General features: G+C 36.6%; 9 protein-coding genes across 14 annotated transcripts; 4 read left to right on the forward strand and 5 right to left on the reverse strand.

Moving 5' to 3' along the window:
* Positions 1–10,477: 10,477 nt before the first annotated feature.
* On the forward strand, positions 10,478–58,999 carry LOC123876107 (solute carrier organic anion transporter family member 5A1-like). 2 transcript variants are annotated; one of them, XM_045922256.1, is made up of 18 exons: positions 21,641–21,651; positions 31,088–31,090; positions 32,129–32,175; positions 39,302–39,433; positions 42,285–42,452; positions 43,440–43,569; positions 44,213–44,429; positions 45,548–45,750; positions 47,042–47,183; positions 51,851–51,958; positions 52,293–52,526; positions 52,823–52,987; positions 53,373–53,574; positions 54,415–54,584; positions 55,041–55,284; positions 55,409–55,600; positions 55,689–55,840; positions 56,077–58,999. In XM_045922256.1, the coding sequence occupies exons 4-18, from the start codon at positions 39,363–39,365 to the stop codon at positions 56,787–56,789; spliced, it is 3,111 nt and encodes a 1,036-aa protein (XP_045778212.1). In that variant the 5' UTR covers positions 21,641–21,651; positions 31,088–31,090; positions 32,129–32,175; positions 39,302–39,362; the 3' UTR covers positions 56,790–58,999. The 2 variants fall into 2 exon arrangements, with proteins under 2 accessions (XP_045778203.1, XP_045778212.1); XM_045922247.1 differs by lacking the exons at positions 21,641–21,651; positions 31,088–31,090 and adding an exon at positions 10,478–10,732.
* On the reverse strand, positions 58,993–60,927 carry LOC123876148 (peptidyl-prolyl cis-trans isomerase-like). Of its 2 annotated transcripts, none has more exons than XM_045922311.1 (2): positions 60,779–60,927; positions 58,993–60,493 (listed from the first exon to the last, which is right to left on the reverse strand). In XM_045922311.1, exon 2 carries the CDS (start codon positions 60,474–60,476, stop codon positions 59,898–59,900), a length of 579 nt encoding a protein of 192 aa, XP_045778267.1. In that variant the 5' UTR covers positions 60,477–60,493; positions 60,779–60,927; the 3' UTR covers positions 58,993–59,897. The 2 variants fall into 2 exon arrangements, with proteins under 2 accessions (XP_045778267.1, XP_045778275.1); XM_045922319.1 differs by lacking the exon at positions 60,779–60,927 and adding an exon at positions 60,700–60,771.
* A 724-nt stretch (positions 60,928–61,651) lies between these two features.
* LOC123876141 (mitochondrial ribonuclease P protein 1 homolog) lies at positions 61,652–64,827 on the forward strand. Its single transcript, XM_045922298.1, has 5 exons — positions 61,652–61,896; positions 62,328–62,551; positions 63,164–63,312; positions 63,961–64,327; positions 64,424–64,827. The coding sequence occupies exons 1-5, from the start codon at positions 61,758–61,760 to the stop codon at positions 64,790–64,792; spliced, it is 1,248 nt and encodes a 415-aa protein (XP_045778254.1). The 5' UTR covers positions 61,652–61,757; the 3' UTR covers positions 64,793–64,827.
* Positions 64,810–80,294, reverse strand: LOC123876092. Of its 2 annotated transcripts, none has more exons than XM_045922236.1 (18): positions 79,836–80,294; positions 78,900–79,061; positions 76,842–78,570; positions 76,163–76,352; positions 75,473–75,685; positions 74,769–75,236; positions 73,632–73,967; positions 73,300–73,452; positions 73,089–73,219; positions 72,469–72,795; positions 71,628–71,819; positions 70,858–71,135; positions 70,415–70,527; positions 69,813–70,021; positions 69,275–69,485; positions 66,580–66,718; positions 65,886–66,049; positions 64,810–65,551 (listed from the first exon to the last, which is right to left on the reverse strand). In XM_045922236.1, exons 1-18 carry the CDS (start codon positions 79,966–79,968, stop codon positions 65,369–65,371), a joined length of 5,331 nt encoding a protein of 1,776 aa, XP_045778192.1. In that variant the 5' UTR covers positions 79,969–80,294; the 3' UTR covers positions 64,810–65,368. The 2 variants fall into 2 exon arrangements, with proteins under 2 accessions (XP_045778192.1, XP_045778188.1); XM_045922232.1 differs by having other exon boundaries at positions 70,415–70,530.
* A 1,826-nt stretch (positions 80,295–82,120) lies between these two features.
* Positions 82,121–89,387, forward strand: LOC123876120 (eukaryotic translation initiation factor 3 subunit E). The gene is made up of 9 exons (XM_045922268.1): positions 82,121–82,333; positions 82,502–82,618; positions 83,022–83,189; positions 83,520–83,642; positions 86,090–86,331; positions 87,139–87,273; positions 87,729–87,923; positions 88,795–89,029; positions 89,298–89,387. Exons 1-9 carry the CDS (start codon positions 82,238–82,240, stop codon positions 89,322–89,324), a joined length of 1,338 nt encoding a protein of 445 aa, XP_045778224.1. The 5' UTR covers positions 82,121–82,237; the 3' UTR covers positions 89,325–89,387.
* On the reverse strand, positions 83,965–86,067 carry LOC123876127 (zinc finger protein 480-like). 2 transcript variants are annotated; one of them, XM_045922290.1, is made up of 4 exons: positions 85,549–86,067; positions 84,609–84,729; positions 84,365–84,536; positions 83,965–84,202 (listed from the first exon to the last, which is right to left on the reverse strand). In XM_045922290.1, exons 1-4 carry the CDS (start codon positions 85,697–85,699, stop codon positions 84,179–84,181), a joined length of 468 nt encoding a protein of 155 aa, XP_045778246.1. In that variant the 5' UTR covers positions 85,700–86,067; the 3' UTR covers positions 83,965–84,178. The 2 variants fall into 2 exon arrangements, with proteins under 2 accessions (XP_045778246.1, XP_045778238.1); XM_045922282.1 differs by having other exon boundaries at positions 84,609–86,067.
* Positions 89,388–89,572: 185 nt separating the features above from the next.
* Positions 89,573–89,784, reverse strand: LOC123876172. Its single transcript, XM_045922340.1, has one exon. The coding sequence runs from the start codon at positions 89,782–89,784 to the stop codon at positions 89,605–89,607; it is 180 nt and encodes a 59-aa protein (XP_045778296.1). The 3' UTR covers positions 89,573–89,604.
* LOC123876162 (39S ribosomal protein L53, mitochondrial) lies at positions 89,573–90,969 on the reverse strand. Its single transcript, XM_045922329.1, has 3 exons — positions 90,751–90,969; positions 90,484–90,611; positions 89,573–89,948 (listed from the first exon to the last, which is right to left on the reverse strand). Exons 1-3 carry the CDS (start codon positions 90,894–90,896, stop codon positions 89,791–89,793), a joined length of 432 nt encoding a protein of 143 aa, XP_045778285.1. The 5' UTR covers positions 90,897–90,969; the 3' UTR covers positions 89,573–89,790.
* A 717-nt stretch (positions 90,970–91,686) lies between these two features.
* On the forward strand, positions 91,687–102,761 carry LOC123877393 (protein argonaute-2). 2 transcript variants are annotated; one of them, XM_045924129.1, is made up of 14 exons: positions 91,687–91,846; positions 92,038–92,363; positions 92,619–92,819; positions 94,377–94,620; positions 95,085–95,307; positions 95,761–96,006; positions 96,403–96,568; positions 97,242–97,366; positions 97,798–97,982; positions 98,766–98,932; positions 99,377–99,525; positions 99,801–99,978; positions 101,034–101,225; positions 101,982–102,761. In XM_045924129.1, exons 1-14 carry the CDS (start codon positions 91,828–91,830, stop codon positions 102,288–102,290), a joined length of 2,730 nt encoding a protein of 909 aa, XP_045780085.1. In that variant the 5' UTR covers positions 91,687–91,827; the 3' UTR covers positions 102,291–102,761. The 2 variants fall into 2 exon arrangements, with proteins under 2 accessions (XP_045780085.1, XP_045780095.1); XM_045924139.1 differs by having other exon boundaries at positions 97,245–97,366.
* Positions 102,762–106,943: the final 4,182 nt, after the last annotated feature.

Genomic DNA, 106,943 nt, shown 5'->3' on the forward strand with positions numbered 1-106,943 from the left:
AGCAGTAAACGATGCTGACTAAGTACCTATAGCTCAAACCATTTGCATGCTGAAGTGGCAGTGGGCTATACTTGTCGTAGAGACGATGGCTGTTGGAACTGAAAGTCCTAGGGTGGAGACCGCTTACGAATAAACCTAATATGGAATGAGGGCCCCATCCAGCACGATGGACCGACAATATAGTGCCCATAAATGTCGCTCCCTTATCAGCTTAGCCATGGCTTTTGTCAGCGCTTGGAAAATGCATCAATCGTCTGTCAAAACGGAAAAGCCGACGACAACGACGTCGGTAACGCCTGAATGAGGAAAGCTAAAGAAGTGTCGGTGCTGACTATTGAAGGCCTATCTACATCCAACAGAGGACCTAAATCAAAGAATAAAAAACAGGGCAATCCTTAAGACTACGTATTGTGTCACCAGATATTAAAAAAATATTAGTATCAATATGAGTATTGAGTATATTTTCAAAAACCATATATTTTCATCATACCCATAAGTGTGCTACTAGTTACTAGTACCTAGCTCGCCTTATTTCTTGCAGTCGAGACCATAACAAGTGATATCCATGTAATGTAGATAATGTAGATACGAGTGTGTCCAGGTAAGGTAGTGTCATCCGAAAATTGCCAGATCCTGTATTATAAAGTTGATGATAAAAATAATCAATTTTTTCTACACGTCATCTGTACTGAATGGCACAGGTCGTCCTTAATAAAATTAAAACCTGGAAGATCGGCACTGGAATATAAGTTTATAATTATTAAGTATTCCTTGTAGATCCGATCCCAGATTCCATAAATGATGGCCTTTAAATACCTAAATGAAAAATAATGGTGAAAAATATCCAAGACTCTTCCACAAAAGTATCGAATTCAAACTGTCTGGTGAACTAAAAGCCAAAGACATTTAATCATATTATAATACTGTACCCAAAGCAAAACGTACCAGTTTTACTTGGTTGTTGATATCACGCTCAGCTATGAGCTAGAGAAAGACGAAGATATAGGTAATTATGGAGAACTCTCACGCATGCAGGTTTCCTCACGATGTTTTCACCGTTCAAGCAACGATATTTAATTTCTTAAAACGCTCAATAGCTCCGAAAAGTTAGAGGTGCGCGTCCGGAATCGAACCCTCGATCACCCGAATAGGAGGCGGATGTCCTAACCACTATCACGCTCACGTATAGCTCAAAATACGTATAAATGATACCCGAATTAAAGATAATAACATTAAGATGTTTGAGACCTAAATATTATGTATAACGATTACGTAGGCATTTATTATATAAATATAAATGGGTCATTGCAGCGACCTAATAAATCAATGGGTCATTGTCACTCAATACATCCCAAGGATATTAAAATTGCGACATTTCGCTGCATTTAAATTTTATAGAATCACATAAATAATAATTTAAAGTGGCTATATTAAGGCTAGATATTATTATAATAATGTTTGTAATTTTTACCTATTTAGCTTCTATTTAATCATACGAAATCATTTTCCAACTCAAAAATGTTTAGTCCTAGACTTCATCGATCAATGGAAACCTGTGATTTGAGTAGGTACTAGGTACCTATACCTAAGGATACCTATACGATTCCGTTTTGATATTACTAAAATGAGATGGTCGTCCAAGGGGTGATGGCCATTGAAAAGACTTGACTGGAGACCGTGGGGCGCCCACCAGCACTGATGGATTGACGACATAAAGAAAATGGCAGGAAACAGTTGAAGGAGGAGGACAGGACCGTGGTGGCCCTCACTAAGGAAGGCCTGTGTTCAACAACCGCAGGCTGATAATGAAGATTATTAAAAAGCCTTTTATAATTATCTTAGTTCGTAGTCGTATTTATCTAATTAAGTACCTTAATTATTACCTCCGAAGTAAAGCTTATTTTTGAATAAAAATAATAGTTTTATTGTAAAGCATAAACCTTGTAACTCACTCTAAACATAGTTTCATAACTTAAAGAACAAGTAAACACATTGAATACCACTATTACTCGAATACCACGAGTTGATAGTGCATTTACGAGTAAAGTACCTGTGAGTTAGTGTTTGACGACCTCCTAGAAATATGTGTAATGTTCAAATTCAAACAAATGGACCCTCAAGTCGGTTCGATTTCGCAAGGACATAGTAACTAACCCATGGACTACACTATTTCGAAATCGACTATATGGTAGGTAAAACCCAATTTAAGTTAATCAATCGAAATAGTAGCGAATCTGTGAATCATTACAAAAATTAATATCATTACCTATCGTGAGTAAAATTGTTTTAGTAAGGTCATGCCAATAAATCTAGTCAAATATTATGAACCCTTGCCAAGGCCTTTCCTGTTATATCAAATGCACAAAAAATATTTTTAGAGCAAAACAATACAATAATAAAGAGGTCAAATCAGTAATTGTTACGTTTTTCCAAATAACCTTATACGTGCTTATACCTACTGCTGGTACGGAACTAGAGATATATAGCACGATAAGCCAAGTAAGCAATACATTAGGGAGGTCTATTATAAAATTTATGAATTTGGGTAAGTAATGAACGAATACAACGAAGGCTAATCTACACATAAAATACAACTGTAACTGGACGATTCCTGTACATTAATACATTTTGAAAAGTTTAATAATCGGAGGAGCTTTATTATGCATATAAAGTATGTGTGTCTGTGCACGCTTCACGCTGAAACAACTGAACAGATTTGAAATAAAAAAAAATCTAATTTTTAAAATTTCAACGCAACTAGACATAGGTACGAGTAGTTTATACATTGATGACTGCGGGTCATGTGATAAGATAGTTTTTATCTCGAAAAGTCTTTCTTTCAAAGGCGAAATCTTCATAAGTAAATAATAAATGTAATTTGGTTCCTCCATCGCGTAAGGTAATAATTATACATGTGAAGTTGGGTTAGTAAAATAATAGATAGAAAGGTAGTCTTGTGATTTTTCGTGTAAAACAAATATTAATAAAAAGTGCCTGGTTATTTGTTTACTACACTCTTAAATAATGATAAATGTTGTAGAGGTTAGGCTTAACTTACCTATTATAGTACACAGGTAATGCTTACTTAATATTTTACCAATTACCGATAGGTAATTTCTTCGTCTTTAAAACACATTCACCTAAGAGACATTTTACATATTATTATATTGTCTACTTATAATAAGCACTTTCCGACCAGTATTGACTTTTGTAGCCTTTGAAATTGCCGTTTTATTACCCAAATGCTTTACAATATTGCTTTGACTTCGATTTCGACATTTAGAAATAATAGTAGGTAAGTATATTATGTTATTTAGAATTCAGTAACAATATCGATAAGCAGTATACAAGGTTATGACTCGTATTAATCTTATTGCTTACTAAGTACTTACTAGTTCTTAACCCCCGACCCAAAAAGGGGTGTTATAAGTTTGACGTGTGTATCTGTGTATCTGTCTGTGGCATCGTAGCTCCTAAACTAAAGAACCGATTTTAATTTAGTTATTTTGTTTGAAAGGTGGCTTGATCAAAAGTGTTCTTAGCTATAATCCGAGAAAATCGGTTCAGCCGTATGGAAGTTATCAGCTCTTTTCTAGTGACTGTAACCTTCACTTGTCGGGGGTGTTAAAATTTTTAATTTACACTTGTTACCTTCGTATTCGTCGCGTTGATTGAGGATTTATGAAAATCCACTAGGCTTTAGCCTAGCATAGTCCTGCCTGCGCGTTTAAATCGTTTCGAAGACTTACTTAGATAAACTATTTCTTTTTCTTAATATGTGACCTCCTTATGAAGGTTGGCAATCATTAAGGACACCTAAACTTTTAAGAGCGCTGCTGTAATTTATAATAGATCTTCTGCTCAGACGAAGTGGGTGCTTAGATTTCGATAATAGGATAAATCAAGGATAAATGGACTGGCTGACTAATGACATAAGTATCACTGTAGAGTACAATTCAAGCAGTGGCGTCTAGAAACTTGAGATTTTTCATGTAGATTACCTTTATCATGTACACCCTCACCAATAAGAAAGTATTTTAAGAAATCCCGACAGGTTTTTTTTTACTGGCAAGTTTTGTTGCAGAAGCTAGCTGTCACTCTCATGTTAATATCAATTTCTGCAAGTTTTTCAACTAAAATACATCTGAAATGTAACTTTATTATTTCTTGCGCGAGTGTTTCAGCGCAAGTAACACGCAAGTGACTTGCCAGAGCATCTGCTTTGCTTGTGGAGACTCAGTGTGAATTTGAATACTCCAATGTAACGTATTAGGTAGTTAGCCTGCAGCCGATGGTGGTGCATCCGCCGAGTTTCTTGCTGGTTCTTCTCGGTAGGAAAGGCCTTCCGAACCAGTGGTAGATGCATTTGACGATTTAAAAGTAGTTGTAAAACTTTTATTAATTTTTTTTTTGATTTTATTTGATTTGAACACTAAGAACATCAACATTAATAGGACCTTGGACTGTAGTTATAAAATGATGTAATGTTTTGTATTGCACTATTTTATAGTACTAGAATTCATTATTAACAGGGCTCTCTCCGTCACTCGTTTCATACAATCGTAGTTCCAATTTCATTTGAATATTAAGCAACCAAAGTCCATGAAATTTTGCAGACATATTGTAGAAACTAATATCTGTGTCTGTGGTGTTTTAGATTTTTCTAAAAATATGTAGTTTTAAAATAACAGGGGCTCAGAGATTTGTATGAAAATTTTAAAGACCGCGTAACTTTGAAACCGAATATTTTAACAGAAATCTGGAAAACCACAGACATAGACATTAGTTTTTAGAATATATCTGCAAAATTTCATGGACTTTGGTTGCTTAATATTCAAATGAAATTGGAACTACGATTGTATGAAACGAGTGGAAACGAGTGACGGAGAGAGCCCTCTATTAGAAAAAAAATAGATTTTTGAAATTTAAAAAAAAAGGCCATGAGAGTGGGGGCATAGAGAGCTGATCTAACTGGACTTGGATAACTCTAGGTAGGTAGGTATATGCACATTTCTTATACTCGTACTTCCTATACTCAATCAAAGGAAGGTATATTAACCGGTTGCCAGGAGATAAATTACTTGATAAGATTTGACCTCCTCGTAAAAATACTGGCTTACACACATCTACATATTTTAATTTTTATTCAAGTTACAAGGATGCGCCTGCAAAATATACATAAAGACAAAACAATTGCATAACAAAGGAAATTATTTTTTTTTAAAAGGGCGTCGAGTATGCTAATAGGTATACCTACTAAGATAAACCTCATACATAAAATTTATACATAACCTTTTTAGTTAAATTAAACTATTCGGGCCAAATAACTATATACCTACTAACAGTATAAATGAACAAGTGATTACATCCGTAGGTCTGTCTGTCTATTCCCGTTTCAGGACTCGACCATTCTAAGCCGTCGATTTCGATTTTCACCACAGAGAAATTCGCTGCTAAATTGATCAAACTAACTCCGAAAGAATTTCATAAAGTTCCTGAGTAGATTTAGCTGGTTTCAGAATATTTTAAAACTACTTGACAGTACTACACTACACGTCCTGACCTCATTTCAGTGGCATAACAGTTAGGTATAGGTGGTTAGGTAAGTACATACAGGAATCTAGATGATGCCTTCCGGGTTAAAATTAACCTAAGTATGTGAATTTCCGGGAGGCAACCTATATTTGTCAAATTCGTCAAACTACTTACGTTTGGTCAAATTCGGTTAAATAGATGATTCATGATGAAATAACAAACATACAGCTAGACACACTTTTGCATATTTTATAATCTTAGGTATGAGCTACTTTACTATCTAGTGGTGACGCTGTAACTTTGCTTAGAAAAGACTTTTCCGCGTGGTACTAGTCTAGATTTTGCATCTAGATTCTCAACTCTCTATATAATGTAGATGGATCCTATTAAGAAAGGATTTTTAAAATTTTCATTATAACGAAGCTATAGTCAGCTAGAATCAGCTAGTTTGAAATATTTCCCTTTAGCCTGAGTTCTGCAGTTTACATAGTACTAGTAGGTACCAAAGGATATAATAGAATGGAACAGAATAGAGTATATTTTTAATCAAATAAACTTTGACAAGTGCTTTCGATTCATCAAAATAATTTACCACTAATATTACTAATAGATATAATTAATTATATTATGTAACGTTAGTCTCTACTTTATTTGTATAAAAATATTAATTTTACGCATTTCATTTGTATCACGCAAATACATACATTGCTAATGTAAATAAGCTGAATAATTAATTACACAATTGCTCATGGCTCGTCGATAAACAAGTTACGAGTAACGGTCTAACAGGCACTCGTCAGTAGCGTTGTGTAGGGGTACCAGACGACCGGAATTTTCCGGACGTGTCCGGATTTTCCGGACTATACGGAATATTTTATTTTACTTATTTTAGTTGAAAAACAAATATACATTTAAAAAATTACAATGATTTAATGACCATTCCGGTGTATTATAAACCTGGTTCGGGCACTCATTCCTTGTGTTCGCTCGTTAATATATTATCACTCGTTCTTTTGGAGCGTGATACCTAGCTAGTGTTTAATACGTCGACTTTCCTTTCGGGGTTTCCGGTCAAATCTGAAGTTATGTAATTTAACGGAAAACATCGTGAACAATCATCCATGCTTAAGAGTTCTCTATAATGTTTTCAAAGGTATGTAAAGTCTGATGTTCTGCACATTTCCAGCATGGTGGACCTAAACTTGAAAGACCAGTGCTCAGTGCCAGCAAGGGGTTGACGGTGATGATAATGATGATGATGATGATCTGAAATATTTTAAATTTCAACACAACAACTATCAATTATTTTAAATTTCAAACAAGAGGTTTACCTTATATAGGTATATTGTTAAGTTGTAGATATCCTACTTACCTACATGATTTCAAGCATTATTTTTGTACTTGTAGGTATATTGTTTTTAAACATACCGAAATTTTCGCGATCGCTTCGCTCGGGCTTTGTAAATTAATTTCCACTTTCTCTTGTGTCTCTACTCACCGTCTTCGAGGAAAAATGAAAATGATAAGTATTTTCCAGGTAAATATGTAATCTGGTTATTTTAAGATAATATTATTCTAAGCCGATTTGACCTCAGCTGATAAACAAGTTCATTTCCTAAGCATCTATTTTATAACGAAAACATTTTACAGCTAACTGAAATATTTTATAATACATAGTAAAAATTCGTTCCAATTACAATTTTCATAAAACATGCTCACAAAACGTTCGGATATTTTGTAAAAAAAAAAAAGAATTACTGTCCGTAAATCTCATATTATGACCTGGTAGCCCATGTTTCGTGTAGCAGACAGCAGTAGGCACTGCTCATGTAACGCGTAATTACGTGAATTTGCGTGGATGAAATGACATAAGGCTGTTACAGTTTGCGCCTACCAAATGCGGAGCTCACGCATTGCCTGGAAGGACTGCAAATAAGACGCCCGGGGCTCTCTCACACTGGCATAGTCCTTACGCGTCCTTAGAGCTATGATTCAATCTATCTATCTCTGTGCGTCGTTTCTTCAACTGAGCGCCGTGTCCCCTTTCCATTAATCACCACACTATGGTAGGAGTTTTAATATGAATAATGCGGTTAGCCCCAGACCCTTCCGCATATAACTCTACTAAGAGAATAAGATTTCGACTACAAGGGTTTTACTATTAATATCAGAAATTAGTGATAATAACCGGGATTGATGGGTTAATTTGCTCTCCGAGGCACGGAGGAAAAGAAAAGGCCGAGTTCGGACCTCCAAAGTCGGTCACATTGTCGCATTACCACAACTAGGTCATACGTCTCTCCGAATGTATCTATGTTATTATTATTTAGTGTTATGTACGTTTGTCTGTTTTCTCGTAAGTACCAAACTGCTTGGCTTTGCCGTGTTCCGTCTCATAAAAAAACCTAATCTAGGGTGGTTAGCAAAGATGCAGGCCTATAGTGATTGGAGCCACGTGAATTAATTAATTCTTAATTTCTTAAAATATTATTAGAGTAGGTAAGTAGGGGATTCGAGTACAAAGTAGGCATCTTGATTTTCAATATAGGGTTGTTGGGTTCCAACCCCAGAAAGGCGCCTCGGTTTTCACCTGCAGTTTAGATTCCTACACACATGCTTCCTGTGTAACCCAACTACCTACGTTCGTTTCCTTCTACGCTGATGTCAGTGGCGTAAATCGGTCGGGTTAGTCTATAGCCCGATTAGGCGGAGGTGGTCCAGTCTCCCACTCCCAGGGCGAAGTTATAAAAGACGCCGAATCAAGTTACGTGTACCTACTTACTACCCACCTAGTGCTAAGAATCTATCTGTTAGCATTTACTTGGGATTGCACTCGCTCTGTTCTCGAAATTGGTCAGTGTCTAGTTGCTAATATTCGATTACGCATCTTTTGTGTAAAATGAAGACTTTCTACGAGTACCTATATCATCTAGTGACGTCACCGCCCAGTGCCTCCGTAGCGAAGGGCTTAAAATCAGGCACTACATACTAGAGGACGCCTTAGAAGTCTCACCCAGTGCTAAAACCGAGTCTGGCAAACAGTTTATTCGCATGTAGGAAGGTACGGCACAGCTGACGCGACGGACTTACATAAGTAGGTACCTGTGTAGGTACGCAACCGCGATCAGTGTGGAATTTACTAAATTGCTTATCTGATAGAGCCCTTACAGTAAGTATTACAAATTACGTCTGTTGTGTTGCTGACAGGGAATATTACACGTGCAAAATGTAATAAAATGCTCAAAGAAACAAGAATATTTTGTTATAATATAATATCGTTACGTGCAACGAATATCTTCTAGCTTTTATTCTTGTTTTAGTTTGTATAATACTTACATGCCTTCAACTATCTATCTATTTATCTAACATCTAGGTATCCATCTGTACCAAAGATCTCTTTGATCCATAAGCAAATACATCGATACTAATACATATAAATGCGAAAATGTGTCTGTCTGTCTATCTGCTAGATTTGCACGGCCGGGAGCAATCATTCAAACAGTTTTGACGAGGCAAGTACAGAAATAGCCTAAAACCTGGAGACGAGCAAAGGATACTTTTTATCCCAGAAAATAAAAAAGTTCACACGGGATAAAAAAACCTAAGTCCTTGCGGATGAAGTTGGGTATCAGATCAGACGATCTTATAAGAAAGTTTTTATAGCCCTTGAGATTCAGTCAGGCGGGCCCATTAGAGAATAATCAGAGTAGTACTTAGTACCTAGTAGTTGGTACGCCGTAAGGTACTCGTACCAAAGTATCGCACAACATAAGTATTTTAAAATCTTTCGGTCATTTTTGAAAGTCACCTTACTTTGTCTTCTAATAATAACGATGATGGGTAGGTATTTAAGCAAAACTCAATGAGAAAAAAGCTTATATACCTACTCACATTAATACCTACTTGTACTACTTTATGTCGTACCTAATTATATTATATGTTGAACCTATGTCTTAAACATAATAGGTAGGTATACACATTACCTACCTTCTTATCTAGGCACCTACTTAATTTATCCTATAAGCGACCTTCGAGCCAAAATCGGAAGACAATGTCTCCAACCATCGAACAATCGGATAGTCGTCATTGACTGGGTCGTGATAATGACACGACCGATATTAATAGATTAGAACACCTAAAAGTGAGCTGAGCCTTGAACTATTCGTTAGGTTCTACGGGTTCTATCTATTACGCTAAATAACGATGTTTGATTTAAAAAAAATTGTTCGGTGAATTGTGATTTTGTTAGACCCCTACGCTATTAAGCATGATAAAATTATTGAAGCTAGAATTTTGAAAATTCAAGGCATTTTGGTTAATTCTGTTGGTACCTACCAGCGGCGGATCTCTTGCCTTTACCGTATTAATCCTTGCCGGATCAGTGAGCGCAGGAGTAGATATTTATTCATTTTTTCTGTGAAAAACAATTAGCATTTCGAATTTCTAAACCAATTTTAAAAAATTATTGCTTGTTATCCACGTTGCCTCAAATGGTTATAATATTTCATATAGCTTCCACGCTAGGTAGATAGATATCTATTAAAATACCTATTATCTTATGTATAGCTAGCCAAATAGCCAAATAACAAGCTACACTCAAAAACTAAAGTCAAGACTCAAGACCTGTGGTCAAGACTGATCGTTGGTCTGCATTAATTGCCCTTTTGTAGAAGCAGCGCCACCTAACAAGTAATCAATTAACTACGTGTACTACCTGCTTGAGCTACAAGAAGCTTATAGTCTAAAATTATGCCATCTCTCGTAGAGCTAATGTGTCACAGTTTATAATCTCGGTTGAGCGCCATCTAATGTACGACATCATCAATACTATAAAGTTGTACATTTTTTCCAGTAGATGGCAATCTAAGACAAAACAGCTGTTTGGTGAATGTTTTGTATTTTCAATCGATGCAACTTCATACCAGTTCTTTGCCAGAGACTATAGAAAAAAGTAACAGTCAGTGACATTTCGCAGTGTGTTGTGTAGTGCGATTCTAGAAAAACTTTAAAATTCATTGAAAAATTCTATTGTAAGCGAGTGAAATACTGTGTTTTACATCTGTTTTTAAGTGTATGGACCATACATATAAATTTCAAGTTTGTTTAATATCAGTGCAATCAAATTCAAACGTTTCTTTCACAAAGAAGTTCAGTTTTTGCTATCCCTGTGCAAGGAATCTTTATTACAGCATTGGATGTAAGTAGTTAGAACGTTTTATATTTTAACTGCAGTCTTTGTATTGGTCACGTATTGGTACAATAAACTTACTTTATGTTGGTAATTGAAGTATAATAATCTACTTTAACTATACGTACATACTTTAATACGTTTTGGGACACTTGCAATTATTATGCATACCTACCTACTATTTTAGTACTGCCCTTATTCGCATTTAGGTCCAAACAATCATTTGTTATAGCACTTGTGGTTATGACTGGGTAGTTATATACCTAAACAGGCTCTACAACAAAGAAAAAGATTTAAGTATGATACTTATCTGCATTGAACAATCAAAAAGCTCAATGACTTAACATAGAAAAGTATTTGCCTGCTGTACTTTTCAACTTGATACTTTAAATATACTTAGAATAATAATATTAAAAAAAGAATAAAAAGTTGAACAAATAATTCAGCACATGTGGTAGGTAGCTAAATATTTACTTATGTACTTCCTTAAAAAAAAGTTATGGATTGTTTTGTCTAAATAATTTGGTTATTTATCATTACCTAGCTGCTCATACTACAGCTGTACAGCTACCACTGTCAAGTCATGAGTTTTGTGTGGATATTACGGTTTGTGCCCAATGTGATACAATTGCTGTATGGTAACTAAAGTTACAGAATACAATTGATGATTAGAAGCACAGTACCATTAGCATGTGAATAAGATATCTTTTGGTATTGATATTTGTATGCAATTTCCTAGAAAATTGAGAGATGTGTCATTTCAACTAATCAGAAACAAAAAATGTCCAATAAAAGCTCATAAAGAGATATATAGATATATGTATATACTTATGATATTCTTTGAACTACAAAATTATCAAGTAAATGTTGTTCTATAATCAAATTCTTCAAATTCTACCTTCATAAGGAGAAAAGGTAATGCCATAACCACTTTGAATGGATGTTATTTGCATAATGATGCTATAAAAAAATTGGCCTTGATTTGGCCATGATAAAAGTATAAAACTCAGTCCTTGATATTATGTCTGGCTATGTCAGACATGTCATAGTCCGTAGGTATGTATTGAACCAATGATTAAGCTCAAGCTAGAAGTTCATATGTTTATATAGTCTGAAGTTGGAAGTGGAACAAATAATTAGCAAAATTATTAACACTTCTGCTAGGTCTGAGAATTCACTCACTTATTTGTAGGAAATCATTAAGAAAAATAAGAAGAATATATGAAATTAATATGTAAAATTATGTTTATTTGTTGGTTTGTCCTTCAATCACGCTGCAACAGAGCAACAGATTTAGCTTGATGTCTTGCATGGATATAGTAATTATGGACCTAGATTGTGACATACATGGCCTACTTTTTATCAACATTATCAGAAAATTATAAAGGTCCCACAGGATTTAAAAAACCTAAATCTATGCAGACGAATTTGTAGGCATCCACTAATTAAATTATAAATAATTAAGGGCAAATTTTTCAATCAACAAATAACATTTATCTGAGGGATAAATTTGAGGGTTTTTGTATAGGAAATCTGTCAATACGCCAAATTTATTCCTCAGATAAAAGTTATTTGATGATTGAAATATCAGCCTCAAGTAATATTGTCTGACGTTAATGAAAATTTTTGTTGAGCACTAGTTATGTGAAATATTTATCACTATGATCAATTAAAGGGTCAAGTTTGTTCTTTGTATTTATTTGTTTATAAATTATATGGGTTGATTCTCTATATCTAAATAATAAACTAGCAGATGGATGTCCATGACTTCGATTGCCTAGCCTTGTTTTCAGAATGGCATTATTAACATTATATTTAGATAATCTTTGAGTTACTAAATCAATGCCTATTTACTAATGCTTACTACAAGCAAATAATAAATAGGTAGTACCTTTTCACTGCTGCTGATATGTTGCCACTAAGTTAAGGCGAGGCGAGGCACCCATACTTGCAGGTAAGTAAGGAACTGACTCTTGCTATCTCACTCATAATTCGCGCTCATAATCATAATAATACGCGACAAAATATGGCGCGTAAGCAACAACCAATAGCGGACGATTTTTTTCGCACTATTCAAAAATAAGATTTCTGCGCAGGTATATCGGCGTCACTTATAAAAGTAAGTACCTACTACACTTGTTAGGGTAATCTTCAATGAACAACAGACTAAAAAAATATTTTTTAGGCGGCGCGTCGTTGCATATTCGCTATCGTATCCGGAAATCAAAGTGGACAATTAATTTTGTATAGGTCAAGGTGATGTTGGCAATTTTGCTGCGTATCTACTTTCAAAACACCTAAAGCTGACACAATGTCATAGTAGTTATGAACTTTAATCACTTACATAACATTAAATTTAGGTGCCTACTTAACTTTAAGTAAAAGTCACTTAATTAAAAAACCGGTCAGGTGCGAGTCGGACTTGCACAGGAAGGGTTCCGTACCACTATCTATACCTACCATCATACAAAATATAAAACTTATTTTTTTTGTGATGTAACCAGAAATTCACGGTTTTCGGATGTTTCCCTTTACTTTTGCTACAAGCAAGAGATTGCTACCTGCCCATGATTTTAGGTGAAATGCCAATTTGCTAGAAGATTATTAGCATTAATCAATCAGTCTTTTGTTTAGCAAGCTAGCGCGTGCCCAATTTGCTAGAAGATTGTTCGCATTAGTCAATCATTCTTTTGTTTAGCAAGCTCTTCCTCGGTGTGATTTGTGGAAAACAAATTCTTTACTTACACAATTTCATAATAATAAAATATTTAAGTATAATTGCGTAATTACCTACTTAACTAAAAAGTTGCGTAATTAATATGGATCAAAATAATTAGTAAAGTTCTATGTGAACGGGCCTCCCTAGTCAGTGCCACAACCACACTCCAATGAGTGCCTGCGTGGGCCATGCTCCGCGGTATGCATTGCCGCCATCAGATACATGCGGATGCTTCTCCATACAAAATGTATGAAAAGTCACTACGACACGTGTGGCTCGTTTACGCGGCCCTAATTAACATTTGCATCGGATAAGTGGAAGAGTAGAGTGGGTCAGTTTACGCTTCCGCGTTGGCTTGCAGCTAGGATGACCAGACTGTAAAATTGAAAAGTCCTGCCATTTTTTGCATTGCCTGACATTTTGTGGCGCAAATGTGGCACAGTTTACTTATTCTATGTAATGATTAAACGGAGTTCATTTGTAGCGCCCACAAACAAACTTAGTTTGGTTATCATCAATCTAGGTGAAATTTTGTAGACGCGTTCTAGAAATTAATATCTAGTCTATACCCGTGGTTTGCCAGATTTCTATATAACAATACCTATGTATTTTACAGTTAAGTAGTTTATATACTCTTTGAGCCTGTGTTACTTTGAAGCCACACATTTTTACGGAAATCTGGCAAATCACAGAACCTATAACTTAATTAATTTCTAGAACATGTCTACAAAATTTCACCTAGTTTGATTGGTTAATGTTAAAATGAAAACCAAACTGCGATTATATGATGAGCTCGGTAGAGCTAACTTTATTTTACATTAAAAATCAGTTTTTGAATTTTTTTTTTCTTCCTTTTTCTCTATTTAAAATTGTAAAATAAATAAAAATTACTTAAGTAAGTAGGTCTTAATATCGTAATTATGTTTTAAAGAAAGTACTTATATTTAATAATAATTCAGTATTGAAATGAATGAAATTAGCAAGAATTTCAAGTAAGTATTTAAGTACCTACTAGAAATATCTAAAAGTCCGGCCAATTTTAGCTGTGACAATAATGGCCTAAAAGTCCTGACTCGCCTGAACAGATCCTGACGTCTGGTAACCCTACTCGCTGCACGACAATGCGGATCCGTGGCTTGCCAACTGTGCCTAAGTGTATAATGTTCTGATAAACGATCACTCTCATTGGGTTCTCTAGCCAGAAACTAAGCTTGACAGACCAATAACCATGGGATCCTATAAAAAATTGGCTAAGTGTGTGTCGGACTCGCACACGAAGGGGTCCGTACCATCGTACAACAAATAGCACTTTAAAAAAATATTATTTGTTGTTATATCGGCAATACATATTCTATGAAACTTTCAAAGTTTCAACTCTACCTATTTCAGACCACGAGATAGCCCGCCGCTGTCATGGTATGAATGGATGGTAGGGTATGAAACCCTAAAAAGGACCTTTTTCTGCGACCTAGCAAAAACATAATAAATCAGGTAGGCACCTACACAAGTACACCTGCTTGTTATGTAACTTTAAAATATTACTTAAGTATGACGTGGTACTTTTATAAATTATAATTACTTATAATTAAGCTAAAGCAGCAGCCAAGTTAATTAAATGAAACAATTTATCTACCTAGACAGAAATTAATTGAGACACTATTTCTTTGTACCTAAAACGATAATTCTTTGAAAAGATTTATAGTAGGTAAGTTACTTTTAAAATTTTCTTTGATTAGCTATAGAATATAGAATAATTCGTCTTGGCATACCAACATACAGTCACCATGTCTAATCCAATCGATAGACGCGTCATACATAAATCGAGACGCCACAAGGTTAATAAATAATTATTCCAAACAAACTGCTATAGTTACCTAATCGTAAAACTGTTCCTAAATCCTAGCACGTGGCACACGTGGCACATTATTTAAAAAAACCGGTCAAGTGCGAGTACTCGCATATGAAGAGTTCCGTACCATCGTACAAGATATACCTACTAACTCTTAAATGTAGAACATTTTTTTTTTCTTTAAATCTGGCTTTACTCTGATTAGCCAATGTCAAGTTTGTGATATTTTCAAGTTATTGAATTTATACAAGTATGGACTCCGTCTGCGCCGGCGCCCGCCGACATACGCGCGGCGCCCCTTTAGAGCGCTTCCCAGTCAGTTCCACCACCAAAAAACACCAACTAACACAAAAACCAGCCACTCTTAACAAAAAAAACACTCCAAACAAGCACAGCACGCGCGCCAGCAAACGCCATCACAGACGAAGTCCATGTAGAACATTAGATTTAGGACCGATTTTTCAATCGTCAAATAATTTTTATCTGAGGAATGAATTGGACGTTTTGACAGATTTCGTATGTAACAAATACTGTCAAACCTCTTTATTCCTTAGATAAAAGATAATCGACGATTGAAAAATCGGCCCTCAGTAAATTAATGTTTTCGTAAACACATTTTTTTTTGTGATGTAACCATTTTCATGGTTTTCGGATTTTTTCCTTTACTTGTGCTCCAAGACCTGCCTACCTACCAAACATGATTCTGGTCAACGGAAAGTACCCTATAAGACAGACAGACAGACTGACATACAGACAATAAAGTGATCCTATAAGGGTTCCTTTTGAGATATCCCCATAAAATTCTAATTTTTCCTCAAGGTTTTCTCCGCATTACAACAGACGCACTATACATAGATGGACTTTAGATTTCATAACAGTAGTTAGCCTGTTTTTTGTATAAAGTCCCTGCGTATCTATTGTACATATTATTGTTAACTATTTCTTTTACATGTCGAACTATTGTATTGATTTTATAAGTAAACTAACTGATATATTTTCAAAGGTTCTTACTTCTTACCTCCTTTCGTTTCGCAAAATTTGCGCAATGCCGAAATATTAAACCGCTTAAATGAAACATGGCGTGTATCGATGTTTAACAAATACCTAATTTATTTCAGGAAATCAGCATGATATCCTTAGCTTATTGTAAAGTTAGCTATTCTAATGAAACTAGATATTAACTTTTAAGTACATATTATATGCCTTTTTGTTATTGTTACATGAGCCAAGTAATCTTGACCCAGTTGGTGGAGCTTACTTATTATTAATTCGCTTATTCAGTTAACCGCATATCGTCACGTTGCTTACTGTCCACTCAATTATTCAATTAGTTGAGTTAACTCATCTATGATGTGTTACGTACATTGTACCTACTATGTGTTTTAAATGTGAACACCATCGTCAAAGTAGGTAGGTAGGTGCTTCGTAAGTTCGGAACTCTTGTAACTTTAGCTATCAAATATGTACTTATAATATCACTTACAAATTATTTTTTACAATACTGTTGCTCGTAAAATGCACTTTCAATGCTAGTAAACATGGCGTGTAAGTTAAATTTACAACACAAGTGCGATTTTTTGCAATTTTTTTTAAATTCGGTAAGTCTCTACTTATTACATATTTCAAAAAAGTTTTCTAGCTTATGTATATAATTTCAAAATTGAGCGTTTTAGAAAATACGGCCATTTTGAAATTTTTACAAAGTTTGTGGTTTGTAGTTTTCCCTAGGTACTTTAAGTATGAGTCGTTCAAGTAAGGATTATAATAATAATATTTATAATAATAAAGGGAGTAAATTAAATAAAATTAATCCGCCGGTATTTTGAATGAAATCGCACAAAATACTCTTTTGGTTTTTGAGAACTCTAGTTTTATTTAGAACGTGTTTTGTCACAACTGCCCGGCTAGCACGCGCAGTAGATAAAAATTATATCCCCGATTATATCCACTGATTTCTATGACATCAGTGGATATAATCGGGGGATATAATTTTTATCTACTGCCCATGCTAGCCGGGCTGTTTTGTAAAACGTCGCTATGATACACAGGCGTTAAGGTTATTACAAACTCGTGACGTCGCTAAACCCTCGGCTGCGGCTCGGGCTTACAAACCTCAGCTCGTTTGTAATATCGTACTTACCGCCCTTATATCAGAATCTACTATTTTCGCTTAATTGATAGATAGGCATTTTTCTTTTATTTATTTGTAAAGAAACCCTACAAAACCATAACGATTTCGTAGTAATTACCTACGCTGATCAATAACGAAATCTCCAAAGTTTGACGTTTTAACAATGCACAGCCACAAGTGGCGATAGTCTTCACATTTGAGACGCATATCAGGTATACTTCATTTACCGTCCATTCGCGTAAACAATGGAAGGGAGGTTGCCTCACGTTCAGGAAATGTATGACAGACTAGCGCTTGACCACAATCCGCAGCTGACGGAAAGTTGCGAAAAGCACGACTCTTGCCTTGAAGGTTCCCATGTAATACGTGTCTGGGAAAAGAAACGTGGGAAGTTTATTCAACATCCTAGCAATTCGTATTTAGAAACGAGGAAGCAACGGCTTTGTAGCTTCGTCTTAGCTAATACAATATGCCGTTAGGTAAAACATACTCTGACCTTGAAACTGCACAGACCACAGAAAGTCATTTATATCGATCTGTTTAGTGGCACGAATTAGGCGGGACGACTTGCGAGGTGCCTGTTCTGCTGCGCTGTTGGTTTGTCACTTAATCTTTGCTTACAGCGGTATAGGAAAGTAAGTATGTACACTGTACAGTATTCTGTATGCACAGAGAAATCCTGATGGCATCTTTTTATCTGACGGCATCTGTAGAAGGCTGTGACATAGATTATGTAAGTAAGAGAGTGCACCTTGGCCACAACCAAACCCAGATGCATTGGCGTTGAGGTTAAGCATACCTATTCTGAGGCGCAGGCGATGTAGTAGTTCAGAGCAGTTCAGAACAGGGTAGAGTCATAATGAGAGCTACGTTGACTCACAGACTTCACACGTTTTGTTGCTTGTCGTATTTTGAGGTTAAAATGTTAGTTTGCCAGATCGATATAATTTTTTTATTGCAGGTTTATCAGTGGAATATATTATAATTGCAAGATAGGCTTCTACTTGTTGAAAAACTTGCGTAATGGATATTATCATGATGATGGAACGCGTTTGCCTCAAAAATGCCTATTCGCTTATGCCTTGAATAAACTATCTAAAGCTAAGCATATTATCACAACTTTGTTGAAAACTTATTTTTTGACCTCGTTATACATTATAATATTGTAGTTAATGGCATATAACTAACGTCAAACCGAGATAAGGCCAGTGTAAAACAATACCAATGAGAACGATGATATCATTTTACCCACAGTTTGACATAATTTGTGTTTTAATTTATGTATTTATAAGGTAGTTACCTATGTAGAACTTGCAATGATTAAACAAAATCATTTTGTTGTAAATGTAAATACTTAACTACATATGTTTCAAATAACAATATTTTCTAACATCAGGTTGCTGTAGTTAACTATTCAACCTATCTGTAACCTGTGCATATGTTACTTAATTAACAAAGTTCAAAGAGGGTTTTAAAACCTGTATCTACCATTTTCTCGGCTAAATAATTCGGTTGATTCTCATATCCTTCCCAAATATTTTGCTATTCTAAAGATTCTTAAAAACTAACAAGCACGCCAAATATTGTTTACAAATAAATACTTTATTCGTCCCTGACTTGTTTACATTGTTACATTACATTGCAACAACCTAGTTGTTAATTTAAGTAGGATCAAAATTCAATGCCTCAGTCTATTTCCATAGTTAGTTAGCATCCATCACAACAGTAGAAATCAAAACCTTGATTGGCCTAGAAAATAAAAAGCACTGATTGGAACATAAAAACATCCGGCATCCGTTTATAAAAACCATATTATACAATTATTCCAACAATTGTAACTAAATCACTAGAAGTGAGAACCGGAAAGGATGCATCATAAAATTCACAAATCATAATAAAGGTCATACATAATATTCATCTACTTATTGGTTTATTTATTTAAGTACTAGTACTTACTATTTCTAATACTTTTACTTATAAGAAACATACTGTGCATTTTACATCAATTATGATATTAATAGGACGTGCCAGTATTGTCTCTAAAAAATCTCTATCCGTTTCATAACTAACAAAATGCTAAAATTAGTTTCCCATACTTCAATATTAGTTATAGGGAAAAGATACGATACAACCGCTGATACTGTTAAACCTCTCAAATTATTCTAGAAAGTGAAAGTATGTCTGTCTGTCTATCTGGCACTAGTTTTTCACGACCCAACCGTTTAACCGAATTTTATGTTTGGTTCAGAGTTAGCTTACACCCCGGAGACGGATCAAAGAGTTCAAACGGGATTCTTAATGGTCCATCCGTTTAACTAATTTAAATAACTTTTCGAACCTATACAGCCGTTTTATTGAAATAGGTAGGTTTTAAGTAGGTACCTATCTGCATAGTGTCTGCGAGCTAACTACTCATAGTATCGTGGCGGGAAGCTGTCAACGGTATCCATTCATATTGGAGTAACACAATGGATTGAACAAGGACGCCGCAGCCAGCAATATCAGAACTGTTTGTTTTGTCACCTCTTTGTTCAGAAAACGATTCGCATCGCAAACTTCATTCATTTAACAGTGTGGCCCATGTCGTAAAATATTTTGGTGATCATGATTACAGGGTGCTTACATGCGACCTTGCAAGGTCGTCGACATTTTTGTTAGGGTGCGCTGCGGTCTTCACACCCCAACCACCCCCAACTACCAAAATTCGAGCACATGAGTTTATTCATGTGGTTCGAACAGGGTAGTAGGGTAGGGTTGTCACCAGTTCTTGTATACTCGTAGAATTAGTTACTCAACTTTATCTTACAGGAATTTATTTCAATTACGTTAAATATTATCGTTTTATTGCTCTACTAGCTGATGCCTGTGACTTCGTTCCCGTGGATATAGTGTTTTAAAAATCCCGTAGGAACTCATTGATTTTCCGGGATAAAAAGTAGCCTATATGTTAATCCAAGGTATCATCTATCTCCGTTTCGAATTTCAGCCAAATCTGTCCAGTAGTTTTGGCGTGAAAGAGTAACAAACATTCATCCATACTTACAAACTTTCGCGTTTATAATATTAGTAGGGTGTAGGTAGGCTCACTATTTATTTATTTAGTCCTAGTGATTACTTGTGTATCGTTTTTATATGATTTCTAAAAAGTTGGCAACCCTACAACCGTCCTACATAATGCCCCTCCTTCCTGAATTATTACATAATTAATATCAATTTTCTTTTCATTCGATTTTAATATATTATTTTCTAAATATTACTGAACTCGATGATGGCCACGACTTCGTCCGCGTGGATTTAGGTTTTTGTAAATCCCATGGGAATTCTTTGCTTTTCCGGTATAAAAATTTGCCTGTGTCAATTTCTAGAATGCAAGCTATGTAGCTACCTACCTCTGTACCTTTCGTATGGAGTAAATATCATATCAAATTACTTAACTATACGTTATTGGGGTTAGCAGTAGGTACTATTACCTATTACTTTATTACCACTTACCTATTCACTCAGGAGTAGCTTTATATGTAAGTATGTATGTAGTTACTTAAGTACCTAGCTAATGCCCGCGATTTCGTTTGCATGGATTTTAAAATGGAAAAGTAGCCTATATAACTTTCCATGCCTTTAATTATAATTATAATTATTAGTACATAATTATTATGCCCGTGCAAAAAATCACGTCAATCCATTTCTCTGTTGCGACGTGATTGAAGGACAAACCAATAAACCAGCAAACAAACACTTTCGCATTTATAATATGGGATTCATAACTGAATGACGTAAGCACTAGGTAGGTATATCCGCTATGAAACTGAAAACTTACTTGACTTTCGGTCTTTTTGAATATATCTAAATGAAATATATATAGTAAGTATATAACATAACCAAAATTGGTATTGCGAGGTCCACTTGACCTCGTCGTGTTACCAAATAGTTGCCAAGTTGCTGTACCAATCCTGTATCCGTGATAAAAACCGGTTGTATCAAACATGTTTTAATATAGATGCCTTTATTAGCATTTTGCATAGTTTACATCTAGTCACCAGGTTTTAAAAGTCACTTCTTAAAATAACAATAAAAAATTACTTAAGCATATCACTTACTCAAATTTTTTTTTTTTTAAACAATCAAGGTTTTGTAAAGTGCTTAAACTGTATTAATTTATTTTAAACTTAATTTTCCTTAAGATTACTTCCTACTAACAAACTTACAGACTTTACCTCTTTATAGCATTGGTATAGAAGTATAGATAACTGTTAAATGTAGCGTGAACTTTAAAAGGTCTTCGACCAGTACCTAAGTAGGTTGTTTGGTACCGCATAATCGTGATATTGTCTAGATGGCTTGTCACGACCAAACTTTATCCTCTATCTAGAAGTTCTAGAACAGTACTATTACGTGAACGTAGAAGAACCAGAATAACCGACATAGGTAGCTTAGCGGATTGTGAAGCTGAAGTGGCAATGGGCAGGGCAAATAGTCCGAAAACCGATAAACGTTGGGATCCAAAACGCAGCGTTGGTAGTCCCCTCGCCTCGCCAGATCGATAGAAAATCAGACGACAGTAAACGAGCTAGTCGCAGGGAGCCGCTGGATTCAGGCGGCGCTGGACAGTGGCGTATGGAAACCCTACTGATACCTATGTCTAGAATTGGACGTCTATCGGCTGACGACGATGATGATGATTGTAGAACAATCAGGGAAACCAGAATAAAAGAAAAAACACCAAAGTATTATGTTGCAGTAATTGCAAACCCACAAACACCAGCAGACTACAAAATGTAGGCACGTGATCCTCACGAGCTTCAAACGCATTTAGAATGCTCATCACGTTCAGACTTCAGAGGTCATGTTGCACTTTCTATAGTGAACAATGGAATTTCTATAACCGCAAATATGACATTAAATGTAATTCACTTAAAGTACATATTTGAATATTAAGGACTTGACAAACGTTTTGGAATAGTTGAGAGGAGTAAGAACTTGCGAAAGCGACAGAAGCAGTATATTTTGCGCTTGTTATGAACGCTAACATAACAAAAATCCAAAATATTTATTGGGTGTTGTTGTGATAGAAATGGCGTTTCAGGTATATCCCCAATCAGATAGCAGTAACTATAGGCTATAAGGTAATTCAATACTGATACTCCGGTAAGTATATCCAGGGATTCGGGGCTTATCACTGACAACTCCGGAATTCCGGATTAACTCTGGTCCCCGAATATCTAAGGTTTCCGAGAGTACTTACCTACATATACATTTACCCGGGGATGTATACAAATTGTGGGATAGATAGAAACAAAATCGATATTTTATCGAATAGGTAATTACTTATCTACCTACAATCTATATAATAGGTAAGTAGGTACCTACTTATTATTTACTTACTCGTAGTATTCATACAATATTCTATTAATAGTAATATAACCCTATGCATGATAAGAACTGTACGGAGACTTACTATTTTACGCACAATTCATACTAAAAAATGTGTATTGTTTATCTGTTAACCCTTTCACGGCCCACTCGTGAACCGATTTTGATAACGTCGTAGACGAAAGAGACCGGAGACGAATATAGGGCGGAATTTTATCACAGAAAATTAACGAGTTCCCAGAGGATTTGTTAAAAACCTAAATGCACGCGGATGAACTCGCGGTCCTCATCTATTACCTAATTTATAATTTACAAAGCATTATGGCATAATTGTTCATAATATATTTTTTCGCACTGTCGTGTAACTAACAGCAATTTACGCAACAAGTTTCGGTACTTACGGTATAATTAAAGTAGTTGTCATTATGTTTTGTGACTAATAGAGGTCAATTAGGAACTACACTACTATCAGTGCAGCCAACAAGGCGACGACCTTATATTATTATCAGTTATCACCATGTTGCGCAGATGGTTGGACGAATTTGCATCAAATAGCCTAACTCTACAACTTCATCTAATACTACAACTCATACCAATTGTCATGGTCACTAAAGTATAATCACATCACACTAATATTATAAAGGCGAAAGTTTGTATGTATGTGCGTGTGTCTGTGTGTGTGTGTGTGTGTGTGTGTGTGTGTGTGTGTGTATGTTTGTTACTCCTTCACGCAAAAACTACTGGACGGATTTGGCTGAAATTCGGAATGGAGATAGATAATATCCTGGATTAGCACATAGGCTACTTTTTATCCCGGAAAACCAAAGAGTTCCCACGGGAATTCGAAAAACCTAAATCCACGCGGACGAAGTCGCGGGCGTCAGCTAGTACTATAATGATTTGCAGAATTATGTTCGCTATAATAGGTTGTAGGCTGAGTTTTGAACTAACTAGTGATAAGAATATCTTAATATCCAAAACAAAGACAATTAGTTTCCTCACATAAGAGACATCTGTAAACACGTAGGTACAGATTTAAAACTATGCCTAGTTAGTAAGTATTTTAATTTTACTTTAGATTTAGAGCACGAACAGAAATCTTTATGCATGCATCTATATTCGTTTGTCTAATATAAATCGTTGATAGGACAAAGATGTTTGAAATAAATAGTTATCATTACGATTTAATCACACAGAAAGTTGATCATACGATTCAACTACTTATAGAAACATCTTACTATAAAAGGCATATTGCACTATCCATAGACAATTTCGAGGTTATCTGGTTTTTATTATTATTAGTAGATAGTAAGTAATGCTAATTACGTAACTGTAGCACAACTGTATGGCTAGTATAAGATTTCACAGTTTTTAAAATACTAAACTCGAAAACGAGTTTTTTCATACATCTACAGCCAGCGACACAGGCGGAAACATTACGAACTAAAGTTGATCGAGCAAATGCGAGTATATCTTTTACTTTACCATACCAAATACCACATTAATACGTCACCATCGAGAATGGCAGCCGTTTTCGTCGACACCAATACCAATACCAGCAAATCCGAACCACGAGTTCATCGTTTGACACCAATTTGACACGCTAAAACTAGTAAATGACGTCATTTTCGCGTAAGTTTACGAGTCGGTGGTCGAATTGTAACTCACCAAAAAATACTCAGTGAGAGAACCTTGAGAGCAGTGATAAATAAACAAAATGATGAAATTTTATAAGTCCCTGGGCCTTAATTTGCCCACGGGAGGCGAGGAGAATGATCAAGCAGACTGTGAAAGCTAACCGTCGTGGTTGTGTAACTAAATTTGACTCAGCGGCGTTATTTGTGATGTACATAGTGCATCCGTCAAAGAAAGGTTCTAACATAGCCCAAACCACCAGCAAATTGAAGTGGCAATGAACAATCCATGCCTGTCGTATTGGGCGGAGATTGGGTACAAGCACAGCGTACCTCAGGAACCTACCTAAGTGTAGTGTGGGATACCGTGTCATTGACTGGCGATATTACAGAATACAGAGTAACGTTAAGTGACTGGATGAGGGCACAGGAAGCCTCAAGGCTGGGTGTGGTGAACCTCTTTGAAAAACCCTACATTTAGAAGTACCTACCTAGACGACAGACGTCCGTAGACTGAAATGATAAAAGTGCATCTCGAACGATCCATTTTGTGCAGCGATAGCCATCGGCTCGCAGAATGCATTTAATAATGCTAAATGTTAAGGTAGAATAATTGTAATGTTAGAAGATCGACCACAAAGAGTACCTACCATATCACCCTCACCATTGAGGCTAAGTTAAGAAAGTCTATGCACAATATATCTACATAATATTATTCTAAGCCTTATAGTAGGTACATAATACGTGTGACTCCAAGTATAAGCAGGTAGGTGGTACTCTGTTTTTTCAATTCCTGAGTGATAAATTCATTAGTACTTGTCTCTTTATCAGAATATTTAGTTCTATTCTATTTAAATTTCTTCATTGCAGCTGTTTTTACCATCATTTACTTACCTGGAACATTTTGCCATGATTGGATTCACTTATAGAAAGTAGGTACTACCTATCATAATATCTGATAAATAAAATTAATCTATTAAAATTCCACCAGAATAGTTACCTAGGTAGGTACTTGTGCAAAGCTATAGTGAGTTGGCTTGTTGCACAGCTGGGTAGTTGTTTAAAAGTATTCACCTAGGTAGGTACCTAAACACTCAGTACATGTTCTTCAAACTTATTACCTCACAGAGATGAAGTAGGTAGGTATACTTATACAATTGCAAACAGTACCTATAACACCTACCATTCCTTGCATCTATTGATGATGGAGCCAAGCCAGCTTGCATCCACTCAGACAAGCAAGTACCTACCTACCTAACATGGCATAAGCGTAGCATAAGTTAGTGAAATGTTGTGTTAAATGAACCTCCCTATGTAATTTTATGTAGCTTATATTAAATATTTTCTGAATCAATTTTTTTTTTCAGGTTGCAGATCACCAGTATTATTACCAGATTATGATGCCTGCCTCCCTGATCCCAAGTACCTACCTAACTCAATTCAAGACTAACCGGAGGTCATCAATCTTGTAGAATACCTATACATATATTAAGAACTGTTTATGATGTAGGTGCTTAAATACATCTTATGTAATTTAATTATACAGGTGTATGGTACCTACTTATTTATGCACCTATTGGTACCTAATACCTAGGTATCTAAAAGTACCTAGGTATTAATATTATTTCAGGTGTAAGGTATCTTTAAGTAATAGTCATTAAATCTTTATTGTTTTAATTTGTTTTATATCATTTTAAAAATAAAAGTTCTTAGGGTTTAGATAAGTAACCATTTGCATAGTTAAAGGGTATCCTGGAATTTGCCTGCCTGGATATTGCCTGAAATCTATGTTCAAAACTAAATTAAAGCGACAGGTTTCAGTGCTATTCCTTTTGTAATGCTCCCTGCACTACGGAAAAGGACAGCACTAGATTTAGAACCTGTCATTCTAGTTTAAAGATTGCGTCTCACCCCAAGTCCCAACTGCTTGTGAAAGTCTCATCAAAATTGGTTCTGTCAATTCAAAGATTAGCACACCAAATTGATTACTTATAGCTTAAAGATTACTACAGTAACATACAGACTTAAATTTTGTTTATTTGTATGGCTCAATATTTTGAAACATGCCGCCTCGATAGGACGTAAGTGGGGGTGGGATGGGCAAGAGGGAGGGGAGGGTAAGTCAATCCCTCTCCTTCCCAGATGGATTATTTTATTGAATTTTTTAATTTTGATAAAATTGATATTGGTAAAACTTTTACCCTCGAATAGGGTGAGGAGAAAAGGGGTAGGGTGTAAGTCATTCAAGAAGTGGTTATAAAAAAATAACAATGAAGACTGGCATGCCTGCCACAGCTCTCTAACCTAACCAATAACTCATTCAATATATCAAATCTTTGAAATGAGCAACCGTCGAGTTTCTTGCTGGTTCTAGCTATAAAAAAAAACACTTTATTTATTTTAAATTTTTATATTATTACAAAATTGTACAGGAGTGTTACTGCACTGACAGCTTATGGGAGCTTATTCTGTAGAGTGTAGTCTTAATGCAGGAACACCACAATGCAGTCTTCTAGCAAAGTGGATTAGGCACTAATCCACAGGCTTTCAAGCTCAGGTTTCACTGAAAAAGGAATTATTGATCTTTAATTTTCTAAATTGCTAATTAGACAATTAGGTAATATTCTTCTTATTTTACTATTTATCTACTAAGATAGATAGTAGTCTTAGTGTTATTTATAATATTTAATAACTACATGATGCCCTTTTAAGTTTTAAAAATCCAGTGCTAACTCTTTGATTTCCAGGACACCTAGTCTATGTAGTCCAGTATGACACCAAATACTCCATACCAAATAAATGATAATAATGACAACTTAATTTGCACGGATTTATCCCATAGGAACTGTTTTATTTTCTGTAATAAAACATCAGCAATGTCCATCTCCGCGATACAAGAACTTTGTACCTTTCGTCAAAATTGGTTGAACAGGTGGGCTGTAAAAAGCTAGCAGACAGACAAACAGATACACTTTATTCTGTCATACAGCTTAAACTCAATGTCCTGATTCTGCATATTTGTAAGTTACTAAGCATAAACATTTAAAAATTTATAACAGCCCTGACAAGTGAAGGTTACAAGTAACTAGAAAAGAGCTAATAAGTTTCAATTGGCTGAATATAACTAGTTATTTAAGTAGGTACAAAATAATAATGAAGTTATGATTTCACTATAGGTGGCTAGATACTCTTGAAACCTGACCACTTGCTTGCCTTATTCAAATCAAGAGATTGGTATGTAGATAGTTATATGTACCTATTAAGTACATACCAATCTAGTTACTAAGTGCTATTATTCTAAAAAAACCTATGTAGACGTGATATCAAGAGAGTAAACGTACATATAAAGCTGACATACGATATTATTACTTATTAGGTACTCATTGCATTTTATTTAAATAGTACCTACACACCTAAATACAATATATATTATAATCACTAGTTCTTGAATAACTATTTAAATGAACTTCTGTATATTAAAATCCTTTCATTCAGTTTGCTTTTATTTATTTTCACTTTAATAGACAACAGAACGGTAACTTTTTTTAATCTGACGAAAATTTGGCTTTGGATACCAGTGTTTTAGTGATTTCAGAGTGAATATAGATGAATTACCATAGACAAACATACCATAGAGTTTGCGGTGGGTTTTGCTTGACTGTCACTGTCACGCTGTTAATCATCTGTCAATAGCGTCAAAAAACGAAATAATATATGCCAAATTAGACAAAATGGCAGCGTATATCTGTCCCACTTTTTTGTGAATGTGTAAGTGAGACAAAAGTTGGACCTACGTTTCCACATGTTGGTATCGTCGTTCTGTCCAAAACTGACAGTTAGGATCAGCTCGTACTGTGGATGAATACGTAAACCTTGGCAGTCAGGAGTAGTCGATACTATTAACCATGTATGCGGTGTTCAATGTTGTACTAACGGTACTGTTCTCTTAACGCTTTGTGGAACAAGGAATTCGGTTTCATGCAGTTATCTACGTGCGTAACCTCGTGACTATACGCTTACGTCAAACTATCTATAAAATACGTAATAGATAATAGTGCAATGAAAACAAACTTTATAAAACTGAATTCGTATTCGCAACTAACAGGTGTTGCCTATATCGTGTTGACGCACAATTTTTGCTCACAGAGACTTATTCCTGTCTCGTTGTTAACAAGTAACATTTATATTTCCATTATAAATTTAGATTTTCATTCATATGTATTTCCAATATGAATTGCTATAGGTAATTGCTCCGTACAATACCTGTATGATGCTGGACAAACAAAGGGCCAAGACGTGAGTCAGCCCCACAAACGCAACATCATACGAGTACCTAAGGCCTAAGCAGTGGCGTGCAGGTCATTTAGGCATAAATGCACTGTTTACCTCAGTTATAATAGCTCAATGCATAGTTTTCACCTGACCTTCCTGAACCTGCATAATAGTTATCACCTGACCTTCCTGAACAATGCATAGTTTTCACCTGACCTGTCAGTGAACAGATTTCTATCTAACGAATGCCTACCCTGGCTTCAAACCCTATGCACGCCACTGGGCCTAAGGCATCATTGACTTGTAATGAGGAACCCGACAATTATTATTTACTTTTCATCCTGACTATTTATTGATAGGTTGCCTACCATTTAAAAAACCGGCTAAGTGCGAGTCAGACTCGCGCACCGAGGGCTCCGTACTATGGTATTTTTCCGTCATTTTTCTCGATAAATCAAAGATTATTATTCTTAAAAATAAATAAATATCTGTTTTAGAATGTACAAGTAAACCCCTTTCATATAATACTCCACTTGATATAGTTATCTTACTTTGAAAATTGAAACACATTTTAATTTTTTTTTTTCTGTAACACAACCACAAATTCACCGTTTTCGGATTTATTCCTTTACTTGTCCTATAAGATCTACGTGCCACATAATTCTAGGTCAACGGGAAGCACCCTATAGGTTTTCTTGACAAACACGACAGACGGACAGACGGAAGAATCGGTCCATTAGAGCTTTTATTGGTCACTTTGTTCTTGTGCTCTTTAAATTGCAGCAGAAAAGAAACGATGAATAAGTAAGTTAAATAACATAAGGTAGAGCTAAGGTAAATAGTGCAAGTGCAAGATGAATCAATAGGAACGGATCGCGACGATGACCCGTGGGCGGTCGCTCAACTCAATACCTCCGTCTGGTCTCCTCCACTTGATTATTGTGCACTAGGCAACTAGCGAGCGACCCTATACTATTTTAAAGTTTTTATTGTTCTTATTATCTTCATAAGTCTTTAGTATAAGATAAAATCCTTAAACATAATTATCGGCAAAAATACTTAAATCTTGTTTTTAAATAAATGCATATATTTTGGTGCATAATAGTTTTTGAGTTATCGTGCAGAATGTCGGGGAAAATACCTGAGTGCGGAACCCTCGGTGCGCGAGTCTGACTCGCACTTGGCCGGTTTTTATTTCAAGCAATCTAGTAGCTTATGCTTGGTAAATTATTTTAACGATTCAAAAGCACTTGTAAAACATTAAATATATTCTATTCTGTTCTATTCTACGCCATAAAAGGTAATTAATAAGGTTGTCCTTTCACTACCATGAACATTTTTTTCACTGGATGGCGACTGAGTGATGAGTCAGTGTGTCTGGATATTTTATTTATTTACATTTTATGTTTAAACAAGTTTGCTATGAATTCCCGTACTACGTAGTCCATATGCAATGTATCTTATTATCGCTATACTAAAACATCATCCAATGTCCATTTTAATTGCTTCAAAAGTTGACTTCACTTTCCAATCACTGTTTAGTGTTCAAAGCATTTAGTATCCTTCTCAATGATAAATATAATCTAGCAACTAACTTATTAATTCACTCCTTGTAGTTATGAATACTATTTGCATTTATTGACACAAACAATGAAATCATAGGGAATTCCTAATTGGAGAAAGCCATGCTAAACCATAAACTAACTATGACTCACTGCGTAAACTGATCTTTTGATTTTCCATATGGATAATGGAAATTGGATCTAAAATCGGTAAGAGCTTTCCGAGCTTTTAAAATATCTCGTTTTAATAGAATGTTGAGTGGTCTATTTAAAATGATTCCGATTTTACTATCCAGAGAATAGCCCGAGAATAGGTAACAAGTAACAAACAACCTCACCAATTTTTTTGCATTTGTATTGTAGTACTTACTTACCTATTTTCAGTCACATTTAAAATAAACATGTTAATAACATTGTAAGCAGAGACCCTTTAGCTACATCCCACATTCAGAGGACCTCCTCTATGGCGGGCTGCCTCAGCGTCGAACGGGCCAAGAGGCACATACTTGAACATTTCTTGAAACATAATAAACATATTTAAATATTATATATTCGCACGCGAATATTCTATCTCGATAGATATCTTCATAGAAACGAAGACGAACGATTTAAACTCCGAACCGCTTCCTTGAGTATTCCGTTACGCAACACCAATAGAGTGGAAAACTGCAGCTGCAAATTACCAACTTGCTTAAAACTCATATTCCATATTCAACAAATAAAAAGGTATTAGAAATAATTCAGTATCACGTCCAAGTCTAGTTCTAATGAACAATAAGTATAAGCAAAACAATGCGAGCTGATAATACTATGAAGGAATAATTTAGGATGTAGACTGTAGACGGTGGTGAACATATGGCCCGCGGGGCAAAGAGTCGCATACTGATCATGGTTTCTTTTAAGTGCATAGTAAAATTTACATGCATATAAAAGGTGTCACTAAAGCCTAGTTTACATCTTAGTAATACGTCTTGAGAAAGGACTTGCCATAATATTTGCTCTATTTGTCAATTGTCGTGTGAAGTACGCCCATTTGGTTTCTGCATTTATAGAAAATTTTCTTTTCTCGTACAGAAAGAGGATATGATATAAGATAAAATAATGTAAGTGTAAAACACTCAGATAAGAGCAACACAAAAACAATCGAGGTTAAGTTCAGGTATTAGTCATATTTACTGAATAACATGACATTTTTTTCGCGTGAGACCTTGAAATATTGATCTTTCAAAACCAACTTTCTAGATTACACGGTTTAGATTTATGAAGGCTATGCTATGAGGACTAGTAACGATAGCGGAAGAAATTTTTACGGTCATTTTCATAAATGACTGTTTAACGCGTCATTGTAACTGCTTTCCCGTTATTGATTTAATGTAATATATTCATACTTCAGATTAATTATAATCAGTAAATCATAAATAAGTAAACTCATGAATGTTGTCGAGATAATGTAGTAGGAATAAAATGAGATAACTTTAACTTTTGTTTGTTCAGCGTCTTTATTGTTTACTTTTTTAGCAATAAAGATATTTTAAAATATATTTAATGATAACAGCAGAGGCACTTTAGGGTGGTCCTTTGTTTACATTTTAGCTCGTGTTACTAAATATCATTAAGCAAACTCATGCAATGATGGAACAATTCGCTTCAATGCTGCTACATCCTTTGGAGCTTTGTATCATGTATGCCAGGCATATTAAATGTCAAAATGACATGAGCATGTCATATGCTTTAACTTTCGACACGTTGACGACGAATCCCTGTGTATATTTCGTACATAATATCAAGTGCTAACATCAATAGGTTAGGTACATATTTTTTTTAAATAAAAATTGATTTTACCTTATTTTAACTTCTTTTTGTTACAGATTCAAATGTGTTTGATACGATAAACTCATCAAATCGACTAGTGAAGGTAATGTTGTTTCTTAATATGTCATAACTATAGTTTTGTATGTAAATAAGATATTAGGTTCGTCTAGATTCATCATCATTCATAGAAGTTTATTAACTGTTAAATCTCTAAACTAAACTAAAATAACAGATTCAAATACATATATTGCTACTCCTTTTATAATGTTCCCTGCGGAAAAGGATAGAATGTCATTGTTAACTAAGATACAACCATTTACTAAAATAAATAATGAATTATTACGTTAGATATTTTAAAATAATGGCTAGGCTCCATTTCACTTCGACAACTTTCTTCTTTTGTCATTCGATGACTGATGAGTGATGACTATACGGCAGGTAAAAACGCGCGGGCCACAAATTAATATACTGTTGTTATAGATTGAAGTAGGCCTACCTACAAAATACAACATGAAGATTTATGAAACAAGCTATAGAAGCTAAAAGAATTCTTCAAGGTGGAAAATTAATGGACTCGTTTCATTCAATGTAATCACAGCATTCATTAGAGCCCCCACGCAACCGACGCAATGCGTCTCAGAAAATATACGAATTACCTATTCTGGAAAAGGTACTCAGTACTTACCTAGTTTTAAATATGAAATATTACTTTGCAAGTATGTTGAAGATTTCCCACGTCGAACTAAATTTTTCTGCAAAAACCATCACGATTGATATTGAATTTTTTGATAACGTCACTTATCGAGTCACAACTCACAATTTTGGATGTATTTAATTCATCCAAGCTCACAATACAAGTTAACATGCTACAAACAGTTAAATACACAAATACGCACCATATGGTACTTAGGTGTGGTAAGTATGGCAGGCTTAAATGAAATTAAAAATATTATTTCATATAGATTGTAGATAATATGTACTTACCTATCTACTCATCGTTTAAGAAACTTCAAGTTTATCTATTCGTGACTTTATATTTGTAGTGACTTCCATTAGTTTGGAAAACAGATTCTACTGAGGAATTCTAGAAAAATTGCTTTTTTACTTAACTGCCTAAATTTATGTTTTAAAAAAATAGCTAGGTATACATGTCGTTTTACTTAATTTTAGGTGAATGTGGACGAGCCGATTGCGTCCACGCATTTTTGTCATAAAGAATTTCTATTCATCAAAAATATAATAAATTATACTTAATTAATATTAAGTAATCAATCAAAATCGGAGAAAAAGTCAATGGCGTTGGTACGGGGTCATGACTCATAAACGATACCAACGATACATAAAGAAGGTAAAAAAACATTAAACGGTACTTTAGTCTGTATAAATATAGGATTATTGGCCGACTCGAATGAGACGGATGAGTCATTTTCATCCCAAACCGGTGTCTGCCGTCAAGTTCCGATGCATGGTGCGTTCCGATCGAAAAACATGAGGGAAAATATAAAAAAATAGTAACTTTCCTGATGCTTTAATGTAAAATTTAGTGAGTAGGTACCTATACCTACTTACATAATTAGTTTGTGAGTTGTAACTGAGCCACTATAAGAAAATATTATAAATATTTTTTTCCTAAGCAATTTGAAGTAAAAAAGTTATCATTCTAGTTATCCTAAAGAACATTCGAATAGCTAGAAGGTTCGACCCATTTATCGACCGTGGTGCGGTGCACCTAACCTACCTATTAAAATAACCTTGAACACACACCCGCTTTCCCGCAAAACGACCCTAATATTGACTACTTGTAGATAAAATCCAGAATGAAATAGCATTGCCAGAGTGAACTATGTCACGCATGCTTTTCGTACATACTTAGTACCTACTACCTACCTACCTACTTATTCGTCTTTTCTTACTAACAATATCTACCTATATAAAGTAGCCCTTTCCTTTCCTCCATAAATCTTTTCAAAATTTTACAACTTCGCTTAAATTGTCCTATAATATTTACTTTCAGAAACTCATCTAGACCATATTAGGTATATCTATTGTTTAAGTAACTATCAACTAAAATCATCTCTTATTAAAATATTGTGTCGTTGTGTGTGTATTGAACGCGTAAAAGTTAAATTACAATACTTATGTAGGGTAATTGTTCTGTAATACTTAAGGGCTCTTTTCTGGAGCTGCGGCGTTTTGCGCGTTGCGTTTTGCGTCGCGTCTGTGCGTGCAATTCTCCATTTGTGAAGAGGAGTTGCGAGAAACGTAGCGACACAGGCGACGGGGCCCGGCTTGGTGGCCGCGGTGTCATACAATCGTGTGGCAACATAATATGGTCTCGTTTATGAATAACGCCGCGTTTCAAGTAAGCAAGCGCTTCTGCAAAAACGCTCTCATACCTACTTGGCCATAAATATTTGAATTAATAACGCGACCCGACGCACCACGCGACGCACAATCCACTGCGTCTCCAGAATCCTTCTGGAGAGATCCTTATCCAAAGAGCCCTTATAGATCGAAAATAAACTACAAGTATTTATAAAATTGTTAGTGAACGGTGTGCCTACAGTTTAGTAAGTTTCTTCTGAGTTTGGCAACAGCTGTCTCTGCAAAGTTATTACGTAACGCTGCAGGTAGCCGGTGTCACACGTCTTTTTATTGTATTTTAGCCAGACAACACATTCCACAGTACCTACCTACAGTATTTAGTACATATATACGAACCAGTATTGATTGAGTACTATTTTGGAATGAGGATCTAGTGCACTAGTTGCAAGAACGCAGTTCAACTTTCTAAATTGCGCTACCTAAACAACATTATAATATCGATGGCTTATTTCACTACCCACACAATAATATCGATTTTACAGGAGAGCTGTTTTAAGTTTAGATATGGCTAGCCCAAAAATAGTAGATCCTCTACTTATACCTTACCATAAATATAATACCGTCATCAGTTTAGCATCTGGTCGAGAGTAGTGAGCCGATGCAATATTAAACTGTAATTATATTCTCGATAGCGATAGTAATATTGCAGGGGACTTGACCACCAAAACTGATGGGATTTAGAAACTGTTGGTTGTAAATTGATATTCTACCCATCAAGTAAAGACTTTATCTCGAGGACCCAACTCTTCAACTCTTACACTGATGCTGTAAGGAATTGCATTACTAAATTGCGGTGATCCCACGGGATTTAAAAAAAAACCCGTGGGTTTAAGTAAATGTTTAAGTTTTGTATGTACGTATGGTTTAAGTAAATGTTTTTACGGGTACAGACATTATAGCTTGCTTTCTGGGGGCGGGCTACTACGGATAGGCTACTTACTTTTCGACCTAGAAAATCAAAAGTTCCCACTGGATTTTAAAAAATCTCTATCTCATCTAGTTACGAAATATTTATGAAAATTATTTAAACAATAATTAGGTGACTTGACTAACGACACCTGACAATTACAGCTCAGTGGCTTAGTTATTAATGACAAGAATGAGAGTGGTTAGCGGAATATTCCATTGAATCCCGTTAACATGTCGACTAACATTCTTAGATCTCACGGCATGGCGCATTAAACAGTCGGTGGATGAGAAATCGCGAATGACGGTATTCAGAATCTCGATCACATAACTGATACGATCAAAAAAGTCTACTAACACAGTTATTAGCAAAGGCAGAAACGTTTTATTTCCTTTTTCTTGAGTTTTACATTCTCAAGAAAAAGTCTGCACTATTCAAACGATACCTAGGTAAGTCAGTACCCACTACACTACATGGTATTCGAGGGATAGGTCTTTGTAGTTTCAAAGTAGGTACCTAATTACGAGTAGGTACGGTCGGCTTCAGAATTCGAGTAGCAATTCTGCGAAACTATTGCATCAAAAACCTGTCGCACTTATGATCTTTTTCTATAAACACGCCACACACACTGTGCATATAATACCGGTTATGTGCATAACGGTGCCACGCGAATATGATTATTAACGTGCTAAACGACTTACAGCCTTTGACTGTACACCAGCTGACAAGAATTTTCTACTAATCAAGGAGCGATAAGACCATCTTATCTCCGAATGCTTTTTAGACACAAAGCTCCATATTTTGCATTTTTAATTATTAAAGTGGTAAAACATTACATTATAATTGAAGTTAAGTATAGTTTAATAAGTAAAAGAGCAATAGTAGCCAAATTTTCACCACACCCCCTTGTGTATACACTACACTACACACAATATTATGTCATACGCGCACTACATTTAAGCTGAATTTACATTATGAAATTAGTGGCACGAAATTAATATCACTATCAATTGCAAGTGTAAATGTCTTATTTCGTAATGCATTACGTCTTATTTCATAATGCAAGACGTTTACACGTGCAATTGATGAATTGTATATTCCGCTTTAGGAAGGTGCCTACAATATTTTCATCCTGTCTCAAAATTTTATGTTTATTGGGATTGTTCATAAAAAACCAGTTATGTTTTACTTAATAGAAACACTTCTATGCCTACTTGCACCTAGTTTCTCTTATCTACGCCGCGTCGCTGACCTTTATTACCTATTCCAGTACATAAGCAGTGAGCTGTGTAATAGAGGTCACTGATCTACGAGTAGGTAGTTAGGTGCGTCCTTTAAAAACGTGCCACTTCAATTTTTTGCGTGTGTTGATTAGAAGAGCAATTTGGCCCTAATCAAACAAACACCAGTTATTCACTAGTATTACATACGGTTGTATTAAAAAAAACTGACTCTATCTCCGAAGATAATTACCAATCTTCACCAGACCTTCACCAAACTAAAATTTGACCACCTCTGAAGTATGACTTACTAAACAAAAAATAATTAATTATCAAAATCTCTTCATATTTGGGGGAATAATCGCGTAACAAATATACCAAAAAAAGTTTTAAAAAAAACATACAGTCGAATTGAGAACCTCCTCCTTTTTTTGAAATCGGTTAAAAAGAACCACTCGGATGTCGTCGTGGGAGCTTTTCTCGTACATTTTCCACGATTATTAAACCCGCGATGCAACGATACCCCGATTACTTAAACAAAAAAAATCGATATCACTCTCATTCTCACTGTGCTTTAAAACATTATTCAAGCCACTTGGCAGACATCTTGACCTATTCGAGAAGCTCGTGAGACACACTTTCAGTTAGAAGGTGACTTATTTTGTGCAAAATTCTTGATAACTGCCCCAGATAAGAAAGAATAATATTATTTATAAGTTCTAAATCTGCCTAGCTTTGCAGCTTCTAAACAAATTACCTATTCAAATACCTACTATAATAATACCAAAATATGGCCCGCGACTCCGAAAATCGTGGGAACTCGTGGGAACTCTTTGCTTTTCCGGGATAAAAAGTCGCCGAAGTCGATTTCCGGGGCGTAAGCTACCTCTGTACCAAATTTCATATAGGTAGTCGGTTAAACGGATAGACCCTTAAGAATCCCGTAGGAACTCTTTGATTTTCCGGGATAAAAAGTAGCCTATGTCCATCTCCGGGTTGTAAGCTAACTCTGTACCTTTCATTAAAATCGGTTCAGCGGTTGAGCCGTGGAAGCCGTGAAGCAGTAGCAGACACACTTTCGCATTTATAATATTAAGTATGGATTGATGAAACTTTTCTATAAAATATTCTATACTTTTAATGTTAGGAATCGAATGATATATGTATCACTGTAGAGACTCGGTATTATCACCAGCAGGACAGTCTGAACTGTCTTGAGAACCGATAAAGATACCTAACTACATTCATTTCTGATATTCGGGTTTCGTGACATGTTGAGCATAATACCACATAATACTGAACATGCTGACGAATACGATAATGGGTTCGCAACCGTGAGACTTAACCTTGAACTGTTCAGCTTAGCAAATGTATTAGTTTAGTAGAGTGCAGAGGTTAGAGTTATCAGAACTTACGTGATGGCCCTATGATAGATAGACCCTATAGGATCTTATAGATAGATAGTTCCCGTATTCTAAATTCTTATTGGGGAGGAAAATGACTATTTACTCAATTTTATGGTTAACCAATAGTTACTCCTGCAATGTCTTGGTCCACATTTTATAAATAAATCTTATTATTAGAGCGTCACAGGAGACAAGCACAGAAGCTTCGCAACAATGCGTAGGATTCTTGTAGTCATTTTTAGCCTACAAACCCACGGGGTGGCCATTCATGTGTCCTGCACATTATCCAAATGGCTTATAAAAACAAAATCGAAAGACTCAAAATATCCTTTACAAGACTTTTTGCTTCGTGCCGTTTTTAGAGTTCCGTACCCGAAGGATGTCAACAGGACCCTATTACTATGTCTGTCAGCAGGCTGTATCTCGTGAACTGTAATACTCGTAGCTAGAGAGCTGAAATTTTTACAGAATGTGTATTTCTATTGCCGCTATAACACCAAATAATAAACATTTCATAATGGCTGCCATGAAAATTTAAAAAATAAATAAAGAGTTATTTCTTGTCTGACGGTACGGAATGGAACCCTGCGTGTGCAAGTGTGAGTCGCACTTGACCGATTATTGAAAATACCTACGTTAAAAGTTTGCTTCTTTTAAGCAACCTGTATTGATTGTCCGAGTCAGAAGAAATAATAACATCTCGAATAATAAATAATAATATAATAATAATCGAATGTAATACCATGACCATACCTTTTGCCCGCAACTTTTCCGACGTGAAATTATATTGCACTGATCAAAGTTGGAACAAATGTAATTCCCAGTGTTATTGGTGATTGATGATTCACATACACACAAATAAACAGACAATACAAATAAACGAGAATAGGAGTAGATAGGTACCTAACTAGACGAATCATCAGGATAACATTGCGTGCGTAGTGCGTACTTCATTGCGAATTTCAGTTTTGGATTTCTTTATAGTTAAGTGCAATTCATTGATCTATTAGTATGATTACAATTTACATGTACATACCTATTTGCAAAACATGTAACGTGTAACCTATTTTCTGATTCTGTCAAGAACTATATCCATTTTAACTATAGGTAGGTACCTACCTACGAGTACGTTAACTAGTAAGTACGTCATACGTTCCGAGCTGGGTTGGTACTGGTACTCACCCATTATCTAAAACGACACTACGAACAGTTCCGCAATTGTTTCATGCGTGCTCATTCTCTGTGATAACTCCTACGACGGACGACTGATAGCGATAAGGGTTCACTAACGTTTTTTTTTTCATTGACTAGGTGGATAGACGTCGCGGTAACTGGCATGGGTGCGCGGTGAGTGTTCGATCGCTGCAACAAAATGACAGAGGGCGAGAAACAGCAGAGCGCGGGCGGGGCGAACGCCGCACCGCAACACAGAAAAGGACACAGGTGAGGACACTGCATTCAATTAATTAATTTATTTATTTAAAAAAAAGGTTGACGACCTCGTCTGGTGTAGTCGCCCTCGCCACATTCGACGCGACGTGGTTGGTGTTGGGTTTTGTCGTTTATTTTTGGTCATAGCAAATACTACTATTAAAAATGAAGAGAGTAACTTCTGAAGCTCCCTTCTCAGTGTATTTTTCTTTCCGAATAGAGATAATGACTTCTAGTCAAATCAGTGACTTTTTGTCGAACGTCGAAACGCTCGCTTAGCAGAGGATCATGTATGAAATTCACAGATGTGGATGTGACATAAACATTTGAAATAATTTGACGTACTTTTTTAACTTAAAACTAACAGCGATGGATTTAACGAATTTTAGAAGACCCTCTATTTAATAATTCCTTAGGAATAATTTTTATTATTATTTTTGACATAGGCATCAGCCCAATTCATGGTAGAGTCACTATAAAGCTTTGCACGTGTAGTTTTTTAAAAACGCCTGAAGCTTTAGGGTTACCTATGTACTGTATGAAACTAATTAATTTGACTTGAAAAAATCGCGTAGCGTCGAGAAGGGTGTTATTTAAAAGTATGTTTTCAGCTGTAGTAGACGAGGTTGTAGAGGAGGCCATGAACCTTTTTATTTTATTATTTAAGCTAAAGAAAGATAAAGTATGAATCTTGAAGTATGAATCCAATGTGAATGCGCTACGCATTCGTCTCAGTTTATATGTCGCGGCACGACAATAACGACGATCGAGATAGTAAAATCAACATAGTAATAATATGTATCTTACTTTAATGTAGTGTTAAAAAATTGCCTTCCGCCATCTATGGATATGAAAGATAATGATGATGATCGATATGAAAATGTTTTCCATATCTAAGTACAAAACTGTTCACAATTTATCTTTTGCAAATAGAAACAACTTTTAAAGCTACTTACTTAAAAAACTCAAATACGCTCTACAGTTTTGTTTTTAACTTACCTTTATGATTGGTTAAAATTATGAGTTTTTATTTAACTTGGAGCAAAATTGGCCTTGCCTTTCGTAATTGTCAAACTAAAAATAATCCCATTATTCTATTTGGCACAAGCATGGACGTATTGTTTATATACTATCTCTATGGGCACAAGAGGCACAGCGAAAAATAATATAATGAAATGAGTAGCAACAATGTATTGAATTGTTTACCTGATAAGGAACAAAGACGGAATTCAGGTCTCGTAAATTGAGCTTAGAACTTGAATATTGTAATTTAATTATTTTACAAGTTTCCCAGCCTTTTTAATCTCGCGATCTCATGAGAACTCCGAAAATAATGGCAATAACTTTACGATTCACTTAAAAGATTAGACTATTATTTATTTTTATTTTCGATTTATCAGTACCTATTTGGATTTAAATGGCAAATTAATTACCTACTTAAATACTTATATGTATGAAATGTTATCTTGGTAGTAAGTACAGTCTATGTTTACTTAATTATTTATTAAACCTATAATCCACTTACAGCTTGTATCCGTATAATTATTAGCTTTTTACACACAGTACACATCATATCGAATACAAGAACGTAATCTTTAGCCTGTTAGTAATATTATAAAGCGGAAATATTTGTTTGTTTGTAATCGATAAACTATTGAACCGATTTTAATAATTCTTTTTCCTTAGAAATAATTCTTCTTTCACCATTAAGCTTCTTTATCCAGAAGTATAATAATGACAATAAAAAAGCCCTTTATTTACTGAACTTAACAAAATGAAGTTTTACAAGATATTGTTTGAGTATAAAACTATAAGTACCTAGATATTATTCTATTAACTAGTACATTCTTTAATAACATTTAGAAGTATAAATAACTTTATATGCGAAGACGCGGACAAAAGCTAGTTGTGAATATAATTAGGTCTGCCGTCTGACTAATACCCATTACAGGGTTACATCCTCTGATCTCGTACCAACCACGAGATAACGTTGTCACCGTATCTGATATCGTAGTTAGCGACACCTGGCCCACATTCGCACCTAATCGCACCTTCCATGCTATCGGACAATGTTCTAGGTTTAGTCATTTTCGTGTAGTTTTGAGTATCAGAACACGAAAAATATGAATATACAGTTTTGATCCACCATTTACTTACATTGTGTCATGAGTTCACGGCTCGAGAAAGTGAAATCCGCAAAGGCCTTAGCGTTATAATGACGTCATTGCGGTCGCGAAATTGTGTCGCGTTGTGATGTGAACATGCTTTAGTTTGGAAATTGTGTTTTTCTTTTGTTGTTTGCGCTCACAATATGTCGGATGTAACAGCTGAGCAGCTTCGATTACTGTTGGAAAGGTACCGCTATCGATACACGTTACACATGTGCTGTCCTCTTTTGTCTTTGTTTCATTCTGCACACTTTCCTGAGAAGTTTAAAGGTATAATGTATTATTATCATAAAAGTCCATTAGCAATAAAACTTGCAGAAACCTGCTGTCATTGTCATGTCAATTCATTTTCTGCACACTACAAAAGCAGATGTGAACTTGCTGCGAGTGTTTATTACTAGTGGACACTTAGCTTTAAGATTGTAAAGCTATGTATTAAGTTTTACTTACCAATAATTTTTAACATTAATAGGATTTAGGGACACCTTTTCATGCGGCCAAATAATGCAACATTTCGTAGAACTTAGAGCTTCTTAATATTGAAAACCGAGATGTTGTACCTATATGTATCTGGCAATGCCAAAACAACATTCACGTATTAAATATTCACGAAGTTCTTAAGAACTCAGTCGTTTCAGTTACTCGGCCGTTAGTTAGGATTTAAAAAATAATTGAATATTCACCTTGTTGGTTAGGAGGCAAGAATCGATGTACGCGATGACGGGCCTATACGCCGAGTCAGGGTGCGCCGAGGGCGACGCGGCCGGCCCCAGCACGCCGCCGATGCCCGCGCACCCCTCCCACCCGCCAAGGGAGTCCACCAAGTGCCACAGCAGGAACCCTTCTGCTGGAATATGCGACAGGTAATAACGTAAACCTTGGCGCAAGTGAAGCTGAGCTGCAACGTCTTTAAAAGTTAAATCTAAGCTGTATTCACTTACCAACGTCACCACCATATCAGCTTTTCTAAATCAATCACGCTAACTGCCCAAAAAAGCCCAAAGAAAAAAAAACTGCGTCACTTCGCAATTTTGGCCAACATTAGAGGCAAGCTAGTTGTGACGGTTCACGGTACTAGGTATTGCTTTTCGCCTCCCACGCACGCCGCACCAGACGTGACCTTGAAAATAGACCGTGCAGTTAGTTTATTTTCTTGGCGCAAGCTTTATCTACATTTGCTGGTTAATTTTGGATCCTTTATTTGTGAGGACGAAGCTACGAGTATGACGGTGTACGAGTTCGTCTATGCTAACAATCACGACTCTCAATCCGCTAACGCATATCCCGTACTTATTCCTTCAATTCGCACCGTCCGCATCAATCAGACCGAAATTGTCTATGTCTACTACGCAACTAAGACCGCGTGGTCTTCCGGGTTATCTAAGTGACAAATTACTGTATGAATAGGTACCATATCCGGTGATAATTTTTTCTCAGAATGATGTTGTTTTGCACGTGTTAATATTCAATGTTTTTACACGGTATTTACATACTACGAGTAGGTAGACCGTATCTAATCTACATGAACATTTTCACATAGCTACAATACATACTATGAAGTCACGCTTTGTGCCGATATTATTTATTGAGTTGATTTTAAACTTAAGCGCTGTTTTGGCTATTTTATTTAAGAGTTCAAGTTAAGATCAAATGTTATCACATTGACTACCCTGAAAATCATTATCTTAATTTCGTCGTAACTAAAGTATCTTCAAACCTTATCAGACAATTTTACGTAAATTTGGTATAGTAAATTGACAAATATTATCAGGTGGCATTGACACAAAGTACCTAATAAAATTAGGTACATCGATTTATGTGGTTATGGTGAAAAAAAATTGTTTTTACAGAGAGAAGGAGCGAGAAAAAGAGAAACCGCACCAGATATTTCCCGAAATATTGGACATTCCTCATGACGCACGAGATTGCGGAATCCTGTCTTGGAGACCGCTTTTTATTCAGAGATTTTCTAGTATTAAAGTAAGAATTTTGTGACTTTAAGGCGTCGATTCCACTGCCAGAGCTCTGAACGATTTTACTGTTTCGTGTTTATGTAATCTATACGATGATGCTTTGACCTCAAACCACAAAAAGTTCTCGGTCGCAACTATCAAATTGACGCACATATTTTGTATTTGACGGGTCAATGCTGAAAGCGAAAAAATAAACTTTGAACTTAAAATTGGCAGAGAAATCGACGCGCGACGATAGCGACTATTATTATTAAATGGAAACAAAACTACCTGTTATTTTCCGTTTGTTACGCTTTTATTGATCTTAAATCTTAATTTGATCTGCTTGGTTATCGATATTTCCATAATGTAAAAACGAAAGTGTGTCTGTCTGTTTATGGTGCGACTCAACCACTGTACCAATCTAGACGCAGAAATAGGTTGAATCCTGGAGGTGGAACCTATACCTTGATCCTAAAAAATAGAAGAGTTGCCAAAGGATTTTGAAAAAACCTTTAATCCACACACGGAGGAGTCGCAGTCATCAGCTTACATAAAATATTTAATTTACAAAAGTCTAATTAAATCGTATTAATCGCAGTAGGCAATAGGTATGTGTTACACCCCTTGGCAGTTGAACCGATTTGTAATGTACATATTTTCTTTTACAGGTGTTTGTATTTTTCCTGTCGTTCCTAGTAACATTGCAACAGGCATTAAGCTCGGGCTACATAAACTCTGTGATCACGACAATCGAGAAACGATTCGAAATACCCTCAAGTCTCTCGGGTCTCATAGCGAGCAGTTATGAGATCGGTAACGTTATTACCGTTATATTCGTCTCATATCTTGGAAGCAGGAGGCACATTCCCGTTTGGATTGCTGTTGGTAAGGATATTTACTTTATTAATAATAATGATTAGCGAACTGGCGAACAAAAAGAGTGAAATTACACTTCTGAACAAACCATTTTTTTTTTCTTTTAATTCGACCGTTTTCAGCCCACAGAATACAAATTTGAACTTAGGTTCTATTTCCACGCAATACGGCTTAAAACTGTGCTAAAATCAGTACAAAGTTCGTGATTTCGATCAAAATTGATATAATTAGACTTAGCTAAAAAGTTTCAACAGCTTTTATCTAATTTTTTGCTATTCCTTTAAAATTCATTTCGTGCAATTACATCGTTTTGTTCGCCAGCTCCTCAATACATTAATTAGATCTGTTGATATGAAAAGTGAAATTATTTCGCAATAATGTAGACGAGAAGTCAAATACTTTCTGATATGATTATAATACGATTTTGTAATGCATAAAGCATGAAAAAGGTACTCATTTCTCTAACTCGTGTGGTCCCAGATCAATAATAAATCTTGAGAAGCACTGGGAGTACATAAGTGCTTTTAGATTGGCACTAAATGTTTATGTGATTTATGTTCTGAACGAAACGTTAGTAAAAGCATTAGCTGATATCAAGCTTCAAAATTTGTATATGTACTAACTATATTTGCTTTATAAAATAACCGAAAGTCAAAATGGTCGCCACAATTTTTGCCATTGATTGATTAATAGTTTCACTTGCGGTCTTCTACTAACTTCACTCCTTCCACAGGGAATATTGTGGAAAGGATATCACTAATTTTCATAATCATCAGCCTATTTACGTCCACTGCAGAACATATCCCATTCCGAGAGCGCCCCAGCACAGATCGCACCAGCAATAGTTTAGACAGGACAAGGATATCTGTATACAATCCGTTTCCTGAATGCCCTTCTGATTTCAGTTTTCCTTTCCCCTTTTAATACTTTAAAGTTCAAGTGAATAAGTATCTTGTGAGCAAGTGCGCTCCACTTTAGGTTGCATCATCACTTGCCAGCAGGTCAGATTGCAGCCAATCGCTTTTCTACGAAAAGAAATATGTAGAATGAACACTAGAAACTTTCTGATCGTTCTAAGTAAAATCTAGAAATATCAAAAGGGGTGTTTATACGATTGTACGTTTCAGGTGCGGTTATCATGGGTATCGGTTCATTGGTGTTCGTCGTGCCACATTTCATAGCGGAAGCGAACAGCGAAATGTTAATGAATAACAAGTCCGATGATAATATCTGTCGATTGCCGCGCGCGCTGGAACAAGACATGAGCGGTCTCGGGAGACTGTCCCAAGGCCTGCCGCCGGCCAACTTGAGGCCTGACAACTGTATCAAGGTAAATTGGTTTATTTTCTCGTTGTTTTCTGTAGAAGCCCTCAGTTCCATCTATCAACAAATTGGCATAGGCTCATAAATGTTCGTCGTGCCACATTTTATAGAGGAAGCGAACGTCCGTCACGTCCGCGTCGGATGATAATAATATCTGTCGATTGATGCGCTAGAACACTTGATTTCACTTGAGAACAAGACATAAGCGGCCACTGGAGACTATCTTACCTTATCAAGGTAAATTAAACTTTATCAAGGTATAGTACGCGACTCGTTGGGATGGCAATATGAGGTGGGGGGACGCCCCGCACATCTGCACGTCACCCGCGCTCACCCAAAGCGGTTTAGAGCAGCAGCTATGCAGGGCGTCCCCACCCCGGTTGCCATCTCAACCTGTCGCGCACTATAGTTTTCTGTAGAAGCTGTCGGTCCCATCTATCAACAAATGAGTATAAGCTCATTGGTATTCGTCGTGCCATAATATCTTCGTGGCTTAAGTGGTCACGGCAGACTATCTCAAGGCCCTGCGTCAGTTAACTTGTGGTCCGATAATAACTGTATCAAGGTAAATGGTGTATTTGCTTGTAGTTTTGCTGTGGAAGCCTTCAGCCTCATTAATCAACAAAATAATAAACGTAGAGTTCAAGGTTAAGGTCGTAACAGTCGATCTCTTCAATAATATTAAATAGGTACCTACTCAGCGAAAAATCTTTCTTAAACTCGAATATATTAATCAAAATATGTTTTCATTAATTAAAATATTGCTTCTTTCGGATATGAAATCTTCACAATCAAATCAATATCTTCGGATATCAAATCTTTGGACTCAATTTCAATTTTGAGTACAGCTTTAGGCTGTTTTGCTTTGAAAGATAGCTTTGAACTCTTTTCAGGGTATCGTACCTCAAAAGAAAAAAGGAACCCTTATAGGATCACTTTGTTGTCTGTCTGTCTATCGTGTCTGTCAAGAAAACCTATAAAATACTTCCCGTTGACCTAAAATCATATTTGGCAGGTACGTAGGTCTTATAGCACAAGTAAAGGAAAAATCCGAAAACCGGAGACAGAGAGACGGACAAAAAAGTGACCCAAAAAAATAAGGGTTCTGTTTTTTCTTTTGAAGTACGGAACCCTAAAAAGATAAAGCTAGCTTTACTTAGTTATAACAGTATTAAATTTCTTAATCCCTCATAATGCTATATTTACCGCAGCGATAAACGTGTGAGGAAAAACACCTGCTACACTCGTTAGAGTACCTAAACAATGGAAGAGAATAAATTAACTCCATATTGTTGCAGAGTTCGCCCAGCACCTTCGTGCCTGTGATGGTGTTCGTGGTGGCGCAACTGTTGCTCGGTTGCGGCGGCTCCCCGCTGCTGACCCTGGGCACCACTTATGTTGACGATCATGTGCGACCCGAGTCGTCGAGCATGTATATTGGTAAGTATATACAACAACCCATCACCGGTCACTATTTAGAATGGGTCTCCTGTCAGAATGAGAAGGGTTAAGGTCGCGCTGGCTAAATGTGGATTGTCAAACTTCACATTCCATGAGAACTGTAAGCTCTCAAACTTGCAGGTTTTTTATGCCGTTTTCCTTCACCATCAAACCAAGTGATATCTAATTGTTTAAAAACGCACATAACTCCGAAGGGTTTCAAATGCATGCCTGGTATAATACCTACCCTGGAACCCTGAATAGGAAACCCACGTCTTAATTAGGCTATCACCACTTTTTTAATCGGTATTTTTTATTGGTAAATAGCAAAAATAAATCACGGCCCTTATTCGATATGACAATGAGATGAGAATATTTATTATTCAAAAGCTTATTATTCCACCAGGATGTAATTAACGTGTAACATATTGTTTTCACTATTGTCCAACATCCAATTATTTATTATAATATGTAACGTGATGTAATAGCACCTGAGTCATACTATGATGTAGATCTTTAAATGTCAAGTATAAATCTGTCCAAATGTCAATGGACCTGTGAGACACTCCTTTTACAATAAAGCAGTTCTTGCGATTAAATTGTTACTAGCCTAAATTCACGATATTTAATTTTAACAAAGACTTTGTGTAGGTACATAGGTAAATATACTAACGCGGCCTCGTTTGGGTTTTTTGAAAATTCTTTCTTATTTGGGTCTAAGTTGTAGAGAAAACATACCACGGTACCACTTTAGACTTTAATAAAGTAGCATCGGCAAAATTCGTTTGCGCAGACAAAGCGCAACCTAACGCTGATTAATACCTAATGTACTCTAATGAAATACAGATCTTATTGCTTCACGTTAACATTTTCGACGTTAGAATAACAGAGACTTGTGCGATCTATCTCGCTCATAATTCGCGCATACAAGAGACAACGACCAATAGCGCGCTATGATTGGCTGAGATGTTTTCGCGCCATCCAAAAATAAGATTTCTGCGCAGGTATATTGGCGTAACTTATAAAAGTGGTAGTACTGTACCTACCTTCAGAATCTCTGTACGTTTGAGCTGTACGAACTGTTCTTACCAACAAATGTTATATAAACTGACTCTAGTCATTAGTCAAGAGTTTATAGATTACAAATTAAGACTAGATAATATAGTTCTTATGAATCTGTACATTCAGAGCTCACAACTCTCAGAGTCTTATTAAATAACTCCGTAGTATTGATTCGTTAAAGATTGGGATGAAAGATGAGATATGAGTGACTAGTGAGGACGTTTAGTCAACATACGCATCTGCCTGTCCACCTTTCATTAACTTTTTACTGTGAGTCCCGAATGTTCGCTTTTGGTCATAACCGCACTTTCTGGCTCATAAACTGCGCTGACACGACACAGTTCATCGAACCTTGGAAACTAGACAGGACTGTGTGTAGACTGGTATTGTTCTTATTATGGGATGCATTGGCCACATAAAATATTTGCTTCGCATGCGCGCCCTATGAATTACTCGATATTTTGATTAGGGTGAATTTAGAACGAAAAGTCCGGCACCTGACGCGACACGCGACGTATTAAGGTGCCTGAAACGGGTCTGCCCGCGAAATATTATCCAACCTATTTGCATAAATGTCACTGATAGATAGGCTTGCCAATTATTGGATGTCATTTTGTTGCATGTTTGCAATTTTAAAGCCAGAAACGGTTGGCACTTGGCTCAGCTGGTACCTCGACGACTTAGCTTACCCCTAACGCGATATATCGCCCTTGACCCACCCCTGCCACTCACCGAACGCCAAACAATGTGGTAGCTAATCAAAATAAAACTTCCGTGTTTGATAGATATAACTTCGCAGTAGCTGTGTCATTGCGCCCTTGGGAAAGGTTATTTTTAAGGTTAATTGGAATAACTAGTCAAGTGCGTGTCAGAACACGCATAAAGTAGGGTTCCGTAGTCAAGCTTATAAAAACCGTCTAGCCTTAATCGTCTGATTTTGTTTCTGTCACTATACCTACTTACAGTTTGTTCTAAAACACCGCACCGACTAGTAATTGGCCACCGCGCACCGGTACCTATCACCTAGTCGTCATATGTTTTATATAACTTCATACTGCGTGCAAATTAAAATTCTAGGATATTATCCTAGAATTTTTCAGATTTTTCAATATAGTAATTCTGGAATTAAGAGATGAGACTTTCATTTCGTAAAGCTTTCACTTTGGGGCTCATTGTTTTGAACAGTAGGTAAATTCTATCGATTTTTTTTTTTCAAAATCTTAATCTCTGTAGTGGTAGTCTGTAACATGTTTCTGTAACTATGGCAAACAGCTCATTTGTTTCTTTTTAAAATGGCTTTGACAGACGGTTAGACTGCCGGACAAACAGACGGACTGACAGATAGAAATAGTCTGGCCGCAGGACGAAACAACAAGGGTTGCTTGTACGGAACCCTAAAAATGGATTCATTAAGACTTAGGCGTTGGCTTTTTGTATGGACGGCTATAAATTTCGTTTTTATTGCAGAAAGTAATATTAATTAACGGTTTATCAAGTAGGTAGTTAAGTAGCTACGTTCTCTTTCAAGTTCTATGTGCGGCTTTATTAAATTAATTCGCATAACCACCTAAAGAATAGGTAGGTCATTAAGTGATCTCTCTCTTGGTAAGCCAACTATTAAGTCCGATTTCAAAAATGCTTAGATCAACAGCCTTGTGCAAGCATTATTATATAATTCAATATAGCTTCAGGCATATTTCTCTTGACCTGGAATCATGCCATCCACCTGTGCTGTCTCAACCTCTTGAAGTTTGTAGCATTTTCAAAAATATATTTTACGCAAATGTGTGTATAACATTTAGCATGTTGGGTACATAAGTAAATGCCTACGCCAAGCATTCCAAAATGTTTCAAAATCTTTAGATACAAGAAACCACAAGTTTAATTAGCTATAATCTGCCAGAACAGACAAATCTGTATGGTACAACCTGCAGCATGCGATATGCACCGCCCGCCTTCTTACTACTAAAGAAGCAGAAAAAGCAAGCAATACACAGCACCACACAAATCTTCTAGAACACACCCAACATATGTTTCATTCTAACACCGGTGCATCCTCAGGAGAAGTGCAGATTATAACGAAGCTTGCGGTTCCCTGTATATCATGGACTTCCGCTTATAACACCTACTTCTATCTAAAATCCTTAGACCCCTCCTTCTATGCCAAAAATGGCATATATTTTTGCGAACACTAATCCTATCTCTTACTCATGATATTCGATGCATTTTAATAAATAACTATTAAGTATATATTTATATGCATTCTTTTCGATACACACTGTTACCGTTATGCTATTTTGGGTAAGGGAATGTAATGTCACCTTGATGCTCGTAAAATAGATAGATAAACTGGTCTAGTACTTACTTAGTAGTGATTCGTTGGAATTTACATCGACTTTCAAATCAATGGTAGGTAGGTAGTAACCGCGAATCCGTACCGTTTGCGGACCGCAGAGCCAATGTGACCTAGTTTCGGGCCGCAATATCGGTAGACGAGTTACTATTACTGCATGCAGCCTTTTACCAGCTGTCATCGCGGTTTTTCGGATTAGATACGACTTACTAGTTATATTTACTTTGGTGTAGTCGAGTACCTAGCCGACTTCGGCTAAAGTAGGTTAATATCAAAGGCTCAAAATATATTTGATGGGAATATTTGATGGATCTATGTGGATAAATAAAATTGAACTCAAAATATGGTTCATATCAAAATAGATAAACCATTAATAATAATAGAAAAAACGAAACACCAACGTCTGGTTTAGAATGATACAATCGAATCGGGTCAATTGATCTACGAAACCGAAAATAACTATCGATGTACAGACCAACACACACACGAAGACACCATAACATAACCCGATTCGTGTTCTCACTTCTCACGTCCAGCTAAATATCCTCTGCGAAGGGCGATCCATACCAATAGTACAACTGCGAAAGAATGTCTGTCTGTCTGCTAGATTTTCACGGCCCATCCGTTTAACCGATTTTGATAAAAGATTTGGTACAGAGATTGCAAGTTATATGCCACGGAAAGACAGACTACTTTTTATCTCTTTCCACAGGATAGGATTTCCCTCAGGATATTTAAAAAACCACGCGCAAGAAGTTGCGGGTATTTGTTATCTATATATACATATAATAAAATTGTAGAAAAGTGGTGTCTGTACAATGGAAATATATAAAAAAAAAGTAGCAGGGGTTGTTATTATATCGATGCCGAACCCGAAATTGTAATTAATTTTTTTTGTCTGTTTGTCTGTTTGTCTGTGTGTTTGTGCACGCTAATATCAGAAACGGCTTATTCGATTTAGATACGGTTTTCACTAATATATTGTAGTAAGCTTCACTTAACATTTAGTGTTTATTTCATGTCAATCGGTTCATAAATAAAAAAGTTATGTCAATTTAAAGAATCACGCTGCCCGAAAAGTCACTATTCCACGCGAACGAAGTCGCGGGCACAGCTAGTTAGAAATAAGACTTGTTCTGTCTTAAGTTTTTAATAAGACAAAACATTCATCTTGAAAGCATTCTGTTGGGTTGTTAAATTACATAGAAGCACTAAAAATATATTGTAGACATTATTTTTTTATTGTTTGCAGGTTGTATGTACAGTATGGCTGCTTTTGGACCAGTTCTCGGTTTCTTATTAGGTGCATATCTACTGTCATTTCATATGGACTCTTTCTCTGGTACTATAATTTCAATAGGTGAGTTCAATTTTTTTAAATCTTAATGCCAGTATCCACTAGTAATAAAACTTCAATAGTTAAATCTAGCAAGTCACTTTCTTGTACTGTATACACACTCATACAAGGTCAACATTCCCGCAGGGATAATTATTTTTAATTATTATGCAAATATAACCGGCAATATATTTAGACCCTCCATTTTAGTTAAGATTAGAGATGGTGTACAACAGAATTAGTCACAATAAAAGCTGAATTCTGGATTTTATTGCTAGTGGATACATAGCTTGCAGAAAGTAATTTTCGCGAATTTTTACTGACTTACGTTAAGTTAATAACTTATTTTTATTTATAGATCCAGGAGATCATCGGTGGGTTGGTATGTGGTGGGGTGGCTTTCTGCTATGCGGCCTTCTCCTCATTCTTGTAGCAATTCCGTTCTTCTCATTCCCGAAAGTTTTGGTTCGCGAGAAAGAAAAGATACGTCTCGTCGAGAAAGCGGCCGCGGCCAGTGGCGCGTCCACTGCCAAGGCGCCTCCCAAACCACCAACAGATATGAAAGATACTGGATATGGAAAAGATATAAAAGGTAAATTCGAATTGATATATCCACATTCTATAATATGATCATAAATGCGAAAGTGTGACCGTTTATCTGTAACCTTACCATAGCTTCATCTTGTATGGATAGCACATAGATCTGTATAATATTAAACTTTGCATCTGGGAACATAGACTTTTTCATCCCGAGAAAATATCTGGAACTGGGACTACCACGGGAAATACAATTTTTACATAGTTTCGGGAGGACAAAGTCGTATGCAGTAGATAGTTTAAAGTAAAAAACAGTTTATTAAGATTCTTTTAAATTAATTATAATTTCAGATATCCCCGTATCGATGTGGCGACTCCTCAAAAACCCAGTGTACGTGGTGACCTGCCTGGGCGCGTGTATGGAACTCATGATAGTGTCGGGCTTTGTCGTGTTCCTGCCCAAGTACCTCGAGACCCAGTTCAGCCTCGGAAAGAGCCAAGCTAGCGTTTTCACAGGTATAATACGACACAATTTAATTAACTGTTGAGTTGGCACTCATTATTTGCATGAAATGTTTACCTATAACTACATTGTAATTTTGTCTATTTATAGAAAATGAAAGATGAATGTTTGTGTGAATGTATGTATGTGTGTATTTGGGTGTATGTTTGTCACTATTACACAGAAACTACTAAACTGATTTGCCTGAAATTCGGAATGGAGATGGACTATACCCTAGATTACCACATAGGCTACTTATTATCCCGGAAAATCAAAGATTTCTACAGTAAAGAAAGATTACTACGGAGTTTTATAAGTATATAAATTGTATAGAGTACAGACTTGGTTTGTAGTATTTTGTGGTAAGATCTCGTTAAAATGAACGGCATTATTATCCAGGTTCAGTAGCCATTCCCGGTGCGTGTATCGGGATCTTCATGGGCGGCTGCCTCCTCAAACGGCTGGAGTTGCGGCCGAAAGGCGCCGTGCAGTTCGTGCTCATATCCAACACCATTTGCCTATCGTGCTACGCGCTTCTGTTCTTCTTGGGCTGCGACAACATCAAAATGGCCGGCACCACCATACCATACACTAATAATAGGTTCGTGGGCCAGTTCTAAGTTACGGATGATTTAAGTGTTATCCATCCATCAGCCTGTATGTAACCACAGCTGGACATAGATCTTTTGAAGAGTGTACAATCACAAACGATCCGCCTTCTTCATCCACCCACATAAGTCACTTTTTTAAGTATGCTGACCATCTCACACTGCTTTCCAATACGCGATGTCAACTTCAGAATGCGTCTGCTGCAGCGGCTATTGTAAATCGAATACTTGAAAAGAGCAGCCGCCGATTTACTTCCTGATTTTGCGCGGTAGAAACGGCAATCCGAATCAGTTGTAGATGCATTTGACCAATCAAAAGTACCTGTAACAGTTTATTAGAATTAAAAATCTGTTTCTATCGGTTCTGTAACTGACACAACCTGCCCATTTCCACATCAGCATACTAATCCTCAGGGCTATATCAGTTACTTTGGTACTTTAATGGTTATATTTTATTGTACTCTGGTAAATCCATACTTTAATATTACAAATGCGAAAGTGTGTCTGTCTGTCTGTCTGCTAGCTTTTCACGGCCCAACAGTTTAACCGATTTTGATGAAATTTGGCTCAGAGTTAGGTTACATCCCAGGGACGGACATAGGCCTTTATCCTAGAAAATCGAAGAGTTCCCACGAAATTCTCAAAGATCTATCAGTTTAATCGACTTATATGAAATTTTGGTACAGGGGTAGCTCGCGTCCCGGAAATGGTCATATCGACATCTTTTTATCCCGGAAAAGCAAAGAGTTGCCACGGATTTTTTAAAAACCTAAATCCACGCGCACGAAGTAGCGGGAATCTTCTAGTGATGTATATTTGTTTGCACGTGGCAGCAACCTGGAGCCGTTCAAGGTGAACCTGACGGCGGCGTGCAACTTCAACTGCCTGTGCACGGAGACGGACATGGAGCCGGTGTGCGGCAACAACGGCCTCACCTACTTCTCGCCGTGCCACGCCGGCTGCGCCGCCTTCTCCTCGCGCTCCAACTTCACCAACTGCGCCTGTGAGTCATGCACATCCCATAGACTTCACTGCTGGACACAGGGATCTTGTCCTCCACACGACACAGTCTTGCGCCGTCTGATACCAACAGCTCCCTGGGAGGTCACCATTCTAGCGCCTTAGGACGCCAACGTCTATCGTGTTTTCGAACATGCAGCTCATGGCTACGTCAGTTTCACAACTTGATTGGCTGTATCCATTACTCTGTTTCTCCTACGGATCTTTTCGTTTCTGATTTGATGACGGATCAGCATAGCTCCATCGCTTGCTGAGTGCTGAATGACTTTGAGTTTTTTATGAAGCTCATAGTTAGCGGCCATGTCTCAGATCCATGTCAAAGTGCACTGTTCGGAGACTTAAGTCTTTAAGCACAGAGAAATTTTGGACGAGAAGACATCTCGAACATGCACACCATACATGGTGAAGCCGGTGCACTGTAGCGCGTTGTTTTTCGCAGGCGTGCACGAGAACAGCCGCGAGGTGGCGGGCGGCGTGGGCGCGCTGAGCGTGGGCGGCGCGGCGGCGGCGGCGCTGACGGCGGGCGCGGCGCGCGAGTACAGCGAGGTGACGGTGGTGCCGGTGGCCACGGCCGGGCCCTGCAACCCGCCCTGCACCACCATCTTCCCGTTCCTCGTGTTGCTGTTCTTCATGACCTTCGTCGTCGCCGTGACGCAGATGCCGCTGCTCATGATCGTGCTCAGGTAGGCTAGTGTTTCGTGTTGCTGTGTAATACAAAATGTAGTATTTATCTTTGTATACTTTAACACTGTTTCTCTTGTACCTATAATCGTGATCTTAGATTCGTTTTCACTCGTTCATTCCCAGATCCGTGAGTGAAGAAGAACGGTCGTTTGCACTTGGCATGCAGTTCGTGATATTCCGTCTCTTCGGCTACATCCCGGCGCCCATCGTGTTCGGAAACCTCATCGACTCCACCTGTATACTTTGGAAGCAATCCTGCAGCGGAGAGAAAGGCGGCCGATGCTTGTTGTATGATATCGAGAAGTTTAGATACAGGTAACATAGTTCATTTCTTTGAATTTGATAACTTTGATCTTGCAAACTTTTTGAGTTGTTTTTCAACACTATGGTGTGTTTGTTGCAGATACGTCGGTCTTTGCGGTGGCATAAAGATAGTGGCTCTTGGAATATTTGTAGCGGACTGGTGGCTAGTGCGACGACGCAAACACCTCGAAACTACGCCTCCACTCGATCCTCACAAGGATATCGCCGGTTCCATTATCAGTCTAGATAAACGTAAGTATTGCCATTCTGAACAACTGAAACCGCTCTCATGTAAATAATGTATTTTTTTAAAGCATATTAGCCATGTTTAACATGACTGGCTGGTGCTAGGACTAGGTACGACAATAGTGCGGGTTTAAACCGCCGACCTTTCAGATTTCAGTCCGCTCCTTTAACCGTTGAGCTATTAAGACTGAAGTCTTGAGTACTTACACAACGGCCACCATTTTTGTTGGTTTATTTTACAGTTTTCGAAGAGTTACCGTCGGCGGATAATGCGAGCGGTTTCCGCTCGGCGGTGACGTCGGGGCCCAGCTCCGCCACCACCACGCCGATGGAGCCGCCGGCCCTGATGCAGGACGCGGACCCGTACCGAACCAAGCTTCATCGAACCGACTCGCAATACTCGCAGGACTCGCAGACGCGGGGCTCGGGGAAGAACTCGCGCGTGCTCGTCGCGTCGCGGCACCTGCGCAACGACTCCAAGACCATTCAGCTGGAGCCGCGCGCGCGACAGCACGCGCAGGACGAGGAGCGCGCCCGCGCCACGCGCAGCGATTCGCGCCACTCGCGCGACGCCTTCCCGCGCTCCGCCTCGCGGGACTTCCCCTCGCACTCGCGGTCCACCTCGCGAGATTTCAAGAAAGCGCACTCGCGCTCCGACTCTCGCGACCTCAGCCTCGAGCAGCTCAAGCAGCTCGCCATCAAGAGCATGGAGAGCCTCGACCTGAGCGTGCTGCCGCTCAGCAAGTGCGCGGACGAGGAGAGCACGCGCCTCATCGCGGGCGGCGCGCTCCGGCACCGCCGCACCGGCTCCAAGGACCTCAAGCCGCCCGACGCGCGCCACAAGCGGACGTCTTCGCATCACATCACTATGGAGCCTAACGAGCTCAGTTTGCAGCTGCAGAAGGGCCGCAGCGTCGACCAGCTGTCGGCGTCGCCGCTCGATCCTCGAGTCTGAGCATCCTCGATTATTAAACTAATTGTGTAAATAGTAAAATATCTGAATCTCAACTTCAGTCTGGTAACGCAGAGTTCACGGAGTGATAAACTGACAGAACTTGTAGCGAAATTGAATGATAGTGTTGCAGTAGTGAATAGAATGAATAATTTCTAAGTTTATGTTTAGTAGTTCGATGAATACGTGTCCGCACGGAACGAGGGACTCACCCGGTGCACGCTCATAAGGTATGACCTTCTGAAAAAGCCTCTCGTTCTACTAGTGGTTTGTTGAAAAAAATACACCCTATTATAGCAGACTATAAAAAGTTATTTCTTCTATACGCTTAACCATCCGCGAGTGATTTTAAACCATATCTTATTATAGTAGTATAATTAATACTTAACATAATTTTATTGAGATAAAAGTTATCTATCGCTGTTTCTAACAGTAGTAAATTTTTTTTATAAATCTGAAATGTATGTATGCTATTTTGTGTTCATAATATTGAAATGGTATTTGAATTAAGTGATTAGGCTATATCACAATACTCATTTCACTACACCTGTTCAATCCATAGCCTTGCTTATAATTTGGGCTAAGATCTAAGTTAAATAGGTAGGTAAAATTAAACTCAAAAGTTCTGAACCTACAATTTAATATGGATGAATCATTTTATAATGTTTTGTACTTAATCACATATTATTATGTATATGAAAAAAACTAACTTTCAATACTGCCTCGCAGATTTCAGCTTGTGATTTTTCATATTTAATAATTTAAAAAAATTGTACATGATGTATTTTGCTGCAAAAGTAAATGTGAGTGATCGTAAAATATCCTATATAGTTAGGAATTTACAATACGAAACTTTACATCTAATTCATACTTTATTTCCATGGCAAGTTTATCTTTGCAAATATAAATACTTCAGAAACTTTACCTTTAGCTAAAAATCTAAACTAGAAAAATAATTATGATAAAATCAAATTCACCACCACACTGGCATTTCGTCAAACTAGATCCTATCCCCCACCAAGTATAGATTAGCATTTATTTTCAAAAAAAATCATAATAGTATAGACCAGTTTCATATAGACATTCTCGAATAATTATCTTAGAGCCTTAGAATAATCAAACATAAGTACATTTGAATAACATGTAATAGACATTGATGATTGAGACTTTGGTAACTTAATGATTTGTTAAAGAATCCAAAAGTTTTATCACATTTATTGTAATATAAAAACACAGTACAAATCTAAAATTACAAACCATTTTATGATTATTTTTGTTTCAGTTTTTTCAACTAAATAGTTTTGATCTGTATTTTTTTGATCTCTCATGTAAAATTCTGTATGTGATTAATACAGAGAGAAAGTATGATTACTTAAAAATAATATATTGCATAGCTATATCTCTTCACATAGGTTAACTGTTACACTATTAAGGTTTCAGATTTTATAGGACCAAAATTATTTTCACTAACTACTTAATCTTGTTAAGTAGGCTTACTATCAACTTTTTGTTAACAATTCATATTGTTTTTATGTAATTTTATTGTTTCATATCTGCTGGCAGTTTTAGAGACAAAGTGATCAACTACACGATCACTGAACAAAATCAGGTTGTGATTTAGTTAATGCTACTATGCTCTAAGATTTAGCAACAATTTGTTTTAACTCAAATTAAATTTTGATGGTAGGCCTGCTGTACATATTTTCTTGACTCTTGTACATTAAATTATGCAGACTGCCAATTCATTATCCATTATTTTGCCCTGTTTGTACAACATGTATTTAAATGTATTGTTCATTTATTAAGTATATTTTTAAATTGCAAGTTCATCTATATAAGGTATTTTTTGTTTGGTAGTACTCATTCAAATGTCAATTCATAGGATGCTGTTTCTAAATTAAAAATTCAATTACTACTGTAGTGATAATGTAGTATGAGATATTTTTAAATTAAATATTTATCTTGTATCTATATTTAAGATGAAAAAGACAGGAAGATTCATTGTAAATTTTTGTCATATATTTGTTAAGAGAGAAATAGTTTGATATGAAGAGTGTTATATCTAATAAAAATGCCTTATTACAATAGGTTATAAGACTTGATACTGACTTAGCTGTGAGAAAGTTGTTACGTCGAATGCAAAGAAGATAGGTTTGATGATAGCAACTCCTAATTTGTTGCATTTAGTGATTAATAAAATTGCATACACATTTTAGATTTATTTTATTTTAACCAAAACTCTTATCCAATATACTCATAGTATAATTTCTACTCCCCCTATTGATAGATGAAATTATTTTTAAAATATATACAGACTTAATTTACTACAGACTGGAGTTAAAATTAGATTAATTTATATAAGAAATTTAAATTGAAACAGGTTTTAGAGATAAATCTGTCTCATTTTAACTCTAAAATAGTGATCAGAGCAAAATAAATCTATACTGATAGATCTTAGCCTCAGTCACCTAGTAGAGTACTGAGTAGCCTACGCTGCCCAGAGTAAACCTTTTGCTAGCAATGCTATATTATTCAAGTACAATAATAATTTATAGAAATTATTATGATTTCATTAATGATCAGTACACATTACAATGGTTACTCACTGAACAACACTGAGTTACAACTGTTACAATAATAATTCAACATTAACTCATCGCTGGCCTTCAACATCAGCATGGGTCTCCTCTCAGAAAGAGAAAGGTTTAGCCCATACAAATATTCCACCATGCTGGCCAAGTACAGAGTTCACATACTTTGAGAAATTATGGAGAACTCTGAGATATGCAGGTTTCCTCACAATGATTTCCTTCACCTTTTAAGCAAGTGACACTTATGTATTTAATTGCTTAAAAAGCACATAAATAATTCTAAATACATACTGGTGCATGACCATAATATTGAACCCCCGAATAATTATAGAAGACTAGATATAAATTAACTAATCATAGCTACAAATCTAGTTTGTTGATAGGTGGAATCTAGAAAATAAGACAAGATTTATAATTGAAAGAATACTTTAATTTTAACTTAAAAAAAAATTACAATACTAAAACAGCTAAACTATACAATACAATTATTTAATTCTATAACTACAGATTTTATTTGTATTTATTCCAACTCACCACACTTCTCAATTGTAACTTTCTTTGAGGGTTTTCCATTTTTTGATCCGAGACTTTCCATTTTGCTTACAACTTCCATTCCTTCCACAACTGACCCAAAAACAACATGTTTCCTGTCAAGCCAGGGAGTTGCAGCCGTTGTTATAAAGAACTGTGAGCCATTTGTATTGGGGCCTGCATTGGCCATTGATAATATACCTGGACCAGTATGCTTCAGCTTAAAGTTTTCATCTTGGAAAGTTCTGCCATAAATTGACTTTCCTCCTGTGCCATTGTGATTAGTGAAATCACCACCTTGGCACATAAAATTAGGTATAATCCTATGAAATGATGAACCTTGGTATCCAAACCCTTTTTCACCTGTACATAATGCTCTAAAATTCTCAGCTGTTTTAGGGACTTCATCTGTGTTCAGTTTCATAACTATACGACCCAAAGGGTCACCGTCTGCGGTCACATCAAAATAAACTTTCTTCTCTGTTTGAGTAGAGGCAAAACGCAACGCAGCTGCTGAATAGACTGTGCCATTGATAATCGTACGTCGCAGGATAGCGGAGATAGCCATTGTAACTTATTTCCAACCTGTAAATGAAAAACTTTGTGAATAATTAATATGTAAAATGTTATTTAAATTTGCGTCTCAGCTTTAAGCTGAGATGCTGAGACGGAACTTAGTTATCACAGAAAATAGAAATCCACTTGGACACAAATCGGAACATGGTTTATACGGTTTATAATTTATATAATTATAAGTTGGTAGAGGTTATGATTATTTATCTCAAATTAGCCTTCAGGTTTATTCAAAAAGAAGGTACCTGACCTTCGTTAAATTAATTTTCGATTTAATTGCTTTAAAATTGGACTTACTTTTAGAATTGATTCTTGAGCACAGATCACTATATACCAGTTCTTGAGGTAACTCGATTTTTATTATTTTAGGACTTTGCAAACTTACAACCAAAAACACAGACCAGTAACCCGGATCTCTAGACTGGTATCAAAGAATATGTAATCACTACGTACTGGTATAATAGATCTGTGAATTCCCAGTATATAAGTTTAGTCTAGGACTTCGTCTGTGGTGGCGTTTGCTGGCGCGCGTGGTGTGCCTTTTTGGAGTGTTTTTTGTTAGAACTGGCCGGTTTTTGTGTTCTGCTGGTGTTTATATTGGTGGTGGAACTAACTGGGAAGAGCTCTAAAGGGGCGCCGTGTGTGTGTCGGCGGGCGCCGGCATAGACGGAGTCCATACTTATACATATAGTTTCCCTAACTTGTAAATAACTACAAACTTGACATTGGCTAATCAGTGTAAAGCCAGACGAGAGAGAAAAAAAAAGTTGTCTATGATCCGTAGAAGCACATTATTTGAAATACCCTTATGGAAAACCGGACTTCGTCTGTGGTGGCGTTTGCTGGCGTGCGTGCGGTGCATTTTGGAGTGTTTTTTGTGAAAAGTGGCCGGTTTTTGTGTTCTGCTGGTGTTTATTGGTGGTGGAACTGACTGGGAAGCGCTCTACAGCGGCGCCGCGTGTATGTCGGTGGGCACCGGCACTATTGCCGGCACAGACGAAGTCCATACTTATACATATAGTTTCCCTAACTTGTAAATAACTACAAAATTGACATTGGCTAATCAGTGTAAAGCCAGACGAGAGAGAAAAAAAAAATGGAAATACCATAGCCTGGCCTCGTAGACAGGCCTACATGTCGCTCTGACAAACTGTCAAATGTCAATCAATATTGTCAAAGTCGCTATTGTTTTTTAGGTTATGTGATATATTAATTAATGAAAACAAAATAACTTAAAGAAACGATCACGTTAATGAAATACTAAGAAATAAGTATCATGCACTGCCTTAGATCATTGGTATCCCGATTAGGACGACCAATAAAGAATAAATCTCTGTTTTTATGCCCTTACAATAAAAATACTCAAGAACCACCTCTGTTTTACAGTATAGATATTAAAGTTGATGATGATTCAGGTGAGTGATCATTACTGGCTCCAGCTATTCTATCATTAGACTGATCATTGAATTAGTTTGTCTCATGATTCGTTTCAGCATGTGTCAAGCAAAAATTACTGAACCGATTATGACGAAACTAGCTTTTTTACGTTTACGTTTTGACGGTCAACGCAATTGTTTAACGTCTGTCAAACTGTTAACGTCTACGGTAATCTAGTCTATAAACAATTCAATTTTCTACTACAGTTAATTATTTAACATTCATGGCTAATATATATTATACATATTTTACTTTGCGGAGTCTTAACAATGCTTCATCAATATAAGTTCTGTCTAAGCAAGACTAAAGAATCTCATCAAAAAAAGAAGAGAAGGTTGAATATGTTAAATATAAAGTTGTAGATAGCAGGTACCCACCTAAGTAAAATTGTATTTGTTATTATTAATAGACACAGGATTCATTCATGAATTATGCAAAGGAGATCAGAATTTGGAGAAAAAGTTAAAAGTGTTGATGCTTGAAGTAGAAGTGATGCGTCAAGATGGCCGCTATGCTCCAGACTCTATACAAAAAGATCAGTGGAAACGTTTACTGGAAATGTCAAGTAGGAATCAAAGAACAAATTACCTAACATTTCTTTGGAAGCTTGAAAAGAAGAAAGAAAACCTAAAAGTAAGTTAGGTGTTTAATAATAACTAGCTCTGCTCGCATTGTGACACGACAGACGGACAGACAACAAAGTGATCCTATGAGGGTTCCATTTTTTCTCTTAAAGCACAGAACCCTAAAAATAAGCCACATACAATAATATTATGTCAAAAAGCTCCTGTGGTGTGTTAAATATCTTATAAATGGGACAAAAATGTTGCAAAAATGAACTGTGAAAAGGATGGTATTCAAATGGGATGAGCAATGAATGGGAAGACTTGCTAACAAACCAAACATCCATTTTTACATATCAGCTAATAGCTGATTTGCCCTAACTTTCACACTGGTAGCCTTAAGATTGGATACCCATTGGCTACTCACTCCTGACTGATATCTTGTCAACAGCAAACTGTCAGTATTTTTAAACTTCCATTCTGCAGCTCAGGGGGCAGCTTGGGCATCCAAAAAGAATTTCAGCATTTCATAGCTGCCATAAATCTTGAGCTTTTTCAGATTCTAATAATTCTTCTATGGCTGCTGAAAGACTAAATGATGATGAAGCTGACTTAATACTATATCATATTATTTATAGTTGAATGTTATTTTGTTTTAATGGTTTATTTTTTCATCTAATAGGCAAAAAAAGAAGCTAGAAGAAAAGAACTGGAGGAATCACCGCCAGAAGAAATTAGAGAGTATCCAGATGATCTCTTATATGGCATCAAGCATCAATCAATGTTCCTGCGCATCCGTGATCAGAGTATAAATATGTTTGATAACTATAGGTAACCTACCTCTTTCCTGCAACTTTGCCAATGTAGAATTGTCTGTTTTTTAAGAATATTTTTGCTGATATAATCAGTATCCATAATGCAAACTATCTTAGTGCATAATTTTGTCCAGATTATTTCCAATGTTGAGCAATTCAGTGTAGTTACAGACAGACACACTATTATAAGTATAGGTTGTTACAGCTATACTCACATAGTTAGTCGATGTAAGCCTGACTAGGTTCAAGTCATCTGGGATCCTTTTTCATGACATCAAACAATTTTTCTATCACATGACACACACACACACTATTGCCATTAGTGTGCTCAGGGTTTAAAGCCAGGGTATGCATTTAAGTAGGAAGTAGTATGCCAATTGCTATCAGCCCATAATGATAAATAAGCATTGATTTATTACAACTAGGGTAAGCAGTGCTTTTATGCCTCAATTACTTGCACACCACTGACAATTGTATTACAAAGATTTTAGTACACCTCAATTTTCAATATATACTCTTGAACATAATATTATTTAATAATAATTGTTGTTTGGTAAAGATTTATTTGTTCATAATGTACACTGTCCTAATATGAGTGTACTATAGATATATCAGTGTAGGTATATCAGTCTGGTGTGAATTTTGCTAATTTAAAAAATTACAGGGCACTTCAAGCTATGATTTATGGACAATCAGTTATCATTGACTGTTCATATGAAGAGCACATGGTATGGAGAGAAATTGTCAATGCTGCAAAACAGATGACTTTTGTGTTTGGTGACAACAGAATACATAAAGACCCCTTTAATATGCACATGTGTAATGTTGATCCAAATGGAGAGTTTATGAGACAGTTACGAAAGAATATACCATCACTTGAAGAGCCATGGTTCCCACTGAATATTCATACAAAAGGCTATTTAGATCTATTTCCTAAACAGAAACTTGTGTATTTGACACCACATTGTAGAGAAGAGCTAACTTATTTTGATCCAGATGCTGTGTACATTGTTGGATGTATGGTCGATAAGGTTCTTATAATATATCTGCTGCTTTTTATCGCTTGCTATAATTTTGTCTTTCATTGTTAATATAAATATTTCATTGTTAATATTTACTTTTTTCAGATTAACAGTGAACCTCTTTCATTGGCAAAAGCAAAGAGAGATGGCCTAGCAATGGCTAAACTGCCTCTTGATAGGTATCTAGAATGGGCACCCGGCTCAAAGAAAAACTTGAACATCAATCACATGATTCCCATTCTTTTGGATCTAAAATTGACTGGAGACTGGGAGTTTTCACTGAGGCACATTCCAAGAAGGAAACTAATGGAAACTAAAATATTAGCCATGCAAAAGAGATTTTCAAATAGCTCTCTTAACAGAGATGACTTGTTTAAAAGTTTTAAAAGTGTACGTAGAAATAGTTCGTTAACCATAAATGAGAAGAAATTGAAGTCAAGAAAGTCATTATATGACGATGATAACATAATATAAGGAAAAATTACACAATAAAATATTTTAAATCTTTATTTCATAGTTTTATTTTTTCTTAGTCTCAAAAATGTATATTATTTCCTTTACAATAAAGGATTTCGATAATTCATTTCAAAGAATAGTCTAATTTTGTACAATATAATATAAACAACTCTATATGAAGACACATAGTGTTACAGAATACATACTTAATAAAAAATTATACCTATTCTACACAAATACTTAACCTGGAAATTTTGAAATGTGTGATTTAAATTATAAACTACACTTATGTATTAGTAAATTACTTAGAATGCATGATTTAACATAGAATCTATTAAAATGCCTATTGCACACAACAAACCAAGTCCTTCAATCAACTAGCAATATGCTTAGCATATTATTTTTCAATCTTGTATCCCATACCATTTACACAAAGAGAGAATATTCAAATAAAAGAATTATTAAGATCATGGTGTCTCTGAAGTGAAATGTATAATATATTAAGGCTACTGATTTATCCATTATATCTACTACTATTCTGCACTGCATAAAATATAACTATATTGATAAATACAAAGTTTGTACGAACATGAGTTAGGGTAAAGGTGGTAATGTACGCATGTCGACATCTGTACTCGGTAGAATATCTGTACTTGTTTCGGAGCGCTGCTTGATAGTGGCAAGAATTTCTTGAAGATTTGAAGGTAGAGCAATATCTGCTAACGGGACAACAGGCGACGGCGGGGTCAGCGGCCGCGATGGAGAATACGCTTCGTTCTAAAGCAACGAAAAAAGTTTAAAATTATTAGATGAAACAAATTAGCTAATAATAAATTTGGATTTTGCGCCAGCTAGTAACAATGCATGCAAGAGCGTTTGATGCGAAAGGAGCGTTAAAGAGGTTAAGCAGTTTCAGGCCCTCACAGAGCAAATATTACCACATCCAAATGCTAATAGTAACATTTAACAGCTCCATTAATTATGTATTTTCCGCGCAAACAATAATTTTCAAGTCATAGCTGACAAACAGAGAAAATATTGACTTTTCTATTGTAGTTAAAATACATTGAACAAGGATAGTTCGTTATAGCTGCATGTATCGATGGGTTACCTCCCCGGGCTGCGAGGAGTCGGCCTGCGCCATCTTGCGGATCTGCTGCTTCTGCTCCTCGATCTGGCGGTTGAGCTCCTCCATCTTGGTACGCAGCGTGTCGCCCGGCGCGCTGCTGCCCGACGACGAGCCGGGGCTGTACGCCTCCTCCACGTCCGCCGCCGCTGTGCGTGTACACACTCACATTACTATTTTTAAAATCTCATTGTGAATCACACACATTTCTATCAACGGTGGTGATCTCACCAACGTTGATATCTTTAAAATCTCTACATTGACAGAATTTGACACAATAACTTTAAAATAAAATAGACCTAAATATTCTTGATTTAAAAAAAACAGCACCACTGATTTTAATTTATTAAGGTTTCCGCTTGAAATGCTTCCTATAGATTTATAGACGAACTTGAGCTTTACAACAAAGGAGTTCCCCGCTGCTATGCCAAAGTAAATAAAAATTGATGAGCTGTTTAGAAAAACTTGGTTTTTTATTATTGGCGGCAATAGAAATACAAACTCAGAAAACTTTAACTCTCTACTTATTACGGTTCATGAGATACAGCCCGCTGACAGATCGACGGACAATGGAGGGCCCCACTGACTGACCAAACCGTGAAGTTTCCCATCCAAAGACTACATCAATAATGCTCTTAGAGGTATGAACACTTAATCAGCATCTCATTTGAATATTTACCCAATGAGGCAGCAATCTTATCCTTGACGGAATTGGAGAGAGCGGGCGTGGTGTAGGTAGGCAGCGGCAGCGCGCGCGGCGCGCGTTGTCGCGGCGACAGCGGCGGCGTGTACGACTTCTTGCGGGACTCGCGCGCCACCTAACGTGCAAACAACAAATACTTATTACTCTCATCCAGCGGGGTAATTCGCTAACTCAGCGATCAACACTAATCAATTCAATTTCGTTTTATGATGTGCGGCTGCAACAGACGGGCTCAGTTTACTTCGTCAACGAGCGACGTGTGAAATGCACGTTAAAAAATGGTTGGTTTGGGAATAATGATAGCCATCAAACTCATTGGACATTGGTTGGTTCAACATTGCTGCTTCACGGAGTGATATTAAAATAATTATCGTAAAAAAACTTAATGGATAAAAATAAATGTAAAATGAGCTCGGTGGTAACGATTATTAGTTAGATTTATCCATTTAAGTATTACTAGCCTATTTGCTCGGGTTGAGTCGAAGTCGTAAAAACGGAGAGATGTGAATAATTAATAGGGAAATATTGAATGTAAAGGTCTTTGTACATTAAACAAACTCGACGCCGACTCCACTCAGATTCAACTCATAGTAAAGCATGGAAATGTGAGTTTTATGTCGCGTTCCTTACGGTGAAATTATCAACATTTAATTGAAAGAAATATAGGACGCGCGGTTACTTATGGCTATCGAGGTTAGAGTTGGAACGATGTTGGATAGGTGTCGAATCTATGTAATGTGCGAAGACTTTTAAGATGACTTTTCGTTTGTGGGTATACACGAAAAGTTAACTACTATCACAAATCAGTCGATACTAGAATTAATTACTTAAACTGGACCCTTTCAAGTAAAGATTTACATGATTTTTATGGTAATACGGCAGTGAGACAGATTCTACTGTCTATGTTACAGACTCCTTTTCCGACTGACCTTGTACTAGTATAATGCGTAAACAATGACTTCTCACGCGCCATTTTAACTTTATGTGTCGAATACCATGTCAAAATTACGATTTGTCTATTTTAAAGGTGAACCACTTGACATGATAGTTGATAGTGAACTTTTGACATGATAGTTGATCCATAGAATTAAAATGGCGCGTGAGAATAATTTTGTACGTACTATACTTTGATTTATTTATAACAGGCACTCTTCAGTATCTATAATTTTTCTATACAAAGCAGTGCCACTACTTTTAGATGGTTCATGTGTACAAATAATATATAGCAAGATTGATTCAAATTCAATGAAATAAAGTCTAACTTAGTGAACAATACAGAAAAGTTTCAGGAAGGTGGGAATGATGAAATAATGGGACAGGTATAGGTAACACCATACTGATATAATATATGTACTTAAGGAATACTTTATATGATTTTTTAATGATATAATCAAGGTTTTTTATAATTAGATATGTAAATTTTTTAATAAATATTAAATACTTTATATTAAATATGTAATGTTTAGCAAAATAAAGAAATAGCCATCAAACTTTGTACAATGATTTATTTAATGTACATACCTTTGAGCGCAAGCACTACAAACTACACTTCTAGTGCAGTTTCTATAGACTGTTTTATTAATTCTTATAGAACAAAAAATACGAGATCGATCTTAAAATAAAATAAATAGCTTACTTCGAAAAAAACATTAAAAAACTAATAATGGTAGACAATGCAACTAACTATTTATGATTATATTGAAAAATATTTTTTAAAGAGTAATTGAAAGATAGACTAGAAGTAACCACAATCACACCTGATAGAAAGTAATAGAACAAGCAAGACTAAAATGTTATGTTCTTTTTCAATTTGATGCCAATATTTTTGTCTTATTATTATTTCAAATTTGTCGTGGTACGTTCACACTTGGGGGCAAACGTCGGCAAGCGCATGAGCATAAAAGGCACTAAGATTGAAATCTATAGAGCGCACTTTGACTGCTTAGATTTAAGTTTCAGTTAAAACGAGACAGCGGTATCACAATGTCTCGTTTTAGTCGCCTAAGTCTGAGCAAATTCAAAGTGCGCTCTATAGATCTCAGCCTTACACCCATATTCAGAAACGTTACTATGAGGTCTCACAGTGCGCTCGAACGCATAGTGTAGGTTACACCAATCAGATTACAATGACCTGCACGGAGGAACCTACATTATGCGTTTGAGCGCACTATGAGACCTCATAGTAATGATTGTGAATACGGCCGTAAGTGTTTTGGTCTTGGTAAAAGTTTCTAGTGATGTTTCCGGCCACGAATCAATCAAAGACGATTGATTCGGTTTATTTGGATTTGGTCGACGTTGGCTAAGTGTGAACATACCATTATATATTTGACAGGAACAGCAGAGAAGAAGCCTATTCTAAGGCGCATCGTCACGGACGAGAGAATCGCGGCGAAGGTCCCGTTGTGTGACAAAATTGGATACAAACGTATCGCCTTGTGGAGATTGGCCCATACAGTTTGTATCGAATTTAGTCGAGGCGAGACTATCGCCGCGATTCTCTGGTCCGTGAAAATGCTGCCTAATTGATTGATCCAAATCCCCGACACGCCGTGCACAGGTATATTTAAAAAAACAAAGATTGTTGTTGAACTAATCGGTTGATGAAAGTGCATCCCTTACATCGCACCGCCATGCATCATATCATGGTCAGGCTGCGGCGCCAACTGACCTTGGCGGGCACGATATCTTGGTGCTTGGTGGCGGCGGCGCGCTTCTTGCGCTGGCGGATGATGATGGCGAGCAGCAGATGCGTGCGCAGCTCGCCGAGGCCGGGCCCGTCCAGCGGCAGCAGGACCGCCGGCAGCGCCGTGTTGGCGGGCGCAGGGACTATGTACAAATCTTTGACTGTCGCCGTGTTCGACACCTTCACTACGCCCAATCTGGAAGATAATAAAATACTTGTATTAAAACAAATTATTGCTTGGTAATTAAAATTACTAAACATTCTTCAGAAATATGTAAAATCCTTATCTTTGTTAGTTTTTTTTAATGACCATTTAAATATCGATTAAATTACAAAAAAAAAAATGTTTTTTTGGTAAATATTAGCCGATTTAATTAGTTGATCATCTGCGGTCGGAAGTAACGTTTATACGCCACTTCAACTGAAAATTGCCGTCAAACAGAACAGCTGTATTGAGACCGTTGTCGCCGCCAACCACCGTTGACTCTTTCCATGGATATAGTATGTACTGTGTGAACCTTACCTATTACGACTGCTAAGATAGCTGTACAGTGCAATGTACTGCATTTTCTCCTCATCATTGGCAGCTTGCAGCTTCAATATGACAATGTCTTTGTTACTAGCTCTCTTCATCTTGCTGATGTAATCCCACACTGTGTCTGGGTTGATTCTGCCCACTATGTCCAGCTCTGGCGAGAGATCGTCTTCTAGGTCTAGAGCATTGCCGGATACCTAGAAATAACATCCATATTTTCATTCCATTATTTCTTAATAATTTAGTTAGAAAAGACCAGATAAACCTTTATAATTTTTAATTATCTTTAAATAGCAATCTTAGATTACATTAGTGAATTTAAAAAAATAGGGAAAAAACGCGTAACTCAGCTTGAATTTGAACAAAAACTAGATTTATAATTTAGATGTTTATTATAATTTATTGTGAGCGATGACACTTGGGAACTACTGTATTAGGTATATTTTATCTAATTACCTATTAAGTTTATTCTTAAATATGATATTTCTCAGATAAGAGATAGCAATACATTTAGGTCTGGTATGTCATTTGAATTTAGTTTAGAGACTGTGTACACTAGAATTAGCCACAAGTAAAACAATCAAACTAACCTCGTGCGCCGCTACGTAGAATCTAGCGACATCTACCATGTTGATGCAACCATTCCATACTGTTGCTGCAGAGTGTTCCACCGTACTGGTTGGCTCCTGGTCACTTTCAGCTTCTGCTATCATGGAATAATCAATGTTTTAACATATGCCATGTTAAACTCCATACCAATGTTATAAATGCGAAAGTAACTGTCACATTTTCGCAGTACAAACACTGACCTGAATTTAGCGAAATTTGGCACCAAGATAGAAAAGCTATCTTAAAATATTATAAAGAAAACTACTAGCATGTCAAAAAATATTATGTTCATATTTGTACCCATTTGCTATCGCAAAATAGGGATATCGCCAATTAGTCAAATCTGCTACTTCTTATCTATCAGTTTAGCTAGTCTAATTTTTTTTATAGAAACAAATTAGCACGAACAACATGTACAACTAACCTGATATTTTGTCTTGTTTCTCTAAATATTTAGGAGGTGAGAGAGTCACATTTCCGTCATTCGTGTTAATCGAGAATGACTTGGTTGCGTCATAATCGACGTTGCCATATTCCGATATTTCGTTCTTATAACTGTCCTCATACACATCTTCACGGGACTTCCTTAGATCCTCCTCGGAAAACGCTGAAGTTATCATTGGCTCGTGGGGATCATATTCAGGGTGTATTTCCTTCATCATAGCAGATTTCGGCCTCTCTATTGAATCCGAATCTGTGGAACTGAATATCAAAAAAGCTTTTAGTTTCAAAATTTAATCTTGATTTTACTTTCAAAATTTAATCTTGATAACAAGATTTACCGCAACAACCTTTCAGGAGTCGGATTACATAAAGTTCTTGCATTTGTTGAAATTGAATATATTCTATTTATATCTATACTAATAAATAAAACTGAACTGTCTGTCTGTTTTGTTTGTCTGGACCGTGAATTGGCCAATCGATTCTCGAAATCTGTCGAGTAGATTTCGAGCACTGTGATTGGCTATTTACGCGGTCCGTTCCGCTCCACTCCGCCAAGCTCCACGTCAGTGAAAACGCACCCTAAATATGTTAGTTATCTTTTTCGCAACTCAACTTCGCGAATTAGATCTATTTGTTTAATTTTACTGAGTTACTTTTTTTAACCTCGTGTTCAGATTGGACTACTTGTTTTGCGCGCACTAACTATCCCTATTAGAACGAAGTCGCGCATAAATGCTGCATTTCACTTACTCATTCTTGCTCTTATTGTAAACAGCCTCCTGCGACCGCGAGCGGTGTTTCGGCTTGTCATCGGAACTGCGTCGCCGCTTGTCGCGCGCGCGCTCGTCCCGCGACGCGCGCCGCTTCAAGCTGTCCCGCGACGCGGAACGCCGGGACGAGCGCCGCAGCGACCGCGACCTGCCCCGGTTTCGGGAAGTAGACCTGTTGAGGGATTTTTTTGAAAAATCAAAACCATAGAAAAATTAAAAAATACTTTCCTCTATGACACATGATAAAGTTCAAAAATTATCCCCAACGAGATTGTGCCCGCGACTTTGCGTGGATATATCTTAGTTTGTACAAATCTCTTGGGCAGTCCATGATTTTCCAGCTTCTGTTCTACAAGCTATCTCTGTACCTCAAAATCGGATGAACGGATAGACCGTCAAAAAGTAATCGACAGACAGACCACTTTCGCATTAAAATATTAGTATGGATTACTCCGCTTAACAACACCACCACAGACAAAAGATATTTTATTTGATACCAAACTCAGTTCATTCCTTGACATAAGTATTTTGTTTGTCATTATCTGCCATATTAGATTTGTTATGACGTCATAATATATCCTATACCGCCCTATTTATCAAAATTGAATTAAGTTGTAGTTTAGTATTTATGAGGGAATCATAATGAACTGAACAATAACCACTTGCTTTATAGATAAAGAAAAATATCAAGTCTGGTAAAAATAGGTTTTATAGACCCATGTGTTGATGATTCGACGCGACACAAAGCTAAAAATATCCGAAGAAATGAGGTCCAATATTTTGTTTTCCCAAAGAAAAGATAATCTAAAACCACACAGTACCTGGAATGTTCTCTGGATCGTCGCTTAGATTTGGCTCTTGATCGTGACCTGTGCCGTGAACGTTCCCTAGGAACAGATTTTTCCTTGGTCACTTCTGTTTTAGTCCTCTCTTTCGACTTGGATCTCGACCGGCTGGGTTTCTTTTCGGACCGGCGCGATGAACGACGCTCCTTTTCTTTAACCTCAGATTTCCGTCTAGAAGATCGGGATTTCTTTTTTTCCAAATCTCTCTTGGATTCCTTTTCTTTCTTTCTTAAACTGGTTCCGTTTTCTTTGTCTTTCTTTTTGCCGCTGCCGTGTTTCTTGTGCAGTACATCTTTTTTAGCCCTGTAGACAACACATACACTTATAATCACCATTTAAGCCCTGGCCATATTATGCGTGACAATAGGTATAACGCATAACTGAGGAGGCTCTTTCAGTAGTGGAGCGGTGCAATTTTCACAAGTTGATGAATCACTGAGCTTTTGCGTCATGTCATCACATCCCTCCCGCACCGTCCCACTACCTGTCTATCTGATATCGCAGGAACCTATACTCACTTATGCGTTATGCCTGTACTGACAATTAATGCTTAGTTGAAAAATGAATGTTTCAAAGGCTACCTATTGTAAACTTACGGTTCTTCTGACTGTGCAGTGCCATCGGGCGGTAAACCATCACCAACTGCATCATTGAGTGCTGTAACCAAATCTTCCACTGGCACGTTTGGATCCAACTCTGTTGATACTGATTTCTTTGTTTCCATTACCTTTAAATTACATAAAACACTATAAGATGAAAATTAAAAATGCTAGATAGTAAAATATTCGTAAATTATTCATTATTTACCTCCTCCCCCTTATGCGTTTTTAAAACATATGTTTTGCTCGCCGCTAAAAGATCAATTTCTGATTTCTTAATTAGTTCCAATTGATGTTTTTCTTGTTGATCTCTCCATTCTGCCAATTCTTGACTTGCCAATTCTTCCGGCGAAAGTCTTACCTAAAAATGCAAAAAAAAAACTTATTTTATTTTTTTAGTATCCAAAGAGGTACATAATAATTATGTATGTCATTTTCATATATTTTCAGCTCTCACGCTCGTGTAAATAAATGCGTATAAGTAAAGAGACACGTATAAAAAATCCAGTTTATTAAACAAAAGTATACAAGAGAACATACCAATTGCTTGGGTGTTATCACTCGTTTCCGAATCTTCTCCCACAGTGACAAGTTCTTGCGGTCCTTGATATTGAACATAAGCGATCTGTATTTGGCTTTATACTTCATGCCCACATCTCTATTGAACAGCTCATGCAGTTCGAGCTCAGTTTCGTTCGCGAACCTTTGGATTTCCTCTTCCTTGAATTTCGGTCCATCACTCTCGGCCATTCGTATGGAGATCTGTTCTTGTAATGATTTCCTCACATTGTCACGAATAGGGTCCTCTGAACTCATTCTTGGTTTTTTGTCCGTGGAATCCTTGCGTCGGGACGTGGACGGCGTTACTGCCGGCGGCTACGGTGAAACAATTATCATGAGCGCGCCAAAATCTAGCCTTAATCATAGTGTAAACATACCAAGGTTGATCGCATTACATAAATATCGGTTTTTAATATTGTTTTGCAAATTACACCTTAAATAGTTCAGTGGTCGCACTGTGATAACTAGAAAATAAATCTCGGCAAATGAGTGGTGTAACTAGAACAACTTGATTTCAAGCAATCAAATTAATATTTTGTTATAGTAATAATATTGTAACGTACCTATTCAAAGTTTCGTGAATAACACGCATCCTAACGCCCACTAAAATAAAACGAAGGAGCTTCGTACCACAAGCCCTGTCTTATGAACACACATGAAATATACAAATTAATATGCACAAAACTTACTGCAAGATGGATAGTATAACTATATTTTAATATTCACTCTAACCTTTATTCCCAAAACATTAAGGTTTATTTTCGTTATCTTACGTAATGTATACGATGATGTTTATTGGATGAGTCAGCGTATGTTGTTGCGGAAGTTTTTCGAACCACATACAGAGATTAGGATTTACGATCCTTATTTTATACTCTCCTACACAAAATAGCTTGGGGAAAAAGATTAATATACCGGCTGAGTTTGTTGTGGGCTCTTCTCAGACCTGGGCGCGTTTGGAACCCTCGTAGTTTTATTTTAGTCTTAATTTACGTAATTAATTTTACTATCACCACTACATCATTATACTGCAAATTCAGCTATTGACAATCAGAAAGTGTGTCATTGTACCCAATTTGAATAAATGTGTTGATTTTAGAAAGACAATAAACAAACCTTTTCAGTGAATGACTGCGATCTGCTTAAGGTTGAGCGAACTATTTTCTTAGGTTCATTTGCAACTTTGTTCGAAGACTTTGGAGTGTCAAATAATTGTTGCTGCTGGAGCTTTGGTGTGACGGGAGTCTTAGGCCTCTGTGTGACTCTCACTTCTTCTCTCGGCGACGGCAGAAGCGTTTTTACCATTCTCTCTCTGGGTTCGGCTTGAGGGGTTTTAGCTTCCAGCATCTGCGGCGACTGTTCCACAGATTTTCTTGGAATTCTTGCGAAGTTGAGTGTAGTTTGGATTTTATTTGGCTCAAGTGTTGGTTTTTTTCTTATAACATTGGGTTTGATGGCAGTCAAAGTGCCAGGACGAACGACTTCAAATGTTGGATTCTTTTGAAGCCATATTTTAAGATTCTCTGCTGTGGGAGCATTAGGTCCTGCAAGAAGTCTTCCCGATTTTCGTTCATAGACAATAACCTAAAACGTAGATAATTTCTAAATAAAATGCGAATTTTTCTTTAGTCTTTCCTTTATTCAGATATTGAAAAATCAACCCTTAAATAAAATAAAGTATAATTGTTTGTGTTTTTGTTAAATTTGATTTGTTTCATACTTCTATATTCAAACATTTTGTTAGCACAGTAATTTTGTAAGAATTTCCAAACCCAGTTTATTATATTAGTAATATAGTAAAGTGTAATACTGTTGCTTACCCTGGACTCAGTGGGTTTGTCTTGTGGTTTGGAGGCAGGCGTGCTGCCGAGAGAGTCTTGCGCGTGTTTGAGTATGCATGCATCGCTGCAGTATATGCTACTAGCTCGTGCGGGTTTCTTACAAACAATGCAAGTAGTTTTTGAGGTTAATTCTTTTGTGATAGCAGGTTGTGGTGTACTTACTCCGGCGTTATCCTTTGCCATTGTGGGCACCTACAACATACAATTTTAATATGATCTTCTTGGTATTTTTGATGAAAACAATTTTTTTTTTATATTAACAAGTGATGATGCAGCTTGAGATATAGCACGCTTGCCTAGAAAATGCCTATTCACCCTTTACTTTAAGGCACCCATATTAAAATTGGAGGGAAAACTGATACTGGAAGGTTGTTCCATATCCTGGCAATTCAAATTAAAAATGAAAAAAACAAAACTGAAAAATTCGAGAGTAAATCTTTGTCTGACTTTTTGTCAAAATATACAATTTTATATTTTAAATTTTCTTAATTTTCATGTTGACAATTTTGAAATTTTTAGTAGGTATATTTTCTGATTATAGTGGCAACAATTTCTGTCTGTCACATATTCTGTAAAAATTTCAGGTCGGACAGACAGTGGAGTCTTAGTAATAGGACCCTGTTGGCACCCATCACATACGGAACCCTAAAAAGAGACTTTAAATTTTACCTTGGCAATATTCTTTCTGGCAGGGGTTCTCTTAACACAATTGGGACACCTCCATTCGATGCCCTGCTCTTCCATCTGCTGCCCCATTGCCTTGGTGATGTTGACGCACTTGCCGTGGAACCAGTCCTCACAGCCATCACAGCAGATCATGAAGCGGTTGTTGTGCGGCTGCTTGCATATGCACCATAGCCTACAAACATTCATAAACCATATTAAAATGTAAAAATATGTATCAGTCGGTTGTTACTTCATCTTGATCATAAAAATGGACTCTAATTCTAGGCAGAGAAAGAGTGTTTTGTTTTTGCCTAGAACTGCTATCAGATGAAAATGATAATGACTAATTTTAAAAAGATATTAAATTAGAGTTACTTTGTTTGCTAGGTCAGTGGGTAACCCAATTTTTACTTAGAAGTTGGCATGTCTGCAGATGCTTACACACTATGCTTATACACTTGTAGAAAATGCACAGAGTTGTTAGTATCAACTGTGACCACCTCAACACAGTTGTCTCCTTAATGTAGTCTACATTGCTTTTTCTAGAGAAGAAGGCCATAGGGTCTGAGCTCCCAAATGTACAGGATGTTCACAAATAATTTTGAATCAATCAACTAACGTATTGAACTAACTATAATATACTAGTAATACAATATTCTTGTTGAAAAACAATTTATCATACCTGTTAGGATCATCTTCTGAATTCCAGCTTTCTTGAGATTCTGCTGCCATTTTCTCAATAGGTGGAGCCTGCACTACTGTTTCTTGCTTTTTATTTGTCAATTTCTTATTTGTGTACTGCTTAGCAACATGATGCACTATTGGTTCAGGAGTAACCACAGTGGGACGAGTTGGTGTGGTCACTGGAATTACCATACTCTCTCCTGTGTTTGAGGTGTCCTGTTGGGTTTTTCTCTTAGATGATCTAGTGGCTGGCGCTTCTATAGGTGGCAATGTAATGACTCTCCCATCTCGTCGAACAATTTCTATAGGATCTTTACGGGGAACAAGCGTTTTGACAGTCTTTTGTGGTGTGTATAGATTGCTGGGTGTTTGAGCTTGTTGGTAAAGTTGATGTAAAGGTGCTTTTTGTGGAGTTTCCACTTTGCCTAACACTTGTTTATCAATTACTTCTTGCAAATTTTCAGAACTCTCTACCAATTGTGCCACATGCATCAGCAAATCTTCAGTTAAGCCATCTTCTTCAGGTTGTAGACCAGCTAGTATGTCCAAAGTTGGTGAGAGTGGACCAGCCAATCCAGGACTATTGATAATATTAGCAGAAGATACACTCGGCACAACTTTAATCTGTTGTGGTGAATTGTCCTGCAATATCTGAGCCAAGCTTGCATCATCCAGTTGGGGCATCGGGTCGTAACCTTTAGTTTTGTCTGCAATGTTTGCACCAATTTTCATCTGCCTAACATAAGTTTTAGGTGGAGCTTTCGTTTCTTCAAGGACTGTTTGAGTGATGATTGGTTTTTCATCATTAGATTCAGGTTTAATACTATCATTGGGTTTACTGTTTAATTGCACAGGTTCTTTTTCTGACTTGCTAGGTACTTTATTTTCTGTCGAAACCCTTCTGATAACATCAGGTGTTGAAAACAGTGATGTCATATCTGTCAACAAGGCTGATACATGTGCAGGAGTTTTTTTATCCTTTTTAATAACTTTGGGTACTAGTTTAGGTGCAAGCTTGTTTTGATCTGAAGCAGTGACAGACGTTGCTGTTACTGTGGTAGCAGGAATCAAATTGTCTAAATCCAGTTGCTTTTTTTCCAAGTATGGGTTCTTACTTAAAAGTTTTTCTTTAATATCTTTTCTTAGTATAGTTTTATTAATTTTCAGTTTTGGTGCTAATTTAAGATCTGCCTTAACAATCTTTGTACCTTGAGCACTTTTCAATATCCTGGGTTTGGATTTTAACCTTCTGGGTTTAAATGAAGCAGTTTTTTCCTTTGTTTCTTTATAATCAGAATCAGAATCTCTATCAGCTGTGCTGTCACCTGAAGAGCTAATTGATGATGATTCTGTATTTTCCTCCACTGCAGGTGTTTTATCCACCTCACTTAAGATTTTCGACTTTGTAAATACAGGTAGTGGTTTAGTCAATACATCATTACCCTTTATAATAATCGAAGGCTCTGTTGTATTTAAAACAATCTTTTTTCCTTTGGGAATTATTTGTTGCTCTAAAATTGTGATCTTTTTTGGGGTTGTGGCTGGTTTTGGTGGTGGCGTATGAGTAATTTCAATTACAGGGTCATCAAATGTGAACTGTTCACTCCTCTGGGGTAAAGTCTGACTGGGTGATTTAAGTGGTGTATAGCAATGGTCGTTTTGGAATCCCAACAAGCTGTTTTCTCTTGTTTCTATTCTTAATGACTGCAACATTTCTGCTCCACTATCTGAAACAAGAGAATTTCACAAGTAGTACAACACAGTACATAGGACATTGAACTGTGCAAACTATCAGACGCAAGTCGTTTATGTAACCTTAGGCGCTCGGACATCCGAGAAATATCTCCCAAGCCACATGCCAAACTACTGTACACAAATTATCCCATACGTCCCACAGTTTGTTTTCACCTTTACAATATTACAATTGACTTTTAATTTTATGTAGAGTCCTAAATAGTATTAAGTAACTCTTTCAAGTAATAAACATTTAATATTTTAACTAAACAATCAGCAATACATCAATATAGAAAAGTGTTAAATGAAGTAAGAAATTTACCATATTTAATGATACTATCTGGCTCATCATAGTAACTGTCTACAGATAATGTGACATGAGGAATCTTATCATCCTCATTTTCTGAATCTGTAGCATCGTCTGGTCTTCCTTCATGGCCAACTCGCACAACACTTATGCCAGCAGCTTGAGATCCATCTGTTCCTGAAAAATAATTCAGAATTCTACACCTATTAACGCTAGTAACCTGACAAATTATATAGATTTAGAACAATAGACATACCTGGTTAGTTACTGGGAACTTTTTGGAAAGAAAATGTTATATTAGATACTAATAATATTGCTTAATCCTTAGTTTTTTTTTTTTAATTTTGCAGACTTTTTTTACATATTAATAAGAATTGTTCCCTGCTGGAGCCATGGTAACAACTAACAAACAGTTACAGAAGAGGATTAATTCAAGCTATGTAGTACTTGTACATTTAATAAAACTTATAATATGCTTTGATGTTATTAGTTACCAAGTGATCCACCTGACTTTGCTTTGGTGAAATTTGAATTAGGGTTTTATACATAATAAATCGTTTTCAACGGACGTCAATGGTGAAAGAATTATAAAAAATGGGTTCAGAAGTTTCAGTTTATCGACTATAATCAAATCTTTCCCCTTTATACCATTTGGTATACATAATTAATAGTTCCTTCTATAATGAAACAAATGCAACACAAAATAAGATTACAAATTCCCTGATATTTGTGCTGAAGCTTTAATAGAGCGTGGTTTTACTTACCTATGTGTAGAAGTTTTCAACAAACAGTGAATTGTATTCAGTGTGTACACTGTACATGGAATAATAAATCCATCTCATTGAATTACTTTGGTCTATTTAGTATCATGGTTACACATTACGTTAGTCACTACAGGGCAACAATAATTATATTCATAATCATAAGACTTCTTGTATACTTAGTACTTACCCATAAGAGTTCCCAATAAATTTTGATCCACCGACAAGGATCCATCCTTGTTTACAATAACAACCACTGAACTATCAGTTTTGGTGGACGGTCCATTGAGGTCCGTATAGTTAGTAATCACTGTATTTGACATTGTTCATCACAATTTATGCAACTAGCTTTATGCACGTCCTCTATTTTTAGCCTACTTTGAACACACATGCCATCGCGTCTATCTTTACACACACTCGAGTCCTGACGCCATTTTGAAATCAATCTAAGGGAACGCCGCGCGTTTAATTAATACCTAGTGCTCTAATAAGCAGTACATATTTGGATTATCTTCATCAAGTATTTTCAATAGAATTGAGTGGTAAAAATAAAATTATTGTTTCATTATAAATTTGTTGCTTTTTTAATCATTCACAAAATAAATGCGCACATGAAAAACTACAGTACAGTAGGTACAGATGCAGATTTTTTTTAACTAGTTTTACGGCTCTGGGTTCTAGCTGTTTTGAACCTACAGACCTTCGATCATTGATTTATTACTTAGTCTGTGCTACAGACATGCTACAGGCCACTACCTGTGCGTTTCATCGAATAGTACCTATGGCGTTATGTTGGCTCCCCTGTCTGTTGGGTGGTCATTGGCACCATATTGGCATGAGAAGACGCAGATTTTGTTTATTTTCATTTCATTCATTCAGGAAATATTCATTCATTTCATTCAAATGAAAATAAACAAAATCTGCGTCTTATTATGCAAAATATATGGTATGGTGCCAATGAGTTGGATAGACAGGGGAGCCAACATAACGCCATAGGTACTATTCGATGAAACGCACTATACATAGACGCAGTAGGTACCAGAGACGTGCTACCTAAACATGATTGTGCACTTCAGCTTTAATTCCCTGCAAAAATAAATTCTTTTGCATTGGCATAAAGTCCAATTTCTAATACAATTATGCTAAGCGGAAAAACGAGCCGAGCAAGAGGTCTATAAATTGGAGTGTGTCACTGTCTAATGGATTGCAAGCATAAAAAAATATTTTCTATGGTATGAATTATGATGTAGCTCACAAAGTTCCTATTCATTGTTTATTTAATTTCAAACAACAAGATTACTTTCTTTTGTTTTCGCAGTAATTTTCATACTGTTATCTTTATTTTAAAATGTCATTAAAATATCATTTAGTTGAAAAAGTATTATAAATATTTTTTTAAATTAATAGGATGACAACACTGGGTGTCAAGCAAAACAATATGGCGAACATTCTGTACTATACTATACAGAAGTAGTAAGGTAACCATAATTTGATTGTTTAATGGAAGTGTTTTTTCTGTTTATCGATAGATTTCCCAAAAATGAAGACTTAAGGCAAAAATGGATCGCTGTCGTTCCAAGAAATATCACCAAATATTCGGCAGTTTGCGGAATGCATCTTAAAGCGGAAGATTTTGCTACGGCTTCGTGTGCACTGAATTTTTTTTTAAAAGAAACGCTGTACCTTCAATTTTCCCAAAAGTATGCCTTGCTTACGAACTTCCTAAAACTGTTTAGGACCTAAACACATGCACCAGATTATACAAAATAATTTTACTTACCTATATATACCCATACTTAACATGACTGGTACTTTTTCGCTTTTAACAAAAAAAAATTGAATTTCTCTACTTTTATAACTACAGCGCGGCAGACTATGGCCTAAACCTTTATCATTCTGAGAAGAGACCCGTGCTCAGTAGTGAGCGGCGATGGGTTATCATGATGATTCATCCTCTCCTATTCTCATATAATCCGTCAAATGTCTTACATTATCAAATCGTGTTGTCACCCTAATAGAAAGGGACACACTCCAATTTAGCGCTATCTCAATAGGCTCGTTTTTGGTGTCTCAGTGCACAATCTTGTTTAGGTAGCATGTCTCTGGTAGGTACCTATTTCCTTTCTTTTTGTTTCACAGACCAATAACATAAATGTTTTTTTTAATGAATCCAATATCCACAGAGTACAACCTAAGCTACAAAGTACATACCATGAATGAATCTATCTATAGTCTGAACTCTGTGGTGTCGGCCAGAGTAAAACGTAAGACATACTCTTTGGCAAAGTGTTGTACGAATCGTGCATATAGGTTTAAAAGGCCTAGAATCCAGAGCCGTAAAACCAGTAAAAAAAACGTCGTGCGTGTGCATGTCACAGAGTACCTACTTTTTTAGGTACTGCGTCAAGAAACGTAAAGCCAGAAAAAAAAAGTTTAACGTAAAGATCAATGATCACTTCATACTCTTTGGTGATTACATACTCTTTAGTCTTTGATGTGTGTGTCGTGCTGTCAATTAAGTTGGACACGAGTGTATTGGTTATTTTAAATAAATAATTTAATGAAAAGTGGACGTAATTAACTATTATAACCATGAGTTATTCAAAATTTGATCTTACGTTTAAAATAGGCCAATATTTAGATAGGCATCTTGTGTTTCCCCTATTAGAATTTTTGGCAGCAAAAGAGGTACACAATATATTTTAGTGAATTTGACTGTTATTCTTTATAATAATTAATATAGTTTAAGTTTACTATTCAATTCATGTCTGTAAGCTATTATTAAATTGGTTTTCAAGCATTAATCAAGTATGTTTTTAGGAAATAATATGGTGATTGCTAACCTTAAATTTTCAGACTTATGACCAATCAGAACTACTGCAAGCAAAGTTGGAAATCCTAAGTAAAACCAACATGATAGATTATGTTATCGACATCAGAAGGATGCTTTATCCAGATGAAGATACACCAGAGGTAAGTTTCAAGTACTGCAACAGTAGGTATTTAGTACAATTTTTGAGCTTCAATATTGAAGAAAAGACAATTGTTTTATTTAAACTGAGTCACAAAGCACAATCATCTATTCTTAACGATGTATGAAGCTTGTGCGAAGAGATAGGATTGTAATGTCAAATTTTATTTATTAACCTTATACATTAATATATAAAATATGACATTTTATTTCACTCAGTAACTTTAACAGTTTTGTCCATTACCTTACTCTGAACATTTACCTTACTCTTTCTATTTACTTCTTTTTTCATAAAGATGAAAATAGAGAGTATGATATTACTTATAAAAAGCCCATTGTATATTAAATTTTCTATTGGATCATAATCAATCCTTACCGACTTTAATTATAGGAATTATTTTTCAGGAGATTAAATCGAGGAGAGGTGTAGTATTGTCACAACTTCAGGAACTGCAAGATGCTGTAGAGCCTGTCTTAAAACTTATGCAGCGGGATGATGTTATGAAAACTGTGGAAACCATGAGAGATCCAAAAACTTTAATAAACTTTTTAACAACAAATAAAGAGTTTGAGGTATTTGACTGTATTCTATATTTAATTTAAATTCTAATCTATCTAGCTTCAGATTGAAAAATGAGTTAGTAAAGGTTTATCCTACCAAAGAAATAATTATTCTCAAGAGTGTGCTTAGTCTGATAATAATTAATAGAATACATAATATGAATATTGTATGTATTTTTATTATGTGTGAAAAGTATCAACCTGGCTCCAGGGTGGAAATGCAGCCAGTATTGGCTCCATTCCACGCAGGCATTAGTTGTACATAGTAATAAGATAAGGCTAGCTTTAAGTTTTATTCTAACTAAAATGGTATTGTAAAATACATGAATAATTTCTTTTCAGTTCAAAATTGAAATGATTGACAGCATGTATCAGTTAGCAAAATATCGCTATGAGTGTGGTAATTATGTTGAGTCGTCATCATACCTTTACTTCTGTCAACTTGTTATGTCACCCACGGATAAGGTTAGTGAATATTCATTATGCTTGAACACTTTGCATATTGGCATAAAAATAATCTACAAAAAGTCATGATTTATAGTGAGTAGTGTAAGTCCTCACTGAGAAATTGCATTTAATACCTTTTTATACCGAGCGACTTTACTACCTCACAGCATAAAATGTCACATTAAAGAACAGAATAAACGTGCATTGCGTGCATGTAGTACTGCCATAACCTAAGTAACAACTCTTTTACAGTAAGTAATTTTCATACATTTCTCTTTGCTGATGCGCAACTTGATTGATTTTAAGGTAATAACTAGTGGTTCACCCCAAACTAAGGACATTGCATTATATAAGCTTGGAGTTCAGTCCTACCATAGATGTAACATTTAATTGCCTCCTGCAAATATGATTGTCTATAGTAGGTCTATTAAAACACTTATTTTTTATCCCACTTTTTATTCATAAATCACAAGTCAATAACTAGTTAATCATAAAGTTTAAACTATCTGTAATTTTAATAAGTTTTTCTATTAGCCCTATCTTCAAAACTAGGATTATTCGGTTGCTGATGACGTATCCTGCAAAGTATTTTTGTGGTAATGAAAAGGATAATATATTATTACTCAAGAAAAACAGGAATATTATGTTGTAGTACTGAATTATAAACAAGATAATTAATTATAGAATTTACTGTGAAACTCACTGTCTGTAATCACTCAATATGTAATTAATCAACTTACAACATTATATGATGTTCCATTATCAAATTGTGGATGATATTGACTCCTGTGAACTCGGAGTTGAGCTATGGTACTAAACCACTGTCCACAAATTTCACACTGGTACACAAGTGTTGGATATGCACAATTGTTTTCAACAGAGATCTTAGGCATAAAGTGTCCTAGTTTGTATCTATAAAATAAATATTTCATTAACAATGAGATCATAGCATGTACCTAAAATATATAAGTAACTAACGTTTACCTATGATTATATAGCTGATCATAGTTCCTAAATTTGCGATCACAAGCATTGCAAAGTAACAGCTTAGGCAATGAAAATTGGTAACATGTTTTTAACCACATACACGACAGCCAATGCTGTTCTGTAGTTTTGTAACATGAAAATACAATATTACATGCGTTACATTCGAAATTATTTGTCACTGAATGCATCTTAGCGTGTCTTAGCAATCTAGGGATACATGTGAATACTTTTTCGCAAAATTCACATTGTAATAGTGACGAGGTTTTAATTTCCTGGACAAGGTCAATATTATTTGAGTTAGAGCACTGGTTTGCATGCTCGTGAGCCAGATCCTGTCTTGGCCAGACCTGAAAGCATTCAGTGCATGTCCAAACCAACTGCCAAAGTGGTTGCGTATCTAGACTGGCATGTCTCACAGAAAAATGTCTGCGTAGGCCAGTTTCATAAACGAAACACTTTCCGCATGCATTGCAGGGATGCAATGGTTTTGGATTGATTGTGTCCAATATTTCTTTCTTTTTAGTATAGTTTAAAGTTCTATTAAGCATATGAATGTTTTCCATTATTAAAGCATTGTTTTTATTTACTTTTTCTAGACAACATTCTAGGGGATCTATTCCATCAAACATATGGTTATCAAAATGGAATGTATTCATGTTTAATTGTGACATTGTGTGATCATTTTGTCTCATGTCGTTTGGCTGTTCGTTTAGGGCTTCATGATGCTTTCTATACATATCTAGCTCACTATTGGATTCATCTAAGTTAGCATTCCTTGTGTGATAATTTGCTTTTATGTCTTCTCGTATGTGACTATTTTTATTCAGAATATTGCTAAGGTATTTGTCCGCATAATCCACTACCTTAAAGCAGGAATCTATATTCATATGGCTAAAATTACTATCCGAAACCATTTTCACAACTAGTCGAGGTTTACCTTTTTCTTTCTTTTTCATTTCGGTTTTACCATCTTGCCAATTACTGAATTTAATATCAGACAAATCTTGGTCATTTCCCCCAATAGTAATCTGTAAAGTTTTATAGTTACTCTCTTCCTCAAACTTATGAACAATTATTTTTGCTGACATCTTGTTGATTAATAAATGACAAAACAATTACCTTATCGTTTATTAACATGTCATAGTTTTGTTAATAAGAGAATCGCGAAAGAGGTTTTGACGTAATAATATGCGAGGCACATCTTGCATTGCATCTTGCAGGCTCCATGGTTCACTATTGCACTAGATATTATACTAAATCTATAATATCTATTATTATCTGTGTTTAAGTTTTGCGCCAAGGTTTTTCGTTTATCTTACTTCGTTATACACCACTTTGATATAGTGGAAAAACTTAAAATACACTTCAATTACCTATCCAAAGCGCTGATGTAAAAGCCTCTTCACAATCAGCTGAGATAAACTAGCCCAAGCCAAATATATATTTTAGAAATTGTAATTTAATTGAATTATTTTCAGAACTATTTATCGGTGCTGTGGGGTAAACTGGCTAGTGAGATCCTGGTCCAAAATTGGGACGGTGCCCTGGATGATTTGACCAAGTTGCGCGAGTTTATTGACAACGGCGGCGGGGGTGCCACTGCCAGCAACATGCACGCGCTGCAGCAACGCACGTGGCTCGTGCACTGGTCGCTCTTCGTGTTCTTCAACCACGTCAAGGGCCGCGATCTCATCATTGAGATGTTCCTGTACAAACCCCTGTGAGTAGTCGCTATCGTAAGCGTAGATTTTACGTGTTAGTTAAAAATCTATTTTATTTATTTACTAGAGGATGCCCCCGAAACTTCGTCCGCGTGGTTTTGGGGTTTTAAAGTTCCCGTGGGAACTGTTTGATTTTCCGGGATAAAAAGTGGCTTATGAAAATTACAGGGACGCAAGCTACTTTGGTACCAAATTTCATACAAATCGCTTAAGCAGGTGGGTTTTTGGGAATCCCGTAAGAACTTTTTGATTTTCCGGGATAAAAGTAGCCTATGCCCGTCCCCAGGATATAAGCTAACCCTGTACCAAATTTCGTCAAGAATCGGTCAAACTGTTGGGCCGTGAAAAGGTAGCAGACAGACAGGCAGACACACTTTCGCATTTATAATATTAAGTATGGATTTTATTAGTACCAGAAAGTTGTAACAATAAAAATAAAAAAGAAGTGGACAGGGAAGCACTCTCTCTTCACTCGGAAATCTAGCTTGTTCTGTAATGATAAAAAGTATCCTATATCTATCTCCAGTATGCAAACTACGAATATCTCTGCCTTTCGTCAAGATTGGGTTAGCAGTTGAGCCGTGAAAAGTTAGCTTAAATCCTAGTGTAGACTGTAGTTATTGAAATCACCATAATGATTTAGAATAGAATAGAAATAATCCTTCGCAAGTACTTTTGAATCGTCAAATGCATTTACCACTGGTTTGGTATGCCTTTCCTAAAAATGCCAACCTTCCAAAGGAGATGGTAAATTAAAAAGAAGAAGAGTATAGTAAATGTATGTAAATGTACAATGTTCTTGCCAGGTATTTAAACGCTATCCAGACAATGTGCCCGCACATCCTCCGGTACTTGGCCACCGCCGTCATTATCAACCGTTCGCGCAGAAACGCCCTCAAAGATCTCGTCAAGGTCATCCAACAAGAAGCCTACACTTACAGGTAAGCTAACAATAAAACTAACGAGTAAGACTTAAAATTTTTATTTAAGTCATCTATACTTTTTAGGGTTCTGTACCTCAAAAAGAAAAACGGAACCCTTCATCACTTTGTCTGTCCGTCTGTCCGTCGTGTCTGTCAAGAAACCTATAGGGCCCTCAGTGCGCGAGTCTGACTTGCACTTGGTCGGTTTTTTTAGATATCTTTAGCTAGTAAATGTCTTCTAGATGATCCTCTGAGCATGATCTACCCGCATCGGACTTGTCTTGGTATAATGTACGATAAGGTACTCTTTCGCAAACCGGATATTATCGTTTTGTTGTGGTAGGTATATATATGCATTAGGGGTAAACTTTCGCAAACCAAATGTTATTATTCGGCATATTGTTTTGGTATATAATGTGCGATAAGGGTAAACTTTCGCAAACCGGATATTATTGTTTTGTTTCAATTTATAGGGACCCAATAACCGAGTTCATTGAGCATCTGTACGTAAACTTCGACTTTGAGGCCGCGCGGAGGAAGTTGAACCAGTGCCAGGCTGTTCTCTTGACAGACTTCTTCTTGATCGCCTGTTTAGAGGAGTTTGTTGAGAATGCTCGCCTCATGATCTTCGAAACCTTCTGCCGTATACATCAAGTAATCAGTATTGGGTATGAATTTCATTTTATTTTAATATCTAAACCTAAAATAGTTTCAAGCGTTTATGTGGCTACCAAGTGATAAACACCTAAGCCTGTGTCAACTTCGACCAACCGCCTGTCATCAATGTAATAAGCAAGTGATATCTATTCTTCTCCCTTTGTCTATTTAATGTGAAGACATTTGTCAACATTTAAGAATGTTTATTTAACTTACACCATTTGCAGCAAAGGTATGTAAACACTATGATTTGCAGTCTATGAAGATCACCTGTAATAATGTACATTGTATCGGCGTCCCTCTTTATGATACGTGTTAATGTTAAGTCATCCGCAAAAAGGCTCACATTGCTGTTATAAAAAATTTCAGTAATGTTGTTAATGTAAATATTAAAGAAAAGAGAACCCAAATTAGACCCCTGTGGAAGTCCAGACTGGGCGATGAAAACATTCGATTGATGACCATTGATTACCACCGTGGACTTTCTATTTGCAAGATATGATTTACACCACATTAGAAGAGTGCTAGATATACATTTTTGTAGCTTGCTTAGTAAAATCCTATTATTGAGACCTTGTCAATCTAATATTGTTGGCCTTGTTAGAATCATTTAATTTCTATTTGGTCTACATACAAAATATTCTAAACTGCACCATGATTAAGATTGTTTTATAGACTCCAGCCTGTTTTTTTGAAGTGACAATTCTTTACCAACTTTTTGGACCTTATTTGCCAAAAGTGGAACATATTGGCCGAGTGTATTTGTAGCTTTATGTTATGTGAATGAGCAAGACAGATGACAAGATTTAATATACACTGCATAAGAACCCTCACTTCTGTTGGGTGTTCTATGGTCTTGTAATGATTTATTTTTGTTTTCAGAATGTTAGCAGAGAATTTAAATATGCAGCCTGATGAAGCAGAGTGCTGGATTGTGAATTTGATCCGTAACGCGCGTTTGGATGCGAAGATCGACTCGAAGCTAGGTCACGTGGTCATGGGGGCGCAGCCACTGTCGCCCTACCAACAACTAGTAGAGAGGATCGACTCCTTGGCGGTGCGGTCGGAAGCTCTCACGTCGTTAGTGGAAAGGAAACAGAAGACACGCAACCAAGATGTAAGTTTTATTGGCTCTTTATGTTTAGAAGCAAAGATATAAAACCCCAGATAGGCAATGCTTAAACAATAATATTTAGTTAACTAATTCGTATGTTTGTGTGTGTGCGTGACACTACATAAAATAATGGCGCACCTTTTGACACCTGCGAGCGTGCTTAACGTTATATTCTTATTATTTGTGTGAGTTTTAGCTGTTGATAGTACCTATTTAAGGTATTACTTTAAAAAATATCAAGGTTTACCTTATGTGAATTTGTTTGTTACAGATTCGTTGGGGAGCACAAGAATTTTAAGCTAAGAAGTTTCTTTATGAAATATTTTTTGTAAATGAAGCATTTTAATAAATATATACTTAACTAAATAATGTTTTTTTAGCACCTTAACAAAATTATGATGCAGTCCATAGTCCACAAGAAATGATGCTTGGAAAAAGTATGACCATAGTGTAAGGAATAATCTTTAGGCACGATACATTCAGCACTACCACTTTTACAAGTTAAAATTATAGTTAAAATATTTCATGATTACACAAAACAACCACCACATTTAAAATTTTATTTCCTCATTTTACAACTATTCTACAGGTTTTATTGTAATAAATCTAGATAAAATAAAAGCAACCATTATTGTACAGGATACAAATATAACCACAAACATATAGAATGTATCTTCTGAGAATACATCCGTAAATGCTGGTATTTGATTGTAAATCTCTTCAACAACGTGGAGGTTCCCTTTGGTGGATTTCGTCATATTTCTTTACTTCTTTCTGCCTTTTTTTTCTGATTTTGTTGTTATGGTAGTGGATATTTGTTCAGCAGGTGCCAATGGTGTAATATGCTTGTTCAATAATTGTAGTAGTTCTAAACAAGTCAGGTTTCCACTTTTGAATGTTACTTTCTTTATATTAGCTGTTTCTGGAAAAGTCAAGATTATCAGTTCATAATAAGTATAACAAAACGATTGTTTTAAAAGAATCCATATTTGGCTCAACTATTCAACTTATAACCTTGGCACAGATATACCTTTACTTCACACTTAGGAACACTTCCATCTTAGATAAACAAAAGACTTCCAAGGGACTTTAGAAACATATCCAGATCTATTGTAGGCAAAAACCAGTGATTAATAACTAGTAGATTTATCCTAGCCTCGTAGACAGGTCTTGAGTATCAATTTCTTTAGAGCAACCAGTGTGATATACTAACTATTGGTGGAATCACTTAACCATTTAAAATCACTTGTTAATTTATTTGAATACAAAATCTTTTATTTTTCTATAAAATATAGTAGTACCATTTGAAATGCAGCAAGCTGACTTTATGCTATGAAGAGTACTGCATAATAATGTAGAACTTAATTATACTTAATTTTCTGATTCTCCATTGGGATCTTTTATCAAAGTTCCTATTTGATTAATTTAATTTAAAGTACTTAAACTAATAAACTTACCAGCAATGGATGGTACAATAGTAATATCAACTGTTGGTTCACTGCGGTCACACACGATTTCAGTTTTAAGAGCACAGTTAGGATTTGTTAAGCTTATTTTTGGTGAACTCATATAATGTAAGAAGTTCCTGAAAATAAAAATTGTACAGCTATTTAAATTTGCGAACTAGTTGAGCACAAATAGGTAACGATTGATATAAATAGAACATATTTTGGGATATTTAACACTAACGAACTGATGGAAACTAATCAAATTCTAAAAATTACCTTGTGTGTATTACATTATCACCAAAGGGATCAAACTTTACAGTTATTCGTTTAGCAGCTTTGAGATTAACAGCTCGTAATTGCTTTCCAATTGCTGAGACAACACCCCCAGATCTTCGTATAGTACCGCTGTACGGGATAGACATATTATTATTTTCTTTCTGGAAAAGGAAAATCCGGGAAATGAATTTTTGACCATAGAGTACAAGATTTAACACCACAGACCAATAACATGTTAGATAATTAACAGCATAAACATTTTTTTATTTTTTAAATTGAATTTACTAGTCTGGATTCCAGCCTTTCATAGGCAACAAAATCAAACTGGTTAAACCATGAATCTATACATAGTTGCTACACGTGGTACATGAAGCTACATCTCTATCCCACATCAACAGCCGAGCGAGAGCGAGAGATTGCACCTCACTGGGGTCCGATCTCTCACTTAAATTTGTTAGTCGAACATAGTGCGCTAGTAAATGCTCTGAGCACTTATTATTCGATCCGATAGGAATGCCAACCAGACATGGTGTTAGCTAATGCTTGTTGTACAGTGCCCAGCGGGAAATATTGTTCATCAAACTTTAGAAAGAGATTTCGGCTTCGTAAAGCATTGTCTTTTTCACTCATACCTACGTCACGTTTCGTAGCTCTCAGAACCGTTATTTCTTTCTAAAGTTTGATATGCAATACTTTCTGCTGGGCACTGTATGCTGTTTGTCGCAGGCGTCTACTCTACAGCGTAAAAAATAGGGCACGGCTGGCAGGGGCCTCAGATGGCAGAAAGGGTAGCCAACCTAGATTATTTGGCTTCAAAAAAACTAGAACCCAGAGCTATAAAGGCAGTTGAAAAATAAGTTATTCCTCTATGATTCTTGTTGAAATTTTTCTAATAATCCGTGGTTGAAATGTCAAAATCATGTCAAAATAGCTGGCTAAACGTCAATTTGCAACCTAATTAAATGCCTAAAGTGCAGTTTACAGCCACATTAATTTAAGCGCATTGTTACAATTTTAAACACGAGAGCTTTGTACATTCTTATTTTCAAGCTTTTGTTTATTTAATCATTTGCCGAGATGTACCCCGTTGGTCAACGTAAGCATGTAGTCTTGATATCGTTAGAACCACGAGTCAGCAAGGCAGCATCATCCTTTGTTTGACTGGCCTAAATAATGTCCCCACTCCCTACGGGCATATTAGTGACTAGCGAGGCCTAATTATTACATTTTAAGTTAAAGTGTTGTGTGTGTAAAGAGAATAATGCAAAGGTTAGTTTGTTGTCTTAGCTCCAGCGGGGGAGACGAGTGCTGGTGCCGTGAGTGTGTCTGGAGCCGTGAGTGCGGCGGCGGGCACCACGGGAACGGCCACGGGGGCGCCAACCACCGCGCCGGCCACGGGCAGCTCTCCGACCGGCGTGACGAGCGGCACGCTCGTGTCCCCCGCCGCAGCGCCGCCGCCCGACCTGCCAGTGCTCACCTGCCCGCGCCGCCCCAACCTCGGCCATGAGGGCCGGCCGATCATGCTCCGTGCAAACCATTTCCAAATATCAATGCCGAGAGGATTTGTACATCATTATGATGTTAATATACAACCTGATAAGTGTCCTAGAAAGGTTAGTGCAACATAATTTAACTCCTCAAATTTATATTTAATTTTTACATTAACATAAAATAAACAAAAATATAATTTTTCATATTAAAAGTAAAATCAGTCTAAACTAGTTTAATAAAATAAAGAAAATCATTAATGCAAAGAAATTATTCAAATGGTTATCAAGATGGTTACGGTGATAATTTGTATATTGTATTGAAATATGAAATTGCTTTTCAATAATTCTGCAATCATGGATGTACTTATTTCATTTTAGGTGAATAGAGAAATTGTTGAAACTATGGTACATTGTTACAATAAAATATTTGGTGCTCTAAAACCTGTGTTTGACGGTAGAAACAATTTGTATACAAGAGACCCCCTGCCTATTGGCAATGACAGAGTCGAGCTTGAAGTTATTTTGCCTGGAGAAGGAAAAGACAGAGTGTTCCGAGTTACTATTAAATGGGTGGCACAGGTAAGAATTACAGTTATATTTTGTCTCTAGTTTGTAGAAAGGATAAATAAGTCATTTTTCTATGAAATAACTTTCAAGCAAAACAATTTTTATGTCATTTGTGACCGATTTATATTAACAGCAAAGGTTACTATTGTATATTAAATTAAATTACTTTATAATTATTAAGAAATAAATATAAACATAAAGTAATGTGAGAGATACTAATAATTAAAACTTAAAAACAGCTGTCCTGAAAGTTTGGTCCCTGGCGGAATAACCCTTTCTACAAATCACCCACAATTTTACGTTATGATAGTTTACATTCAATAATGCTGTAATAGGAAAAAGACTCAAATTACTTTACATGGCTGAAAAATTTGAGATATTTTTCCTATCTTAGAGACTTATACTATGTAGTTGTGACAACTGCCAGCATTATTATTTGAATTACTTGTTATTAATAATCCTGCAAAAGATTACAAATGGGTGAATATAATTTTAATTAACAATCTACTTGAATTTGATAATAAGTTTTCCTTATTGGGAAACCTATTTATAGTAATTTTAAATTCACTGATTTGAATATTGAACCATAGGAAAGAATTAATGTAATAAGGGATATCTAAACTAGATGATGCCTGTGACTTTGTGTAGATTTAAGATTTTAAATATCCTGTGGGATCCTGTCTAGTTATTTAACTATATTCATGTTAAAAATAATGACCAACAACAAAACACTTTCACATTCATATATAATGATACTATTTATTTGAGTATAGTCTATTAACTATTCACTTACTATGAATTTCTAATCAAAAATTTCAATATCAAATTATTTGAGCAAATAAGTTGATTCAGCAGAAATCAATGTTATGTAATAATCAGTATGTACTTATTGGCCAGAAGGATAATGAACACTTTATTGAATTATGCTCATGTGAAGGTCATAAAATAAACAATTCTCTATCACCACTTAAAAACTCACTACACTACCCTTATCTACAAAAGTCTATTAAGTTGCTGTGTGAGCAATGTTGATAAAATAGTATAATTTTAAAATATGTATATACAGATTATTTTTCATATAAACTAAGAATATGCTTTCATTGACCTATATTCTGTGCTCATTTGTTACTTATGTGTTTGCATGTTCATCCAATTGAATTGACACTTTATGTGAACGTTTCTGGCATAGTACCATAAATGCACCACAAGTAGCGTGCAAGTTGCATTGTTACACATACAAACATAAACAATTTTAATATAGAAAAATCATACCTATGCATATAAAATTTTTGTTATAATTACTACAATAGGTATTGTTATTTGTAGGTTAATTATTTATTATTATTATATTTTGACAATAATTAGCAATTGCTTTGTTTCCCTCAAAATGTTTTCCTGTACAAAGTGTATGATGAAGTATAAAATACAAATAATATGTATAATTTTTTTATCACTTGCTGTTTGAATATGATTCCTATTAAGAATAATGGAAAAATTACTGTAATTATAGTAACCACATGATATAAATTCATAGAAACATACAATAATCCCATCTGTTTTCCTCATTAGGTGTCATTATTTGCACTGGAAGAAGCATTAGAAGGTCGTACAAGACAGATTCCATATGATGCTATACTGGCTCTGGATGTTGTCATGAGACATTTGCCCTCGATGATGTATACTCCTGTTGGAAGATCATTCTTTTCATCTCCTGAAGGATATTATCACCCTCTGGGGGGAGGTCGGGAAGTATGGTTTGGTTTCCACCAGTCTGTGAGACCTAGTCAATGGAAAATGATGCTTAATATTGATGGTATGTTTCTTAACATGTTATGAATATATATCATCTTTATGTTGTCAACCCAACGCTTTCTTTGTCTTCCCCTTTTCCGCGTCGAGCCATCAAGAGATTGGAGATAAAGTTCAGTTTAATTAAGAATGTAGTTAGAAGAAACTCGACAATGTGTGACTTTGTCTGTGTGGATTAAAGTTTTTTAAAAATCCTGTTGGAACTCTTTGATTTTCTAGGATGAAAAATAGCCTAGGTCTGTCCCCAGAATGTAAGCTAACTCTGTATCAAATCTGTTGAATGGGTGGGCAGTGAAAAGCTAGCAGACAGTCAGACACACTTTCGCATTTATAATATGGATGTTTCATTTTGCTAGGACTCTGCTGCAGTGAGCCTTGAGCCTGAGGTCAATCTTTAGACCTAAAAAGTAAAAAAAAATGATTGTACCTATTCTAATTGATAAATAATATAATAATTTACCCTTACAGTGTCTGCAACTGCCTTTTACAAAGCACAACCTGTTATAGAATTTATGTGTGAAGTGTTAGATATAAGGGACATTAATGAACAAAGAAAACCACTGACTGATTCACAAAGAGTGAAGTTTACCAAAGAAATCAAAGGACTCAAGATTGAAATAACACATTGTGGCACCATGAAGCGGAAATACCGAGTGTGTAATGTCACACGTAGACCTGCACAGATGCAATCGTAAGTGATAGAGAAAAATATAGTATAACGTTCATATTTCCCGAGCACTCAAGCTTATGCCTTAAGCTCGTATACAACGAGACGACACACAAAAAGCGGTAAAACTGCAAGAGCTAATTTTTCTAAAAAAGCTAAGAGACCTTTTCTGTTTGTCTGTTTCTCTTGCTCTCTCTCTCTCTCTCTCCCCCCTCCGCCTCTCTGTCTCCCCCCGCCGCCTCACTCTCCCCCTCCTCTCTCACCCCCCCCCCCCTCCCCCATCTCTCCCTCTCTCTTCTCCCCTCCCCCCATCTCTCCCTCTCTCTCACCCTCTATCTTTTGTCTCTTGTGATGATGTGCTGTCAATTTAATTAACTGTGATATTTAAAAACGTATTTCACATGGTTACATCAAAATATTCAGAGAACCAATGCCTTGGTTTACTTGTAGATTGTATATTTTGATTAATGATTTTAGTTTCCCTCTACAATTGGAAAATGGACAAACAGTTGAGTGTACTGTAGCTAAATATTTCTTGGATAAGTATAAAATGAAACTCAGATACCCGCACCTGCCGTGTCTGCAAGTAGGGCAAGAACACAAACACACGTACCTGCCGCTCGAGGTGTGCAACATTGTACCTGGACAGCGCTGCATTAAGAAACTAACTGATATGCAGACGTCGACCATGATTAAGGCGACCGCGAGATCGGCCCCCGATAGGTAAGTACTATGATTTCTAAAGAAATAAATTATCATTCTCTACAACTGTGATTTACAAGTGTTCTAGTATGTTATTTAAATGTTTAAAACCGATGCTTTCTGAGTCTCAAGTGTATTTTTTGTTTAAATGCTTCTCACGAGATTTAGTGAAAAATCCAATGTGACCTAATTTAGCCTAATTCAAGCAATCTGGATCTCTCCAGAGACTTACTATCCTACCCATACAGACTTTGGCATATAGTTGAAATTGAAATAGTAGAAACAAAATGATGTAAAATCTCTAAGGAGGCGTAGCTACTTGGTTGGTATTGTGAATAGAGTAATAGTACCACTACCAAGTATCCAAGCGACCATAGCCGCGCCGGCTATGGTCGCTTTTATGTTGGTTTTTCGCAGGGAGCGCGAGATCAACAACCTGGTGCGACGCGCGAATTTCAACACGGACCTGTATGTGAAGGAGTTCGGCCTAACCATTTCCAACAACATGATGGAGGTGCGCGGCCGCGTGCTGCCGCCGCCCAAGCTGCAGTACGGCGGCCGCGTCTCCTCGCTCGGCGGACAAGTAAGCGGACCTCAGGGCTCTCTGGTTAAAGCCTAGCGAGATCCTTCATACAGTCGCCAGTCGCTCGAAGGAGACGTCTGGGCAGTGAAGGAATTCGGCCTCACCATCTCCAACAATGGCGACCGCGTCTCCGCGCTCGGCGGACAAGTAGGCGGACCTCAGTGCGCTCTAGTCAAAGCCTAGAGAGATACTTCATACAGTCCATCGACGCAAACGTCTCTAAAGTCTAGACTCTAGACAACAATTCTGCTGAAGCACAACAGAACTAATTTGTTTCTCTTAGTAGTGGATCAATCGTTTGGAATATAGGTGCTGTGGCCGTGAAGCTGACTCAGTCCGCAAAAATCAAGGGCGTCATCTCATTGTATGTTTTACACTGCTCTAGTTGAGCGTCAGGTGAAGCGTTGGTCTCAATTTTGTTCAGAGCACACAAGCAGCTTGAGGGTAGGGGCGTCCAGAAGCTACACTTTCATTTGCTGTTACTACAGAACACGGGAATTTGAGTTACCTATCCTATTCTGCTTAGAACAGGGCATTCTGAACCAGATTCATTTGACTGCATTCAAGGTAATTTGCTGGGGCTTCTTCGAGGAAAGTTAATTCTCAAGGCCGGATTGTCGAGCCGAATATTGTAGTTAAAATTGATTGACTTTTTGTTATATTTTTCACACAGCAGGCGTTGCCGAATCAAGGCGTGTGGGACATGCGCGGCAAGCAGTTCTTCATGGGCGTCGAAATCCGAGTGTGGGCGATCGCGTGCTTTGCTCCCCAGCGGACCGTCAGAGAAGACGCGCTAAAGTAAATAAATATTCTCGTTTTTATTTATTTTCCGATAATGAAGCAAAAACAAAAAATGAAAAACAGAAAATGAAGCAAATACTTGCCAGATATCTTCAATTGGAAAACCAGAGTAACCGACATAGCTCAATGAGTTGCAAAGCTGAAGTATTGCCACTTAAGCTTCACAACTCATTGAAGGTGGAGTACGTAGTTCGAAAAATACATAGACCTTGGGGTCCCGAGTTGTTGTCATGGCAATCTCACACAGAAAAGCACAGCGTTGGAAGATTTCTCACTAGTTGGTTAGATCAAACAGGCTGCAAGGAGCCGTTGGATTCAGGAGGTGCAACACTGTGGTGTGTAGTAGTCCCTATAAGAGTTGTCCAGCAGTAGTCTATTGGTTGACGATGATGATCCATGCCAATCCCATTGTTTCCTTGTCTCGACAGGAACTTTACGCAGCAGTTGCAGAAGATCTCGAACGACGCGGGCATGCCGATCATCGGGCAGCCGTGCTTCTGCAAGTACGCCACGGGGCCGGACCAGGTGGAGCCCATGTTCAAGTACCTCAAGTCCACCTTCGTGCAGCTGCAGCTCGTGGTAGTGGTGCTGCCCGGCAAGACGCCGGTTTACGGTTAGTGAACTTTCCATCAACTTCAAAAAAGAAGGCTATGTATCAAAGTATGTATGTAGGTATGTTTGTTCGTGATTTTGTTAAAAACATAAGTAAACTAATCTAGTGTTGATGATTTTTTCACTAACGTAATCTGCATACTATTATAATACGTGAGTTTTATTTTATTTTATTTAGTTTAGAACCGCCCACAGAATTACACAATCGAATTATAAAAGTTATTCTTTAAATTTCACAGCTCTCGTGTAACTCAATTTACGGGCAGTCAGCGTGCGCCGATAACATAGTCGTACAATAAGATACAATAAACCTAAAGAATATAAAAAATACCTAAAAGTAATTTCAGTTAGTTATATGCATAAATGTGCATTGACTTAAAATCGTACTAATATTATAAAGGCGCAAGTTTGTGTGTGAGTGTCTGTGTGTGTTTGTTATTCTTTCACGCAAAAAACTACTGGACGGATTTGGCTGAAATTTCGAATCAACATAGCTTACTTAACACATAGGTTACATTTTATCACTATCTTTGACACGCGGACGAAGTCGCGGGTATTATCTAGTAAAGAAATATAAAGAAAAGCTTAAAATAAAAGTTCTTTACAAAAAAATGAACCCAATTCTGTCTGAATCAATCTATGTTCCGTATTTATTTTTATATTTTTTAAACCTGCACCATGATATCAGAAAAATACTACATATTCATTGCAAATCACCAGTATTATCAAGTACGTGAAAATTGTCTAAAAGAATAACATTCGAAAGAATATCGTATTTCCACAGCCGAAGTGAAACGAGTGGGCGACACAGTACTCGGAATGGCGACGCAGTGTGTACAAGCTAAGAATGTCAACAAAACATCGCCGCAAACGCTTAGCAATTTGTGCCTCAAAATTAATGTCAAGCTTGGAGGTATCAATTCTATTTTGGTGCCATCTCTACGACCAAAGGTTAGTTTTTAAAGGCTTATTTGTGTTTAAATTCTTACCAATCAATTCTATTCACGTGCCATCTTTGCAACCAAAGACCATGTATCATTATACCTTAAGCCTACATTTTACCAATTCTATGTCTTCTGTAATGCATATATTTAATTAGGTAATGTTTTGTACACCTTTTAGGGGTTGTTACTTAGATCTTTATCTATTTCTAAATAATTTTTAAATACATATCAATAATTGCAGAACGGGCAGGATTTGAAGCTGTTCCTAATCTATTGTTTTTATATATGTATATTTTATTTACAACCTGTTTTGTGTGTCTTTTAATAAATGAAATAAAATAAAACAAAGGTTAGTTTTTAAAGGCATGTTTAACTGCTCATCAAATAGAGCTAACTCAAAATAGGTAAAAGTTCACCAGACCCCCTATCGTACAAACTTGCTCATATCCAGGTGTTCAACGAACCGGTGATATTCTTGGGCGTGGACGTAACGCACCCGCCTGCGGGAGACAACAAGAAGCCGTCCATCGCAGCTGTGGTCGGCTCCATGGACGCGCATCCCTCGCGCTACGCGGCCACGGTGCGCGTGCAGCAACACAGGTAACACATGCATACCCATAATCACACCCACTCACACACATACACCCACAATCACACCCTCCCACACACATATACTCACAATCACACCCACCCACACACATATACCCACAATCACACCCATCCACACATATACCCACAATAACACACTCCCATGCATATACAATCACACTTACACACACACAAACACACGCGCGCGCGTTTTCGGTTCGCGTTTTTTGCACACGTTATTTTACACATATGCATCCGTTTGTTCAATACGACATTGGTCGTTGCAGACAAGAGATCGTGCACGAGATGAGCAGCATGGTGCAGGAGCTGCTGATCATGTTCTACAAGAGCACGGGCGGGTTCAAGCCGCACCGCATCATCATGTACCGCGACGGCATCTCCGAGGGGCAGTTCATACACGTGCTGCAGCACGAGCTCACCGCCGTGAGGGAAGCCTGCATCAAGGTACTTCTTCTTTGTTAGCCCTTATTTATCCATTGTTGGACATAGGCCTCCTCACGTGCAAGCCATTCTTCTCGGTGTTGGGCGAGCCTCCTCCAAGTTTTCCTCGTAAGCTTGTAGTCGGAGTCGGAATGCGCGGGACTTCAATTACTTTTAATACATGGTATAATATTGTATATCAAATCTTTGAAAAGAGCAACCGCCGAGTTTCTTGCTGGTTCTTCTCCGTAGGAAAGGCATTCCGAACCAGTGGTAGATGCTTTTGACGATTCAAAAGTACTTGTAAAAGTCTAATTGAATAAAAAATAAAAATATTTTGGATAAGGAACAACGGGACATGTATCAAGTTACAGTCACAGTATATCCCGGCGAGTTTCTCGCTCTCAGTAGGAACGGCATTCCGAAACATTTGGTGGATGCATTTGACGATTCAAAAGTACTTTTAAAAATTTATTTGAATTAAAAAATATTTCAATTTTATTCTATAAAGAGAGACACAAGAAATGACTACAATGACCCTTCAACCTAGGGTTCTAACTACGTAGGCCTATTCGGGTTGTTCCTTTATCCCGCACTTACCGCACACACGATTGCTCGATCTAGACAGCTTCGCCGAACCTCTGTATGTAATATGCATACCCTTACTCTTTGGTACGGTTATGTGTTGCACATGCACATGGTGGGAGGTATGAGTGAGTTTGACTAACACTAACAGTGAGTTTGTTTTGGGCTCTTCTCAGACCTGGGGCGCGGTTGGAACCCTCGTAGCTTTAGTTTTAAGTTTACGTAATTAATTATCACTATAACGAATAATTTGTGACTAGGAAACAAGGTAGTAGAATAAATGGCTATTTTATTTATTTTATAATTAATTATGACCATTAAATTATTATCTTCCAAATCCAACAAGTGACAATCAAAAAGTGCACAATGTTACCTATTTTGACTTTGAATGCTGTTCTTACTTTCTTCTCTCTGTGCTGGTTCGTGCATTGCCCCTCCCCTCCGAAGTCTTCTTCTTGAATGGTGTTGCTCATGGCACTGTTGTCTGTTCGCAGCTGGAGGCGGAATACAAGCCCGGCATCACGTTCATCGTGGTGCAGAAGCGGCACCACACGCGGCTGTTCTGCGCCGACAAGAAGGAGCAGTCGGGCAAGTCGGGCAACATCCCCGCCGGCACCACCGTGGACCTGGGCATCACGCACCCCACCGAGTTCGACTTCTACCTGTGCAGCCACCAGGGCATCCAGGTACGCTTCGACCCTGCTATTCCGCCAACATAGTTCTGCAGTCTGGAGTTCGATCCTCCCGCTCGCAAGTATTGTGATGTCATCGAGGTCCTCAAGTGCAGGCTTATGGACTAAGAGCCCATGAGGGTCAGACCTTCGTTATTTTATAATAGTTGAAAGTTTCTCTGCATATTGTCCTCAACACAGTGAGAAACGATCAGCGACTATGAAGTTTGGATCATGGTAGCTTTCGCAGATAACAGGTAAAGGTGTAAAATAATCTTACGTCAAAGTATGAAGTGTAATTTTTTTTATTTTCTTCGGTATTAGAAATCACATGATGCAATCTAGGCACTATTATTATCGTGGCAACCTTCTGCCAGACACCCAAAACATTAAAGTTGAAGGGGGCAGGGGGTGGCCAAAGCTAAAACTCTTCTCATTCTGAGAAAAGACCCGTGCCGAGCAGTGGTCGATGTGTTGTTGCGATAATGATATGCCTATAGCACGCAATCTTTTATATAAGTCCAAAGCGCACTATGGCTATGGGGAGAAACGGGGAGAAAGCGACGCGATATGATAAATTTCGGGAGCATAAATAATTGATATAACGAACGCCCCGGGTGAGCGGACGGAACATTATGAAGGCAAAATGACGCTCTATGGAACGGAACGGGTACGGGGCTGGCGCTTGTTGTATTTCGGTGAAAGCCATACTTCAGCGGCCTGTCCGCGCTTGCTAAATCCCGTGCCTAACAGTATATTGCTCTATTAAAGGGCACCTCCCGGCCGTCGCACTACCACGTGCTATGGGACGACAACCACTTCGGGTCCGACGAGCTGCAGTGCCTCACGTACCAGCTCTGTCACACCTACGTGCGTTGCACGCGCTCCGTGTCCATCCCAGCGCCCGCCTACTACGCGCATCTGGTAGCGTTCCGCGCGCGGTACCATCTGGTGGAGAAGGAACACGACTCCGGGGAAGGCAGCCACCAGTCCGCTTGCAGCGAAGACCGCACGCCCGGCGCCATGGCTCGTGCCATCACTGTCCACGCGGTCACCAAAAAGGTTATGTACTTCGCTTAAGATTAGGGTAACTTTTGGCCGGTCTCGTCAGATTCTGAGTAGTGTTTGTCAACTTAAGTTGCAGTTTTACACCGACACGTTATTTTTTATACACACTGACTTTTTAGTTCCAGTAGTTTTAGTCTTACAAAAGCAAACCATGTAGTGTATCCGATATACAATAAAAAATAAAGTAAGGGACATTTAAAAAAGGTTGATCAAATGGATTACCTACTTACCTAAACTTTTATCACTAATACATACCAGACATTGGGTACACCAACTGGTTTACTTTGGTGAGATGTTCAAAAAGTTCTAAAAAGATTATGAACTTTATGTACGTGCCACGTCTCTGCCCATCAGCGTGGTTTAAGCCATCCATTAGACGATATGGTTTGCATCAGTCAATTCTGCCAATCATGATGCATGGAGCAGGGAGTAGTTATTGGTCACACCAAAATCAGTCATTGCACTAGACAATAGATAATAATAATTTAGTGGAGTAAACCAAGCATTTTCGTCGGAAGTCCTCAGAAACAGCTCCGATTTTGATGATTTTTTTTTAAAATTCTTGTTTTTTATATATTATTTAAAATCAGAAACGTTTTGAAGCGGGGAAATAATTTTTTTATCCATATGTGCGATATTTATACACGAAGTCCAGAAAAACGCTACCTTCTCTTTGAGAAGTTGTAGAGGAGGTCAAATGCTACAAATGACCTCTAAACACTTATGGGTAAAAACCGCCTGTTTTTGAGTTATTGATCGTTTTCAGAAAAATACGTATTTATTTCTTTTAAAATTTATTTTAAAGAAAGTAAGGCATATCGCCGACTTTTTATTTAATTTCTAAGTACTAGACATCTCCATTAATAATTGTGAATTCTAAAATAAAAATAATCTTTGTACGTTCCCCGGTTAGGGATCCAAGACTGTACCAGTTTCATAATTTCTATTGGGCTACTTTGCCAAAAACGCTATTTTTTTTTTAAAGTTACAGAAATTTTTGGCCTGCAAATTATTTGCAAAGCTTCTACACTTTTTCAGCTATCTAATGATGTACAAAACTTTAAAATAAGTTGAAAATTAGCCAAAAAAACGATAAAATAATAGCACAAGGAAGAAATTTCTTAACGCTTAAATTTTAAACAAATCGTTCCTATCGATCAATTGAGGTATTCCGTGGCCGATTTTATGATCAAACTTGACCAGATCACATATTCACAGTAAACTGTTAGCTCTTTCTAAGTAGAGACTACCTCTAAACAAAGAAAAAACGATTTGTTTAAAATTTAAGCGTTAAGAAATTTCTTCCTTGTGCTATTATTTTATCGTTTTTTTAGCTAATTTTCAACTTATTTTAAAGTTTTGTACATTATTAGATAGCTGAAAATGTGTAGAAGCTTTGCAAATAATTTGCAGGCATAAAAATTTCTGTAACTTAAAAAAAATATAGCATTTTTGGCAAAGTAACCCAATAGAAATTATGAAACTGGTACAGTCTTGGATCCCTAACCGGGGAACCTACAAAGATTATTTTTATTTTAGTATTCACAATTATTAATTGAGATGTCTAGTACTTAGAAATTAAATAAAAAGTCGGCAATATGCCTTACTTTTTTTTAAATGAATTTTAAAAGAAATAAATACGTATTTTTCTGAAAACGATCAATAACTCAAAAACGGGCGGTTTTTATCCATAAGTGTTTAGAGGTCATTTGTAGCATTTGACCTCCTCTACAACTTCTCAAAGAGAAGGTAGCGTTTTTCTGGACTTCGTGTATAAATATCGCACATATGGATAAAAAAATTATTTCCCCGCTTCAAAACGTTTCTGATTTTAAATAATGTATAAAAAACAAGAATTTAAAAAAAAATCATCAAAATCGGAGCTGTTTCTGAGGACTTCCTAAGATTGGCTATTTTACGGCTTTATTTACTCCACTAATTATCCGTCAGTGATAGGCAAAGATAGCCATAAATATTATAAAACCTATCGTCTAATGGACGTCCGGTGATTTTAGTAATGAGTTTTCCATTGACCAAAGCGTCAGTTATACACAGGAGATGTGGCGTCGACAACCCGCCATCGAAGTCGATGAAGACGCGTCCGCGTCACTCTGTATAAACAGTAGTTTAGGTTGCTAAATAAAATAAGGACATTTTTCACAGACCTTTTTTAGATTTTAAGTTTTATTGAATATAATATTAAATCTGTTGACCTACATAATTTTGAATTATTATAATGAATTGAAATCGAAAAAATATTATGATGATGATAAATAGTACGTTTTTAAAATATTGTTCTTCCAATTTTCTATAAATAAAAGTTATCTTAAACCCAATCACGTCGCAAACTGTAGTTCGTATCGTATATTACGATAATTCTAAATAATTGTGGTATTGTCTGTAATTTATTAATAGAAATGTATTTTTTGTAGATTTTAAACCTGTACATATTAAAAACTGATAATATTTGACGTGACCGACCAACTTATGTAAAAAGCTGCTATTTATAAAGGCAATTTATACATAATTATATATGTATGTAAAAGACATCCGTAACCATATGAGTCTACCTACTAATATTGGATAATTGTATTCATTTGGATCTCATCCTTACAAGCATTGTTTGTGTTATAGTGTACAGTGTCATCTAATGCTGTACAACAATAGTTTGTGCATGCGCCTTAAATACGTTGGCCCAACGCTCGGCGGATGTGTACACGACCATTTGGCATATATTTACACTCGCCGAGCGCGTTGGGTCACCTTGAACTGGAAGCTCTAGACATTGGGTAGCTTTTCTCGAATGGTTGCTACAAACAAGCAGCAGGGAGATTCTACTGTAACTTAATTAGTTGACATTTAGTTACCATCGTGTAATGCTCGCAACCTTTCATCTTCACACAAAACGCGTTATGATTTGGCAGCGGGAATAATTGTACAATAATAGGTGGCTGAGTATTGTATGGTGATGAGCGATGACAGCTCACGCCTGAGTTGCTAAATGTCAAAAAGTTACAGTTTATCTCCCAGATAGGTTGGTGAGTGAGCATGACCGTCAATATTGTTAGGACGTTTTAAAATCTTATTTTTTATTTTAGCGTAAGATTTCCAAGATTTTTCTAATCAAAGCATAGAAACACCAATTTTTATGTACATAGAATTTCACAATGAGAAATGATTTTTATAGCGAAGTTTTTTGCAGGCAGGTTGGTAGCAATCGCCCAACTGCTTCTACGTTGTTGACGTGTTATGTTTTGTTAAAGGTGAAGCGATTTTATATAAGTACTCGGACTCGATTAATCCTCGAGTTAATGTAAACTAGTTGCGTTCTATACTTAAACTGATCTCACATTATAGCATGTGCCCGCAAGTTATTCGGTTTCAGTTTTGTAAATGCGTATTGATTTCCATGGTCAATTTTCGGTATTTAAAAATTCGTTGTATGCGGTTTTTCCTGCAATATGCGATCAGCATTATTCGCTATTAATGCTCAATAAAAATGCAATTATTATAATTGGCTATAAACAATACAATATACATATCCAAGGGCATAAGTAGTTTCGGTTGTACATACGCGTTATTTACTTCGGTATATGAAATCCCTAAGATCTATCATTATTTAGCTATCCACATACAGCTACTATGGTATTATTACATACAGTAATTTAATTAGTAATATATGTACATCGTTAAGTGATCTGGTCGCACATTACGAGACGAGCCGCAAATATGTAATGGAAGATTCCTTCAGGTCCTGTTATGAATTACTATATTCAACCACATATTTACAACTATATACATACAACCACACATGGGATTTGTCTATCTTGCGCAGACTATATGACGGTGTTACTAGTCTAAGACAGTTTGACAATTGGCGATAATGTGTGTGTGTGTGTGTGTGTGTGACGCGTAACTGTTTACAGGTGATACACTCTGAACGAGTGTTCACGCCAAGTTATAGACAATATTATTTATGATTTATTATACGATTTACACGACAGATTCTTCTGTTCTATAGGTCTATAATATACCCGAGCTAAACAAACGTTGGCGCAAAAGATGCCAGCTATCGTTTCATAAAATCTGCCTTTTTAATTTTGTCATTATTTAAGGGTCCCCTGAAACGTTTCAAAAAATCTGCCTTATTAATTTTGATATTACTTAAGGGTCCCCTGAATTTAAAGTATTCAGGCAGAACATAATATTACTACATAAAGGTTCGCGCAACCTGCTTGTACTAAATTATTACAACTACCTTTTCCAATGAGCCGCTTATTAAAAATTTGATATAGATATCATGTTTTATTTTATTCGAGTAATTGCATTTTCATATTAATTCAAATACAATAGGTACCTACATAAATCGAAGTTTCTGAAAATTATCCGCACCTAATATTATTGCTTTAACACGTGTTATATTGCGCGTCATATAACGAGTGGCTTAATATTATAAACTAATTAGGTATAATTAGGATAAGATGTTGAAATCTATCGCCTATTCAACAACCTTCAGCATCTCACACAATAAATGCCCATATATTATCTATTATGTCGAATATTATATTTTATCTTTAAATGAATTTATACAAGGGAAATCAAGTTAGTCTAGTAAATAGGTGACAAATTATGTAAGTTGTAAGTTAAGTAAATGACGATGCGTTG

The sequence above is a fragment of the Maniola jurtina genome, chromosome 2 (genome assembly GCF_905333055.1).
Source record: "Maniola jurtina chromosome 2, ilManJurt1.1, whole genome shotgun sequence".
In the NCBI taxonomy this organism is placed as follows: Eukaryota; Metazoa; Arthropoda; class Insecta; order Lepidoptera; family Nymphalidae; genus Maniola; species Maniola jurtina.

What these genes read in the sequence shown, in the direction of transcription:
- LOC123876107 (XM_045922247.1), top strand. Translation starts at nt 39,363, where the DNA reads ATGACAGAGGGCGAGAAACAGCAGAGCGCGGGCGGGGCGAACGCCGCA. An exon ending in TCCCGTTTGGATTGCTGTTG is followed by an intron (nt 44,430 to 45,547) that starts GTAAGGATATTT and finishes TGTACGTTTCAG; the next exon opens with GTGCGGTTATCATGGGTATC. An exon ending in CAACTTCACCAACTGCGCCT is followed by an intron (nt 54,585 to 55,040) that starts GTGAGTCATGCA and finishes TGTTTTTCGCAG; the next exon opens with GCGTGCACGAGAACAGCCGC.
- LOC123876148 (XM_045922311.1), bottom strand. Translation starts at nt 60,476, where the DNA reads ATGGCTATCTCCGCTATCCTGCGACGTACGATTATCAATGGCACAGTC.
- LOC123876141 (XM_045922298.1), top strand. Translation starts at nt 61,758, where the DNA reads ATGCACTGCCTTAGATCATTGGTATCCCGATTAGGACGACCAATAAAG. An exon ending in TAAAGTTGATGATGATTCAG is followed by an intron (nt 61,897 to 62,327) that starts GTGAGTGATCAT and finishes TATTATTAATAG; the next exon opens with ACACAGGATTCATTCATGAA. An exon ending in AATATGTTTGATAACTATAG is followed by an intron (nt 63,313 to 63,960) that starts GTAACCTACCTC and finishes AAAAAATTACAG; the next exon opens with GGCACTTCAAGCTATGATTT.
- LOC123876092 (XM_045922232.1), bottom strand. Translation starts at nt 79,968, where the DNA reads ATGTCAAATACAGTGATTACTAACTATACGGACCTCAATGGACCGTCC. An exon ending in AGATAGTATCATTAAATATG is followed by an intron (nt 78,571 to 78,899) that starts GTAAATTTCTTA and finishes CTCTTGTTTCAG; the next exon opens with ATAGTGGAGCAGAAATGTTG. An exon ending in TCAGAAGATGATCCTAACAG is followed by an intron (nt 76,353 to 76,841) that starts GTATGATAAATT and finishes GAATGTTTGTAG; the next exon opens with GCTATGGTGCATATGCAAGC.
- LOC123876120 (XM_045922268.1), top strand. Translation starts at nt 82,238, where the DNA reads ATGAGTTATTCAAAATTTGATCTTACGTTTAAAATAGGCCAATATTTA. An exon ending in ATGTTCCTGTACAAACCCCT is followed by an intron (nt 86,332 to 87,138) that starts GTGAGTAGTCGC and finishes TGTTCTTGCCAG; the next exon opens with GTATTTAAACGCTATCCAGA. An exon ending in CAAGAAGCCTACACTTACAG is followed by an intron (nt 87,274 to 87,728) that starts GTAAGCTAACAA and finishes TTCAATTTATAG; the next exon opens with GGACCCAATAACCGAGTTCA.
- LOC123876127 (XM_045922282.1), bottom strand. Translation starts at nt 85,699, where the DNA reads ATGTCAGCAAAAATAATTGTTCATAAGTTTGAGGAAGAGAGTAACTAT. An exon ending in GATCAGCTATATAATCATAG is followed by an intron (nt 84,537 to 84,608) that starts GTAAACGTTAGT and finishes TTTATTTTATAG; the next exon opens with ATACAAACTAGGACACTTTA. An exon ending in ATGGAACATCATATAATGTT is followed by an intron (nt 84,203 to 84,364) that starts GTAAGTTGATTA and finishes AATACTTTGCAG; the next exon opens with GATACGTCATCAGCAACCGA.
- LOC123876172 (XM_045922340.1), bottom strand. Translation starts at nt 89,784, where the DNA reads ATGACGAAATCCACCAAAGGGAACCTCCACGTTGTTGAAGAGATTTAC.
- LOC123876162 (XM_045922329.1), bottom strand. Translation starts at nt 90,896, where the DNA reads ATGTCTATCCCGTACAGCGGTACTATACGAAGATCTGGGGGTGTTGTC. An exon ending in GATAATGTAATACACACAAG is followed by an intron (nt 90,612 to 90,750) that starts GTAATTTTTAGA and finishes TTTTATTTTCAG; the next exon opens with GAACTTCTTACATTATATGA. An exon ending in TATTGTACCATCCATTGCTG is followed by an intron (nt 89,949 to 90,483) that starts GTAAGTTTATTA and finishes TGACTTTTCCAG; the next exon opens with AAACAGCTAATATAAAGAAA.
- LOC123877393 (XM_045924129.1), top strand. An exon ending in CTATTAAATGGGTGGCACAG is followed by an intron (nt 92,820 to 94,376) that starts GTAAGAATTACA and finishes TTTCCTCATTAG; the next exon opens with GTGTCATTATTTGCACTGGA. An exon ending in GCGAGATCGGCCCCCGATAG is followed by an intron (nt 96,007 to 96,402) that starts GTAAGTACTATG and finishes GGTTTTTCGCAG; the next exon opens with GGAGCGCGAGATCAACAACC.